At 43.1% G+C, this 128,957-nt stretch overlaps 16 protein-coding genes, 1 long non-coding RNA gene and 3 other non-coding genes across 33 annotated transcripts; 10 read left to right on the top strand and 10 right to left on the bottom strand.

Annotated features, from left to right (window-relative positions):
• On the top strand, positions 26,700 to 27,714 carry LOC8083937. The gene has a single exon (XM_002466314.2). It carries the CDS (start codon positions 26,776 to 26,778, stop codon positions 27,406 to 27,408), a length of 633 nt encoding a protein of 210 aa, XP_002466359.1. The 5' UTR covers positions 26,700 to 26,775; the 3' UTR covers positions 27,409 to 27,714.
• Positions 29,457 to 30,176, bottom strand: LOC8084160. Its single transcript, XM_021451257.1, has one exon. It carries the CDS (start codon positions 29,961 to 29,963, stop codon positions 29,736 to 29,738), a length of 228 nt encoding a protein of 75 aa, XP_021306932.1. The 5' UTR covers positions 29,964 to 30,176; the 3' UTR covers positions 29,457 to 29,735.
• On the bottom strand, positions 35,533 to 38,369 carry LOC8084159 (actin-depolymerizing factor 2). The gene is made up of 3 exons (XM_002463751.2): positions 38,144 to 38,369; positions 36,596 to 36,861; positions 35,533 to 35,997 (listed from the first exon to the last, which is right to left on the bottom strand). Exons 1-3 carry the CDS (start codon positions 38,162 to 38,164, stop codon positions 35,847 to 35,849), a joined length of 438 nt encoding a protein of 145 aa, XP_002463796.1. The 5' UTR covers positions 38,165 to 38,369; the 3' UTR covers positions 35,533 to 35,846.
• On the top strand, positions 40,971 to 45,541 carry LOC8084158 (inosine-5'-monophosphate dehydrogenase). The gene is made up of 4 exons (XM_002466312.2): positions 40,971 to 42,075; positions 42,861 to 43,040; positions 44,312 to 44,569; positions 45,072 to 45,541. The coding sequence occupies exons 1-4, from the start codon at positions 41,080 to 41,082 to the stop codon at positions 45,141 to 45,143; spliced, it is 1,506 nt and encodes a 501-aa protein (XP_002466357.1). The 5' UTR covers positions 40,971 to 41,079; the 3' UTR covers positions 45,144 to 45,541.
• On the top strand, positions 48,420 to 51,752 carry LOC8084157 (tubulin beta-7 chain). Its single transcript, XM_002466311.2, has 3 exons — positions 48,420 to 49,022; positions 50,385 to 50,654; positions 50,753 to 51,752. The coding sequence occupies exons 1-3, from the start codon at positions 48,629 to 48,631 to the stop codon at positions 51,424 to 51,426; spliced, it is 1,338 nt and encodes a 445-aa protein (XP_002466356.1). The 5' UTR covers positions 48,420 to 48,628; the 3' UTR covers positions 51,427 to 51,752.
• LOC8083935 (dihydroceramide fatty acyl 2-hydroxylase FAH1) lies at positions 52,598 to 55,409 on the top strand. 3 transcript variants are annotated; one of them, XM_002466310.2, is made up of 7 exons: positions 52,598 to 52,915; positions 53,624 to 53,689; positions 54,056 to 54,148; positions 54,227 to 54,423; positions 54,510 to 54,615; positions 54,753 to 54,899; positions 55,000 to 55,409. In XM_002466310.2, the coding sequence occupies exons 2-7, from the start codon at positions 53,639 to 53,641 to the stop codon at positions 55,117 to 55,119; spliced, it is 714 nt and encodes a 237-aa protein (XP_002466355.1). In that variant the 5' UTR covers positions 52,598 to 52,915; positions 53,624 to 53,638; the 3' UTR covers positions 55,120 to 55,409. The 3 variants fall into 3 exon arrangements, with proteins under 3 accessions (XP_002466355.1, XP_021305207.1, XP_021305215.1); XM_021449532.1 differs by having other exon boundaries at positions 52,657 to 52,915; positions 53,583 to 53,689; positions 55,000 to 55,336; XM_021449540.1 differs by lacking the exon at positions 52,598 to 52,915 and adding an exon at positions 53,021 to 53,545 and having other exon boundaries at positions 55,000 to 55,336.
• On the bottom strand, positions 56,400 to 58,923 carry LOC8083934 (alpha N-terminal protein methyltransferase 1). The gene is made up of 8 exons (XM_002463750.2): positions 58,592 to 58,923; positions 58,341 to 58,479; positions 58,103 to 58,161; positions 57,761 to 57,880; positions 57,567 to 57,668; positions 57,113 to 57,167; positions 56,862 to 56,959; positions 56,400 to 56,783 (listed from the first exon to the last, which is right to left on the bottom strand). Exons 1-8 carry the CDS (start codon positions 58,802 to 58,804, stop codon positions 56,655 to 56,657), a joined length of 915 nt encoding a protein of 304 aa, XP_002463795.1. The 5' UTR covers positions 58,805 to 58,923; the 3' UTR covers positions 56,400 to 56,654.
• Positions 61,673 to 65,019, bottom strand: LOC8084156 (ribosome-binding ATPase YchF). The gene is made up of 11 exons (XM_002463749.2): positions 64,679 to 65,019; positions 64,042 to 64,230; positions 63,867 to 63,920; positions 63,418 to 63,528; positions 63,245 to 63,307; positions 62,921 to 63,175; positions 62,643 to 62,789; positions 62,535 to 62,562; positions 62,379 to 62,449; positions 62,134 to 62,193; positions 61,673 to 62,030 (listed from the first exon to the last, which is right to left on the bottom strand). Exons 1-11 carry the CDS (start codon positions 64,925 to 64,927, stop codon positions 61,962 to 61,964), a joined length of 1,296 nt encoding a protein of 431 aa, XP_002463794.1. The 5' UTR covers positions 64,928 to 65,019; the 3' UTR covers positions 61,673 to 61,961.
• On the top strand, positions 66,710 to 68,978 carry LOC8084155. Its single transcript, XM_002466309.2, has 2 exons — positions 66,710 to 67,677; positions 68,567 to 68,978. Exon 1 carries the CDS (start codon positions 66,892 to 66,894, stop codon positions 67,672 to 67,674), a length of 783 nt encoding a protein of 260 aa, XP_002466354.1. The 5' UTR covers positions 66,710 to 66,891; the 3' UTR covers positions 67,675 to 67,677; positions 68,567 to 68,978.
• Positions 71,440 to 76,975, top strand: LOC8083933 (pentatricopeptide repeat-containing protein At4g21300). 5 transcript variants are annotated; one of them, XM_021462350.1, is made up of 5 exons: positions 71,440 to 74,406; positions 74,971 to 75,077; positions 75,357 to 75,455; positions 75,568 to 75,819; positions 76,035 to 76,975. In XM_021462350.1, exons 1-2 carry the CDS (start codon positions 71,731 to 71,733, stop codon positions 74,983 to 74,985), a joined length of 2,691 nt encoding a protein of 896 aa, XP_021318025.1. In that variant the 5' UTR covers positions 71,440 to 71,730; the 3' UTR covers positions 74,986 to 75,077; positions 75,357 to 75,455; positions 75,568 to 75,819; positions 76,035 to 76,975. The 5 variants fall into 5 exon arrangements, with proteins under 5 accessions (XP_021318025.1, XP_021318021.1, XP_021318020.1 ...); XM_021462346.1 differs by having other exon boundaries at positions 75,352 to 75,455; XM_021462345.1 differs by having other exon boundaries at positions 74,971 to 75,116.
• LOC8083932 lies at positions 75,811 to 76,718 on the bottom strand. The gene is made up of 2 exons (XM_002463748.2): positions 76,433 to 76,718; positions 75,811 to 76,220 (listed from the first exon to the last, which is right to left on the bottom strand). Exons 1-2 carry the CDS (start codon positions 76,592 to 76,594, stop codon positions 76,047 to 76,049), a joined length of 336 nt encoding a protein of 111 aa, XP_002463793.1. The 5' UTR covers positions 76,595 to 76,718; the 3' UTR covers positions 75,811 to 76,046.
• On the top strand, positions 78,872 to 81,098 carry LOC110436125. Of its 2 annotated transcripts, XR_002453804.1 has the most exons (4): positions 78,872 to 79,161; positions 79,254 to 80,175; positions 80,639 to 80,748; positions 80,851 to 81,098. It is a non-coding gene; the product is annotated as an uncharacterized LOC110436125 (long non-coding RNA). The 2 variants fall into 2 exon arrangements; XR_002453803.1 differs by having other exon boundaries at positions 79,254 to 80,748.
• On the bottom strand, positions 89,691 to 94,231 carry LOC8083931 (probable ribose-5-phosphate isomerase 4, chloroplastic). Of its 2 annotated transcripts, XM_021462357.1 has the most exons (10): positions 94,074 to 94,231; positions 91,813 to 93,006; positions 91,589 to 91,716; positions 91,377 to 91,446; positions 91,191 to 91,298; positions 90,915 to 91,010; positions 90,784 to 90,840; positions 90,565 to 90,682; positions 90,382 to 90,448; positions 89,691 to 90,299 (listed from the first exon to the last, which is right to left on the bottom strand). In XM_021462357.1, exons 2-10 carry the CDS (start codon positions 91,978 to 91,980, stop codon positions 90,230 to 90,232), a joined length of 882 nt encoding a protein of 293 aa, XP_021318032.1. In that variant the 5' UTR covers positions 91,981 to 93,006; positions 94,074 to 94,231; the 3' UTR covers positions 89,691 to 90,229. The 2 variants fall into 2 exon arrangements, 1 of the variants encoding a protein (XP_021318032.1); XR_002453800.1 differs by lacking the exon at positions 89,691 to 90,299 and having other exon boundaries at positions 90,784 to 90,850; positions 90,915 to 91,270.
• On the bottom strand, positions 96,053 to 98,560 carry LOC8084154 (reticulon-like protein B8). Of its 2 annotated transcripts, none has more exons than XM_021452005.1 (6): positions 98,348 to 98,560; positions 97,288 to 97,538; positions 97,023 to 97,203; positions 96,809 to 96,950; positions 96,590 to 96,659; positions 96,053 to 96,439 (listed from the first exon to the last, which is right to left on the bottom strand). In XM_021452005.1, the coding sequence occupies exons 2-6, from the start codon at positions 97,466 to 97,468 to the stop codon at positions 96,270 to 96,272; spliced, it is 744 nt and encodes a 247-aa protein (XP_021307680.1). In that variant the 5' UTR covers positions 97,469 to 97,538; positions 98,348 to 98,560; the 3' UTR covers positions 96,053 to 96,269. The 2 variants fall into 2 exon arrangements, with proteins under 2 accessions (XP_021307680.1, XP_002463790.1); XM_002463745.2 differs by having other exon boundaries at positions 97,288 to 97,494; positions 98,348 to 98,558.
• TRNAA-AGC lies at positions 103,185 to 103,257 on the bottom strand. Its single transcript has one exon. It is a non-coding gene; the product is annotated as a tRNA-Ala (tRNA).
• LOC8084153 (RNA-binding protein 12) lies at positions 104,078 to 104,892 on the top strand. Its single transcript, XM_002466307.2, has one exon. The coding sequence runs from the start codon at positions 104,168 to 104,170 to the stop codon at positions 104,501 to 104,503; it is 336 nt and encodes a 111-aa protein (XP_002466352.1). The 5' UTR covers positions 104,078 to 104,167; the 3' UTR covers positions 104,504 to 104,892.
• On the bottom strand, positions 107,061 to 107,133 carry TRNAA-AGC. The gene has a single exon. It is a non-coding gene; the product is annotated as a tRNA-Ala (tRNA).
• On the top strand, positions 108,177 to 108,981 carry LOC8084152 (vegetative cell wall protein gp1). The gene has a single exon (XM_021451446.1). It carries the CDS (start codon positions 108,256 to 108,258, stop codon positions 108,751 to 108,753), a length of 498 nt encoding a protein of 165 aa, XP_021307121.1. The 5' UTR covers positions 108,177 to 108,255; the 3' UTR covers positions 108,754 to 108,981.
• LOC8084151 (transcription factor PIF5) lies at positions 116,058 to 120,166 on the top strand. 5 transcript variants are annotated; one of them, XR_002448570.1, is made up of 9 exons: positions 116,058 to 116,476; positions 116,742 to 116,833; positions 116,935 to 117,502; positions 117,605 to 117,706; positions 117,832 to 117,892; positions 118,069 to 118,134; positions 118,219 to 118,509; positions 118,624 to 119,027; positions 119,148 to 120,166. XR_002448570.1 is itself a non-coding variant. In XM_021449886.1 (8 exons), the coding sequence occupies exons 1-8, from the start codon at positions 116,340 to 116,342 to the stop codon at positions 118,753 to 118,755; spliced, it is 1,449 nt and encodes a 482-aa protein (XP_021305561.1). In that variant the 5' UTR covers positions 116,058 to 116,339; the 3' UTR covers positions 118,756 to 120,164. The 5 variants fall into 5 exon arrangements, 2 of the variants coding, with proteins under 2 accessions (XP_021305561.1, XP_002466350.1); XR_002448568.1 differs by having other exon boundaries at positions 118,624 to 119,305; positions 119,639 to 120,166; XR_002448569.1 differs by having other exon boundaries at positions 118,624 to 119,419; positions 119,639 to 120,166.
• TRNAV-AAC lies at positions 120,687 to 120,760 on the bottom strand. Its single transcript has one exon. It is a non-coding gene; the product is annotated as a tRNA-Val (tRNA).

The raw sequence follows: 128,957 nt of genomic DNA, 5'->3' as shown, positions 1-128,957 counted from the left end.
CACCCGAGCAGGTGTCTCGATGCAAGGCGTTGGGTTCACAGAGGTTCGCCGAGCAGGTGTCTCGATGCAAGGCGTCGGGTTCACAGAGGTTCGGGACGGGAATGGACAGAGAGCAACTCGACAGGAAGAGAGAAGACTGAATGTGTTCTCGCAGGTATGGAAGGAGTGGGTGCGTATGGTATATATAGGCCTCAGGAGGAAACATCTGAATGATGACCATTAATCTCTTTTAATTGCCATAAACGAGTCAATCAATTAGCAATTAATTACCATTAATTACACACGTCTGGTCTGGTCCTCATGTGCCACGTCACGCAAGACAAGGCGGCGGCGGCGCGCGCGTGTGGCACCCCTTCATCCTCCCTCAACTTCTCCATAGGGGCTAACAAAGGCCACCTATTTAAGTTGAGTTAACACATGGTCAATCATCAATATGGTACTAAACCATTTTCATTATAGCATTAATTATGGGCCCTTGAATTAATCATCAAATATAAATATGGGCTAATGGCCCATTATATTCAACAAATATGTATATAATAAAGTTCTCATTTTTTATAAAAATTTATTTACTCCTGTTGCAACGAGCGAGCATATTTTGTTAGTCCATACTAATGCAATGACTTCAAGTAGCGCCGCCGTCCAGTGCACTGGACTAGGAGCTGCGACCGGGAGTGAGTCAGCGGCTCAGCGCCATGTGCTGATTCGCCGTTTGCTTGGTGTCTGTCAGTGCGGTGGTCTCTGTCTCCACAACGCAACTTAAGTCTGGCGTCTATCTAGGCCGCCGGGCTGGGTAACAATTGTCACCGTAGCTGCAAGCCATACTTGTGGACAAAGCGATCATATGCCTTCAATTTGACACTGAATGTGGCAAGGAGCGCAGACCATAGAGGCAAACTATCGGAGCTACCACAGACATGACATACATTTTCCTGATGCCTCTCAATCCGAAGTAACTACATACTGGCCTGCTGTAGCATATATGTTGGGCGCATTGTGACCTCCTGTATGGAGCGTTAGTGGCGACAGACTACTTGAAGTAGGGAGGGCAAAACGAGCATGCAGGCATGCAAGAGAAGTGTATGACTATACATATGGACTGCTAGTACTGACAGTAATTAATTTATAGAACACATCGTTGTAGTTTTATGGTTATTCACACTGGGATAAAAGTACAAACACTACTACTTTATTAGAGTTGTTCTTTTAATCCTCACATCAGTATCTTTTTTTTTAGACCACGCATCAGCGTGTTTTTCATTAAGTGGAAAGTTCAGGAAAGTACAAGTGCTAGGTAACTACAAGGTTACCCAGGGGAACACACGAGAGCTCAGGAGAAACTGAGCGAAGGACTGGAACAAGCCAGAAGAAGCAGCTTACACGAACAAACAAAACAGCTACTGAGGTCGCACGGCTCACATCTGAGCAAGCAGAGCCCCCAAACGCCTATTCCCAGCCGCACTCCAGCAGGCAGCTTCCACCAGGATGGAATCCGCCAGCAACGGTGCGGACAGGGACGCACGATCGAAGGTGCGAGCATTGCGTTGCTTCCAGAGTGACCAACCAATGAGGAAAAACAGCGAGTCGAAACCACGTCGAAGAGCTTTGGGGACACGCTTCCTGTTCGTGAGCGCCACCACAGCATTCACTACTGGAAATCTATACTTCGCCGAGTGCCTGGTACTTTGCCGAGCGCAAAATATCGGGGCGCTCGGCAAATAAATATTTTGCCGAGAGCCGCGCTTGGCAAAATAATGCACTCGGCAAAGCTAGCTTTGCCGAGTGCCAAACGCTCGGCAAAGAAAAGCGCACGGCAAGATAAATGTTTGCCGAGTGCCAAACGCTCGGCAAAGAAAAGCACTCGGCAAATTTTTTTCCCAAATAACGGTGGTGACTTGCCGTCAAATTTTGCCGAGCGTCTACAGCAAAACACTCGGCAAAACATTTTTTATTTAATTTTTGCCGAGCGCCAACACCAAAACACTCGGCAAAACATTTTTCTTAAATTTCCCGAACCAAACTTTACCGTGTGCCTCCTCCAAAACACTCGGCAATTTTTTTCCGAAAAAAGCTGCAGCAACTATTTGCCTAGTGCCAGGAAGGCAGGCGCTCGGCAAAGTATATTTTGCCGAGTGTCTAGGATTGGCACTCGACAAAGTTTTTTTTTGATTTTGGACCTAAATTTTTTTGCGGTGCCTTGTCAGTATTATAAGCTTTACTGTAGAGTTTGGTGAAATTTTGACTTTATTTGGTATATTTGGTTAATTAATTTTGTTTCTTTGATTTTATAGGCATATTTCAAATTTGAACTACAACAACATGAATAATAAAATTTGATCAGCCAAAAATTGATATTCATGATGTTTAGCGTATGTTGAGCCCATATACATAGAGTCACATGAAATCTCGAGCATCTCCTTCACGCAACATGGCAAGGTACAAGCGAAAAAAGTGAATTTAAATTATATAAAATCCAAATAAAGTCCGAAAATCATGAAACTTGATGAGGCATCGTTTTATCGCATGTAGAGACTATGGTAAAAAATTGATAAGGTTTTGAGCAAGTTGCGACGACGGATGGTTAAAACCCCAACCATCTCTACATGTGGTCAAAACCCGGATGCCCATGCCCAGGCTTACTCTGACCCGAGTGTGCACACTAAAGTCAGAGACTACACGGAGGCAGTTAGGTTGCTCCGTGGCTCAGATTACAATCTGAGCACTGAGCCCCTTGAGACAGAGGTGATCGTGAGGCTTGGGCAAGGCAGGAAGCACGAGCGGTTGTGGATTGCAGACGGTGCCGACTCATCGTCCTCTGCACCCTCTCTCTCTGACATGAGGGCACGGAGCACGGAGAGAAGCCTTCCCATACGTCCACGGCCTGCTCAGACAATGTCGCGGATCGAGGAACTTACGCTAATATGGACTGTTATCTAGCAGCTACATAGGAACTTATGTGTTTGTCACTTAATTGACTGACTGAATGCATCCACATGCATATGACTAGCTAGCAACTGCATGTACTATAAGATGATCCATTAATCTGCAGCTACATAGGAGTATATACTAGCTGAATAATAATGTAGACACAACAATCAGTAGCATGCATCAGTTCATGGACTTGCAGTTGTGGTACTCACTAGTCACTCTACCTGCCAACTTTTTTTGGCCTGTCTTTAAAACTGGACATGCAGTAGGTACCCATCTTTCTTTCATAGTTTAACTCAAGAGAATACTCCAGGTGTTGTTTCATGATCTTAGAAATAATACAGACAGCTTGTGTATCTACTACCAATATTAGAAATAATATTTATGTGACATGTACTGCTATAATCTTAGAAATAATATTTATGCATTCACTGTTAATATATATTAGAAATAATATTTATGTGACCAGGCTGCTGCATGTTGTAATCATATATAAATATAATAAATACTCTAATCCTCTAAGCAGTAGTAGTATAATATGTTAAATGGCAGCAATGGTCACTAATCAGGTTGCGGCAATGATCACTAGTGGACCAGCCTGAATCTACATTGAACTTTACATTTGGATGTACTTGGTCTCCTAGATAGCTTTACATGCACTGCTGTACATTGAACTTTACACAATGATTAGATTTGCAATACTGAGACATGTGATTGAAACATTGCAGGAGAGAACCACGCACCTTACCAATGAGCTGGAAGCCGCGAAGAAGCAGATGGCGGAAATGTATCAAGTCTTGCAAAACAATGGGCTCTTGCCAGCAGCTCCGGTTCGACCCTTCACTCTTGTGAGTATACAAGTTTAATGCCATTGTGCCATTGGGATTGCCGGCCTTCGTGCCATTGTGATTTTCGGCCTTCGAGCCATTGGGATTGTCGGCCTTCGTGTCGTTGGGATTGTTGGCCTTCGTGCCATTGTTTCTTGCAGGTTGGAAACCTTCCCGTGCAGGGGAGGTGCTGCCGAAATTTTCAATTTTGAGTCTAACATGCAAAAAATTTCAATTTTGAGTCTAACATGCTATCTCTTGTCTTTTGTGCAGCCTCCGTCCGCGGGTTCTCACAATCCCGATCTTGTGTCACCGTCCTCTAATCCCGTCAATCCTTCACCGCAGTCCGGGCGGCCACAGTTGGAGTATCTGCCTCTGCCTCCGCCGTAGGGATGTATGTCGAATTGTAGTAGGGATGTATCTTGAACTTGCATTAGGGATGGATGTTGGACTCTGTGATGTTGAACTTCTAATAGTAAACCTATGATGTTGAGCTTTGATGGATTTTCGTTGGATTTATGAAATGTGTGTGTGCTTGTGATATATAATGCATGTTTGTGATATATATGTGATGAGTCATGTGTATATATATAATATATGTATTTATATTGGCAAAAAAAAAGATCAATTGTCTGGTACTTTGCCGAGTGCCTAGAAAAGAGGCACTCGGCAAAGTAAAAATCGAGTATAATTGAAAAAAAATATTTGCCGAGTGCTTCAGTGGAAAACGCTCGGCAAAGAATAAATAAAATAAAATACAACAATCTTTGCCGAGTGCTTTTGTGGAAAACGCTCCGCAAAATATATAAAAAAGATACCGAAAAATTCTTTGCCGAGCGTTTAGCTTAAAAACACTCGGCAAAGTTTTTTTTATAAAATAAAAAATAAATCTTTGCTGAGTGTTTGTCTGGGTAGCGCTCGGCAAAGAAATTTGGAGAAAATAAAAAAATTGAAACTTTGCCGAGCGTTTTACAAAGCACTCGGCAAAATAAAAGTTAACGATGGGTGACCTAACGGTAGAAATTTTTTGCCGAGCGCCGAAAACAACACTCGGCAAAGAATTTAATTATTTTGCCGAACGGGACGAAAAAAACGCTCGGTAAAGTCCCTTTGCCGAGTAGAAATTTGCCGAGCGCACTTTGCCGAGCGCTACACTCGGCAAAGTCTTTGCCGAGTGTTTGTGGCCCTTTGCCGAGTGTAAAAACACTCGGCAAAGTCCCAGTTTCCAGTAGTGATTGCCTGATCCTCTTCCACAACAATGAAGTCCTGCAAGTGAACCTTCACCAAGCAGATGAGCTATACCTGGCGACTGAAAACGCATCCTAGCAAAATGTGGTCTATCGTTTCAGGCGCTTGATCACAGGAAATACAAACATTGGAATCTTGCAGTCCATGTCTAAATCTGCGGTCCCCAGTCCAACATCTTCCATGCATCGTTAGCTAGAAGAAGAAGCGTACCCGCGGCGGCGCGGCAGTCTTCCATATCTATTTGGCCCCCAACATCACTGAGGAACCAAAGAACATCGCCCCGTAAGCGGACGCCACCGAGTACGATCCATCCACTGTGAGTCCCCAGACGAAGGTATCTGGCTCGTGGATAGCTGCACCTGATCCAGAATGTCGCAAAGTTGTGCAAACTCAACCAGCAACTGCATTGTTGTCGGCCCCTGAATATGCGGCAAAGTAATAATTTACATTAGCTACCAACCTAAGACTACAACAACTCTCCCAAAACAGTTTCAACTCTGAGGATCCGCGGTGTGGGCCAGTGGTTTGTAATGCCTCTTTCAACCAACTTGCCATAGTGGGCCACATTCACAACCAGCGCCCATAAACTTTTTTCTGCAGGTTCTGGTCCGAGCTGAGTAACGACAAATGAACGCTACACGGCAGAAACATGCACCCACAACGGATATATAAAAGCAGGGCGTTTCTACATGGCAGGCACATAGCGACGGTTCGAGTTCTACACTTCTACTCGGCAGAAACATGGATGCAGAACGGGTAGCAGCATGTACAAAACGAGGTTCCATGTCGAGGAGCCATGGTTCCATGGTCGACAGAGGAGCTGTGCGCGCATTCCACTACACCACAACACCAGATTTGGCGTTGGATGATCTGACGCTGAAAGCCGCTACAACGGCATACGGTCTGACGCTAAAAACATATAGCGTCAGACTTCTGCAGACGCAGTAAGTGCTGACGCTAAAAACATATAGCGTCAGACCAGACTTTTAGCGTCAGATCGCCTGTTGCTGTGACAATTTTTAGCGTCAGATAGTCTCATAGCAATGTTTAGCGTCAGACACTCTTTCACCAAACATATACTGTCAGATCACCAAACATATATCTAAGGATGAGGGAGGAGACGAACACGAATTGGGAGGGAGTGGGGCAGCCAGCGGCGGGACAAATACCTAGGGTTTCTGCCTAGGCGCTCGCCAAGCCAAATTTTTGTGGGCCACTCGCAAAATTTGCGCGGGACTCAAAGCTGGGCACGGTCATGGATTAGGTGGGTCCCACTTAAATTTTTTGCGTCAGATGGAGTGACGCTGTGCAGGGTTTTAGCGTCAGATATTATGACGTTAAATATGGATATCTACCGCGTCAGACAGTGAATCGGTAAATATAGATTTAGCGTCAGTTAATCTGTAAACAATATTTAGCGTCAGATCATCCAACGATAAAAAAAAGATTTAGCGTCGGATATCTGACGCTAAAAAAGTGTTGTGGTGTAGTGTTCAGAGTCATCCACCATGTAAAATCAGTGCAAGTGCACCTCGCCATACCTTAATATGTTTTCATCCTCAGTGATCTCACCCTATCTTATAACCAGATACTTGGTTATTTAGACTAAACATTGGCTTTCTTCGCATATTTAGAACTTCAAATATTGGCTTCGCAAAACTGATACTCACATCATTGACTCCTAAAAAACTAAATATCTTTATGCACGCAGCACGTTAACCTGAACTTCGTCGACGTCGATGAATTTGACTATGGTGGCTATGCGAGCCTGCTCAAGGAGGTCCTTGAAGACCTCAGCATGCATGACAAGCTGATCCCGTACACATTCAACTGCAAGTTCAGCCTCGAGGGACCTACTGGCTGCACGATTGCGCATGGAATTGTCTTTTTTTTTAAGGATCCGGAAACCCCAGCTTTGATTTATCATAAGAAGGGAAACAACAGCAACGTTTACATGCGCAAGAAGCGCGGCCGCCCACAGCCTAGGTTGTGGGGGATTTAGAACGAGAAAAAATTACAAGAGTTTATTACATAAGAGTGGTATTAGCAATGAACAAGGGCTTTAAAAATATGTCCGCCAGAGATGGACCAGAGGCAGCATTCTACCTTGATTTCAAAAAAAGTTTGTCGCTCATCCTTCCTGGTACCTCTGAATACAAAGTCATTTCTTTGTTTCCATAACATCCAGAGTGTAAGAACAGCTAGAGAGTGACCCAGTTTGCTTCCTTCATCCACTATTTCCAGAAAGCAAAGTTCGAGATCGCACACATTATACAAAAGCTGTGGTTGTAGTTTATGGCATCCACTCCAATTGGCAACAAGGCCCAAACACTACGTGCGAAAGGGCATTCAAAGAAAAGATGGTGTGCTGTCTCCAGATTCCGCTCACATAGAGCACAGAAGTAATTATTTAGCCAGGCTCTTAATTGGAGGCGTTGCGATGTCCAAAGCCTGTCTTGCAGTAGTAACCAGATAAAAAAATTTACATTTAGGGGTTGCCCATACCTTCCAGATTAGTTTGGGAAAATTTGACCTGATTTGTCCTTTGAATTGAATCATGAATGCAGTCTGCGCTGTATATACGCCTGAGGTTTCCAGGGTCCAAACTATCTGATCTTCTCTTGTTTCGACAAGGGTAATCACCTCCGCTTCTACTGCTCGCCAGAGTTTGAAGAAGTCATTTAGGAGTTCATGATTTAGATCGTGGGCAATATCCTTAATCCAAGCTCCTCCGTTTAAGGCTTCTCTAACCGATTTGTTTTTCCGCTTGCTGTGGTTGAAAAGAAGAGGGTAAATGGCTGGAGGCGCCTGGCCATTTATCTAGCTAGAGTACCAGAAGGAAGCTGTTCTTCCATTGCCTATTGTCACTTTCGTAGAAGCTGCAAACAGAGCAACATCTCCATCATCAACAGGAAGCCTGGTGCCTCTCTATGGTCTATCCGGCGCCGTCCAAGAGAACCAAAGCCACCTCAGTCTGAGTGTTGTGCTGAATTTCTCCAAGTCTAGGATGCCCAACCCGCCAAACACCGTTGGTCTTGCCACTACTGTCCATGCTACTTTGCATTTTCCTGTCGTCAGTTCTTCGTCCCCTGCCCAAAGAAAACATCGCCTCATTTTGTCTAGGTCTTTTAGGAGTTGTTTCGAGGGCTTCATCGCTGGAATTGTCATGAGCCAAAGTGCGAGGAGAATCCCGCGAGCTGCACGTTGTCACTTGGAGGTTCATGATGGAGAACGCTCCTCCCACTAATTAACGTGGAGTCTGCCCCATGCGACCTCTTCAATTGGTGCTGCGTGACCACTACTACCTGTACCCCGAGCACTCCACCACATGTAGGGTACCCGAAAGCCACGATATAGGTATTCCTGATGCCGCTCAATCCCAACAAAATACTATCATGTGTCACATGCATAACCTCTGTAATGAGTATTAGTGGCGATAGATTACTTAAGTGAACTAGGGAGGCTAAATAGCGCACGCAAGGCATGCAAGAGAAGGGTACGTAGCTAGGACTATATATGGACTGTGAGGTTCATATACGGACAGTATTTATAGACCGCATCATGGTTATTTACTTGAGGTAAAAGTACAACACTACTATTTTTACACTTGTGAGGGTTAAGAGTTCTTTTAAACCTCACAGCAAAAAATAATCTGTGCTCTATAGTGGGCCAAATTATAATTTATAGCAACTCTTATAACAGTTTCAAATTCTGAGGATCCATCGTGTGGGTCAGTGGTTCGTGCCTCTTTGGATCAGCTTGTTCATGCACACTTTTTTTATTAACCACATAATGTATATAGCCGGCCATATATAGATGCAACTGATTTTAAATCTAGTTAAATATAATTTTTTTGACTCAAACCCGAGTGACCATTTTACATCTGTTTATGACAGTTGTAATCAAGAAGTTAATTTAAACGCACCTAAATGTCATTTCACGACTCATTACTCGAATGTGCTTTCCAATTGCAGCCTCGCATTGTCAACTTCTTTATTTTGAATAGCGAATTTGTATCTATATTTTCAACTAAAACCAAATATTGGTTGGACACACAGAGAAGTCCCCATCTACTTACAACTACGAAGTCAAAACTAAATTGCATTTGTACTCTTCACTTGCACTACCCCAAACCAAATTTCCCCTGTGGTCTAGTCTAGTCCTGTCCTGTCGCCCCGCTCCCGCAGCCTCCCACCAGCAGGTCAACACAACCCCCTCGCACTCCTGGAAAAAACCAACTGGATATAAGTGCTGTCGATTCGCAGCCCAATTCGGCAATTGTTGCCCCCCTTCGTGCGCTGGAGCCAGCCTCGCGTGCTCAATTCCTGGGATAGTGTCCGCAGTCGTGCTCTTGCAGCGTCCAGTCGGCAAATCCATGCTGGCTGTCAGCCAGTTTCGACGTCGACATGTGAGCACACCGTCCAGCAGACTTGCCAGGTGAAGGAAACTGCGGTGGCATGGATAGCACCGTCCAACAGACTTGCCTGATGCTGCTCATTCCTAGTGAATGCAGATGCCCAATGGACAGTGGTCAAGAAAATAGGATGTTATAAAGAAATTCTACAGCGAGGTAAAAGGAGCATGCACCCAATCGCGAGAGCTGAAGTGTGTAATATATATAAACTGAGCCACTGGTCGATGGTAGTTTGTATAGGCTTATATAAACAGAGCTGATACCTTCCTTATATTCTTTGTTCATGTTATTACTGCAATTCTGTTTTTTAGCCTTAAAATTAGATTGATCAGGTAAACATTAGAGACCTAAGAATAATTAATTTTGTTCCCCTTTCTTTTGAATATTCAGCACTATCTTTTTTTAGTTTTAAGATTTACTTTGTGTTCTAGCACAAACCACCACTCAACGACCCCAGGCAGCCACCCGGGCACATCAGTGAGATGCAAAGGGATTTCCTATTTACACAAAAGAGAAACATTATAACTTTTTAGATAAATAATATTCCTACATATAAGAATCGTCAACCAAATCTTTTTTTGAATTACATAGTACAATGCATATGCTGACAATGCACACACACTCACTGTAGCGATGGCTCGGCCAACCATCCCTACCGAACCGTCTCTACAAATCAAGGATTTATAGGAGGATAGTTCTCAAGCCGCGTCCCTACAAATATAGTTTGTACAGGTGGCTGGTAACCCCAAGTTAATGGGTTCATGTGTCCAAATTCACATTGACGAGATTCACAGATGATTGCACAGTTGCACTTGATTGGAATTACCAATGGCATCCTCACGTAATCAATCTGCTATGGAATTCGTTTGAGGAATATAATGCACGACGTTTGCTTATTTCCAAGATTGAGAAGATCATTCTGCCATCATGTGCGGAAGCCTCCTGGTGGTAGGATTATTCTGGTTTTCGCTTGTCACATCAGACCTGACAATGTGAGAACAACATCCACCCAGACTTGCAGGTGAATGAGAAGACAGGTGAAAGGAATACAGCCAAACATGCCTGACGCTACTCATTCCAATTTCCGATCCAAGGGTACAACAAATATGGATGCATGGTGTCCGTCGAGTGCTCTGCTCGGAATGGAGCGTGCACCAAATGCGAGAGGAAGTGTGATGTGAGGCATGGGTGAAGAGTTGATATATATAGTGGAGCACAGAGGTAAAATTCAGAAATGTGCCGTTTTGCTTTTACATTTAAATTTATTTGTTATCAGATATTGTATTGCAAATTTGTTCATTTATTTATTTGCTTGAGTAATGTTTCACAAATCTGTCAGAAAAGGGCTCACAGAATTATAATGAACAATGATGCGCAGGTCACCTCGTGCACCATTAATTTTGAGGCAATCTTCTGCTTGGGGGGTGGTTATTAAGTGCCTCTGTGGGCCAACTCAAAACTAGTATGTCAATATATATGTTTGCCGGAGCACATGCTGTCGTTAACTCATGTCTGTACACACTAAGGCCTTGTTTAGTCCCAAAACTTTTCAAGATTTCCAATCACATCGAATCTCATGGCGCATGCATAATGCATTAAATATACATGAAAACAAAAACTAATTGCATAGTTCGTCTGTAAATCGCGAGACGAATCTTTTAAGCCTAGTTACTTCATGATTGGACAATATTTATCAAATAAAAACGAAAATGCTACAGTGTCGAAATTTAAAAATTTTTAGGAACTGAACAAGGCCTAAGGCCAGGGTTCGAGTAATCGAAAAAAAGGCCTGGGTTCGTGCTCACTCCAAGCTGAACACGAACTACCATTTTACATCTCTTGCATTGTGTGTTTATGGCAACTATATTGTAATCAAGAAGTTTCAACGTTGGCGCATTTCAGTGTCATTTCACAAGTTAATATAACACTTTCCAAATTCAGTCGTAGTGCATCGTGATTTGATTTCTTCTGAATAGCAAATTAATTATTTGTGTCTCACTATATAGTACTTAATTTCTTAAACCAATTATTGGTTCCACACACAGGTTTCTTCAATTCCATGACTCCATCTATATAATTGCAAAATCAGAATCAAACCTTTCTACTTTTCATTCGATCCGCAGCGCTCGCCCTTGCACGGTTTCTGCATCCATCACAACACCGTTCATCCACCTGTCCGGCTAATCCCAAGCTCGCTCTCTGTTATCAGCTAGCTTCAGTCATGTCCGTGTGAGAACAGCGTCCAGCAAACTTGCCAGGTGAAGGAAATGGCGGAGACAGGAAAAGCACCGTTCACCCGACTTGCCTGATGCCGCTCAGTCCGAATGCAGCAAAATGTTCAGTGGGCAGTTGCGAAGAAAATACAGCAGCTTATAAAGAAATGACGAGGTAAAAGGAGCATATGCACCCAATGGCAAGAGCTTGAGTGTGTAAAATGAGCTAGCCACTGGTGAATGGTAGTTCGTTATAGGCTTATTTTTTTTAAGACTCAGTTACAGACGTAGACACTTAAAAACACGAGCACAATAACCCACACTAAGGTGAAAGTGTGAAATTATATAAAACATGTCGTTCTGTTGACCTCAAAAAAAAACATGCCGTTCTGCTTTGTCTCTGCTCCTATTTATTATTGAATTGTCGATAATGTTTTGTAAATCTATCTATATATTTAGGACAATTTTTTTCGGTAACATATACGTATATATAAGGTACGGTCCAGCCTCTGAGTACATATCAGTTGGAGCTCATTTCAGATGGTGCAAAGATTAGGGAGCTGCTGTGGAGAAAACTAATTTTAGAGGCACTATACCACAGCCCAAACTTAATGAGGAACTATAAGGGAGCCTTTTAGGGAGTTCGTGGAGTTCCTCCTAGAGACACCGAAACCTCTTGTACAACCTCTGTGATAATCCTGTATTATCATGCGAATCACAGGATTCTAGGTCATATAGTACAGTCTCCATGGTTCAGTTCTCTTCTCCCACGGGAAGAAAAAAGGATGGTCTAATGCATTGGCGGACTCAGGTCTAGGGCCACTAAGGCCAAAGCCCTAGTTGTGGACCAAGTAGGCTAGGTAGAGCTTAATAATTTTTAGTTTAGTTATTAGTTTATCAGAGTTTAGTCAATAGCTTTCAAGCCAACCAGTCCAGACAGATTTGGATCTGACACCTCTTTTGTCTCGCCCCTCTCACACAGATGCACGCTCACTTGCGCCGCCGCTCGTAGCTGGTGCTAGTCGCCTACCAGTGCCTTGTCACTGCGCTATAGTTGGGCAAGTAGGCAACCACCGGCACCTGATCTGGTGTACAAATCACCATCGAGCATGGGATTCATCTATGTGTAGGCCCAAGGACCACATCATCGCTGAGAGGAAGGAGCAGAAGATCAACCAATGCTTCATCGAGTCCTCCCGCGTCCTCAAGAAGGTCCTGTTCCAATTTATGAAATAATTGAATCCTACAATTCTACTACTATATCTACTCCGCTCTTAACAAAAACTGAACTCCACCACATAACACATATAGATTATGGTCAATTTGGCCCTAGTATTTACAAAATCCTAGGTCCGTCACTGGTCTAATGTATTTTCCAGATGTCGCTCAGTCCTAGCAGATCGACTGTAGATGCACAAATCACATTCATATTAAACATGGCTAGCTAAATTCTTAGTATTGAGAAATAGATAAAGAGAAACTGAGACACAAAGCACATAGGAGGCTGTCTATGAGAGATGGAAAGCATGGGGAGTAAGTTTTCTTTGCTTTAAGGGGAGTAGATTTCATAGCAAAAAAAGTATATGCATTTTTTCCCCTTGGGGGTGGGGTGGAGGTGTGTCTTGGAAACAAACCTAATTGATAAAAGATAAAAATTAGTCCTATTACTAGACGTCAGTGCGGGTCTATTGCAAATACTCCTTAATTTGTCTATGTAGCAAGAAGTAACTTCTACCGTACTACTTTTTCTGCAAGAGATACGAAGGGGAGTATGGTAGAAGTTACTTCTTGCTACATAGACAAATTAAGGACTCAGCAGGCTTCATGAATACGTGCTTTTCTAGGAATTAGTCGATCGAAACCTTTGTATATACTCACTGCCATATAGAACACAAAAAGTTTTGAGTAGTTCATCATCAGTTTGATGTCTTTTGACGTCTTCATGGAGTTGCAAGAACCACTGCCAGGCAGGGTAGATGATTGTAGCAAGTAATTGGAGGACATCCTCCTTGAGTCATACATGGGCACGCTTAGCTTGGTTCACTCAACATAACAATCAACTATATACCAGATGAATTGGAGAACGTATCTAGATTTTTTGATTGTGTCATTGCACATTTGAGAAGATGACGTCGATTCAAAAGCAGAGGAATGGTTGCCTAGGGAATTTTCTAGTCAGTTCATGGCCTCCGCAGATCATGGTGGTCGGTGGCCCTAGCAAGTATCACAAGCGCATAGGCTTTCTCGCTTGTGGTAGAGAGAAAGGCTTTCTTTAGCCAAAGAAGCCCAAAGCAACTTCACCCTATGTGCCCACAAAAGCTGCTGAAGCCAACGAAGTCATGTTAGGCTGACATCATCCAACTTTGGCTCTCTGATTATCCGATCAGGAAGCTGTTTCTCCCGGAGGCATTTGGCAGGACTATACTTCCAGCTAGAGAGAACCTGAAGTTGAAACCACCAAAAGATCTTTTAAAACAGACCTCTATGTCTTATTGGGATTGTTGGGATGAGTGCTGCCAGGTGGGAACCATGCATTCTTATCCAATTTCCATATGTACGTGGCGGCGGTGACGCACTGTAGAACCACCATCACCTGACGCACTGTAAAACAATTTAATGGGACATGTGCTCCGGTCAGCACTCAGCATGTCTCCGAGACATGTCTAGCTAGTTGGGACACTATATTTTTAGATAATGTTTTACATTTTAAATCATTATTTCTTGAGCAATGTTACATTACTCTGGTTACCTACTGTGAGGTAATTTATAGCTCAAATAATTCTAGGACATTCATTTTTTTCATAAAATATTTAAATAGTTAAATATATTATAAGGAAACAGAAAAAGATCCTCCAAACCACGTAATTCCCTACATACAACATGTGTATATGTATTCATTTGCGATAAGTGTACAATATGTGGTTCCGCCGCAAGATGCCGATGAATGAGAGAATTGGATTACATTGAGATTGAGATTATACTATGTGTTGCAGGCCTATATATATACACGTTACTTTTGTAACTTTTCCCGTCATAAGCCTGCTGCTCTGTCCCAGGACCTTAACAGATCATAACTAACCATGCACGACCACTGGCGGATTTCCAGGAATACCCCAACTTTTTTATGCGTGTGTGTATATATATATATATATATATATATATATAGCATTTCTATATTTAGCAAATAAATTTTTCTCTCATTTTTTTAGTCTATCCTTGTATTTCTTTTTCCACATAGGTTCTATGTTAGCTCGATTGCCAAAATTATTCTATTTTGTTGTTTCTACAAATGAAAACCTAATTATTTATCTCCAGACCACATACATATTGATTCATGCCACCAAATATTCGTACAAATCATATCATATTTCTAAACTCATTTAAAAAAATAGAAATATGCACATAACAACATGTATAACAAACTATTCTTTTCGTGTGAGTGAACAAGGCATGAGTGAGAGGCAATTCCATAATCCTCATTCCTAAATCTCTAACCCTAGCCGACCAGGCATGACGTAGTGGCGGCACTGCTGGTTCCCAGTGTCCTAAGCTCCTAGCGGCACGGGGCGTGCAGCGCGGGCGCGTCCTCTGTCTCTATGCTACGCCTATATGGCGACCGGTGAGGGCGCACGTCGCTCATGTGGTTAGAGGCAACAGCTGAGTGGCGGTCCAGCAGACATCAGCAAGGGAATAGCCAAGATTTAAATTCTGGCTCCGCCACTGTGCACGACAAGGCGTCACCCATTGATTCAGCCAGCGATGAAGATCACTCTGCATCTTTGGGTTGTGTGGTTGGACGCCTTGAACTTAGCCGGACCCGACAGGAGAAGAGAATAAGGCATGGCATGGGAGACATTTGCTCAGACAGGAACGATGCCACATATCGATCTTCAACTTCTTGCATGGATCGATGTAGGTGAATGTCGAGAAACAGATCCGGACAGCAAACAACGTTTTCCTGATGCCAATCCCAACAAGAGCTGGTGACATACTGAAGTCCATGTTGCACTGAACTCTCCTCCAATGAGTTCTTAGTGGTGATAAATATAATAGGTAATAACGAACTTGCATTGGGAGGATAAAATGAGCATGGAGGCATGCAAGAGAGTGAAGTATGGGACTATGTGTCCAGTGAGTGAGGTTTGTGTAGATACTTATCGAAGACACCATTTTAGTTCAATGGCTATTTATTTGGAGATTAAAATCTAGCACTAGTAGTACATTTACATTTGTCAGAGTTTGAATTCTCTTAAAGCTCATGTCAGAACTTGTCACGGGCGGCCAAATAATTCATAACAGTTATAAGTCTACTATCACATACACGTACAACAAATTTCAGAAGGGATTGAATTGTAGCCGGCAGCGTGTCACCACCAAACCTGAAGGCCTACATGCTTCAATAAGGTCGCAACAAGCATTCACTAAAACTGAAAAACCTTTGAACCAAGGCTTAAAGCTGCAGTGAACACACCCAAGTCTGAAACAAATTGCTACTCACCATAAAACCAAAGTCTCGCTACCAACTAGGACGATAGACCACAACCAGCTGCATCATCACGTATGCAAAGATTGTGCATCTGCCTCACGACCCTTTTCATTTGGCTTTGAGTTTGCAATAATAGTCTTTGTGTGCAATTGGTTTACTATTACTAAGATTTTGAAGAAGGTGACTAAGTCTCCACCTGTTCTTAGCAAGATGAAGGTCAAAAGTAGTGGCTTTCCCTTGGCCTGGACGCGTTTAACTGTGACACCCGCCAATGGACATTGGATAACCTATAATATAAACCTCTCATGTGGAATAAGCATTCCTGGTGACTCTCAATCCCAAGCTAACGATGTGCTGTAATAATCATATGCATATATACCATACACACCAAACAGACCCCGCTAAGACGCTGGGTGTTGGTGGTGAGAAAAATAGCATGTATAAGACTCATGCAAGTGATGCAACCGTGCAAGAGCTATTGTGCAGGTAGCCAAGGTGCATGTCTATAGTACTTATAGCACACAGTTATTCAATGTACTGTACCATGTAATTTATTACTATTTGTTTAGATGAAAGGGGAGATGTGTGACTTCAATTATTTCTACTACTTGAATAATTATAAAAGCGAACACGCATGCTTAAACTATCCATATTGGTGTTTATTATCATGTAATTATGATAGCTATTTCCTCCCACAACCTATCTATGTCAGCGCATCAGATCGTGCATGAACATATGTTTGTTCAATAAAACTATCAGTACTGCTATTAATTCGCCACATAAGGTCACGTTCGGTTGAAGGGGAATGTGCTCTCTAGAAATATTCCAGCAGGATTCGTTATACAATTTGAATACGCTTTAGTGAACAGGAATTATTCCTGGCCAGGATTTGGTTGAAACGAACGAGCCCTAAACCATAATTCACCCGATTTCCATTCCAAACCATCCATTGTCCTCCCTCGAATGAGCTGGCCTTTCTTCTAGTTTTATTGCAGCGCCTTTTTAATGACAACATGTATTTATTTGAAGAGAGTTCATTATTTTGATTAGGAGCAACAATGGTACACATATTCACTGTGTCAATGCAAAGATTTGTAGTGTGTGGCGGTGATTAAAAAACCAATTAGTGTTGGATATGGGACAAGTATATATGCACAAGAATTGGTTCTAGAAGGCAGTATTTCTCCCATCTTCCTATGATGTCCCTATCTAGGCTCGTACATATGAAAGTAGCATGTATTCATGTGGGGGAGGAGAGTCAGGGGCAGGATGATGGGGGAGAGATTGGGATAAATGAACACAGACAAAAAAACGAAGGATAGAGAAGAAAGGATGATCAAAATTTATTTGGATCACACCTATATGCACAATACGTGTGCATGGAATAGTTATTTGCATTAGTGTCTATCTGATTTGGAATCTATGAGAACTAAAATGTGGTTTCATGTGGGATTGTGCTAACACCAACGCAAGAAACAGAGTACAAAAATCACATTTTAATTATTTAATATTAACGTCACAATAACAAAGTAATTCCATTAAAGGCACATATGTCATTCCATTCTGTTAGTCTTTTTTTTTAAATATCATCATGAATCAGGAGTCCATATACATATGATGATTGTGTGAACCACCACTGCACATGGCCACAATGGTTACAATGGCACAAAAAGAAACAGCACAAAAAAATCATAATGTCAAACAGCTAGGACAAGTTGCTACATGTCTAAGACTGTCCTTTAAGTTCAAGTGACGTATCCATCAATCATGAGGCATATATGATGTCTTCCTCCATCTTAATATGTGCCAATCTAATTTTTTGGAGACACTCATATATAAGGGTGGGCTATGTGCATATATGTTCATAGATGTGAGGGTGTGCATACTTATATGTGAGCATATGTGTTTGTAATGTATGGGATTTTTTTTCAAATGGTAAAAATTGTAATAAGGTAAATTTAGTGCCACACTTTGTTGAAGCACAACACATCCAAAACCCTTGTTGAAGGCTTCAACGGACCCACACAAGCACAGTATGCAATCCCATCACACCTGATCAATACATGGTTAATAGATGCTTGTACAATTGCACTCTATTGAGGGCATGACATGAGACGACACCATAGCATCCTCACACGATCCATCTAGTTGGGAATTTTTTGGTGGAATATAATGCATGATGTTTGCTTACATCTAGAATTGAGGAGATCAGTTTGCTATTACACACCGAAGCCTCCTGGTGGTTGGATTATTCAGGTTTCCGCTTGTCACATCAGGCCGACGGTGTGAGAACAATGTCCAACAAGACTTGCAGGTAAAGATGAAGGCAGATGCACGAAATGAACCATAACCATGTCAGCAACTCCTGAATGAAACACGTCTGCTGTTTTTTCCTTCAACTTGCTGAACACGTACAAAGAACTAGGCCTCGTTTAGTTCTCAAATTTTTCTGATCACGGTACTGTAGCACTTTCGTTTTTATTTGACAAATATTATCTAATCATGAACTAACTAGGCTTAAAATATTCATCTCGCGATTTACAGACACATTATGCAATTAGTTTTTGTTTTCGTCTATATTTAATGTTTCATGCATGCGCCGTAAGATTTAATGTGACGGACAATCTTGAAATTTTTTTGGTTTTTAAAGACCTGAACAAGGCCTAAGACCTACTGTATGCGTGTGTCCTTATATTAAGGATAAAATAGTTTGTGAGCAAATTACTCCACGCCTAGTGCCAAGCACGACCCTCATAGTCCGGCAAATCTATGCTGACCGTGAGACGGTAACACCTGACCTGATGGTCTCACACAACACATTCCACCATTCTTCTGATGAAAGAGGATGGGCATGCACAAAATGCATTGTACGTCCACCAAACTTGTCTGAAAGAGGATGCTCCAAACCGACTTCAGAGCCATATTACACAACACTGATGACCCAGCAGATTCACCAGCTAATAATACATGAGTTGCCTCGTTACAATGCTCGTATATGAACATAAGTGACAGAGAAAGAAGTCCATGAAACGATGTTCATTTTTTATGCCTTGAACAGTGTTCTATCTATCCTTCTCTGGAGATTGGATCTTCTTAACAATATACAATGGCCTGACTGAAGTTATCATCTTTAGCAACCATGTCTAACAACTGCAATTATCTCAGCTAGCTCAGGATTTCTATGTGTTTTTCCTTTTCTTTTATGATAAAAGGGAACAGAGAATTCCCGCCTTACTTCATTATATATAGGAGCTTCAATTGGATGCCCACTAAACTAGCTAATTCAGCAAATCCATGTTGGCTGTCACCGTGAGACACGGTTACACCAGACCTGACGGTCTCACACAACACATTCCCACCATTCTTCTGAAAGAGGATGCGCATGCACAGAATGCACTCAACATCCACCAAACTTTCTGACACTGCTCATTCCGAAGAGAGGATGCGCATGCACAGAATGCATTGAACATCCACCAAACTTCCTGACACCGCTCATTCAGAAGGTAGGCCTGCGGATGCATCATGATGAGCTCGGTGGTACAAGAAAAAATAGGTTAATGAATTGAAGAACAACAAGGAGGTAAATGGAGCAAGAGGGAGTGTGAAGTGATCGATATCCAATTAAGACTATAGTGTTTTTTATCTGCCTTGGGTGCTGCCATGTCTCGTCGTCTCTCACAGTAACTATTCCTCTCGTGTTTGTATGGAAATTCAAGCCTCAGGAGACCTTTAAAAAGATGGAGCCAACATCTTGGTGGCTCACTGTCAAAGCTACCAACAGCCACGGTTTGCTGATGCCACTCAATCCCAACAAGCTAGCTAGTGACATGTTGAAACGATGTGGTATTGACCTCTCCGCTCCTCCAATGAGCATAAGCTAGTGTTAGTGATCGATGCGGATATATACAATTGACAGAGGAACTGTGAAGGATATTAAAAAAAATCGTGCAGGCACACTAGAGCTAAAGTGTATATAGGTCAGTGTTCAACTTAGGTCCATGTTGATGGTATTTATAGAACACATGGTTCCAATTTAGTGCCTGTTTGGTTGGAGCTGTTAAAGTTTAACAGATACTGTAGTATTTTCATTTTATTTGGCAATTAGTGTCCAATTATGGACTAATTAGCCTTAAAAGATTCTCGCAAATTATTCTCTAGCTATGTTTTTAGTTACCGCGACGAACCAAATGGGGCCTTAATGATTAACTATTTTGAGATGAAGCTCATATTTACGTTTGTCAGAGTTAGAACACACCCCTGTCTATCTCACATTTAATGTTCTACGTCTGCCAATCAGGTCTTTTTTAGTTCGCGAAAAAATTTAAGTTTAGCTACTATAGCATTTTAGTTTGTATTTAATAATTGTTTTCTAACCATGGACTAACTAGATTCAAAAGATTTATCTCACAAATAACTCACACTAAGGTGAAAGTTTAAAATTATATAAAACATGTCGTTCTGTTGACCTTAAAAACATGTCGTTCAGCTTTGTCATCTGCTCCTATTTATTATTGAATTGTCGATAATGTTTTGTAAATCTATCTATATATTTAGGACAATTTCTTTTGGTAACATATATGTATATATAAGGTACGGTCCAGCTTCTGAGTACATATCAGTTGGAGCTCATTCAGATGATGCAAAAATTAGAGAGTTGATGTGGGGGAAACTAATTTTAGAGACACTATACACAGCCCAAACTTAACGAGGAACTATTACTGAAGGGAGGCCCCTAATAAATAGTTTTGAGGGTTAATTTTTTAGGGAGTTCGTGGAGTTCCTCCCAGAGACACCGAAACCTCTTGTACAACCTCTATGACAATCCTTATCATCACGCGAATCACAGGATTCTAGGTTATACAGTCTCTACGGTTCAGTTCTCTTCTTCCACAGGAAGAAAAAAGGATGGTCTAATGCATTGGCGGACTCAGGCCAAGGCCCTAGTCGTGGACCAGGTAGGCTAGGTAGAGCTCAATAATTTTCAGTTCAGTTATTAGTTTATCAAAGTTCAGTCAACAGCTTCCAAGCCAACCAGTCCAGACAGATTACGATCTGACACCTTTTAATGTCTCGCCCCTCTCACGCAGATGCACGCTCACTCGCGTTGCCGCTCGTAGCTGGTGCCTGTCGCCTGCCAGGGCCTTGTCACTACACCAAGTTGGGCCAGTAGGCAACCACCGGTGCCTGATCTGGTGTACAAATCACCGTCGAGCGTGGGATTCATCTATGTGCAGGCCGCAGGACCACATCATCACTGAGAGGAAGGAGTAGAAGATCAACGAACGCTTCATCGAGTCCTCCCGCATCCTCAAGAAGGTCCTAATCCAATTTACGAAATAATTAAATCCTGCAATTCTACTACTATATCTACTTTGCTCTTAATAAAAACTGAACTCCACCACGCAACACATATAGATTATGGTCAATTTGGCCCTAGTCTTTACAAAATCCTAGGTCCACCACTGGTCTAATGTATTTTCCACATGTCGCTCAGTCCTAGTAGATCGATTGTAGATGCACAAATCACATTCATATTAAAGATGGCTAGCTAAATTCTTGGTATTGAGAAATAGATAAAGAGAAACCGAGACACAAAGCACATAGGAGGCTGTCTATGAGAGATGGAAAGCATGGGGAGCAAGTTTTCTTTGCTTTAATGGGAGTAGATTTTCTAGCAAAAATAGTCTATGCGTTACCCCCTCCTTGGGGGTGGGGTGTGTCTTGGAAACAAACCTAATTGATAAATGATAAAAATTAGTCCTATTACTAGACTATTGCAAATACTCCTGACAGAGTAATTTATAGTTGTTTGAAGAGATGATTCTATATTATTGTACTTCTTCTGCAAGAGATAAGAAGGGGAGTATGGTAGAAGTTACTTCTTGCTACATAGACAAATTAAGGACTCAGCAGGCTTCATGAATGTGTGCTTTTCTAGGAAGTAATCGATCGAAACCTTTGTATATACTCACTGCCGTATAGAACGCAAAAAGTTTTGAGTAGTTCATCATCAGTTTGATGTCTTTTGGCTTACAGTTCCTAATGACAACTGTGACTTTTCTTCACGAAGTTGCAAGAACCACTGCCAGGCAGGGTAGATGATTGTAGGAAGTCATTGGAGGACATCCTCCTTGAGTCATACATGGGCACGCTTAGCTTGGTTGACTCAACATAACAATCAACTATACGAGATGAATTGGAGAACGTATCTAGATTTTTTGATTGTGTCATTGCACATTTGAGAAGATGACGTCGATTCAAAAGCAGAGGAATGGTTGCCTAGGGAATTTTCTAGTCAGTTCATGGCCTCCGCAGATCATGGTGGCCCTAGCAAGTATCACAATTCACAAGCGCTTAGGCTTTCTCGCTTGTGGTAGAGAGAAAGGCTTTCTTTGGCCAAAGAAGCCCAAAGCAACTTCACCCTATGCGCCCACAAAAGCTGCTGAAGCCAACTAAGTCATGTTAGGCTGACATCATCCAACAATAATTCTACATGAAGTTCAACTAGGACTTCACTTCCAGCTAGCGAGAACCTGAAGCTGAAACCACCCAAAAGATTTTTTAAACAAACCCTAGTTGAACTTCATGTCTTAGGCCTTGTTTGGATGTTGTCGAATTCACCTCAATCCACATGTGTTGGAGTAGATTGGGTGAAATTTAGTTCAAGTTCCACTCCAATCCACCCCAACACATATGGATTGATGCGAATCCGACTACATTCAAACAAGGTCTTATAACCATTCATTCTTATCTAATTTCCATACGTACATGGCAGCGGTGACGGAATGTAGAACCACCATCGCTCACTGTAAATCCACTTGACTATATGATATACATAGTTAACGTATCCATCACCTCGTTCATAACTAAATTTCTCTAGAAACTTGTGGTGGGCAATAGTAGAATTATTGTTGAGTGTAGCTTCTATAATAAATTACTTGGCCACCTGTAACAAGATCTGCCATAAGGTTTAAGAGAGAATTCTAACTTCGACAAATGTAAATGTAATAGTGATGTACTTTCATCTTATTTCGTAAAAAAAATGTACTTTCATCTTAATCATTAACTAAAACGGCCAGTCTCAATAGTGTTTCACCATATAGTTTCATAGGTGTAGAGGCCGGATATTTATATATATCCCTTATCTAAAAAAATATAAATTCATAGATATTAAATGTGCTGATGTGACACTATATTGATAAAGAGAAAGGTGATAAGAGTTTTATGAGAGTGAAGAGAGTTTTAAAAAGATGAAACTCTTTTAGACTGTTTCCAAAATAGAACGTGTTGAAAACTGGATAATAAAACCCCCACTGACGATGGCTTAAGTATCGACATCAACCTCGATGCTCATGGTCCCATACTTCACTCTTGCATGCCTCCATGGTGCTTTTAATTGTCACTACTAACGCTCATTGGAGGAGAGGTTAATGGGACATGTGCTTCGGTCAGCATGTCTCCAAGACATGTCTAGCTTGTTGGGACACTAGGTTTTTAGATAATGTTTTACATTTGAAATCATTATTTGTTGAGCAATGTTACATTACTCTGGTTACCTACTATGAGGTAATATATAGCTCAAATAATTCTAGGACATTCATTTTTTTCAAAAAATATTTATATAATTAAATACATTATAAGGAAAGAGAAAAAGATCCTCCAAACCAAGTAATTCCCTACATACAACATGTGTATATGTATTCATTTGCGATAAGTGCACAATATGTGGTGGTTCCGCCACAAGATGCCGATGAATGAGAGAATTGGATTACATTGAGATTGAGATTGTGCTATGTGTTTAAGGTTGCAGGCCAAAATTAAAATATATATACATTACTTTTGTAGCTTTTGCCGTTGTAAGCCTGCTGCTCTGTCCCAGGACCTAATAACAGATCATAACTAACCCTGCACGACAAGGCATCACCTATTGATTCAGCCAGCGATGAAGATCACTCTGCATCTTTGGGTTGTGTGGTTGGACGCCCTGAACTTAGCTGGGCCCGACGGGAGAAGAGAGTAAGGCATGGCATGGGAGACATTTGCTCCGACAGGAACGATGCCACCATATCGATCTTCGTCTTGATTGTCCTCTAGCTCCAAAAGAGATACAGGCCATGATAGCGTAGCCGAAAGAGCATCATGCTTTTTCATTTTTCATCTTTCAGTCCTGATCTTCGTCTTGATTGTCCTCTAGCCCGAGTTGGTCATTGCCCCTCTCCCCTATCTGAATAAAAGCACTGTGGCACTATTACAACACTAGCAAATTGGAGTGGGCCACAATTGCAGCCAGGACCGGCCGTCCTCCCGACTCAACCCAAGCACCCCCCCCCCCCCCCTAGGGTTCAGATCATCAGTTGTCGTTGCTCCTCGCCCCTCTCCCCGATGTGCTATAAATAAACACACTATCAACATGAGTGTTGTTGCTCGATCACACTCCGATCTTGCATGCGTGAGTGCATGCTAATTTTATCCTCCAACACTCAACACGCAGAGAGGTCAATGCGACATGCATCTATATCAGCATCATTGCCTTGGGATTGAGTGGCATCAGCAAAATTTGTGTAAGATTGCAGCTCTTTCCTAGTGCTAGCATCAAGCCTGTGGCTAGTGATGTCTCTGGCCAGCGGTGGACCGGTCACCCGCGATGGGCGATGGCTTCATGTGTCATACGTCTTGCTCTTCCATGGCACTCCATATGTGTTGCTTGTTACAATCGTGGACGACCTCTCAGGGCCATGCCTTTAGGCGTGCAAGCTGTGCGCTCGCCCATAATTCCATAAGGCTTCAGTAGTACTCGCTCCGTCCTAAATTATAAATCATTCTAAAAATTTTAGAGAGTCAAAGTTTTTCAAGTTTGACCAAATTTATATAGCAAAATAATAATATTTTTGGTACCAACCAAGTATCATTAGATTCTTTGTTAGTTATATTTTCATAGTGTACCTATTTTATGACATAAATTTTTATATTTCTCTCTATATTTTTTGTTAAACTTGGAAATGCTTTGACTCTCTAAGATTCTTGGAATGATTTATAATTTGGAACGGATGAGTAGTTCACAAGACATCTGCACACCAGAGAATGGCTACCACGATTAGTCCGCAAGGTGTCTAGTTTCTTATTCGATCAACTCGAAATGTAATTATTTAATTGATTAATTATCCTTTATTTATTAATGAAAATATTTCTTTATTTTAACCAGTGATTACTAATCTATAACTCTTACAAAGTAAAACCTCACTAGCTATTTCTCTTGACATGCAAGATGTCCACCTCAACCCCCACTATCATTTTGCCACTAGTAATTTGTCTTGACATGTAAAGTATCTACCTCAGTAATCCACTATCATTTACAAATAGAGTTCACTAGCACAAAGTTATGGTATCCACGTCAGCGAGACACATCATGCACTATAGATACAATCTCCACGATTATGCTAATAAATTAATAAATATATTATATCATGTTTCCGTATTACCAACACCATACATATAGATTCCTTCTTCATACCCGCGACAACGCACGGGTAATCCTCCTAGTTAACTATATGTTAGTGTAGAACAGTTGTGTTGTGCAAATCGCATGGTGCTTTAGGCTCACATTTGATAATAAAAAGTTAAAAATTACTACTCACAAGCCAATAAGATATTTTTTAATTACAATTGTGTTAAATAATTTAAAAACACTATGAAAATAATGATTTTCAAATAAATACAACTAAGAATGGAATAATTACAATCCTTGATTTATTACATTTTTAAACATATGTTATTATTTTTTTCTAAGTTGATAGGGCCTATTTTAGAGTTTAGAACAGGGTCTCAAATTCTACCGGCACGGCCCTACGACCTCTAGGCTAGTGTTGTTGCCTTTGTTGGTGCGCTGTTGTTCGTTGCCACGGATATACGGGTTGATTGGAGAGTAGGCTAGGCTTCCCTAGTGCATCTGGGAGCATCATGCCTATTTGGTTTTTAATATTAAATTTTAGTCCCTATCACATCGAGTGTGTAGACACATGTATGAAATATTAAATATATACTATTTATAAAATTAAAAATATAGAACGAGACGATTTTTTAAGTCTAATTAATTTACGATTGGATACTAATAGTTATAGTTATAAATATATTACAGTACTTATTCAACTTTAGTACCTTCAACCAAACACCATTTTAGTGACATAAGTCAAGCTTTGCAAGTAGATACCAGTTGGAGCAAAGCTTATTTTATGTCAGACTGCAGAGCAGAAGATGTTGCACATATAATCGACCAAGTAACTGCATTACATTAGTGACATGTTTTTGCAGAAATGTTTTGAGTCAGAAAACTGTCGGTGGGCTAGTGGGCCGGTGCCTTGCCGGACTGACACCAACTAATGGACCAAAACCTCTGTCCCCAGTGGGCACTGGGCAGTGGCCCAGTCCTAGACGTACCAGGCAGGGGCGCAGGGCCCACATCGAAACACGAATGATTCGGCCCAAGAAGAAAATTCCGACCGTTGCGCCGCTCAGGTGCGCGAACCCGCTTTTGGCTTTTCCCCAACCTTTTTAAGCCCACGCGCCCTCCCCCGACCGTTGCACCCCGAAGAAATTCCCCTCCTCCCAGATCCCCCTTCCCAACAGGACGCGCACGAGACGAAACCGCCGCCACCGCGCCCCATGGCCGACTCCGGCGCCCTCGTCGTCACGGAATCGCGGCAGCAGCAGCAGCAGCACCCGCTGAGCCAGATCGCGGAGAGCGGGACGCACCGGCTGCTGCTCAAGCAGTGGGTCAAGGAGGAGGACCTGCTGGCGCGCCGCGTCGCGCTGCGGGAGGCCCGCCTCGACGGCGCCCGCAAGGAGATCGCCTTCCTCTACTGCGCCTTCTTCGCCTTCCACGCCGCCTCCGTCCTGCTCCTCTTCCTCTCCTCCGCTTCCACCGGCTCCGCCTCCGCCGCGGCGTGCAAGCGGTCCTGGATCCCCTGCCTCGTCTCGCTGCTCTCCTCGCTCGCCATGCTCTGGGCGCTGCGGTACAAGTCCGACACGGAGGCCGTCCTGGAGCGCATGCTCGCGCGGGAGCGCGAGGACGCGCTGCTCCTCGCCAGGTGCGTCTCCGAGCTCAAGCGCAAGGGAATCCACTTCGACCTGCTCAAGGAGGTGGACGCGCTGCGCAGGGCCAAGAGCCTCCGCGTCGAGGCCAAGGGGGGCGCCGACAAGCCCAGGAGATGGCAGACCAGGGACCTCGCCGTCTTTGCGCTCTTCGCCGCCGCCTGCGGGGTGCTCGTGCTCACCAGGTTCCTGCTCTGCAATTAGACAAGATTGCAGCCTTGCAGGTGGGTTGGGGAGGGAAGGGTTAGCAATCACGTGCTCGTTTGCCTACTTGGCCTTGATAAGTGATAACAGCCGTGACACATTGCTGGACAAGGGCACTGTTCGTTCTCGGCAGAACTGTTTGTTCTGCGAATTTTGGTGTTGGGTTTTGTCTGTTTGTAATAAAAAGGAAAGGATTTGATGTGCCAGGTTTAGTTTCTTTGCGTTTCTTCTGATTGTATTGTAAAAGAGAGTAAATGCTCTCGGTATTATGAATTTATATGATGATACAAATATGATGTTAATGTCTTCCTTGGTCTAAACCTTTAGGATTGTATTAACTGAGAAATTCGTACTTGTCTCTGCACACGATCCTCGTGAGTTTCCCAGTTTATTTTGGGATGGAACTGATAGCCCTGGTTCTGAAACTTGAGAAATTTGTGATTATAGGACTTCAATCGTGTGGGTTTCGCTATAATAGGACTCTAAACATTTGCTTCGCTAAAACGACTCCCGAATCGTTAGCACTTTGCTATTATAATATTTGAGACTTAAATTAGACATTTTATACTCAAATCTCTTCCAAACTTGAAATATTTTTAATTAATGGCTATATTGCCCCTAGAGGCTAATAAACAGCCTGCTACTAGCGCCTGGGCAGGCAGCGTCAAACAACGATGGCGAGGTTGTCAGATGGCATGGAGTAGAACGGCGGCCGCACGCCCGCACGTACGTACCTGCGGCGGAGCCGACGCGGTCGCTGGCCACCCAAAAGTGGTCGTGCGGGAGGAGGCTGCACCCTTCACCGCCCAAGCTCTGCAGCAACAGGAGTTCAGCGTTCAGCTATCATGCTGCCGCTGCCGCCACAGATTGGATACGACGGGGACAGAGAGAGAGATGGAACAGAGAAGAGACACATGGAACGAAAAACAAAAAATCGCTGTCGAGAGGGATACATCCCGTGGACCTTGGAGAAGGGCGCGCGGTAGAGGAGCACGGCCATGAGCGCCGCCGCCACCGCGAGCACGGACACGAGCCGTCCCAGCAGCCGGCCAGGCGCTAGCAGTAGTCCCAGCGAAGCAAATGTTTAGAGTCCTATTATAGCGAAACCTACACAAATGATTAACAATTTGTTTACTGGGAAGTCAGAAGATTAAAGTGGTTGTGATACTGGAAACATCGATCATCATGTTTCGAAGGCAACTGGAAATAATTCACGTTATGGAACTGGTAACTTAATTCACTATTTTGGTTTTCTCCCTACCTTGTGAACAAGGTTAGAAAACATTTCCAGCAGCTGCGCCCATTATGTTGCCATTGCATTGCATCCACCCTGACCACCCACCCCAACTTTAGACGGCTTCTTACAGCACATTTCAAGAGATAGAGGTGCTGCAACTTCGAAGTCTCCTAAAAACATCATCCTTTGTCCTAAATAAACGAGACAACCTCTGTCCCCCCCCCCCCCCCCAAAAAAAAAAATATATAAAAGATAAGTTCTAGAAAATCTGGTATGACATTTCTCTCCTTATATCCTACATTGTTTTTATTGTAATCTCTAAAACAACTTATAAGATACAATATAAGAGATCTGGTGGAGATGCTGGGCATTAGTTGATTTCAATCTGGAAACACATATACAGCCTGCAGGAGTCAGGACAGTGAGGAACACAAGACATTCCAATGCATTGCATTTGGTTTTCGCTTGCTTACAGAGATATATGCAATCATATCACAACATCCGCATCCCTAAAGAAATATAGAAGAAGAAGTTTTAGATAATCTGCTATGGTATTGCTCTCTTATATCCTAATTTGATTTTAAAGTGATCTCTAAAACAATTTATAGGAGATGATCAGCAATAACTAACTGCAATGTATTGGAGATTTCTCTGCATTGACTCTGTAAAACAATTCATAATAAAAATAACATTGATTCTCTAAGATAATTTATAGGAGATGTGATATAGGAGATCTTATGGAGATGCTCAACATTAACTAACTGCGATCTTCAAAAACACATACAGCGTGCAGCTGCAAGAGTCAGGACAGTGAGGAATACAAGACATGCCACTGCATTGCATTTGGTTTTCGCTTGCTTACAGATATAAACTGTGATTGCAATCATATCACAAGTTCACAACATCCACAAACCGTCACTCCTCGCCCTCATAACAATGAACAATCTTTAGACACAAGCACGGATTCACTCTCAATTTACACCCTCACACGGCCTGGACGAAATTAATAAAGAAGAAAGAATAAATCCAACATCGCCACCAAGAAACATGTATGCAGTAGCTAGAATGAATGGGAGAGTCTGAATCTCAGTCAGACGGCCTCGGGCCCCTGTTTCTTGGCGTGGAACGGCTCAGCCCCAGGCGGCGGCGAGGAGACTCCGACGACGCCCGGCGGCGGCAGCGGCGTGCCGTAGATCTGCGCGCCGACGCCGGTCCGCATCTCCTCCCGGCCCCTGTGCTTGCCGAGGAAGTAGCAGCCGAAGCCAAGCAGGATGGAGAGGAAGATGAAAGGCAGGGAGACCACCAGCACGAACCCCATGTCCTCCTCTCTTCTCGTCTGACTACTGCCTGAAGAAGTCGCAGGGGAGGATGTGGAGGTGGAGCGTGAGAAGCAAAAAGGAGAAGAGATGCTTTGAAGCTTTGCTGCTTTGGGACTTGGGAGGGGAGATGAGGCGGGGGTGAGTTAAATAGGCGGCGGAGACAATGGAAGCTGCAGGAGAATCGTAGGGAAGGAGGCGGCCGGGCTGTAGCTGGAAGAGAAGAAGCTTGACAGCTTGTGGAGTGTGGCTTGTCTGGCATGGCAGCGTAGCGGCGGGTGACCGTTGGTGGGCTGCAGCCTGGGCTGGAGCGGAGGCAACGGTCGAGTGACGAATGCCCCGTGCTGTACTTTATGTTCCACACGTGGGTAATGAGTATGTTATAAATATATTCTATAATAAATTTAAAAGTACTAATTTTGTAATATAAATCTTAGTAATTTTTTTTAAAAAAAAATCAATTAAAGTTTAAAAATTTTAATTTAAGATAATTCTAAGAATTAAAGCTTTTAAAGACATAGAAAATATTGTTCAACAGCAAAATGTTTCATCTGCAGGCCTACTCAAAGCATGGAGACATTACTAAAAGCTTGCCTAAGATAAAATCTTGGGAGGAGAAACTAGTAGAGATAAAAGATAACCTGTTGTTCCTAAATCTGCCACTCAAAGTGACAAAAGAAAATCAAATAGGACATGGTCCAAATATTCGATGCGGACTTGAGCTATGTGGCCGAAGCACAGTTCAGAGTTCTCTTTGTTTAGGTCATGTTTTGAGGGGACATTTGGTTACCCTTACACAGGGTATAACCCTAATCTTATACGTCCAAAAATCGAACGTCTGATCCAGACAAATTTGCCTGACTCATAACCAAACAAGTCCATACATCATCAAAAAAATATCTAACATTTTTGTACATGCTCCAAGTTCCCCAAAGTGAATACTAGAATAATAGTATTCTTTTCATCTCACAGAAACACATTTATATATTTTAAATAAATTTATTATAGAAAATATATATATTATAGTTAATTTAATTGTTTTTAAATTGTATATCAGATATGAGTAGTTTTTTATAGATCTGATTAATAAACTTATAAAAATTGATTCACTGGTGGAGGAACAGGTAAGATTCTCATGGACGGAAAGCTTTATCGGCTCGTCGCTCTGTCTGCCTCTCTCCTCCTTCCGTCTCAAGGTGACAGCAAAGAACTCATACATTTGCCTCCTTCGTTCAGTCCAATCAAGAAATTGGAACCTCTTTTCGAAAGGGACTCCACGATCGATGTAGACGCGTATTGAGCTAGCAGGTAGCGGCCCTGATTCCTTCGTGATTCATCTTCTAGACTTCTAGACCCTTCGTTTTTGCCTTATAAAATCGCTTCATTGTTTCCAGCGTACAAAAGCGACGGTGTCCGTTTGCCACAGCAGTTTTTTGTGCTTAAGCACAGCTCATACAAACACTCCTATACGATTCTACTACACCAGGACAGCGGAGGTTTGCCAAACTAGTTCGATAGCTACTTTATCAATCTGCAACTTTTTGTAGTATATATATTGTGTCATGTAATCCACCTGTCCACCATCCAAAATACTAGCCTAAGTGACATTTAAGACTTGTTTGATTTCTTTTACTAAATTTTAAGCAGCTAAAACTATTTTAACTACTTTTAGGTGACTAGTGGGACTAAACTATTTTAGCTCCTTTTTAGTCAGTGTGTTCGAAAATTTAGCTACGTTTAGCTTGACTATAATTTAGCAAAGAGAACCAAACAGTCCCGTATTCGAAGTCTAAATTCAAAGGCCCAGTCAGGAAGATTTATGTAGTTTTGCTCTAGACAAGGATGTATTCCCTAGTCTCTGTCCACATAAAGATATCCATCTAGTCACTTGGACTTTTGTGCTTAATGACCCTCTATCTTATACTCTTATAAAGTAAAACTCTATTACTTATTTCTCTCAGCATGCAAGTTATTCAACTAAGCAATCCACTATTACACTCCACTACCTATTTCTCTCAACATGCAAGGTCAACTAGGCAATCAACTATCATACACTATTAAAAACCACTAGCTCATGTAATTGTAATACCCATATCAACAAATCACCTATTTATCTCAACGTACAAGTTGTTCAACTAGTCAATATATATTCTAACTTATTTATATTTTTCTTCATATATCCGCGGCAACGCGCAGAGAATCCTTCTAGTTTTAGAAACAAGTGAGCCAAGGATGTCGGTTGCTTGTGGTTAATGGACTCAAATAATATGGTTTTCCATATAAAACGGAACAAAAGATCTTGACAAAACAAAAAAAAACAATTGTGGGTCTTTGGAGACTTCATGCATGTTAGTCTGGTCATCAAGCATGAGAGTTCCACTTGTAGAACTTCTCAGGCTTATACTGATGAGCTAAGGTAGAAGTTGTCGTTTCTTTTACTTGTTCTCTATCCTAAATGACCAGTAATTCGTTAGTAGTACGATTAACTCAAAAACTTGGAAGAAAGTCTTCTTCCCCAAAGTTGTACTAGATATAATAAAGTAAAATATATCTTGGTCAATTTGGCAAATTTTATATTCAATGATGCCATTGGAAGGCTAGGTAACATTTGGCAAAGACGGTGTGCAACTCAGTTGATATTTGACATAGTCCAAATGGGGGTCATCAGTTCTTAGACAATGCCTACCTGGTAGTATAACTTATATAGAAGGGAACCATCACCCTAATTAAAAGTCTCATCTACCGCGCCACAAGAAAGAGGTTAAAAGCAGATATGATTGACGCTCGGATGTTGATATTGGTAATATAGAAATGGCTGAAACGCTTATGAAAGATACATATTGGCATTAGATGGACCACTAGAGTCATTAAGACAACTACATGCGTATCTGAAAATGGGGCATAAACACTGTGAATTCATAAATATTTTTTCTTTTCAAAATGTATTCGTCAAACAACTTGTGAATTATTATCTTAGAGTCTAATGCATGATGAGTAAGGAGATTAAAATGATCTCAAAATGGTATATTTAAATGTCTGCTGGAAAGCCATTCAGTTTAGTCAAAATTGGCAATCGCATTGTTGAATTAGTCTATAAAACCTATATAGCGGAACAATGTTTTCAGACGTGGAGCACATATACTAAGGACTTGTATGCTTGGGTATATAATTTATCTTAAATATGATATGACACACATCACTCTTGAATCCTAGCAATTTTGTACACTTGGAAAAGAATTTCTTTTTTTCCGATTCACTCAAAAAAAAATTCCCCTTTTTTTTACACTGATTTCCCTTTGACTTGATGGAGGCGGGTTACAGTTGAATCATTCTGAAATCCGTACAGTACCTTTTCTCAAGATGGAAAATCCATACAGATACAAGAGTTGACATACTCAGCTCCACACTCTACAAACAAATCTGATTATTAAGTGAACTTTATTCATATGAAAAACATCACATTAGTTCGACTCTTCGGGGTGAAATGTTCTTATCATGACATTGGCGATGGGTGTACAATGTGAATTATTGAGATGTCCATGCAAAATGGCCTGAACCTGACATACTGAACACGTAGTTTCAGATTAGAACATAATGCCTCTAGGAGGTAATTATTCTGCCTTTATTTTTCACCGTTGCACCATCAGTAATTATTAGTCCTGACACCATTGGCAGTTTCTACTGTTAGATTCTACTGCCATGAAGGAAACAGACACAGGTTACTCAAGAGGAAGTCAAACAAGACCAGACATAAGCAAATGCATAAACGATATCTTATCCACTGAAAACATTTGAAAGTCGTCCGCCATCACCAGCAAGCACTCATTCATTATATAAACACACAAGAGGGCTCAGAATAACCCCTGGGCTTTTAGCAAACCAGTTTAGAGGAGGATGGGGAAGAGTGTGTCAGTGCAGCGAGGGCACATCCCGGTGCTCGTCGGTGAGGGGGAGGAGGGGCTGAAGAGGGTTCTGGTGCACAGGAAGGTTCTTCAGCACCCCTACTTCACCGGGCTGCTGGAGCTCGCGGCCATGGAGTTTGGGCATGATCAGAAGGGCGTGCTCAGGATCCCCTGTGACATCAGATGCTTCCACACGATTGTTCAGCTCATTAGAAGCAGAAAGCGGAGGAAGAAGGTGACGATCTCATGCCTCCTTTTCCTCAAGCTGATGTAGCAGTCAGAGAGAGTGAGAGTGTGAGGTTTAGGGTGTTCAGAAGTTCTCAGTCAGCTTTTGTATCATCTTTGCTAGCTAGCTATATCCTAGTCATCGATCAGTGTAATTAACCTTGTGGTGTGTTGTAGTATCTTTTTTTTTCAAGATTTTACTGCTAGCACATCGATCGTACGTACGTATTTTGAGCTAGAGATAGAGGAAATATATTGTACTTTGTACTATCGTGCTATCAGCATAGTTCCTAGTGCTTTGGACGATTAGTGTAGTGCACTAGTGCTGCACATACATCTGTCATGCACGCGTTTTGTCGCAAACGTTAATCAGAAGCTTTGCGTTGTTCCTTTAATTTGTTCTTCAAAGTTCTTGGAGCAAAGAACTGAAGGGGGCCATTGAACTGAACCTCGAATTTGAGCATATGATCGAAGAGCTCAAGAATCATTTTTTTTGTCTTCCCTTTTCTTAGATTAAATAAAAGTACCAGCAGTACTGTCACAGGAGGGATACCAATTATAAATCCCCATCCTACCACTTCAAGATCTACTACAGTAGAATAGTAGCCGAACAACGAGTTGGATATTATGGTCATGACAAGTGGATCTGCCGCAGGAAAAGCCATAGCATATCAGTGTTCAGCATAGCCATCGCCATTAGATTAGATGAACCAAACCACAGTCCACAATCATCCTGACAGAATGCATTTATTTGTCGCGTCATTCTCTGGAAAAAGGATACTCCAGCTATGGCCATGACAGTGACACAAAAACCATCGTCATTTTTTTTTTTTTGATTCGTTCATCGTACCTGAGCTCTTGTTCCCCAGCCTCTGTTGGTAACGCTAACGCCTATCCCCCACCTCTGATGTCTGATCACCATCATCACCTCTGGGTTAAATGTTAATGGCATGGGTTACCACTTAGCAGCGGTTGGAATGGCTGAGCACCTGCTGCCCGCTGTGGCTGGGTTGGTTGAGCGGCGGCACATCGACAGGGGCTGTTTGGTTGCGCTGCGCAATATGGCACTAGGCAGCTTTGCCTGGCGGCCGATTTCGAGCATTTTGCAGAGTATCAGCAGACCGAGTCCTGATCTGGGGTAAAACGCTGCCAGACTACCCGAGTAACAGGCTACGAGAACTATTTGCACATGCAAAACCGCAGGCATGCTGTGAGAACCTAATAACGAGTTTGCCAACACGACAACTACGGACAAAGCTGCCCCCAGTCTTGACCCCAATCTCCAGCAACAGAATAGCATTCGCCAGCAACGGGTAATTACGGTCAGAAACTTGGAACCAGGTTTCATTAGCACAAGTATATATCAAACAGATACAGACAATCAGACCAACCGGGGGCCAGACACCAGACCAACCGAAGCAATCTCGAACAACCCACAACCACGTCCAGGCACCAGACCAACCATAAACTGCCATTCTCAACAACCCACAGGCCACAGCCAGTAATCCAGTATAATCAATACCACAATATAACAAGTTTGCAAATCTTGCTTCGTTTACAGTATCGACAACCAAACCTCATACCGATACAGCTTTCAATAACGCTTCACCAGCTAGAGTCATGCATCGCGACTAAATGATATGCTTACAGGAACTTATTAACAAATACCACGGTGGGAGCTTCATCATTTCATAATAGAGTTTGCATCTGACCGAAGGTTCACGGCCCTCCACAGGTCCCTTCAAAGGCGAACCAGCTTCAGTGAGCCCGCTCCCGGAGAACCTCAATGTCCACCTCTGTCGGGTCGGTCGCCTGGATCTCGTAGTGGAACCCGTCGAGCTCGTGCTTGATGCGGTCCTTTGAGGTGGAGTACAGCATCTTAGCACGGATGCGGGATGTCGATGGGGACCTGGAATAATAGCGGGTTAGGCAAAATGTTTGGTGAAGGGAAATCAGCAGGAAGGCCAGAGTGGCTACGTTGAACATGAAAGAATAGAAGACATCATAAGGATACATATAGTACAGTCCAAAAAAGTCAACCTCAGAATCTACATAAAAGATGAACAATTATTGCCAAGAATATTCCTAACTGTTGCACCACATCCATTGTTATTCCTTTTGGTCTGACCGACTAAATTGCTAACTAGTGTAGTATGGGTTTAACACTTAACAGCAAACAGTATATATAAACTAGAGGTGGTGAGAGATATCATAGCGAGATCACAGCACAAAGTCTAATCCAACCTGTAGTTCAGTACAGAGTTAATAGCATTTCAAAAGAGTAAGGATGTACTTGAAATAGTTAGCATGTTAAGTTTACTGTGCTGACTTGTTTGGTGCATTTGAAGCATCCAAGTTTTTTTTTTGTGTAAGTACATAGAATCCTAAAATGAGCTACCTCTATGGATCTAGTTTAGTTTCTTGGCATTGGCACTACAGCTTAATGCAACTGCTAAACATGAATGAAACAAAATAAAGATGCATGCATACATGATTTTGAATCTCACCAGGCAATGAAGAAAATCTTGCTTTTCTGCACGTTCTCCCCAGTAACAAAATCAAAATCATAGAGAGCATATCGGCAGTCATTCTCTGGGAGAGAGGCCAAAAAGTCATCATAGCTTTCAGTAGTAGCCCCTGTCTTCTCCACAACCACCTGCTTCTGCTTCTCTTCGATTTTGAAGATGACATATCGGTATGCCTTCTTCATTTGGAGCTCGACAAATGTCTCCCTAATGTTAGGAGCAACTCCCATGCCGGAAGATGCATTTGACTGCAGAGAATTGTGCAGACGTTAAAAGAAAATCAAGGCTAAAAAACTGAAATACAAGATGAACTGTTCAATTTCGAACAGGCGGATATATAGAGAGGTTATAAGTAGTAACTAGAAGATTAACAACATCCCGATCATCCAATGTATGAATTGCAGTTATGTAGGCATGATATCATAAAAGTTACAACCTTCCACATACAGGAAACGATACAATTTTTTTTATCCAGCAAGCTTGCCTCATCAAAATTACACGGACATACAAAAAATCCCTCCAGATACTCCCTATCCAGGATTGAAAACTGGAACCATGCTTCATAACATGTAAAATCACTTGCACAGTGAATAGTTCGGTGATTGCACAAGGATAGACAGGATTAGACTAGACCCAGCGCCTAACAGAATCTCAATCATCTATGCTAAGCTTAATTCAATCAATTGCATCCAATCTAGATGGCCAACTGTGTGAGAAGCAGTTCACCGTCCCCACAATAATGCAAAAGGCACCTAGGACTACGATATCAAACAAATTGTCCAGTCCAGTGTAAGAGGCATAGTCCAAATATCTCCACTTAGTGGAAGCAGGAATATGACTATACCTACCATGTCCATCCCTCCAGGGAATCAAAAATCTCTACGCAAGCAAGCATAACACATTTTAAAGAACTTATTACAAAGTAGCCACACATTGATTTGGCTGATTTGAAAAGAAAAACTGTGCCAATTACAGCACATGTTAATCATAGAACTATCAAGACTGGCAGTATTACATCCGGGGACGAACTAAGTTTTCTTGCCTTGCAGGAATGAAGAACATTCCCAACTCATAACAAAAAAAAAAAAATAGTGTGCAGTCTTGACTATGTACTCATCACTTCCGCTTTTACAGCTCAACTCCAATTTCACACCGACCCCCAGTTTCACAGCTAAAGCCATTTTCCAGCACGGATTCTCAAACTCAGGGTCTGAATATCTGCTAGCGACTTACTGTACATATCTACTTGATTTTATTTTACAAATAAACATGTGTAGATATAGGCGACGAAGCTATACACATAATTGCAGTCACAAACAAATGAACATCCTGATGAACAGTCGGTAAGGCCAAATCAATCCCTCCCCCAAGGAGATCTAGCCCGGGCAGCCCTCCACGAACTACTGCACCCAGATCGCACGGAGGCGGAACCGACCCAGTTCCCACACGCCACACGGATCTACACCACAGCGCGCACGAATCGCCACAGACCATGAGCGGATCGACGAGAGGATGGAGCGGGGTACTCACGTGGGAGCGCATGAAGGCCATCGGATCGGGGTGGTGCGAGCGCCCGCGCCCGCCTCTGCGTCGATCGCACGCACGCAGACGGGAGGCGCAAGCAAAGGAGAACTGGAGAAGAGACCCCCCCTCCTCCTCTCTTCGGTTGCTGGCTGCGGGGGTTTTCTTTTTCTTATTATTTTTTTCCTTTTTTATATATGCGGGCTGCTTCGGGTTTTGGGTGGTGGGGCGAAATTCTCCGGAGAGATGCGCGTTCATATACGCGGACGCGCCGCTTCGTGTGGGTGTGCGTGGCTGTGGGCGTGTGTGGCGTACACGGCTTCGTGGGTCCAGGGAGAGAATGACATGTGGGGTAATGTTGTGTGGGGTCGGTATGTCGGTGAGACGGTCGCTTTCGCAGGGGCCCGCGTGGGGTTGTGGGGCCAGTGGACGGCGAGTCTGGGCCGTGGGCGGGGAGGTGGGGCTGGGCGGCGTTGCGATGCGCGGCCGTGATGCGTCTGGCCCGCTGGCTCTGACTGGGCTGGTGGGTCCTTCAGTGGTGCCGTGATGACATTGGGCTCTTTTGATTTGAAAGAGGAAGGGGGCCGTGTTTAGTCTCGAATAAATTTCGTGATATTGTAGCACTTTCGTTTGTTTATAATAATTATTTGTCAACCATAGACTAACTAGGCTCATAAGATTCATCTTATCAATTCCGACCAAACTGTGCAATTAGTTTTTATTTTCATCTATATTTAATACTTTATGCATGTACCTAAAGATTCGATGTAACGAAAAATCTTGAAAAATTTTAAATTTTTGGATGAAAGTAAACAAGGCCTAAAAAGAGGGCAAATTCGACTGTGTGACAGATACGAGTTTGAACTTGTGGAGTCAGCATTTCACGCGTGGACGAAATGGTCATTCTCGTCATTATCCTTGCGTATCAAGAATGGGTAGTATCGGGAGAGACACGGGAAGTACCAACTTCCTATTACGTACTCCCTCCGTTAAAAAGGTGTAATTTTTAAATTTTGGATAAGTCAAACTGTTGTAATATTATAATATCAAATTAGTTTAGTTAAGTTATGTATGAAATGTATTTTGAAAGTGTATTTTTAACTCGTATATGTAAACTTGTTTACAACTTGGACAAAGTAAGAGAAAAAAGTTAATTTGTTTTTCTTTTAAAAAAAAGAACTATGAGCTACTTTTTAAAAAACTTGGACAAATTAATGAAAAAGTTACCTCAGAATAACATTAAAATGATTTATAAGTTGAGGGCAGTGGCAGAGCCAAGGGGGGCTCGCAGGGGCCATGCCCCCCCAACATGTGTCAATAAATTTGTTTACTAGTATAAATTTAAGATTTTTATTTATGTTAAAATAGAAATATAATAATTTTTGCCATATATCCTTGAAATAATTGAAATAATAGAATCGTACTCCCTCCATTCTAAATTATAAGTAATTTCAAGAATTTTAAAAAGTCAAAACATTGTAAATTTGACCAAATTTATATAATAATATTTATTATTAATTATATTTTCACAGTATATCTATTTGATGACATAAATCTTTACAATTCTTTCTATAGTTTTGGTTAAACTTGAGATACTTTGACCCTCCAAGATACTTAGAATAATTTATAATTATGATGTATAAAGTATAAAATATAACTAGATAATACTATGAAACACCTTAAAAAAACTGAGACGCGGATCTTAAGGTTTACAAAATCATCTCAAAACATCTTATTGTTAAGAGTTTATTGCCTACCACCGAAAGAATAACACTTTTGATCCTAGATACATATAGAAAATGTGAGCACCTATATCAAGTTGATGAAATTGAGTTAACAGTCACTAGTTATGCTCAGTTTTGACAAATTAATCTTTTTTGTTGGACCCTCTTATGCATAATTCCTGGCTCCGCCATTGGTCGAGGGGAACAATACTCTACACTCCTTTATCCCCCCCCCCCCAAAAAAAAAGAATGCGGTCCTTACTTCCCGCAAATCAAACAAATTTAATTTTAAATAAATTATTAGCATTAATTCTATCGAATAAGTACATTAGTTATGAAATAAAATTTCTTAATATATAATTAGACATGTATTCAGAAAAAATCAAAACGCCTTATAATTTAGAACAGTAAAAGTGTTATTCCATAAAGTTTATCAAAATAAAGATATTTGAATTAATAATAAAGATATGTAGTACATTTTAAAATTTCAAAGGTATTATTCTGTAAACTTGATCAAAACGCCTAATAATGTGATCTATAATAATTTCAAAGGTATGGAGTACATTTAAATTTTTCTAGCACGGTGGCATTGCTGAACACAAAAAGGAAGTGAGCACCAGGTTGAAAGCATAGGTGCCCAAGATGTTCTATAACATCCTTTACTTACATAACCACAAGCAACATTCCACTCTGAATCTCCGTTTTCTACATCGAATTAAAGTGCATAAAAACGTCCTCAGCTTTTGTGAACAGTTGGGCCAAATTCGAGGTCCCAAACTGACCGTTCAAGTTAAGACCAAATACAAAGAGAAACAGGATTGTTCCTACTTTTGACATCTGACCGAAATGGTGGCCGGAGACAATGGAAGCATATGATTCCCTCAAATTATATCACTCATACTCATACAGTATTCATATTCATATTATCATCTTTTTTTTTTCTGTGGGGCATTCTCAGATTGGTGGGCTCTGTGCCTCTGTCGTCGTCCCGGGCTCCCGGCCCAGAATCACGATTCGGGTCGCCGCCTGGACAGTGCGGGCCCACCTGTCATCGAGTCATCATGCGCGTTGCTACCCGCCAAACAAATCCCTATCGAGAGCAACGAGCACAAGCAGCGCGCACGCCACGCTCTCTTCAGTCTTCACACGCCTCCCTTCATTCCCGCCGCCACCTCCGCCGCCGCCGCAGCCAAAAACCCTAAACCCCCACCTAATCAACCAATGGCGGCGAGCCGGGCCGACCTCGCCGACGACGGCTTCGCGGCGCCGCGGCTCTTCTCGCAGGGCGTCTCCTACACCTACGACGACGTCATCTTCCTGCCGGGGTACATCGGCTTCCCCGCCGACGCCGTCGACCTCTCCACGCGCCTCTCCCGCCGCGTGCCGCTCTCCATCCCCTGCGTCGCGTCCCCGATGGACACCGTCTCCGAGGCCACCATGGCCGCGGCCATGGCCTCCCTCGGCGCCGCCGCCGTCGTGCACTGCAACACCGAACCCCACGCCCAGGCCGCCATCGTCCGCGCCGCCAAGTCACGCCGCCTCCCCTTCGTCTCCTCCGTGCCCTTCTTCTCCCCGTCCTCCGCCCCGACGCTCAACGACTTCGCTGGCAACGAGTACGCCCTCGTTACTCAGCACGGAGATTCGCTCTCCACGCTCGTCGGCGTCGCTGTCGCAGCCGATGCTGCCTCCCGCGAGGTCCCTGTCTCTGTCTATGAGTACATGAGACCGGCACCGCGCTTAGCCTCCGCCTCCTTCGACTTCGAGAAAGCGGCCGCCTTCCTTGCCGATGAGGGTCTGGATTACGCCCCTCTTGTATCCGACGACGGTGAGGTTGTCGATCTCATCACCGCCAAGGATGTGGAGCGCATCCGGAGCTATCCGAAGCTAGGCAAGCCGTCTCTTGGAGCAGACGGGAAGTTTGTAGTTGCGGCCTCCATTGGGACCCGTGAGGATGACAAGGGAAGGCTGGAGCAGCTAGTTAAGGCGGGGGCAAATGCTATCGTGATTGATAGTTCACAGGGGAACTCCATTTACCAGCTTGATATGATAAAGTTTGCCAAGAAGATGTACCCGGAGGTGGATTTGATTGGGGGTAATGTGGTGACAATTGCACAGGCCCAGAATTTGATTCAAGCTGGTGCAGATGGTTTGCGTGTTGGAATGGGTTCTGGCTCAATTTGTACCACTCAGGAGGTTTGTGCTGTTGGAAGAGGACAGGTATATGCTTAAATCTTCATAAACTCTTGTTTTCTCAGTATTATAATGCATCACCATCAGCTTACTTCAATTAGCTTGCTGTCAAATTTGTTGGCTACCCTGAATCCTCTGCCATTAGGTAGGATAGGATCAGCACACACGCTCATTTTGTTGCTCTCTGAGCCGTCTTATGATATGAAGTTATCTTAGATGGCCATGACCAAGGTGGAAACAAATTTTGTCCGTCCTTTTGCTAAACATCCTGAAATCATTGCTAAATTCAGTGCAAGCATCCAATTCTGATTTGATGACATCAGATCATCTACTGACTTTGCCTTTCTCAGCTAGGCAGGGGATATGTAGTCTGTATGCTTAGAAGACACAGATGGGTACTTGGTCTAATTTTGAGCCTTTAACTTTTCTTTTGAGCTTTATGAAGTAGTTTGGAGTTTAGGACATTGAAAATCATTGGGAATTTTTATTAGGTGCTGTCACCTTCCATTCATATTCTTGCAGGTTGAGTACTGTATCATTAGGATATCATGGTCTTAGATTTGTCTAGACCTGCTACAGTGCATTTCCCCCTTAAGTACAGTCTGACATATATGGAAATGTTGTTCCTTATTTGCTCATGGATTCTTGGTAGTCTAATCTTGTTATAGAGAAGCCTTTAATTTTTTTTATCTTGTGGTGGATAGTGGTTACGAATGGTTCCCAAGGCTTTTCTGCCCATGGTATATTGTAGAGATAAAATAGTTTCAATACCGCTGCTTGTGTTTGATGTTCTTTTTGTGTTGGTGGAACAGGCAACAGCGGTGTATAAGGTTTCATCTTATGCCAAGGATCACAATGTACCAGTTATTGCTGATGGTGGAATTTCAAACTCTGGACATATCGTGAAAGCTCTGTCACTGGGGGCATCCACTGTTATGATGGGCAGCTTTTTAGCCGGCAGTCACGAAGCTCCTGGTACTTATGAGTACAAGGTATACCATATGTATATTGATGTTTTTTCTGTTCTGAAATGGGCTAAACTTCTGCTTTTTCTTTTCGTTTAATATGATTATCGTAAACAGAATGTTCGAATGCCTTTTTGTCTTTTGGACTTAGGTGATGTCTGTCAAAGTCCCTACAGCCATGTAGAGCGTGAGACTTGATTCGTACTGAATATCACATGCATTGTGCATGAAAAATTCTTTAACAGTCTAATCACATGGCATAGAATTTAACAAGAAAGTGCAGTGAAAGTGGTCTATATGATGACTGAATGGCACTTGGATGTATTTCTTCTACTTTGCATTGTGCATGAGTAACCATGCGGCCAGAATATCAGATATTTCAGTCTGAAATTACTCCCTTGGTACCAAAATAGATCAACTTCTGGAATTATCCTAATTAAAACTTTCTTTTTGACCAAATTTAACGAAAAGAACAACAATATTTATGACACCGAAATTGTGTCATTCGATACATCATAAAATATATTTTCATAGTTCACCTATTTGGTGTCATAGATACCCTTCTACATAAATTCGGTCAAACTTAAAATAGTTTGATTTAGGATAACTTTAGAAGTCGATTTATTGGGATGTAGTCAGTATTTGCGTATGTATTATTGTTTCATGTCGTTTTGCCAGTTATAGACTGCACTGACTGCTTATGAAGTAACCAACTATCTATGCAGGTTTATTTGAGGGAGCATATCAAGTGAAAATACACCTTATAGCTCAACATTTTTGTATTTGGACCTTTTGGACTAGTGCCTAGCTTCCTAGATCTCTATAGTTGATTGTTCCGGGTCATATATATTATATAAGCTACGCAATTATATAACTGCATTCAGTCTCCAAAAATGTTTTTGGATGAAGCCACACTTTATGACTCGTTCACTCCACTATTAGAAGCTTGTTAATGTGGCCTGAACCAGGAATATTGAAAAATAACCATTGTAAAAATGGCTAAAAAGTTCTTCCTCTGCCTGTGTCTATTTTACCTGAGTTTTGTAATGTGATGCATGTGGTTGGTAGGACCATGAACTCCCTCAAAAATAATTAGGATTAACATCTGTGTGAACCCATCTGCATTTTGTGTGTCACTTGTAGTAGTTTATTTATCACATAAGTTGTTTCTTAAATTGTTTGACTCGTGTTGTTTGTCTGCTATATTATTTTGTCCATTCTGTGTCTGACACATGAAACTTTCATCTGCTCTTTCATGAAAATACTTGAGTTATAACACTTGACATGCTACTTTTTAGGACGGGCGTCGAGTCAAAAAATACAGAGGCATGGGCTCTCTTGAAGCCATGACAAAAGGGAGTGATGCAAGGTACCTTGGTGATACTCTCAAGCTCAAAGTCGCCCAAGGCGTTGTTGGAGCAGTAGCTGACAAAGGTTCTGTACTGAGGTTCATTCCTTACACAATGCAAGCAGTTAAGCAAGGATTCCAAGATCTTGGTGCAGATTCTCTCCAGTCAGCTCATGATCTTTTGCGATCAGAGACTCTCAGATTAGAGGTATTTTCAGGCTGCACACAAGTTATCTTCCAACACGTTTTAGATTTTAATATCAATTGTCTAATATTGGAGAAATTCATCTTGCTCATTTACAGAAAGATTGTTTAAACAATTGAATATAACCTGTATTGCTACTTGCAAGTAGGTTTATTTTTGGAACCAGCTCCAAGGTTCAGTAGATTATTTAATAGTCTTTAGTATGAATCGTAGAAAGGTCAAAATGCTGTACCAATTGGAGATTAGGTTGGATATGGACAAGGAGTTTGAATTATTGCTTGTGGAAATAGTGAATGCTCCTCACCTGTGTTTCTTTCTTGCTAATTGCTGTTTAGATCGAGAAAGCCTCTTCTTCTTCTTCTTTTTTTTTTTTCCAAAACAGCTTGTTTTGAAAGTTCTGTATCCATCTTTATTTTCTGAAGACATATAATTACTAGCCAAAAGCTGAGCATCTGTTCCAGGAATCATGCTGACTGATTTGATATTTATTGGTCGTCCTTACCAGGTGAGAACCGGCGCTGCCCAGGTTGAAGGTGGAATCCATGGGCTGGTTTCATACGAGAAGAAGGCATTCTAGTTCCATAACCAAACAAGGAAGAATTGGAACAAGAGTGGTTAGCTGCATGATATGGAAGGGACGATGCTCATCATCCTTCCTGGCAAAAGCTCAGCAGCTTGTCAGCAAAGCTTGTCGATTTGGGCAGCAGGTGTACCATCTATTGTAGCGTAATATAATAATAAACCTCCGGCTTTGGAATTGCCGGATAAGCTCACGGCTTGTCATCAAAACTTTGTCCCCAGTTTTGCTCAGAGTAATACTGCTATTTAAATATTTAACAATGATTTGGATCTGGTGATCGATGTACTCTGTCCTGCCATGTTGGGTTGTACACTTGTAGTCCCCGTGTTTGAAGAATGCTGTCATGGCTAGTATGCCACTTTACCAGACTGCTTCAACAAATTTGAGCAGCCAAATTATGAGTTGTGCTTGCAACTGAACGTCTGGACCTGTTCAAGCTTTTGAGCAAAATGTCTATTCTAAATGCGATTCAAATTTAAAAGGCTTTGATTCAACACTCAAGGAGCCTTAATTTGAATGTTTGAGAAGCCACTAATCCTCTGTCAGTCTGCAATATGTTTTACTCCTTCCATTCTGAATTATAAGACGTTTGACTTTTTTGACTCTAAATTTGACCACTTGTCTTATTAAAAAATTTACACAAGCATAATCAAATTTAAGTTATTATTGAAGAACCTTTATTAATAAACCAGGCCACGATAAAAGAAATGATATCTTAGACAATTTTTTGAATAAAACGAATAGTTAAACTTGGTGTTAAAAAAAATCAAATATCTTGTAATTTGAAATGAATTGCGTACTATATTATTGTCATGAGTCTGTTTCTTTGCCGTATAACTCGTATAAAAGAGCAGATTTGTTGTTCCCTTTTTGAATTCTAGTAGCTTTGATGTTCTGCTATCTCAATTTTTATTCTCACCTCTCGTGCTCGCGTCTCCCAGAGATCCATGGTAGCAGTTTAGCCACGTAAGACCTTGTTTGGATGTTGTCGGATTTACTTCAATCCATGTGTGTTGGTGTGGATTAAGATGGAATTTAGTTCAAGTTCTACTCCAATCCACGTCGACACATGTGGATTGGATTGATGTGAATCCGACTACATCTAAACAAAGTGTGAGCAGGACTGTTGACCGATCGCTATGTTACACCATTCAGGACCGGCGCTGCCCCAAGTCATGTACGATAACAATAACAAGCATTTCCCCTGACTAATCAACGAAGAATCGGGGCGAGGACAAGAGTGGTTAGCGTTGCTGTTGACCATCCTACCTGGCAGCAATGTTCAACTCGAAGCTAGTGTACCCATATATAGCGTGATAGCAATGATGTACTGGCATCGAAGCAGTCAATAAAATAAGACCCCACTGTTTTTGTTAACCATGATTGGATCGATGTATCGCTAGGGGCTGTTAGGATCACTTGGCTATCTAAACGGGTACTGCGTCCTTAGCTTTCCTCCACCGTTGAACCTAGGTATCGTATTGCCGTGTGGCAAGCGAAAAAATAGCGGTTCTTTTCTCTTGTCTCATGATAAAGTTTTAGTACGTGTTTAGCTTGTACTTTCAGCTAGTCCGTCCCCAGCCATGCATGCATTATAGTTGGTGCCACTGCCACCCTCTCTGTGTTCCCTACCTGAACATGAGCTGATCAGCAACATGCTGGTAATTGGTCCTTGTCATTCCTCTGACTAAGCAACAGCTACGTCTGTTGACACGCAGGGTCCAGGCTTTGCTTGCTTGCATTACCTACCGGCCAAGCGTCGCTATCCGCTGTCTAAAATAAATAGCCGCCATAATCACACATCTAATCATTAGGGCACTTACAAGACTCTATCACAGAGTCCAAGAGAATTAATTACATACTATTTATGATATTTTGCTGATGTAGCAGCATATTTATTGAAGAAAGTGGTAAAAAAATAAGACTCCAAGTCTTATTTAGACTCTAAGTCCACATTGTTCAAGATAATAAATAACTTTAGACTTTATGATAGAGTCTGCATTGTGAGTGCCCTTAGGACAGTCCCAATGGAAGAAACCACGACAGTTTCTATAGCATAGGATACTGTACCAAGAAACTATCTTTTCCATTGCATTATTTTGTACTAGTGTCTAGATAAAAATGTTCCCAATCATTCACTTTATTTCTCTCTCACATCTTTGGATCCTCTGTGCATTTGGTTTACTCTTTCTTACTCTATCATCCTCTGCTGCCGGCGTCCAAATAGCGAACGAGCTTCGTCTCTATCGGATAACTAGCTAGCAGCTCCGTCACCTGGAAGGAAGGATTGTTTGCCTGCTCATCATTCAAGGCTGCCGGGCTAGCAGGCGGCAGAGCCTTTTCTACTACTTTGCTGAGGCACAGCAGAATGCCGCCAAGCCGCTCACATTGTGGCTTAATGGAGGTTTGTTGCTACTGCTCGCACCTCATCCATGGCGTGAGCATGTGCGGACCGGCGAGCCCTCGTCCATGGCGTGAGCATGCACAGACCAACGAGCCAGCAAGCTCCATCGCGTCGTGCGGCACGATCGGGAGATTGGGCTGCGGCCGGAGCTCCATGGCGGCGCATGTGCTGCCAGGCTAGAGTTCCACGCCGCTGGCCCTTGGCGACGGGAGCGACAACACAATTTGGAATAGGAGATCCGAACGGAGTTGAATGGAAACGACCAGTTTCTCCCCAACGCAGATCACGTAGTTTCCTCACGCATCGGTGTGAGAGACGACTTCGTTTCCTCCATAGGAAACGGTTTCTCTAATTTTTCTTCTCTCTCCCTAATAAATCTATTTTCACATCACCAATTTGCTTAGTTGGCAAGTTAATTAATAACGATAAAAACTACCATCAACACATCATTGGGACTGCCCTTACATGCTCAAGACGAGAAGAGAGCACCACAGGCTACAACAGGCTACAGCTCGGGTAAGCTTGTCTTTTTGGGCCCGCCGTTCGGTTACGACAGGTCGACAGCCTGCCACGTGGGCCCACGCCCAAACCTGGACCCAAAAGTCGCCAACGCCAATACCAACGCCAACAGAAAGAGCCCAACCAACAAATCGACACAAACTTCCCTTTTTTTAAAAAAAAAACACAAAAGAAATCCAGGAAACGGGCCCTCTAGCCGTCCGATCAACAAACGCACGGTGGAGATGGACCAGCTCCACCGCCTCAACGCGTCGGCGCCTGGGCCCCTACCGCGGCGGCCGGGTCTCTCTCCAGTCTCCACTCTCCACCCACCGGGCACGGGCCGCCACAGCACAAGAAGGTCCACAACCCCCTCCTCCAGCTCGAAGGCTCTCGGTGGAAGTCGCACGGGGGCAACAGCATAGAGCAGCATTTCAAATCCGTCCTCACCTATAGACAAGACCGCAAGCCCACAGCACCCGAGAGAGGTCGAGACCGTGCGCCGCTCCCCGCCCGCCTTTTCCCCGCCCGCGTCCGACCTCGACCCCAGCCCCGGCGAGCCAGCAGGCAGGCGTCAGCCATGAGGGAGATCCTGCACATCCAGGGCGGGCAGTGCGGGAACCAGATCGGTGCCAAGTTCTGGGAGGTGATCTGCGACGAGCACGGGATCGACGCCACGGGCCGCTACGCGGGGGACTCGGACCTCCAGCTCGAGCGCATCAACGTCTACTACAACGAGGCCAGCGGCGGCCGCTTCGTCCCGCGCGCCGTCCTCATGGACCTCGAGCCGGGCACCATGGACTCCGTGCGCTCTGGGCCCTTCGGCCAGATCTTCCGCCCCGACAACTTCGTCTTCGGCCAGTCCGGCGCTGGGAACAACTGGGCCAAGGGACACTACACCGAGGGCGCCGAGCTCATCGACTCCGTCCTCGACGTCGTCCGCAAGGAGGCCGAGAACTGCGACTGCCTCCAGGGTATTTACTCTGCCCAATCCCATCCCTCGCGCTCTCCGATTTTCATAGCTTTTCCGCTTCTGATTAGGGTTATTAGATCCGGTTGGGTTGGGAGCGTTAAAATCTATAGTCCAGATCCGAGTCCTTGGGGATATGAATGACATTAAAATGACCTCCAATTGGCATTTCTGCGAGGTGCTTTTTTCATCGTCGGTCGCATTTACTAGTAATTTTCGTCCTGTGTGCTGATGAATATGCCAAGTGGCCCGTGTTATTGTTAAGCATTAGCCTCTAGCCCTCTAGGTAGGTTGTTATGCCAGTACATGCACTTAAAGTATTGCTTGTTCCTGTGGATTCGGCTATTTTTTCTACCTAGCATGATGGAATGATGATTGGTAATTCCGTTATTGGGTAAGCAATCGTACAGTCTGCGTCGGATCACTTGAACAGAAAAAATCATAGCTACAGTAATTATTGTGTTTAGTCTATTTTGTGGTTATATTGGCGCTTTCATGATGGAACTCTCTAGAGGTTTGCTAGTCAATGGAACTCTGTAGATGTTTTCTAGTCAATTTGTCTGTCTTCAACTCTTCATGTATACTCTTGTTGATTCATGTTGAACTCCTGTACCATTTCTCTGGGCGAAGTAGCTGGACCGACATCAACTGTTGGTAGGGTGAATATTTTATTAATGTATCATTCATGAGTGTTGGGTGTGTTAGCTTGGAGTTCCGCTCTGGGAGCCTATAAATTTTAATGACCTTTTCTCTGGGCTAAGTAGCTGGACCGGCATCAACTGTCAGTAGGATGGATATTTTATTATTAATGTAACATGAGTTGGTTGTGTTAGCTTGGAATTCCACTCTGGGAGCCTACAACTTCTATTAAAAGGTCAAATTAAATATTGCGTCGTAGCTGGACTGAATTCTTTGGCCAACACCAAACAAAATGGATTCCATGTCTTCATGTATGGTGAATATAACAAAATGGATTCCATGTCTTCATGGTGAATATAGCAGTGCTGAACTTTATGTCTCTTGAAATTTAATCCCTATATGGTTGTTCTGTGTTAATATAAACTATGGTGTGCCCAAGTGAAGTATCTGGTATCATGTCAAGATCAGTTCATGGGCTAGTAGAGCATGGTGGTAGTATGTTGTGAAATTGACTGAATTCAAAATATCACTTAACTGTGGTAACATGAACACATGATTGATGATTGTTAACAAACTCTAGTCACATAGAACGCATCACATTCTGATATCTTGAGACCTTCAAGTGTTGCTGTATCTTTCCAACCCATCTAGTCTGATTACATTTTTCATGCTGGGAATGTTGTTTGTGTTTGTGGATAATTGAATGACTCATTTGATTTACTTACAGGTTTTCAAGTTTGCCATTCGTTGGGAGGTGGCACTGGATCTGGCATGGGCACCCTTCTTATTTCCAAGATCAGGGAGGAGTACCCTGACAGAATGATGTTGACCTTCTCTGTATTCCCATCACCAAAGGTTTCTGATACTGTTGTGGAGCCTTACAATGCTACACTTTCTGTTCACCAACTTGTTGAGAATGCTGATGAATGTATGGTGCTTGACAACGAGGCTCTGTATGACATATGCTTCCGCACACTAAAGCTCGCCACCCCTACCTGTAAGTTAATCCTCATTAATTCTTTTAAAAACATCGATATCCAGTAGTTTGTATCCTATTGAAAGGGCTGGTACTGATGGCGAGTTCTAATGATGCAGTTGGTGACCTGAACCATCTTATCTCTGCTACCATGAGTGGTGTGACATGCTGCCTGAGGTTCCCTGGTCAGCTCAACTCTGATCTGCGCAAGCTTGCCGTGAACCTGATCCCATTCCCTCGTCTCCACTTCTTCATGGTCGGCTTTGCCCCGCTGACCTCTCGCGGGTCACAGCAGTACCGTGCGCTCACGGTCCCCGAGCTGACCCAGCAGATGTGGGACGCCAAGAACATGATGTGCGCAGCAGACCCCCGCCACGGCCGGTACCTGACGGCGTCGGCCATGTTCCGCGGGAAGATGAGCACCAAGGAGGTGGACGAGCAGATGCTGAACGTGCAGAACAAGAACTCGTCCTACTTCGTGGAGTGGATCCCCAACAACGTCAAGTCGAGCGTGTGCGACATCCCGCCCAGGGGCCTCAAGATGGCGGGCACCTTCGTGGGGAACTCCACCTCCATCCAGGAGATGTTCCGCCGGGTGAGCGAGCAGTTCACTGCCATGTTCAGGCGCAAGGCCTTCCTGCACTGGTACACGGGGGAAGGGATGGACGAGATGGAGTTCACCGAGGCCGAGAGCAACATGAACGATCTGGTCGCTGAGTATCAGCAGTACCAGGACGCCACCGCCGACGAGGAGTACGAGGACGAGGAGGACGAGGAAGCTGTGGCCGAATAGCAATGAGCTCCGTCCGTGGGTGCTCTTTCCCAAGGGTAGGACCGCCGCACTTGTGTCTCTGTGAATGAGTTTGTTTTTCTGTGCTTCTCGTGGTTTGCATGATTGATTACGCTTCTGTTGTTGCCGTTGAGGTTGCGTCTGTGTTTCGGCTGCGGCCACTGTAATGTAGCCACTGTAATAGGTCGCCGTCCGTTTGTGTTTCGCATCCTTTGGGTCAAGTAGCTTACGTTACGGCTTTGCTCTCCTTGAGCTGGCCAACTGTAATTTCTGACGAGATACTGGTAGTGAGTGATTTTTTTTCATCTTTCTGTGAAAGCCTGTGTCAATCTGCATCAGCATTGTTCCTGTGTGCACGAGAGAAGCAGATCATTCACTCATTGAAGGCTAATTAAAGCTTCATCAGGAGACAGGAGTTTTGTTGGTCAGGCTGTTTATGGTTGCCTAGAAACGGGCGGGACCTGATCGGATCTCTGAACCAGTAACCATCCGGCGGTCGAGCGTTCGCACATGCGGATGCGGTGGGCGGACCCAGCAAACAGCCATGCCTGAGTCGTTGGGTAGCTGACGAGTGACGACGGCCAGCAGATTTGGGGCGCGAACCGTTTCCGAGAGAGGATTTGCATTTGCTCGCTATCTGTCTGTCTCTGAACGGTTCACGTGCTGCGCCCACATGTGCCGCACATGCCTCTCACCGGTGGCCAGTGGCTCCAAAAGATCCCACAGTAGCCAAGATCTCAAGCTGAAGCTGCTGTCTACCATTCTTCTGTACTTACCACGCATGAATTTTACAGGAACTGCCCTGGCTAAAATATTTCACAGGAAATCAGCGAGAACCCATGGTTTTCTTGGAGATTCCCTAGCGGCCTAGCTCCAGACGTGCTCATAAGTCATAAATGGTTAAGGTCAGTAAATCATAATCGCCAGTAAGTCAGTTTTGGTAGCAAGTGAGCTTTGCTTTCCAGTGCACTGTGCACAGCCTTGCCAAAAAAAACAACAAAAAACTTTGTTACACCGACGTGTAGCTCAGCTCCTCATGCAGTGTCCCCATCGGCCCATCGCGAGTTCACGCACAGCAGGGCACAGCCCAATGCCAAGCTGGCGAGCGGGCCCCACCTCCCCAGCCGCTATTTGAGAGCGAGAGCCCTTGGCGGATCACCATTTACAGATGCGCCCTTGCAAAACCCCGCTAATCGCAAACGCTCCCACGCAGCGCGGAGCCGCGGACCGGGATATCTGCTGGTCTGGCCTCTGGCGGGCTGGCGCCTGGCGGTAGACGAGACTGGAGTACTGGACTCGACATTTTTTTTGGCAGATAGCCCCCCGCGTTTGCTCTCTTATTCGCCCCGCGCCTGCTCTTGCCATCCGCTGCTCTTCTCCGTTCACCCCTCCTCCTCCTCTCTCTCTCTCTCTCTCTCTCTGTCTCGCCGCCCGGGGAGAAGGAGGGCTCCGTCCGCCGCTCCCGGGGAAGAGCCCGCCATTGCTGCCGCTGGTGAGTTTCCCTTCCCTGCTCCCCTCTGATCCCACTCCCTCTTCTCTCTCGATCGCATCGTGCTAGTCCGCTAGGCTAGACCCCGTGGCCGGCCGCCGGCCGCATTGCACGCGCGGTCTAGTTTCGTAGATGCAGGACGTCGGAGATATTTTTTTTTCTCGGCGCTTTGGCGACGGCGGCGGTTTCAGTAACCCAATGCCTTGGATCTAGACCGAGATTGCTCTACCCGCATTTGTTGCTACGGTGTTGTACCAAGTCTGTTCAGATTCGTGCGAACATTTGACTGCAAAACATTAGGACTCCAAAAAAAAAATCGTCTAGACACTAGAGGCACACTCTTGTGTGTTGTTACACTCAAGTACTGTACTGGTTGCCAAATTCGTGCGAGCATCCGCTGTGTGCGGTCGAGTGCGTCGTTGTGTGACGGAGCGCCACATGCCGATGATTGCCCGGTCAGGAAACGCTGTCGTGGGCACCGGGAAAAAGGTGGTAATCATGATATCCTCACTGGTGCGTTCTCTAGGGCCTCACTCTTGGTAGTTCGGCTGGCGCAGCTCTCCTCCCACTGTCAGTCACAGTTGGTTCTGCTCATCGCCAGCGACGAGTTGCCCCCCTGCACCGTTGGAGACTGTAGCATTCTGAATCTGTCTTTGCTTCCTCACTGTAGTATGTGGACTGTGGCATGTGATGTGAGATTCTGTGATACAGGCCTAACTGGGGAAGATGGTTGTCCAGGAGTTCACAGTTGATCTCAACAAGCCCCTTGTTTTCCAGGTAAGCCTCACTCTTAGTTGCTTTCTTCGGTGATTGTTGTGAATCTTAGCCTTTTTGGAGTAGTTTTTTTTATTTGTTTATTTGAAGAAAAATTTTGAAGTAGCCTATATGGGATTGTCTTGCGCACTTTACAGTTCTCATTGCTTTTGAGCTTGTTGAGTGCAACTTTGGGTTTTTGGAAACCAGGTCTAATGTTATAGAGTGTGCCTTTTCCTTGGCAATAATTGTGGTAGACATGGTGCTGATGTATATTATGAAAGAAGAATCTCATGTAGTTGTAAAATTCAAGTTTCTGAATCGACGATGTCCAGTAGCTTTACAGTTACATAACCTTCTTCTGGTTGCCTCTTAATTTTGTGGATGAAGGTTGGCCATCTTGAGGAGCGTTACCAAGAATGGGTTCACCAACCTATTGTCAGCAAGGAGGGTCCACGCTTTTTCGGAAATGATGTCTTGGAGGTAACACATTCCATTGTATTGATATCTCATGGGGTTTTGGTACGTGAACCGTACTAACAAGCTTTTTGGATTGTCCAGTTCTTGACTTGCACAAAGTGGTGGGCTGTGCCAACTATATGGCTCCCTGTTGTTTGCTTCATGTTCGTGAAATCAATTTTGATGGGTAATACCATTCAGGACGTAGTTCTGATGGCTCTATTTGGAATATTTATTTGGACGCTGATTGAATATACTTTGCACCGCTTCCTATTCCACATTGAGACCAAAACCTACTGGTAAGAATAACTTCAACCTTCAAGTTGGCAACGTGTCATTATGTCTTCCTTCTGCTCTTCAAATTGTTGTCGATGCAATGTTGCAGGTGGAACACCGCACATTACCTTCTTCATGGATGCCACCATAAGCACCCTATGGACTCACTCAGGCTTGTTTTTCCTCCTACTGCAACAGCAATTTTGTGTTTCCCGGTATATCCCTTAAACTGTTATATATGCAACAAAAGTACTAACACTATGCTTCAAATTGGATTTGCAGAACTGGAACTTTTGACCATTCAGAAGAAAGATGACCGATTCAACTGAATTATCTGCTGTTTTATTTTCAGTTCTGGAACCTGGTCGCATTCTTCGCAACTCCATCTACCACACCTGCATTATTTGGAGGTGGTCTGTTGGGATATGTGATGTATGATTGCACTCACTACTACCTGCACCATGGACAACCATCCACAGACCCAGCAAAACATCTCAAGGTGAGGACATAATGACTCTTATAAAAAGTCATGAATTAGCCAGCTGCTCCATGAAATGTCCACAAGGTTTTGATTCCTTGAAAATTTGCCTGATATGCAGAGGTATCACCTCAGCCATCACTTCAGAATCCAAGACATGGGCTTTGGCATTACCTCATCGCTTTGGGACGCTGTCTTTGGGACATTGCCTCCATCCATGACACCTGGGAAGAAGAACTGACGCACATAACACAGTTCTTGGCATGAGAAATTCTAGGGGATCCTTATCAAAAAAAAGAAAGAAATTCTAGCGGATCTGTAATATATATTCAAGCCAGGGACAATCCTGGATCTGTCTTCGTGCGATGGGTTGACATGTCCATTCAGTTCAAAGTTCATGTGGTGTACTGATGTCTGGTGATCTATCCTGAATGTGAAGATAGTATTTCGCTGCCTCAGCATTGTGTGCATTGCCGGCTGTCTGGAAAATCGCATGTTAACTCTTTCCGTTTAGTTCTCAAAATCAGAGCATCAGACACTTGCAAATGCAAGATTCTCTCGTTTTTTTTTTCCTCCTCCGGGTCCCCATCATGAGTTGTCTCAAGTCTGACAGCGAGGAGCACTCCAGTTGGAAGACTGGGTATATTAGATTGAGTTGTTCAGTTTCAGGGTGTAAAGGTTACATTGGGTGTCACATAAGGGTGTCAAATGAGATGTTTGGATACTAATAAAAAAAAACAAATTACAGAATTCGTCAGTAAACTGTGAGATGAATTTGTTAAGTCTAATTAAGTCATCATTAGCACATGTGTTACCGTAGCACTTTATTGTCAAATCATGGACTAATTAGACTTAAAAGATTTGTCTCATGGAGTAGTCGTAATATGTATAATTAGTCTAGTCTGTATTTAATACTTTATACATGTGTGTAAACATTCAATATAGGATAGGGTGTAAACTTTTGAGGAGGGACTAAACAAGGCCGCCGCAAATTTTGTGCGTTTGAGAAAGGTATGAGCAGCTTAGCCAACAGCAAGACCACATAAGAAAACAATCATTGCCGTGTACCAAATGTCATGTTTAAGTTAACTCAATCTGTAACGATAACAAAGAAAATGTGACCAACCTACGAAGAACTAGGCTGTTTTTCACTAAGAAAATAGGAACATAAATTCAAGGCGAGGGAGGAATTAAATTTGGGTAGTTACGTACATGACCACACTTTTCACCCCCAAACTGTTATGCTCACTTGGTACTTGTCATGATAATTGAAAGGAAATACGAAGAGCAGCATCCTATTGTAAAGAATTCAGATCATTAGAATTTGTTATGGCTGGAAAAGGCACTTGTTGCAGTTGCAGATGGCACTGGAAACCCAGTAAAATTTATAGAGGCCTATCTACCAATTTGGTTTTTTTTTTTCTCACGGTTCTGCAATATTTCGTTACATTTTAGACATGTTCTGAGATGCGACGGGAAAGCACATGTCAATCATTCTGATTGAACTTCAGCAATATTCCTCTCAGAAAAATGTGATCGTGCACATTCAACAGAGATCATATATTTGAATATTTAACCAGGTGATACAACATCAGTTGAGATTAAGAATGAAGTTGATCTCAAAGAAATTTGAGCTTGTAAAGAAATAAAATGTATTGAAACAAAACTAACATGGCAAAAATTGATGTCCTAGAAACTTTAGCACAAGCCAGCGGGAATACATGACCAGACAGGCCCAGCAGCTCACAGCCCACCTAGACCTAGTGCCAGCATTCTTCAAGAGCGGATCATACGAGGTGAGTTTTTAGGCCGTCTTCTCTTTCCACTTTTCTGGATTTTCGGTTGACTGGTCACCAGTGCATACATTTTGACAGCAAATAGTTCCTCCGGGAGCTCCTTTTGGTCCTGTTTCATTTGCAGGATTAGATGGGGTGATGGAAAAGATGAATAAACTAAATAACATCAGCACTTTTGAATGTTTACCTTAACACTGAGGATATATAACCCACACCTTTTAAATAGCTCCCTGAAGTATGGGTCCGATCTAGTGACACTGTTATCCTCCTTGTCTAACACAAAACCTGAAAAAAAAACATATATTGTGTTCTCAGAGCAACATCAAGTATAACATTAGAACAATGCATTGTAGCAATTTCCAGCTGAGTACAACACCACTTTTCGCAAGAAAAATATGTTGTGGTAGATAGACAAAATATATGGTATAGCAAACTCACCATTTCTTGCAATGTTCTCTTTTAGAACAAAAAAACCATCAGGTTTGAGCCCAACCTGTAAAGAAAATTGAAGTTTATGCCTGATTAGAATGCATTAGAATTTGATACTATGGCGCTAATAATAGGTGCACAAACAAGACCATTTGGGAGGGTTCATTCAATTGCATATCTAAGGAAAAAGTAGTATGATTACAAATAGTATGGCTTATATAGGTGAACTGGCAAGAACAAAGATTGATATACAACAAGAAATACAGCATTTGTCCAGGTAATATCTAAAAAATATATATAGGAAATCTTTCTGTTAGTGCACCAATTATTTCCATGGAAAAGAATTCCATAAAACCTAAAATTGCAGTATAGCACTTATTTGCCTATACAAGTGTCAAATTTACAATCCAACAAAAAACAGTGTACGATTGAAAATAAATTAATGAAGTCATAGTCAAGTCACCTTTGCACGATTAAAAAATGAAATGAAATCATCATCCGGAAGTTGCCCTATGCACCACTGAATCCAAATCACATCATATTTTCCTTCCTCAGGAGTGAAGTCCTGAAGCAAGAAGTAAACTAGATTATACACAGAGAAGGGGAGAATAACTTTTCAAAGAATACCTAAAGAGAGCTAATGACCTACGGTACCACCTGAAGAGGCACACAGTAAAAGTTGGCAGCCTTGTGTGAGTCTTCTCCTTGATCCATATATCCAGTAAGACTTTCCCGTGCTGCTTCAAGGAAATGAGATACTGGCTCCACAAGATCTACCTGAATTCCAAATTTTCATAAAAGATCAAAACATAAGAAGACACAGCAAAAAAAATCATAGATCAAACATAAATAACAATGGAAATAGGTCATTTGCTGCGAGTATCATGGTATGGTACTATGGTATGCCGTTCACATACATGTACAAGATGCTGCAGTTTCTGAGTATGCATTTTATCTTCAGGATTAAAGGAGCATACCGAGGGAGGACAAGTCGCATACCTCATTGAAATGCCTGAGAAGAAAATTCTTTGTGACGCGCCCAATACCCGAGCCACAATCTGACACATTTTGAAAAATTACACATAAGATCATTGCACATTGCACACAAGTGTTCCATAAAGTGGACATTATACAGTAATTTACAGTAACTTTCACAGAGCGAAATCACTATATAGAACTGACACAGTAACAAGCTCTACTTGCACTAGCTAAAGCTTCCTTGCAGTAATAAACTCACCAAGCGCAACCAGATGACGCTTCGCGGTGCCAAACCGGTCTGCGAGGAGAGGGCGGAGGAAGGCGTCGCTGCCCTTGACATCCACATCGTTCACACACCCATAGCCTCCCAGAACCCCCTCGGTCGACGCCTCCACGCCCTACGGCACCAATTCGACCAAATTCTAAGCTAAATTTGTAGGCATGAATGAACATTTGGATTGGGGGTTTAGGGTTCAGGGCCCCGTAGAGGAGGAAGAGTGGGTGCTTTACTTGCCAGTAGGCGATAGCCTTGGAGTACCACTCCTTGCGCTTCCCGTCTCCAGCCCCTTCCTCGCTGGCGCCACCACTGCCTTCGGTGGCGGTGGCGGGGGACGCAGCTTCCGCCGTGGTGGAAGCCGTGGCGCTCGAGCCGAGCTCTTCCGCCCACATCTCGGTGGCGCTGGAGAAGACGCGGCCGGCGGAATCGAATCCGCGGGAATCCATCACTCCAGCGGCGGTGGCGGCGGCGGCGGCTGAGTGATGGGCTGATGGGCTGATGGCTGTAGCTTGTGCGCGTCCTCGAGGCGAAGGGGAGAGGGAGAGGGGTTCAAATGTGCTGTTCCGATTTTTACAGAGGCCATTTAGCATATGTGAACTCGCGCTGCCGCAACGTTGGTGTCCACTTTTCGCGAAATCCCCTATCCATGAGGTTCTTTAGGCCAGTCTCAGTCTAAAGTTTCATTTCCCGGTTACCAAGATGTGAAACTTTAAGATGAAATAGACCACTTCCTCATTGTATAGTTTTATTGCACTGTTTCATAGATCTTTTTGGCTTTATGGGTCCCACTCGTCTCTACTTCCTTGCCTAATTCGTGAACCCAGGCTGATGGCGCAGGCCATGGTCGTGCCCCGCAGACGGCGCAAACGGCCTTGTCGGAGCTCGTCGCCGCCTAGCGAGGCGAGGCAGAGCACCTGCGCCCACGCAGGAAGAGCTCGTCCACGCGGCGTGGCGCGGCGGAGGTGGCTCGCTTTGGCGCCAGCAGCGAGGCGGAGCCCGCTCGCGCGCGGCGCGACCGAGGCGGCGAGGCAGAGCCTGCTCGCATGTGGCGCGGCGGAGGTAGCCCGCTCACGCGCGGCCGAGGCGGCTCGCTCTCCCGCCCGGCGGCGAGGCGGAGCCTGCTCGCGCATGGCGCGGTGGAGGCGGCACGGCGAAGGCGAGCTCACCTCGAAGGCACCTCGAAGGCCGCTCGCGGCACGACGAAGGCAAGCTCGGCGAGGCGAGGTTCTCGCGGCGCGGCAGAGGCGGCTTGCTCGCGCAGCTCGGAGGCGGCCTGCTCGCAGCGTGGCAGAGGCGAGCTCGACGAGGTGCCCTTCTCGCGGCGCGGCGGAGGCGGCCTGCTCGCGGCTCGCGTGCAGCGCGACGGAAGCGGCGTTGCCTCACCAGCACGGTGGAGGAGCTCGGCCACGGCGGCCTCGCCTGCCCAACCCTGCTGATGAAACGCGTTCGCTTTCTCAGTGCGAGTTTCAATCTCGTTTCACGGTGTTGGAAACACCCCCTAGGTCGTGTCGTGGGGATGAAACGAATCCCTTCTCTCTCCTTCTCGTTTCATGCAAAAAGACCAGATCTGCTGATGTGGCACCTCAATAAATGTGCATAACACTCCTATGAAACTCCCATTAAGATTGGCCTTATAGACAAAAATGGACATATGACATTAGCACATTGTTGGCCTGCAGCGACCATAAGTCAAGAAATCCTTTTCTTTTTCAGAAAATTCCCATGCGTCATTTTGACTTTGAGATAGTATTCTTTTGTATTTTTAATAAATTATAGCAACGTCTCTATGTGAGTTGAATTTTGAGTTAGTGCACTTATATACAGTACTTCGTAGTTGACAAAACATCCCAATATAAAATGTTTGGCTGATTCCACCTGTTTTCACCAACGTATAGCTATTGGACACTATGCTAGATGGTCTCATTAGTTGGATTATGCTTATTCATGATGTTGTAATAAATAAATTGTACAAATACAAAAAATCACCATAGCCATCGTTGATGGTCCTTTTAGTCGAAGTTCTAAACCATATTAATATCTACACCGTCAGAAAATACTCTCTTCAGATAGTTTTTTAGACTTCTCCAATTTTTCATTTAGGCCTTGTTTAGTTCCGAAAAAAATTTGGATTTCGGCACTGTAGCATTTTCGTTTTTATTTGACAAATATTATTTAATCATGGATTAACTAGGCTCAAAAGATTCATCTCGTGATTTACAAGCAAACTGTGCAATTAGTTTTTATTTTCGTCTATATCTAACGCTTCACGCATATGCTCCAAGATTTGATGTGACGGAAAATCTTGAAAAGTTTTTGGTTTTCAGAGTGAACTAAACAAGGCCTTAAGCAAGTTTTAAAGGTGTTGCGACTTTAGCAAGACATTAGTCACATCAAGTTCCAGACTTCTAGCAACAATAAATATGACATCGTTGCAAGTATATTGACCTAAGAAACTAGATTGCATGTCCGAAGAGGTCAACTTGCATGTTTTTTCCATGTTAACGGTTGCATGCATGTAAAAGGAAGATATCCAATCAACACAAAGGTAATAAGCGGCGTGCCGGCGTGGGGAATTGCAGTAGGAACATGATTTACTCCTAGCCATGCACTCTCTTCCTTCTGTCCAACACACCAAACGTGTCGGCATGCTGTCCAAAGGTTACGTCGCAAAACACGCATTGATAGTCTCATAGACTGGCAGATATATATGCTTGCAGAAGCTAGGATATCCCAATTTGACAAAAGGTTAAGGCACTGAAGAGACACTCTATTGTGATGTCACCTTCCCCTACACCATATCCCCCATCTGACAAAAGGCTAAGACACTCACGTGTTGTGGTAAAGAGACACTCTATTATCATGTCACCTCCTCCGGTGTCCATTTAAGACTCAAGAGCATAGAAAGTAGCTATCGTTGAGACTCGTGGACGAGTAACAATTGCCTGCATTCAAAGAACAATAATACTAGATCATCTTAGTCTATGTAACAGTAACACTATATCATCTTAGTCTACGTAGAGTACTACTTTTCGTTGAAGCTAACAGCGTTGGACTTGTCCTAACGTTGCAGGAGCCCTAATTATATCCAACTTTGCAGCGCCACTTTTTGGTGGACTGGTGGTGGCAGGCTGCGTGAGGAGAGTGGGTGACATTCTTTTCGTTGTAAAACCATAGTGACATATAGGGTGGTTTTTTACGACTTTGGTTTCTTGAAAGAAATACGAGTAGATAGAGACAATTGGAGATTAACATTTCATCTCCACAAACATATATTAGCCCTAAGTAATCTCTTGTAATGTAACATTATAAAGTCATCGCAAAACTTCAAGCAGATTTGGCAATGTATCTCGACTGAACCATAAGGCCACCACTGGTGTTAGAAGTCTAGAAGAGAAGCTACACTGAATAACTATTGCAAAGGTGCCTTTCTTTAACATATGATACTCATACAGAATGAACCATTGTATTTTTCCTCATAAGAAAAGAAATAATGCTGGTAGATTAGTCGGTGGTCAAGAGGCCAAAAAAATGTCACAGTATGGGCAAACTATATTCTGCCTAGGACAAATTCCGGTGTTTTGAAGCTTTTTGCTACTATTGTTGTCACACATTGAATCTGAAAAGCATGACATCTCCTTCCTGCACAACATAATCCTTCCCTTCCAACCTCAACTGCAGTAGAAGTGACAGAGTAAATAAACAAACAAAAAAGCATATTTTTATCTGCATGTTTCAAATCACTGAATGTAAGGTGTAGCAACGCAAATATCTTTACCAGCCCTTTCTCCCTTGCTACTCCAAGAGAACCAGCTGCAACAAAATCATCATAGGATACCTGAGGTATGGTAGTAATCATTGTACAATTAGTAAATATCAAACAAAAAAAGCAAGTAACAATATATCCAAATTCCATAGAGGTGAAGTATCGGCAATTGTAACTGCGACTGCGATATATCATAACATGTAAACTGAAGTCTGAAATTTGTTCACTAAATTCTCATCATTTTGTACACAGCTTACAGTTTCAGCTCTGATGAATCCTTTCTGAAAGTCACTATGAATAACTCCAGCTGCCTGTGGTGCAGTCATGCCTACATGTAGAATTACATGCAGTTATAATGACTAAAAAAATTCTTCAAATATTACAATAAAAATAACTGTGAGGAAGAAGGAAACCTGAAAGAATAGTCCATGCTTTTGTTTCCTAAAAGGACACAGTTAAAGGTCTGTCAGTTTGTGTTAACAGTTGGGGAAAAAAAAACTTTGACAGCACAAAAGATGCACCTTCTCTCCGGTTGTGAAATAAGTTCTTAATCCCAATAGATTATATGTTGCTTTTACTAAATTTCCTAGTCCACTTTCAGCAACACCAAGAGATTTTAAATATTCTACTCTCTCTTCCAAAGGTAGCTCAGCGAGTTCAGCTTCAACCTGTTCATGCATTCCATGATTTTGTTAGCATAGATAGAACACGCAACATCACTTCACTCAGGCAAAAATATGAAATTATTACATAGAAATTTCTTCAAAAACTTCTTGTAGTCTAGATGCATACAACAAACCTGAGCTGATATTGTAACCATACCAGACTGCAAGTCTGATGCTGCTTTAGCCACCTCTTTGACATGAGGATTGCTATCAGGTTCAGCAAGATCAGATTCTGTTACATTAGCAACATAAATGACAGGTTTCATGGTTAGCAGACAAAGATGTTGTATAGCTTCCTTCTCATGCTCAGCTAAATCAACCGATCTTGCAGGTTTTCCTTCCATAAGTGCCTGCTGAATTTTTTCCAATCCTGATTTCTCTGCTTGTTCCTAAGTAGTGAAAACAGTTAGAACATAGAACAAATAGGTCATCAGAATGAAAGAATCTGTACGTCTTACCTTCGCTTTTACTTGCGCATCTTTAGTTTTGCTCTTGTTAAGCTTATCTAGCCTCTTCTCTATCTACACTTATTACACTACTGTCAGCAGTTGGACAGGATCATAGATAGCAATAGAAGTTTCTTTTGAAATGCATGATAGCAAGACGAATGCAAATTCCTTCACCAAATTACCTGTTCAAGATCCGAAAATATCAGCTCTAGGTTAATGACATCGATGTCTGATCTGGGATCGACCTTGCCATTGACATGAACTATATCGTCATCCTCAAAGCATCGCACAACCTGAGAATCCAGTCAAGAAGAAAAGATAACCAGTTATTCCTAGAGCCTAGACACATATCTTATAGGAGGCACATCCTATAATATTTCGCTATCTCCAACAAATAGGAAATGATAATGAAGCACCAGCAGTGAGCTGCAGTGCTGGATAAGAATAACAGAGTAGCTCCTGTCATACTTCACATATCAGTAAAATTGGAGGAAAAAAGGATATCTGATGGAGAATTGTATTAGCCTGTAAAGTATAAAGATGCTAGCAGGATGGCACACAGTAATTGACAGACACTAGAACTTGGCAAATATATGAGAGCTTACGAAGCATACAAGTACAAGACACCAACCTGAAGTATGGAATCCACTTCACGGATGTTTGAAAGGAATTGATTTCCTAGTCCCTGTTGTCAATTGTCAACAATAATACCACTATGTATAAACTAATCTGAAACCATCTCAACTTTGCTCAGCAGAGTTGGAGCTATCCTGCAGGTTAATTGAAGACAATGACAAAACTTGTACCTCTCCTTTGCTTGCTCCTTTGACGAGACCTGCAATGTCCACAAGCTCAATGGATGTTGGGACCGTCTGCTGTGACTTGCTTAATTTTGAGAGCACCTGCAAACGAGGATCAGGGATAGCCACCACACCAACATTTGGGTTGATGGTGCAAAAGGGAAAGTTTGCAGCTTGTGCCTTTCCGTTTTCAACCTGGAAAAAAAGTTGAGAAAGATTAACATTAAATTATTCCTGGGAAGAACGTGTCCTATGTATATCACATACATTTCTCCATTTGAAACATTTTACTGCAACAAGTCCAGACTCCAGAGGGCAACTTGTGCAGCAGCGGAACAACACAAAAGAACATGATATTTTGTGAACTTTATTGACTTACAAATTATACAAACCTACAGTGTCAGCCGTTCCACAAGAATGTCTATGTGGCAAAACGTCGAACAGTTGGCGTCCACCGACATCCACCCAACATACACGCTACAGTTCCACCCTATACCGAGCTAATGAACGAATCCAGAAGAATATATAGAGAGAGAAGAAAAGAGCCTAAACATTCTAGACTCCCCGGTTATTACGAGTTCTTGACAACACGAATTCCTCCCAGGAACAGGAAGCAGCGAAACAAACAAGCTTAGTTACTCACAATGGCGTTGAAGAGAGTGGACTTGCCGACGTTGGGAAGCCCGACGATGCCGGCGCGGAGGCTCATGCTTATCCGTGCCGAGCGGCCGGACGAGAACCGCCGGGCGCGGCTAGCCCGGCTCCAGCGCCAGTGCTGGAGTAGCGCCGACGAGCCGCACGGGGAGGGCAGGGTCGTCGCAGTCTGCGCCGCCGCGGGTGCCCGCGTGAAGCCCGCGAACGCTGAGCCGAGCGCGCGCGACACTGTCGTCATGGGCAGCGCCGGGAGGAGTTCGTGAGCGGCGCCGGAACACGGTGGGGCGTACGGTTGTCAGAGACGAGAGAGGTGCGAGATGGATAGATGGATGGCACGTGAGCGGCGCGTGAGGGCTTTCAAAACGCACGTGCGAGATACTCCCTCCGTTGCAAATTATAAGTCATTCTAAAAATTTTCAAGAGTCAAAATATTTTTAAGTTTGACAAAAAATATAGAGAGAAATATAAATATTTATGTCATAAAATAGATACACTATGAAAATATAACTAATAAAGAATCTAATGATACTTGGTTGGTATCAAAAATGTTATTATTTTGCTATATAAATTTGGTCAAACTTGAAAAACTTTGACTCTCCAAGATTCTTGAAATGACTTAAAATTTGGGACGGAGAGAGTATTTAACTTTTTTTTTCCGTTATTAGGAACAAGGTTCTTCAAAAACACTGCTCCCTCCAGGTTGGTTTGCACAAGATTTAGAAGAATATAAATTATAAATAATTTTTAAGTTGTTGAATTTAAAAATATAAAAATCATATGAGTAAATTTGTCTTAAAATGTACTTTGACTTTCTAACAAATATTTTTATAAAAATTAAAAGTCAAAGTTATGTTTTGGAGATCGTGTCGCTGTCCAAAACAACTTTTTACTTACCAGAACAAAGTATTAAAATGGCATCTATATTTGTATCATCAGTGAGGAAAAAACTTTTTACTTAGTTTTTACTAATTTTTTTACAGGCTAGACATACGAGCTAGTCTAGATGAAAAAGTCGAAGTCCAAGATATCCCTATCCTTTCTTGTTTAGTGCATGCATTTCTCCATTGTTCAAATTTTCAATTACTTTATCTGATTCATATCAAGCAAAAGTTAAAAGCATGGCAAATCTAACATGCCATAAGCACATTGAAGGTGAGGGGCACGCTAACTTAGGATAAACTAGACTTAGAGTCGAAACACATGTGGTGAGATTTGACATTTATTTGCTTGTTGGCACTTTGAAAGGCAAGCACACGATTAGTGGCGTTGAATAGCACATCATCGTAACCAGAGTCATCGAGGAGCCGAGGCCGAGACAATGGGGCTCAATGGCACCTATTCTAGCGACATGCTTAAACTAATCCATGCATCTGTTTAATGTCGTGGATTTAGACACTGTCGTTATCATTGGTCATCCTTATGCTTTTTGAGCTCGTTACACGTGGAGGCCACGACCATGATAAGATAGCTCACTTTCATAGCGATTGCAGTAGCAAGGCACAACATCGTGGAATGAGCTCATCCACGCGTGTGTGCAGCTAGGGGCCACGACAACGAGTTGGACACAATGGTGAGATAGGTGACGCTTGACGCTGATGGCTATAGTGTGCTTCGGTGGCGAGGTGGAAGTTGCCATCGACGATGCTATATATAGATTCTACCGTGGCCTTCGATAGATGGTGGTCTGACGGAACGTCATGAGTGTGATAGAGGTCGCGGTCCTCGATATGGGCCATTTGGTCAATGCAACGCGTACTTGGTGGACTACAATAGTTTAGCGCTTAGGCGGCTCATCGTCACGTGTGGACATCGACAGTTCCCATGGTGGTGAGGCAACCATAGAGGCGTGCGAATGGTAATATGGCGATCGTGCGTGCAAACGTGACAAAGATATATTATGCGATGGTGCACCCATCTTTACAAAGAAGAAGAAAGGGATATACACAATTTAACTTTTTGCTTAGCGTCTTTGGTTTGGAATTTGTAAAAAGATGTTTCACATAATTTTTCAGTAGTTATACACAAATTCAGTTGTAGTAATTTTTTTTCAGAAAAAGAAAGCCATACCTTAAATAAAAGGGCAAAAGTTAAATATCCCGGCGAGGAGAACTGATTGGTTGCGAGATCCACCGTTTAATCCCAAACAAAACCTGAAACCACTTCTTCCTAAAACCTAGCCAGCCGCCGCCGCAGCAGCAGCAGATGGCATCGGAGGAGCGCCCCTCGCCGGTGCCCTCGGACGACACCACCACCACCACCGTCTCGGACGAACATCTGAGTCCCCCGTCATCACCTTCCACAACCTTCGACTCTGCTCCCGAATCCGATGTCTCCGCCGCGTCCTCGCTGCTCTCGGACGGCTCTTCAGGGCCCGATCCCGAGCCCATCGTTTCCAGAAAACCCCGCCCGCCACAGCGCTCTTGGCCGGACTCCGACGAGATCGCGCTCCTTGAGGCCGTCGCGTCGCACCGGAAGAAGCACGGGCGACTTCCGTCGCCCGATGAGCTCGCCGCCGCGCTGCGGGGCCGCATCTTCTCGGAGGAGCGCCTCACCGCCGAGCAGGTAGCCAAGCGGCTGCTCGCGCTTCGCACGCGGTACGGCAACGCCGCTATCCGCCTCAAACGCGGCATAATCCCCGCGAAGGATAGCGACCTCACCATCTACAGGCTCTCCAAGCTCATCTGGGCGGACACGCGCAAGGGGAAGATGGAGAAGAAGACCCGTGCGCCCGACGCGCGCGAGGACCCAAGGGGGTTTGACGAGCTGACCGAGCTGTACCCTTGCCTCTCCGCGGAGGCGGAGGCGATTGATGCGAGGTGCGGCTACGGGTCGCTGAAGAGGGCGTTCGGGCGCATCGGTGACGACACGGCGGCGCGGCTGGAGGCGAAGCTGAAGAGGCAGCGGGTGGCAGAGGCAAGGCAGAGCGCAAAGCTTGACCGGCTGAGGACCGACGTTGCCAATGCGCTTCAGAAATTTATCAAGTGAATGGTGATTTCATCTTCTTTCTGTTCATACATGGATTGCCGTAGAAAGACAGTAAGATTGGCTCCTTGGCATGGCTTCATGATTGAAATGTTATCAGATTCTTTGTGGAATGTTTGAGGACACCATCAACTGCAAAATCTGAAATGTCATGCCGTGAATGGGTGGCATTGAGTTTGTTTTGCACTGCCAATTTCTGAACTAAGAACTGGTTTTCAGTATCAGTAGGAAAATAATTTTTCCCTCAGCAACAAAACTCGAAGTACAGAAGTATGATAACTTTACACCATTTTATGGCTTGTTGGTTTCAAGCTGCTAACATTCACTATCTAATGCAAATGGTAGTTACAGCATGACACACAATTTATATGGCCAAAACATTTCATGAAGCCCATCTAATGCAAATGCAAAGAGTGATGATATTTCAGGCCTAATGTTGTGTTTTGCATCGATGGGCAATTTTGATTATCATATAAAGTTTGGGCAGTGTTTGTAAAGGCTTCTGCTCCCAGATTATCATCCAGAGAGCAGCTGGAGCTGGAGCGCATTCCAAAACCTCTCCTGTGAATCTTGGACTATGACTATGTGATTGTCTGTGTTCTATATGATTCAGAATGCTGATCGTCTTGCGTTTTGCTTTCCCACACCCTTTTGATTGTCGTTACAGGTGTAGCGCAAAGTAGCATGATCAGTATAGTAGTTATAGGTTGATTGTAGAGTCCCCTTTGTAGTTCTAAAAAGTTTTATGAAACTTGGTTACTTCCAGGGTTGCAGTTATATGATCTCAAACTCACCTTTGGAATTGTAGTCTGGGTGTTGTGGACAGCTCAATAAAATGTCTATTGTGCACAAATTCTGTACTGAAGTTCTGCACAAAATCGTTTTTGGCTTGCAGAATTGGTGGATTTTGTTGAAGGAAGATGTGGACGTCTGGAGGATTATGACACGCGCCAAGTGAAAGTGGCTTTAATATTTTGTCCAGGAAAGGAAGCTACATAACATGTAGGACTTGCTATGATATTCTGGTTGCTTAGTTCTTAGAGTTGAGTTCTGCTAGTGGCTGTTCCTATCTCTTGCTGTTTGGATGTTTGCCTCTAGCTTTCTTGCCTGTGTTGCGCTTCCCTTTAAGGGCTTGTTTGGAAACATAGCAATCCCCTTCAATCCATACGTATTGGAAGGGATTGTGGTGGAAAATAAGTTCATTTTCCACACTAATCCATATGGATAGGGAGGGATTGAGTTTATCCAAGCAAGCCCTAAGTTGGAATCCCAGCAATATAGTTTTAAGAGCTCATTTTATGGCCATCTATAAAAAGCAGTTAAAACCTTTTTTTATAAAGAAAGTATTGCAAATGTGCTAGTTAATGAGCATTCGAACTTGATCTTAACGTGACAGTGCTGAAACACTTGTCGAATGTGATTGAGGCCTTGTTTAGTTTTTTCAGATTCTCCGTCACATCAAATCTTTAGACGCATGTATGGAGTATTAAATATAGACGAAAATAAAAACAAATTATACAGTTTGGTTGGAATCGACGAGACGAATCTTTTGAGCCTAGTTAGTCAATGATTGGACAATATTTGTCAAATACAAACGAAAGTGCTACTATTCCTATTTTGAAAAAAAAATTGGAACTAAACAAGGCCTGGGTTTTAACAGAAATATGGCGTTTAGCTGTTGCCTAAGCTGCCCATACCTTTCTGAAACGCAAAAAAGTTTGCGGCGCTCTCCAGAATCTGTAAATTCAAAACACAGAATATGCATCAGGTATACCAATTCTTCAAACTGTAATGCTCTTTGCTGTCAGATTTAGAGAGAATCTCTGATGGACTGATTTTGAGAGGGTTTTTTAGGATCAGTATACCACATGAACTTTGAACTGAATGCACATATGAACCCAATGGCAATGTCCCAAAGAAAGCGTCCCAAAGCGATGAGGTGATGCTTCAGCCCTTATATTGGATCCTGAACTGGCGATTGAGGTATCCTTCTTGTCCTAGATCCTAAGCTGGCGGTTGAGGTATCTACTGTACCTGAATCTACTATACCTAAATAGGAGGAACTTACTACATGAATTCTCTGTAATTTTGTGAAGCCACGTCATTTGAGAGTCCCACAGGGCAAGTCAGTAGGTGAAGAATCCCATTTGTGTTTATAGATTAGGCGGCACCGGCTCTGTATTTCCAAAACTGCAAAAGTTACAGCAAAACCCACTAGCCGCACTATACTGAAACGTAAAGCATATAAACAGTCACATTAATTGGTCTCAACTCTCCGGTTCTTGCCTCATCTGTTCATCGGTTTCTTTCTGTTTGTCTCTCTTCCAATTCCTAACACTATATATTTAGTCTCTGTTTTCCGCTTCCTAAGCTCCAGCGAGCGCATCACACATCAATAAGGCCACCTCCAGTAAGAAATCAAAGCGAGATTGCTTCCGTAGCATGTCGAGACCCACGTCTCTGACTCTGCGAGGTTGCCATGTGGGCAAGCGGAGAGGAAGAGAGGATGCAATTAACACGAGACATCTAATGAATTGAGGAGGCAGTGTTAGAGATTTTCAAGTCGAAGAATGGTTGGACTATATCCAGCGCGTCGGCGGCGGCAAGGTCTCTTGGGCGCTGTTGGAAGAGAACGAAGCGGACTTTAGGAAAAGGCATGTGTGTGAGTTTTTATTTATCTTATGAGATCTACATTGATTTTTGATTGTGGGTTGATTCTATCTTGATTCAACACTAGCTGGCATTGGCTGGCATGGAAGGGTGCCAGCTGCCAGCCAAAGGATTTATCGCGAGCTAGAGTGGCTAAAAGATAGTGTCGTTGGACTGGAGGCTCAAGCTACAAGCCACACAACTGCTTTGATGTGTCGCAGGGTTGTCATTGAGGTCTGGAGGAGCACTTTAGGTCAGTCTCAATGGGATTTCATAGGAGATTTCAGCACATTTAAGAGAGCGCCACATCAGCAAACTGCATGAAACGAGGAGGAGAAAGAAGAAGTTCATTTCATGGCCACTAAACGAGTGGGGCAGCGTTTCCAACACCACGAAACGAGGATGAAACCCGTGTTGAGGAGCTCAGGCGTTTCATGGGAGCCGCTCGACTTCATGCGGGAAGAGATGGATGAGAGAAAAGATAGGGAGAGGAAAATAGTAAAATAAGCTATGAAACCGTGCAATGAAATTTTACACTGTGAGAGAACCTCGTTTCATGTCAATATTTTATGTGTTGAAAACGAGAGGTAAATCTCACCATTGAGACTAGCTTTACCGATCAAATGACGTACAATACAGAGGCATGGAGTAGAAGGATGACACCAAGCACGAAGATGCATGAGATATTGGGAGCAGGGTATCATGGCAATGATACGTGATGTAATCTGCCCATGGCCATGAGACAAATTAATCTAGGTAAGGATATAGAAGGAAACAAATGAGATGGAGCTGCTTGCTTTCATTACTGATGTAGTATTTTTATGGCACATATGACTGAAATAGGACCTTATTATGTCTTTTGGCATAACATGTGTATCTACAAGTGCATAAAATGGTGGTAGTCATCTGTTTATTAAATATAAAAATATGTTTTTATTTTTCGTTGCTCTATGAATCCTTCTCATGTAATAGTGCTACAAAATTTCCGCAACAATGCGCGTGGTGTCGTCTAGTTCTTCTAAAGAGAAAGAGCACAAGACAATTCAATAAGTTTCCTGAAAAAAAAAACACAAGACAAACGATCACATCATATATCTGGAAAACAAGAGGCTTGTTGAGACTCTAAGCGGGTGATTGGAACTGCTCCACAAACTCCACTGTGGAGCAGCTCCACAAAAAACTGAAGTTTGTGGGGTACCTCTTTAGGTGTTTTCATAACTCCACCCTTTTTCCTCGAACTGAGTGCGTGGAGCTAAAATCGTTTGGCTAAAAGACGTGAAACATATCTGAAAAACATGGGGCGGAGCAGTCCAGATACTCCCTAAACTCCTGGATAAGCCCCTGTCAGCGGCCTACTGGGCTGTTGGGCTGCATGGGCCACGAGATTTCTTCCACAAGAGGTCTCGTTTGATGCAATATGGAGCTTCGCGGGGGACGCTGATTGCGAAAATCCATCCCCGTCCCCGACCACGATCGCACGCAGCAGTCACGCTTGTGCGGTCAGCCGCCTCAGACCTCGACGACGGCGACCTCGTCGCCGTCGGTAGCCAATTCGCCATGCGCCTCGCTCCCCCCATCCTCAAGATGCCGCGGCGGCCATGCTGCTCTACCACTTTCTCCGCTACGGAGGTCGTCACGGATGTCTCCTCCGCGGACCGCTTGCTGGCGCTCCTGCGCGGCTGCGTCTCCGCGCCGCACCTCCCGCTGGGCCTGCAAATCCACGCTCGCGCCGTCGTGTCCGGCGCTCTCTCCAACCACAACCACCTGGCGCTCCACACCCGGCTCCTCGGCATGTACGTCCTCGCGCGCCGGTTCCGCGACGCCGTAGCGGTGTTCTCCGCGCTCCCGCGCGCCGCCGCCGGATCATCGCTGCCGTGGAACTGGCTCATCCGCGGGTTCACCGCGGCCGGGCACCACAGCCTCGCCGTCCTCTTCTACGTCAAGATGTGGACCCACCCCGCCGCGCCGAGCCCCGATGCGCACACCCTCCCTTACGTCGTCAAGTCCTGTGCCGCGCTCGGAGCGGTGTCCCTCGGCCGCCTGGTCCACCGCACAGCGCGGGCGACCGGGCTCGCCAGCGATGTCTACGTTGGGAGCGCGCTCATCAAGATGTACTCTGACGCTGGCCTCCTCAGGGACGCCCGCGACGCGTTCGACGGAATGCCATGGCGGGATTGCGTCCTGTGGAACGTGATGATGGACGGGTACATAAAGGCTGGAGACGTGGGTGGGGCGGTGCGTTTATTCAGGAACATGAGGGTGTCTGGTTGCGAGCCCAATTTTGCGACTCTGGCGTGCTTTCTGTCTGTGTGTGCTGCTGAGGCTGACTTGCTGTCTGGGGTGCAGCTTCACTCTCTGGCGGTGAAATGTGGTTTAGAGCAGGAGGTCGCAGTGGCGAACACATTGCTATCGATGTATGCCAAATGCCGGTGCTTGGATGATGCATGGAGGTTGTTTGAACTTTTGCCACGGGATGACTTGGTAACCTGGAACGGAATGATCTCAGGATGTGTTCAAAATGGGCTTCTTGATGAAGCTTTGGGATTGTTCTGTGATATGCTGAGGAGTGGTGCTCGACCAGATTCAGTTACGCTAGTGAGTTTGTTACCGGCTTTGACTGACTTGAATGGTCTCAAGCAGGGTAAGGAGGTACATGGTTATATTATCAGGAATTGTGTGCACATGGATGCCTTTTTGGTGAGTGCTTTGGTGGACATCTATTTCAAGTGCAGGGATGTGAGAACGGCACGTAATTTGTATGATGCGGCTAGGGCTATCGATGTGGTTATTGGCAGTACAGTGATATCAGGTTATGTTCTTAATGGGATGAGTGAAAAGGCACTGCAAATGTTCCGGTACTTGTTAGAACAGTGCATCAAACCAAATGCTGTTACTGTAGCTAGCGTCTTGCCTGCATGTGCTAGTATCTCTGCTTTGCCTCTTGGTCAGGAGATCCATGGTTATGTTCTAAGAAATGCATATGAAGGAAAATGCTATGTGGAGAGTGCACTGATGGACATGTACGCAAAGTGTGGCAGACTTGACCTGAGCCATTATATCTTCTCCAAAATGTCTCTGAAGGATGAGGTGACATGGAACTCAATGATTTCAAGCTTTTCACAGAATGGAGAACCACAAGAAGCTCTAGACCTTTTCCGTCAGATGTGTATGGAAGGAATAAAGTACAATAATGTAACCATATCTTCTGCCCTATCAGCATGCGCGAGTTTGCCAGCTATATATTATGGGAAGGAGATTCATGGTGTTATCATAAAGGGTCCTATAAAGGCTGACATATTTGCTGAGAGTGCTCTGATAGACATGTATGCGAAATGTGGGAACATGGAGTTGGCTCTTCGTGTTTTTGAATTCATGCCTGATAAGAACGAAGTATCATGGAATAGTATAATTTCTGCCTATGGGGCTCATGGTCTTGTTAAAGAGTCAGTGAGCTTCTTACATCGTATGCAGGAGGAAGGATACAAGCCAGATCATGTAACATTCCTTGCTTTGATATCTGCTTGTGCTCATGCTGGGCTGGTTGAAGAAGGACTCCAACTTTTTCAATGCATGACTAAGGAATATCTGATTGCACCACGAATGGAGCATTTTGCTTGCATGGTCGATCTATACAGTCGTTCTGGGAGGTTAGATAAAGCTATACAATTTATTGCTGATATGCCTTTCAAACCAGATGCTGGCATTTGGGGTGCCCTTCTCCATGCTTGCCGTGTGCATCGCAATGTTGAACTTGCGGACATTGCTTCCCAAGAACTGTTTAAGTTGGACCCTGGAAATTCTGGTTATTATGTCCTCATGTCCAATATCAATGCAGTTGCTGGGCGATGGGATGGTGTATCGAAAGTTAGAAGATTGATGAAGGATAATAAGATCCTGAAGATACCTGGGTACAGCTGGGTAGATGTTAATAACAGCAGCCATTTATTTGTTGCATCAGATAAAAGCCACCCTGAGTCTGAAGATATCTACACATCCTTGAAGGCCCTGCTTCAAGAACTAAGAGAGGAAGGCTATGTTCCCCGACCAGATCTATGTCACCCCATGCACCCAGATAACAACACGCAGGTGGGATTTAAAAAGTACAAAAGATTGTTTGATGTTCTAGGCACCTTAATTATTTCTTGAACCTAATGATAGCAACTTTCTTGAAGAAAGTGATACTATTTTACTAGTCTAAAAGATCCTGTTCCTGCGTTGCTGCTGATCCATGCACAAACTTAAATGTAATTAGACATAGTTATCATACATGCCATTTGAGCCACTGACTGTATGTAGTTGTTATAGTAAATATACAAAATGGCAGCAATATGTTTTCCCTTCAAGTAATTTGTTATGGCAAATGATCAGAGTGGAAGCATCTTATGTTTTCCCTTCAAGTAGTATAAAAACTAGCTAAAGGGGAGTGTCATTCTGGTGGATGTGGTGCATCTCCACTTGTAGTATGTGTTTTTTGTCATGGAACAGCAAAGCCATTTTAATTAGTCTAATTTGTCGTGCTTTTGTGTAGTCTAGACTCTAGAATACTACTCCATAGGTGAGATATATTTGTAAGACATTTATATGTATAACTGCAGCTGTCGTCTCCATTGTGACATTAAGTTTAATCCTCGCATCATTATCTTGTTGAAGGTTCTGGCAATATGATTTGTCCCAGTGGCACTGATATGCCCTTCTGATGGAAATTCGAGGAAGAACACATTGTTATACAGGCCACTGGCTGTTGAAGAACAGCATGTGTAAGTGTATGCAGTTCGACATTTACATGAGAAAAAAAGGTGATGAGTATAACTTGTTTGCAACTTCGTATATTAGATTATTCATACTCTCAGGCTGGATAAAGGCATTCCAGGCCTCCTTTTTGCTGCTAATATATGGTGTCTGAACTTGACCATTCTCATCTGTTGCAAAGATATAAATGGAAGTTATGAGCAATAAAATTTCTGTTTTTTTTCCTTTCTTCTTTTTAAACTCTTCTAAATAAATTGAAATGTTTCCATGACATGTGGACAGGACAGGTCAGTGTTGTCAAACATTTCTTTTGCACTGATAGCCCTTCATACAACTCTGCAAGCTCTTCCGATTTATGGGCATACTCAATGGTGATAGCTTTCTGTGTAAGCTGTTCCTGCATTTCTGTCTTGAGCTTCAGCAGAACTTCATTTTCTGTCACACTATTTTCCCCAACTCTTTCAAGTTACTAATGAAGCAACATACTGCGTGCTGTAGGGATATGCCTATTCTCAAGCATGAGAAACACATCGAAGACCAAGGCAAACTCTGTGTAAAGATATTGACATTTTATCCCTTGTCTGAAAAATCATGGCTGAAAATAGTGTTCGCTGATTTGTTGGGAGAGAAAAACACTGCTAGATGGGATAAGCTCAAGCGAACAACATCCTGTCACTGTCAGGCAGGCTGCAGTTATGGTGTTGCTGCTTCAGTAGTTACTAGAATGAGCTGGTAACGATCGAAACAAAGGTAAGCATGCACTTTATTAATGTATCTGTAGTACTGTGTTATGATCAGCTTTGGTACGCAAATCCACTACAGGGAAATGAAACTACTTCTAAATGAACCTGCACAGTAGCAGTCTCACACACTGAAGTTGCACATTGTTATTTACAAGACATAGCAGGGTTACTTTATACACCACAAACTGCTCATTACTTTCTTCAACTCTTGTATTTCCGCAGAGAGAATTTGACTCATATGTCATCATCCAGAGCTTTCAGCCCACTGGCAAGCCTCCGGCGCTGCATCTGTGCGAGACTTTGAGGATTTCTTATCGCGTCCAGCATCCTGTCGAGGAACTGAACGAACTGTTGGTGCTCACGGGCAACCTGAGGATCTGAAAACCTGTCGAGATGCTGCTCATGTTCCTGCATGTTCGTTGCGAGCATTGGGCATCAGAGAAGGTCTATAAGCAGAAACCGTGGACAGGCACAGAAGAGAGAGAGAGAGAGAAAAGAGAGGGAAAGATATCAACAATACAAAGAACCAAGCAGGAATTATCTGGTCTCATTTCTTCTTCAAAGGTATTTAACTCTGATTCTCTGGAGTTGAACTCGAAACGGCAGGAAAGGGAACAAACCGTGATCCTGGTGTCCGTCTTGATTCCCCGCCCGTGCGCGTTGCTGCAGACAGATCGATCCCCCGCCGGTGGAAGAGGACAGCGGAGCAGCCGCGGGCCACGGTGGCCGCCGGTAAGACGGCCGGCCGACTGGATCCTCCCAAGCACGAGGCGCGACGCCATGTTTGCGGTCTGCCGAAGAGAGGTTGTCAGAGCTCAGAGGTTGCGTTGGTTCCCTCGCCTACCTTTCCCCTTCCGCCAAGTATGCATCAGCAGATATGCTGAGGGAGTACGCGAAGCATCGCGTAGGTGCGGACGGCACGAAGCCGAGTCGGGTCATGCGAAGCGTCGACGACCTCGTCGTCTCCCGTCTTTCGGCGTTTGGACTGGACCGGCCGGCGTCGTACAGAGTTGAATTTGACGTTTGAATCAACCGCAGCACGCACCGTACAGGCGACGGCTTGTATTCTAGAAGATTTTTCTTTTCTTTTTTCTGTCTGAATGTTTTTGAGTAATCTGGAGGGGTGTGAACCCCTGCAGCGAATATATTGAAAACTTAACAAAGGTAGCGCAAACAGGATGAAAGGAGATACAAAGAAAGGGAGGAGCAAGAAAGACTACTAAGCTAAAGGACTAAAAAACTAAACTGAAGCTAAACTAAAACAAGGTGAAAAACATTAACGAACAAAAAAGGAGATAAAAAAGATCTGCATCAAGCAGCAATAAGCTCTAGGGATTGAATCCATGAGTCAAGGGCTTGATGTAGGTCCTGCTTCAGCCTGTGACGGATGAGTCTTAGCTCTTTAAAGAAGAATCTTGCACAGTCCAGGCTATTTGATCCATTACCTCTGGAAATGAGTTCGTTTCTTGCACTCCAAATGGTCCAACACAGCAAAATGATGGTTTCCATGAAGAACTGAGAATTGATTTGCGCCTTGATCAAAGGGATGAGCTCTTCTATATTAGACTGCAGGGGGATGTCAACACCCACCAAATTCCAACACATTCTAGCAAAATCATAATTCAGGAAAAGATGTTGTGCTGTTTCTTCAGATAAGTAGCTGCATAAGGCACAGCTGTAACTGTAACAGTTGATGTCCATCTTCTTCCTTTTTAGCAAATTTTTGGTGCCTTTCCTTTGCGTGGAGGAATGACTCGCTGACGGTTGGTCGAGATTCGTAGCTAGCTATCCGTATGTTAATTTATTTTTTCTAAACAAAAAATAGGTCAAATTATAAATGGGTTGACTTACTCTTTTACAATCTCGCAAAAAAATAATAGAGGGTCTCAAACTTCCTATTTTTAAAATAAAAAAATTGAAAAATAGGGGAAACAAATATGAAAGAACAAATAGGAGAAAAAACTCGGAGAGAAGCAAAAGTAACTTTTGAAAGAATACTAACTGTATCTCTAAATTTTAGTGTTGACATGTCATCAATGAAGAAAGTATATTTTTGGTAGTGAAAAAGAAAGATTCTGCCCTATTAGTTTTGCTGAAATTTGGCTTAAAAATATTGTTCGTTCGCTGAAAAGTACTGCTGAAGTAGTGTTGCAGAACAGAGCAGAAGAGAAAACAAGTCGATGAGTGGCAGGCTAAAGCTGAGGGATTGATGGAATCAATAGTTGAAGCATGGCGATTTGAGTGGACGATGGCAAGACATTGAGGGCTCTGAGGGTTGCAATAGAGCAACAATGACGAGTAGTGGTGAAAAGGTGGAGGTGAAGGGACCTATACATGAAGAGAATATCTTACGATGCAATTAATTCTTTGTACCTAGTCCAACTTAGCTCCATGAATGTACCTTGTGGGTGTTTGGTTGGTTGGCACGAGGTTTGGGCTGGGCTTGCAAAAGCATCGCCACCCACCAATGGTGGCCCTACTGTCAATATTCCCACCCACCCACGCTGTGTGCTCACATGAAAAACCGCTAGGGTTACCGCCATTCACAAGCTCTCCTCCCTTCTATTAATCTGGTCGTCGCCACTACTCTCTCTCCCAATGTTATTTGCTCGTGTCTTGCCCCAAGGTAAATCAAACCCTCTCCTTTGTGCTTCTTGCCTCTCCAGTACTACACAAATTATTTTTGTGAGGTAGTGCCTAAACATTAACTATGGCGGTCACAAAATCAAAACGTCATTGAAAATACTAGACGATTAACGGAGGCGGTCATTTTCATTTACGCAGGCGATCACATTTGCCCGCCTTGTAAAATCGATTGCGGCGGTAAAAAAATAACCACATCTTAAAGTCAATTTACAGAGGCGGTCATTTTAAGACACGCGCCTTCAAAATGACATATTTTTGGAGCTTAAAACAAGTTTCAGAGGTGGGCACACTATAAGGCCCACTTTTGAAAATACTAGTCCAGCTCTAAGGCCCATCAATAGCCTACTCCAAACCCTAGTTATAAAAGGCAACCCTTCTCTCCACTTCTCCGCCTCTCTCTACTTCACCCCTTCTCAACTGCTGCTCCTAAACGGACGCCGCCTCTCTGCTCCCAGCGCTCCCTTCCTCCCTTTCTCCCAGCACTCCCTCCCTTTCTTCCAGTGCTACCTCCCTCTTCGTGGTGGCGTGGGGCTACAACACCACACGATGAGGCATGTGTGGTGGCCATGGTGGCATGAGGCCATAGGCCACACAGTGAGGTGTGCCGATGGTCGTGGTGGCGAGCGGCATGGTGGTCCTAGTGGCAAGCGGTACGGTGAGGAGCAAGGGCACAGGCAACAGGCTTGATCCGGTGGCACAATAGGTACATATCCCTCTCTCTCTGTCTCTATCTCCCTCACTCTTCTCTCTCTTCCCCTCTTCATCTCCCTAAGTTTTCTCTCTCCCCTTTTGCAGATCTGGTGGAGCCAAGGCAGATTTGGTGGTGGGACTATGGAGCAACGGTAGATCTAGGTGAAGCCACCATGGGAGCATGGAGGGCAGCTGATGTGGGCATGGATCTGGTTCTAGGATTGGGTTAGGCTCGTCAATGGGCTCAGAAAGAGGCTCACCAGTGGGCTCTAGTTTTTTTGTTTTTTAATCTATTAACCGAGGCAGGCATTTGCAAGACGTTCATCTCTGTTAATAGATAACTGAGGTGGCAATGCAACTGCTTTCATAGGTCACCATTAACAGTGACCTTTGACCGAAGGCGGTTGCAATGCCCGTCTCCATTAATAATTTTTTTTGCCTCCATTAAGATTTATGTAGTAGTGCTCCTCTCCCTTCTCTAGCATCTCAACTCTCATTAATGGTGCATCCCTCTCATGCCTCTACTATGTGGTGTTCTTGCAGTCGCTGAAGTAGAATTGGTGTCATGCGCAATAAAGGCAAGTTGTTCCCTCAAAATCCCCACCCTTTCTCTAGTTTTGGTAGAGAGGCATGTAAATCTAATGAATTTGGTTCATGCCTTGTAGCCTTCTTTGATTTGCGTTGTGTTTTGCAAAAGGCAAGTATGTCTCGCTATTCCCCTTTCCTTTCGCTCACTCCTTGTAAACTCCAATCCAATCCTTTATGTCCATTTTGTGTAATGTCTTAGTGGTCTTTACCATTTTAGGTTTGGAGCTGAGCTATCCTCTAGTTATATATTCTCTCTATGCTTGTTCCTATGTTGCTATGGTAACCCAAAATAATCTCCTCTCCTCATTTTGTGGTCCTCTTGTTTGCTTTTTATTTCTATGATGCATCTTCTCTATGATGATGATAATATGGTTTACATTCTCAGGCATAATATCTAGTTCTTCGTGGATTGCAGACAAAACAAGTGTCTTGGTTGATGGTATTCTTCATTATAACTGAGCAAATGCCTCTGCCTTTGATGTCACTTTTGTTTATACCTGAGCACTTGCCACGTCATTTGATGTCATTATATTGTTCTGAGCATACACCTTTGTCAAATATTTGCTTCTAATCTAATCTGAGTAGTTCCTATATTTTTTTCTTGTTGTGTTTAGATGGTTTCAGGAAATAGTATGAGTGCACTACTTATTCTGCATGCTACTACTATGGTCACGACTCTGTATGAAATCCATTTCAAACTTAGATTGGCTAATAAAAAATATATTGACAGTTAGTAAATACTTAAAGGAGGTGTTGTTTGCTATTGGTGAACTTAGAGAGAGATGATAAAAGCACCATGAAAATGAGGCACCAATTAAGATGTTGATGCTGAAATTTGGCTTATCCATACTTCAACAGTACTTTTCAGTGAAGGAATAATGTTTTCTCTTGCAACATTTCAGCATCAGCATCAACATATGCCAAATTTCAGCAAAACAAACAAGTTGAGAGGAAACATTGTTCCATTGACAAGTATAGTGTTGCAGAACAGGACGAGTCTCATGTCTAGATGGTATCTATATTTTAAGGTCTAAATCAGTTATACTCAAGTAGTGTTATGTGCATGTTATGACCATAAGATAACATCAATCTTCTTTATATGGGTGTCATGCAGGACTATGTGGGTGCAATTGATGGTATCATGTGTATGCGAGTTCCTGCAAATATTTAAGTAGGCTCTCTAGGTAGAAAGCATTATGCCACTTAAAATGTGCTAGCAGTTGTTGGTTGGTACTAGGTTTACAAGCCATAAGAGATGGCCTTTCCTCGACTTGTTGCCCCTTGTTGAACTTGCTGAAGGTACTTATGCTTTTCTACTAGCAGTATTATTTTTTATTCAAGTTGGACTGTATATCCATTGTAGTTTCATGTATAAATATTTTTTTGACCATACAAAATCATAAACTACATGCTACTTTCTTCAACAAATTATTTTTCTATATGTATCTATCATTTCTCCTTTTTTATTATAGTTAGTGGTAGGACCATAAGCAATACAACAAAAATGCTTTTATTCATGAAAAACCCCAAATATCTCATTGGCATCAACCTATTAAATTTAATATTTAGCATTTTTTCCTTATTAGCTCTATGACCATGTACACTTTATGTTATATATTTTCATTTATGTTTGCTCGCTTGGCCCAGGAAAAGTTGATGAGAACTATTTTACTATTCTTCATTTGCACGATTCCCATGTCACATGTGCATAGTAAAAGAATTTAGTGGTACTGCTTAACATTGCAGCTTGCCATAAGTAACTCCAAAAAAGGCAATAATCCTCATAAGGAAGATAAGGTAATGCTTTTGTGTTATTAACTATTACAAGTACAAGATCTAATGTTTAATGAAAGACAACAGAAAGAACCAAGCAAATTTGAAATGTTTTCTCAAGAAAAGAAAGTGTAGAGAGTCCCCCAATCTGATTTATTGAGATATCTACAACGATGTTGCACTAAGTATTTCACAAGCTTGACTTGCCATTGGGAAAATCTATTATTGGAAAAACAATTGTAGTTCGCCAGCTTTTCATATTTTTTGTATCATAATTGCCTAATAAGGTCGTAGTACAAACCATCTATCTCCAAAGGAAAACATACTTCGTTTGGGCTCGTTGCAACAAACAAGTTGGTGCCCGATTTTCAAGTGAAGCACCTTCCAAGTTCTCAAGTATCATACTCCTAAGCATAGACAATGCTACTGTTTTAGCTGTATAGAATCACTAGAAGTACCTACCTCAACCACAAATTGATGTAAGAAAAAAATGTATGCAAGTATCCAGCTTTTACAATTAAGCTCTGCCCAATATTAATTTTAATATATTAGCAGCATTGTTGCAGAGCATGATTGTCCAAAAGAGAAATGGCAGTATAATACTTAGCCCTATATACAAGTGTTTTTTTTTCTTTTATCAAGATGTGGTTCAGCTTGGTACTTCTACAACTAGATTGTACATGTACAAACAAAAAAGTAGAATTGTATGTGCTCAGAAGTATGATACTTGAGAACTATGAAAGGTGCTTCGTTCACCTGTAAATTGGGCATTGCCTTGTTTGCTGCTATCAAATAATGGATGTTTTCCTTTAGATATAGTTTTGTACTGTAACCTTAGGTAATCAAGAGACAAATTTACGGAAAGCTAGGCAATTATTGTTCTTTTTTCAATGATAAATCTTCACAATGGCAGATCAAGCTGATGAAATGCATGGTACAAATATCGTTGTATATATCTCAGTTAGTCAGATTGATGGACTTTGTATATTTATTTTTCTTAAGAAGGTAATATTTCATAGTTGCTTGGTTCTTTTTGTTGACGTTCCTTAGACCCTTAGATCCAATACTAATAATAATTGATAAAAAGATTTTGCCTTATCTTTCCACTTGAGGTTTTGGAATTATGAGGATTGCTACTTTTTTAGAGTTGCTCATGCAGGCTGTTTCAAGTGGTCACTTGTGAGGTCAATCTTTGCATTGCATATAGTTTAGACTGGTGTTTTGAAAATCACACGACAAACCTTTGAAAAATGTTTGGAAAATGCTGGATTAAATAATGTGTTGATTCATCCTGTGAGAGATCATACAAAGTTAGCATGTTTTTTTGAGGGAAACAAAGTTAGCATGTTTGACAAGGGTTTGAAAAACATGTTGTTTGCACTATTTTTAGGGTCACTGGAACAAAAGGATTAAATCCTATAGTATTCCTTTGGATTCCTATGGAACGTATAAAACTAGAGACCTATAGGAATTTCGGAGGAAAACTAGCATGACGTTAGACCTTATGGAAACTTGCCTTTGTCTATCTCTTTCTACAATCCCTGCATTTTATGTGTTGCGTCCAAAGACCACAATAGAAACTTTGCTGCATTTGAATTCTTGTAAGATTCTAAGTTGCATATAACTTCAATCCTTCGTTTTCCTTAATTATTCCCATGTGTTTTGAGAATTCTACGTCCCAAAAGAGTCTCTTTCTTAGCTATTAATGGGAAAACCCGTGTTAGCTATGCCGTGAAGTGTAGAAGGATTTGATCAGCCTCCATTCTCCTGCATGATTTGAAAATGCTAGTGCGAAACCCGGTGACCCTTCCAAAACAGACAAGCAGCAGGTACGCCAAGGCGTCAAAACCTCCTCCTTAATCGGCTCAATGATCACCACCAGCAATCCACAATCACTGCCAACCTAACGTTAAAATCTCATAGCAAACTTTCTTTATAAAATGGTGGTTTCCCCATTTAACTTTTCTTACTTTACACTTACACAGTTGCATGCATGCACTTCAAAATTGGTATTAGCAATTTTATCTCTTGGAGCAGGTCTGTGAGAATTGGCGGCATTATCAGCTTGTTCTCCGGCGTGAGTACCTTGGAATTTGGCACCTTCTTCAAAGTTGTTCTTAGCAATTTTAAATCTTGGAGCAGGTCCGTGAGAATTGGCATCATCAGCTTCTTGTTCTTCTTCCTGATGAGCACCTTCGAATTTGGAACCTGCTGCTTCGAAATTGGTATTAGCAATTCTATCTCTTGGACCAAGTCCGTGAGAGTTGGCACTAGCTGCTTCTTGTTCTCCGGCCTGACCACCTTCGGATTTGGCACCTTCAAAATTGGCACTAACAATTTTATCTCCTGGACCAGGTCCGTGAGAATTGGCGGCGGCACCAGCAGCTTGTTCTCTGGCCTGATGAGCACCTTCGAATTTGGCACTGGCAATTTCTCCAGGACTTTGAGCAGGTCCACGAGACTTTTTGGCATCGGCCTGTTCGGCATGCCTGCAGCAGGCACATCAGGCACCGGCGGCGGTGGTTCAGCGAGACGGCGGGCGGCATGGCACGTGTTGGCATCGCCGATCGAGGAGCAGGAGCACCACCGTGCGTGGCCACGACGAGTGCCACGGTCAGGAAGCTCGAGGTGGAGGCCATGCCGGCCGGTAGGACGGGGAGCTAATTAAGCTAGATGCTGGTGCCAATTGATCGAGGGAGGGCGGCAAAAATGGGGGGCTGCTAGGGTCCGAATGCGGACCGAATTGGATGGTTTCCCGTCCAATTAATTCCCGCTCAAAGGAATAGCACCTATGTGAATAAAGTCTGTGAGCAGTATTAGTGTAGCATAACTAGCGGTTGGCAGAGGCTGTCTATCCTATAGGGCCCACCTTATCCATGTATTCTCCACTTTAATCAACAAATTTTAAAAAGTCATAACTCCTAAAATAAATATCTAAATTAAAATCCGATTACACCATCGCATTTCTTATAATAAATCCTTCAAAACAAGATCTCACATGGATGTATTTAGATAAAATTTTATTAATGAATATTTATCTTATAAAGATAAAACATTTTTATTTATGAGAGACAATGTTCTAGGTTCAGAAAACAAATGTTCCATATTCGTAAAAAAAATGTTCACAGTTTAAAAAAATAGTGTTCTAGTTTAGATTCATGAAACTGATATTATAATATTTAAAATAAATAAATAAATAAATAAATAAATACATCATGTAAAAAAAATCTAAAGCAAAGCATAAGGAAAAAACACGTAATAGAGAAATTTTTAAAAGAACATCATAGATACTTTTCAAACATCCTAAAAATAAACTATAAAACATCACATGTGTACTAACTGAACATCACTAAATACACTATAGAACACTATTAAATACATTATAGAACATCGTATATATATTACGTGAACATCACTGGATATATCATAGAACACCATATGTTTACTAAAGCCTTGTTTACTTCCCAAAAAATTTTGCAAAATTTTTAAGATTCCCCGTCACATCGAATCTTTAGACGCATGCATGGAGTATTAAATATAGATAAAAATAAAAACTAATTACATAGTTTGGTCGGAATTGATGAGATGAATCTTTTGAGCCTAGTTAATCCATGATTGGACAATATTTGTCACAAACAAACGAAAGTGCTACAGTACCTGTTTTGCAAAATTTTTTGGAACTAAACAAGGAGTGAACATCACTAAATACACCATAGAAACATCACTCAATACATTATAGAACATTATATGTATACTAAGTGGACATCACTAAATTCACCATAGAACAACACTTAATGTATTATAGAACATCGCATATATATATATAAACAAAAGGCAATAAAAAGAAAAAAGAATTAAAGAAAAACATAATTAGAAAACAAAATAAACAAAACAAATAGAAAATCAAAAGAAAAAAGATAAGATAACAATAAATCATCACATATACAACACATGAACACAAAAAACTAATAAAAAAGAGAAAAAAAATAGAAGAAACATAAACACAAAAAATAAAAAAAAAGATAAAAAAGAAATAGTTTATATAGTAATTAAAAAAGAAACAACAAAAAGTAGAAAAAGAAAAAAATGAGATATAGAAAAATTACAAATTGAAAAAAAAAGAAAAAACCACATGACAAATGGAAAAAAATAAATATAAGGAAAGAAAAAAAGATAAACATACCAACCTATGAACACATAAAAACAAAAATAAAATAAAAACAATTGGAGTTAAAAGAAAAAGAAATAAAAAAATAAAATAAAATAAAGATAAAAAGCTAACGGAAGAAAAAAAGAAGAAGAAATAAGTACCTGGACTCCTACTCCTCGCTCCGCTTTCTGTTTTTATTAGGCTGAGAGAAAAAGTCAAAAAGCAACTGACGCAACAGCTAACGTGTAGAAAGCTAGAAACTGCAGCCAAGCCAACGCACGGGAAACTAAAGCGCGGGAAACGAAGGCGGAAACCATCGGACGGCGTCTACCGTCTGAATGTTCGGACGGGAAGATTCCCGGCAAAAATGGACCTAGTAGCGCCGACCCCATTCCATTTATACACACGACGAGGGCATGAGTCCGGACAGCACATCAATTGCATTGCACGCGTTGGCTCGATCGATCGAGAACGGGCAACAAGCTGCATGCTAGGTAGCTACCCACAAGGCCACAAGCACGATGACAGAATCATATCAGAATTTCAATCATATATTATATATACACATATATATGCATCGTTGGCGTCGTGGCGACCTCAACGGAACAAGTCCCTGCTGGTGATCAAATGCATTCTTTGTTACTCATCATTTATATTATTTTTTGACGTGTTTATACGTACGTGCAAGGCTGGCTGGATCACTGGGTTTTTCTTTTAATTTCCCGATCGACGGAAAGGGATTCTACCATAAACTGATAAACTATATATAAAAACACAATTACATCTATGTTTGGGTGCAAGTCTATACACAAAAACAATGGTACATCCAGAGCCCAGTACTAATATTCTTCGTCACCAACCCATGCCATCGAACGACTGCTTTGTCCGTTGTTTCGATATGTCAAAGGCTCAAAGCTCAGTGATGCCAACGACGACCTCTATCGAGCCATACATCAGCCCCTCCGATCATCCACAACGAACAAGAGACCTAAAAGGCTAAAACCTTGGAAACAGATCAAACACCACGACAACTACCCAGACACATCTGACATATTGAAAGACCTTCCTCCGCTTTGGATGAATTTTTTATTTTACACAATAATTAAATTTTATAGTTTATAATATATTTTTTTCTAGTCTCTTGAAGATGTTCAGTTTTATTTTATTTTATTTTATTTTTCTTCCGTCCTAATATAACGCGTGTGGCCACCAGCAAGGCAGCAAGGCCCTAGCGCGCGTGAGATGGTATCATGGCAAGCATGTCTATCTACCATGTATGGCGAGCATTCCTATCCTGCATGATTTGCACAATCACAGGTACACAGCAGATGGCCAAATCGTAGTTTTAAACAAATCTCTCATTTAATTTGGCGGCTGAGATTTGGGACAGGAAACGACATGGCCAGGTTTTTTTTTTGACAATCTGATAAGCTTTATTGATCAAGAATAGTTACATCGTTTGATAACAACGGCACAATAAAAGAAGGGGGATCATCGTCCCAAATACAATTCATTTTCATAATCATAGCTTGTCTAGCTAACTCATGCGCCACCTAATTAGCTTCCCTGTTTAAGTGTTCAATAGAGATCTCCTGGAATCTACCCCAAACAGTAATGCATTCAGCATACATTGCAGCGGCCGAATTCGTTGTGAAGCCCCCATTCTTCATAACTTCTACTACTTCCATGCAGTTAGATTGGATGATCAACCGATTACCTCCAATATGTTGAGCTAGCATCAATCCCTCCTTCAAAGTTCAAAGCATATGCTTCTGCCATTTGAGCATCAACTAAATGAGGAATATAGGTGTTGCTGCAATCATCCCCCCAACGACATGGCCAGGTTACACAAAGTAACATTGTATATATAACAATTGAACAATTTGTTGTCACCTCTCATCACACTTATTGTTTTGAGCTGCCCAAAATTACAAGTGAGCCGGCCGAGTAAGCCTGTGCATATAGATTTCCAAACGGGCGAACGAAACCCGCTGGGCCAACACGGACACGGGACGATTTGGCCCGGTATGAAAACGGTCTGGCCTCTCTAGTGCCAGTGCCAAGCATGGCACGGCCCCGTGCCCGTGCCTCGGCCGCGATGCCAGCACGATGGCACGACACGGGCATGGTCCGCTTTAGCGGCCGGCACGGGAGCGACACAACTTATAGTTGTTGGATCGATCTCCCTTTGCTCCCGCCCGTTGGATCTACGCGATGGGGGGAGGGCTATATAAGTCGGTCGTCGCTCGCCACTCCCCCTAGACCTGGAACCTTAGCTCTCCTGCTTTTCCGTTCTCCAATGGAAACCCTAGCTCCCTCCTCTCTTCTTCCCGCTTTTCGGCGAACGGCACGGGCACATGGCACAACCTTCTTCTTGGTAGCTGTCGAGAGACCAGAAGCCAGCAACAACGAGATGTCGGACGAGCAAGAGGACATCGGTCACTCCATGACCATCAACAATGAGCTGCGCCTTTGCGAGATGACCGAAGACGAGGACGATGTTCTTTTAATTCTAATCTTTTGAAGTGGTGATGTGGTTTTAGTCCCAAGGCACGACACTAATCCGCTGGGATGTTGTGCCTTGTGGCATGGCACGGCACTATCTAAGGGCTTTAGTGTAGTGCCTGGCCAGAGTCTAGGCACGGTGGCACTACACAGCACGCACGACAGGGCTACCGTGCCTGATAATGTCGTGCCTAATAGTGTCATGCCGTATAGTGCTAGTGTCATGTAGTGCCAATGCCGCCCGTTCGGAAAACTATACCTGTGCACGTGGATACAGTAAAGCGGGGGTGGATCCGCTCTCACTCTAAGAACATCTCACATCTTTCTACTCCCTCCGCTCTGAAACATAAAGAGTACAGTTTTATCCAAAGTCAAACTATAGTAAAAATTGATAGTTAAGTTTATAAAAAAGAAGAACAAATACATACAATTTGAAATTAGTTTAATTCGATACATTATTGAATATATTTTTATAATATACCTCTTTATATGGTAAATGTTAATATTTTTTTCTATAAATTTGGTTAAAGTTTGTTTGAAAGAAATAAATTTGGTCAAAGTTACTTAGTTCGATTTAGGACAAAACTGGATTCCTTATTTTTTGGAATAGAGGAGTAAAATTTACTCACTAAATTATCATTTAGAGAGTCAATTATCATTTGGAGAGTCATTTGAGTAAAAATTGTTTTCTATATATTTGTATCCTCCAACAAATTTTCTATATCTTGTGCGCACACTATATATCCATCCTCGTTCTTTATCTTTGGCTTACGAGAAATTCAGAATAAATGATATCTATATTTAGAGATTTAATTAAAGAGGCTACTGAAGAGTATTTTTCACCAAAATTTCTATTTCTATAAATAAGAAAGGATATAAAAAGTCTTTTAGAGTTGCTCTAATAACCATAGTAGTTATTAGTGTGTAAAGTGTGTTTCATGGGCTACCGACCGAGTAAACCTGATGATCATGATCGCCAAGAAGTTGTATATCATGTCTTTTAGTTTCAGGGTGACTGACTGGCAGTGCTATATAGATTGGTGCCTTACTCCTATTGAACTTCAATTGTTGCTGTAAAAATCTAAAACTAGCCTTTCTTAGATACCATATATGTTGGATTTGCTCTAACGATTCTAAAAATTAAGAGAATTAGGAGGGCCATAACTGGTCAAGTTTCGGTGACCAAATCGGCCGGGCAGCTTGGGCGAGCCAAAATATGGCATGGATCCAAAGTTCCAGACATCGTTGGTTCCTTTGGTTAATGACCAAATTTTGGTCTGACAGGCATCGGAATGCGAAAGTTAGGCTTGCAACCCAGGTTAACTAATTAGGGTATCTTTAGAATGCAGAATTATCAAAACACATAAATAGAAAAAAAAACGTAGGATTAGAATTGCATGAAACTTAAAATCTTGTATGAATTCAAATTGCTGGAAAGTTTCTATTATAGCCTTTGGGTATAACTCTCCATGAAGTCCAACCTCATGCTAGTTTTCCTTCAAAATTTCATGGTTTCATACATGGTATAGTATTCCAAAGTAACTTCATAGGGTTTAATTCATTATTCCACATGAACATATAGGACATTTTCCTAAAGAATTACAACTTACAAATCCTCCAAAATTCCTATGCAACGGTTCATTGGCTCTCTAGGCAACATCGATCTCTCATCCGACAGCCCATCTCCAATCCATCTATTCCCGCGCCTATTATCTTTCTCTTTCCAAACACTAATAAGCATTATTAAGGCTTGTCTTAATTTATACACCGCGCCATGTATTTAAGCTGGTGGCTTGGTATATAATAGGTTCTCAATGAGATGAACTCCTGAAACCCTAGTAGAGTAGTGAGTAGTTGTAGCTGTAGTTCTGCCTCATTCATCGAATATGGTGAACTGAATACTAGTACAAAAGATTATTCGAGACATGGACTTCAACTGTTGTTGACAGAATTGCCAGGTGGTGAACAAAGTTGTACATGATTAACTGGTAGTTGCAGTAGACTCTTGTTCCGAAACATGGAGGAAAGCGCATCAATCTGCAGAGCAACTCAAAATGTTTCGCCGCTACTGTATCACTGAAGATTTCTCGTCCAGGACCTGAACTTCCCCTTTGGATGCAATGACAGCATATGATCTGCAGGGCAGGGCAGCAGATTGTAGTATAAAACAACTAAAACTTTTCTAGAGGTTGTGTGTGCTCAGAGTAAGAGATTTACTGGTTGCCGCAAATGATCCCATGATCCACAACGCCATCAATTTTGTCCAACTTCTCTGCTACCTGACCTGTAATGTAAGCAAAGCAAGATGGCAGAGTAATCATGGTTTACTGGATTGAAGCTGAGTTTAGATCTCTAGTTATTGAGGGAGGATGGAAGATCTTCCATGCGCGTACTGCATACCAAGATCTGAGATTGGAGTTGTGAAGATAACATCGAGTACGTGATGGCCCTCCTTGGTAACCAATGGGTGGTCACCCCCCAGTGGCCCGGCAGTTCCAAACGATGGCCTCCTCCAAACCTTCATACCATATCATAAGAAAAACACAAATGCACTTGTGGTGAGCACAGATGTTCCAGGTTCTGAAATTCCAACAGGCAACAGGGCAGGCACACGCACACCTCTGCATCTCCTAGAAACAAATCATCAATCTCTTCGGCGGTGTCTATCCAGTTTCCCTGAAATGACCTGTTCCTCTCTTTATGAACATTGCATGAAACGATATGCGCTGAAGCAACGGATGATTGCTTACACTTTTAACCAGGACCGGGATAGAACCCTCGATGCCCGTCACGTACTTGTCGTGCCCAGTGATGAAGGCAAGCTTGTCAGCTGACTTAGCCATTGCCTGTATATATTACATAGGCCAGGAAAACAGTGATTGCACAGAGTATGTATGTATAATCCCTCAAGAAAAAAAAAGAAGAGAGCATGTATGTATATCATGCTTAAAGAGAAAGTGCCTAAGATTTACTCATGTGTTAACTTGTGTCTGTCTCCATTCTCCAAAGGGATCTGCACTGCTTACCTTCTCCACCATGAAAGAGGGCTCTCCGCTCTCCGTCTTTCGCCGCCCGATGACAGCAGCCAGGGTGCCCTCTTCGATCACTTCAGCATCAGTGAAAGCAAAATCAATCTATAGGTCAGTGAGCACGGTTTCAGAGGGCTGTTCTTCTTCCTGATTTGCAAGAACTAACAAGATGTTTGTACTAACCTGGGTGCCTTCCTGATAGCTGCTAGCCCGTATCCCTGCCATGTCTGCCTCGTTCGCACTGAGCACGGACCTGGCTGGTCAATCCCAGGAAGCTGGTTAGAATGAATGCCACTCACTGTCACTGATTCGACGACGGAGTGCCTGGTGAGCAATGACACGCTTCTATACACAGACAAGGAAAGGATAGCAACCGCCAACCAGGAAGGACTCACGAGGTCACTGCGGTGATGCCGGTGAGAGATCCCCGGCGGAGGCGCGTGCCAAGGTACTGGATCGCCAGGGCGGACGCCGGGCCGGAGCCAAGCCCCACCACCATGCCGCTGCTCACGAACTTGTCCACCTGGAGAGGCAGTGAGCAAAAACTCGTTAGGAATTGGAACACACACAAAGAGAGACACGGCGGCTAGCGAACGATCGGTGAGGTGGTCTCACTTACAGTGAGCTTAGCGGCGTCGAAGAGGTCGACCACGTCGGCGTCGGCCGCCGAGGCCGAGCAAGCAACTCTCCGTCGCATGGAGGAAGGTGGGCAGCTGTTCCGGTGCGGCCTCGGGCACGGGCGGGGCTGCAACGACGGAGCTACACTTGGCCTGGCCATGGCCTCCATGGATTAAGGAATTGAGAAGTTTCAGCTGTAGTGCAGGGCCAGGAACAAAGACGGACATGGTAGGGCCCCAGCGGGGGATAAGGGAGTGGTGCAGGTGCAAGGCCAGCCCTGTCGCACCTCATCTGCTTGCTTCACTTCACCAGTCACCGCCACTGGTTCACTGAAGGCGGCAAGGATTTCAGGAACCAAAAATGTGTCAATTTCTCAATTCAATAATCAAGTCAAAGACACAAATTGCAATTTCAGAAATTACGATTGCTGACAAGCAAAAATAACAGGATGAACAAGCGAATTTAGGAAGAGTAGTGAAACAAAATTGCGTGCTAGTGCTAGTTCAATTGACACAACCATATGATAGCGATAGCCGATAGGGATGAAAACAGTATCGATATTTTTCGACCGTATTCGTGACCAAATTCATTTAAAGAGGTTTATATCTATCCGTATTCTGAATATTCAATATCCAATCCATCCATGGATAGCGAACTGAGAAGACCAAATGAAAATTTACCAAACAACACTGTTCAATAACCGGCACAAGATGAATGCGAGAAAAATCTCTGCACAGGGAAAGGAATCAACTATCAATCCTCAATGCACAAGACTTGACCAACTGTAGGCCAAACTGTTTGCTTATCTGAAAAAGCCATAGCTTAAAATACTCTTCACTGATTTATTGTGAGTAAAACACTGCTGAAAAGCTAAAGATTCTGCAGATAAGCTAAGCGAAAGGACAAATAAATTTAAACACCAGGAATCTCATTTAACGGCATTAACATCAGTCACAAAGCAACATATGATTATCCTCACATTACAATAAACCCAGTCTCAGAACATGGGCTGGACTCTTAACAACGAGCTAGTAGAATTAACCGACCAAGGATGGTTTACATCACCAACATCTACAGCTAAGCAGCCATGGTGCAGGTGAAGCTCCCCTCCCTCAGCCCCAAGATGCGCCTACTTAGATCTCTGCCTCATCTTTCGGCGCTTCCTCTTGAGCCTCCTCATTCTCTTCTTCTTCCACTGCACATCAAATGGGACATGATGAATCAGTTCACCCGCATTCAATAGCAAATGCTTAGATTCTAACAGAGAGTCTCATCTGAAAAAAAAAACATCAAACTGGACCAGACCAAACTAAGGACTGTGCAATTTGTCAGGGATCAGAATTATGGAGTGTTTTGCTCATCACTGATGATCAGAAACACGGACCAATAATTCTTCATCACATCCCAACATAAAGACCAAACAGTTAACTTGCAAGTAGCAATCACCCAGCAATAGTGTTAATCATTGCATGAACTAGGTCTACACATATTGAACAACGAATGAATCTGCAAGAACTATTCTACTAGAGTATACAATTTGTCAGGGATCAGAATTATGGAGTGTTTTACTCATCACTGATGATCAGAAACACGGACCAATAGTTCTTCATCACATCCCAACGTAAAGACCAAACAGTTGACTTGCAAGTAGAATCACCCAGCAATAGTGTTAATCATTGCATGAACTAGGTCTATTACATATTGAACAACGAATGAATCTGCAAGAATTATTCAACTAGAAATAGTACATAATCAGCGAAGAATCTGTCTTTTTTTAGGAAAATCTCAGGCTGTCTTGTACAACTAACTCATTGTGTAACCATCAAATAAACAGTAGGATCTATTCAAAAGAATAGTTGTAACATGCAGTGAACTGGCATTCAGAATGAGTAGGAGGTATTTCTCATCAATTAGATCAGACATATCTAGTTTTTCCTCATTATGCCAGTACTGCAGAAACAGCCGCTAAAAAATCTAATACTTGTACCAGACAGCAACAGAAACAAAAATTATCAAGTAGCTAGTGTTCTCTCAGACAAATGCCTCGATTGTCCCCATGGTTTAATGGAATGGATTAGATCGGACTCGTCATCTGTGTTTGGTCATCATAGAGAACATCATAGCGTCACCAAAACTCTAGCAAGAAGGAATGCCACACCACACATCCAAACCCTAAGCTCTACAAAACTACCTAGGACACGATTTCAACGCATCATCACCACCGAAACAACATCACAACAGAGGGGGCGAGTGAAGACGAACCTTGGCCCTCATTGCGTCGGCGGGGGCGGAGCGCGCGCACGCACGAGCTCCTTCTGTCCCTGCTTGCGGCGGCTGGGGTAAACTGGCGAGTTGGGGACGGACCAGATGATGGCGGCGGGTCCTCTCGCTTAGGATTTATAGAGGCAGGGGTCCTGGGTGGAAGCGAAAACCCTAGCCGTGATGCCCTCATGGACGGCTGAGATCTGCCGGATCGGACGATTTGGGCTTCGTTCGTGGGCTCCGTATCAGAATAGGCCGGAGCGGGAGGTGGTGTTCTCTTTTGGTCTTGTTATTACGTCTTGGGCCAAATGAGCCTTTAGAAGTGTCGGAGCCCAATATGATGCAATACGAGTTTGTTTCTCACTTTTCTTGATTGGGATCATTGATTAACTTATGTACCGTCTTGGAACATACAAGATCCATGTATCTAATGTTGACTGCAACAGCACAATAATTATTTGTAGCGGTAAAAGCAGGTGCGGTTCTCTTCAATTCAAACAAACAATATTATATATCAAACGTTTAAAAGTTTGTGCTCATTTCACATGTGTTGGAGCAACAAACACATACGATTACTAGTTCATGCTTCCAATCACGTTCAGCATTTGAGGCGATCCCCACGCCAAGATACGATTACGGGTAGCAGTTGCAGTACCCTAATAAAATCTGAAAACGGAATGGTGAGCTCTAGCACCGTCGCAGCATACGCAACGCAAGCAGCAGCAAGCCTTTTGGTCAGTTGACGCCTCCTCCGTTCGCGTTGGGGTCGTTGTTGGCGTTCGTGTTCGCGGCCTCTGTGGCAGGAGGCGCCGGCTGCGACGGGGCGGGAGGCGCGGGCGCGGCCCAGCCGCCGATGGGGTGGAACGGCATGCCGGGCACGGGCAGCGGGAGCCCCGGGATGGCGGGCATGCCGCCGGGGTTCGGGAACAGCGGGAACGACGGCATGGTCGACGGCGGCAGCCACCACTTCATGCTGCGGCTGCCGGCGGCGGTGCCGGCGTTCCGGGCCCTCACAGGCTCCGTGGCCGGCCCCGCAGCGGCGGTGGAGGCGACGGTGACCGCGGGGACGGGGACGGGCGCCGCGGCCATGGCGTACGAGTACGGCGCCGCGCTGCCGACCTCCGGCTCGAACTCCACGTGGCTGATCTCGTTCTCGGTCTCGTAGTCGTCGCCCAGGGACGGGTCCAGCGGCTCCGTCTCCGCGCCTGCCGTCGCCGCCTTGGAGCCGAAGGAGAACTCCAGGCCGCTGTTGGCGTCGTTCAGAAGGCGCATGGCGTGACCCGGGCCGGCGCAGAGGATGACGATGAAGCCGACGAGTAAGAGCGGCGACAGCTTCTGCTTCTGCTCCATGGCTTCTTCTTGATGGATTTCTTTGCTTTCGCCGGTGAATTGGCTGGTGACGAGACGCATGACTAATCCGAGTTTTTATAGCATGGTTGGAGAGCAGTTTGGTTGGATCGTGGTGACCTGCATTCCGGTTTTGACTGCTCCTGCACGTCGGACGCGTGCAGCATCTATATCACCTAAGTTTAAACTACTTGCTCTAGCATTCAGAATTCATAATCAAATGCAGATCAACTCTCCGGAGATAATTAAATCCACTCATGCTTAATGTCTTCTGCCATCCAAAGTTCCACACCCGCCATTGCATATGAATTCACAATTCCTCTGTCAGGTATTTCTCTTTTTCAGACACCATGGCAGTTCAGTATGTACAGTCATTATGTAGTTCTTCAAGGTCACAGGAGCAAAGTTTTAACTTTGTAAAGTGTAAACATTATCAAACTAATGGAATTGCAAAACAAGGAATATAAGAGTCAGACACATTTGCCAGGACTTATCCTTGCAGATTGAGCCTGAAATGGCACACACTCTCTAGAAACAGAAGAAAGATGCTCCCGGCAACTTCCAGTTTTCAGACATGAGTTATGGTTATGGGCACACTTCATTACTTGAGCAGTGTGTCAATATCCCATAAGTGATCAGATCAGAAATGTGAATTGAGTCGAAGAACTTCAATAGTGGACAACATTCATTGCAGCTTAATAGTTTTTAAACCCAGTGGGCAATGAACTAACACCCATGTTCAGAATGGGACACAGCTTAAGCAACAATTGGCGCAAGTCTGCGATGCACAAGAGGGCGCAACATCAGTTCACCAACCCATTCATTCATTCAGAGAAACCAGCTGCTAAACTACTCGTTCTTCTTAGCCTTCATGTTCCCCTTCGGAATCTTGCTCAAGACGCCTTGGTCAAGCTTCTGATACTGATCTCGCAGCAGACCAAGAAGGTTGTAGAGGAAATCATCGACTTGGTCTTCATACTTCTCATAGAGCACAGGAAGTGTGTGAACACAAACAAACCCTGTTCCAGGCAATCCAACATCTTTGTCAGTACTACCACACATGCTGAAATGTGCGCATTCATTAAATAGGAACAGGTATTGTTTCTCTGTGGTAATTGACGAAAATGCGAAATGGTGGCTGACAAGAATAGAAGTTACAGGCCTCTTACCAATATATATGACTGTCAGGAAATTGCACCAACTTCCAATCACTGCAGCGGCCCACAGTCCGGCAATCGCCTGACAGAAAACATAGCACCACAATTAAAATACCTGTCTAAGACAGACAGATAGAATAGGAATGCTTATAAATGGCATTCAACAATATCATAAATGTGTCAACCATATCTATTTGAATAAATAGATAAACCCAGAAAAAGTTCACTTACCACTACAAAATGCTTCAAGTTTCTTTCACAAGACACATCCTGAAGGAAGCACATGAACTTGTTTACTTGGGCACCGATTGCAATGGCAATGTTCACAAATAACTCTTCAGGCAATTCAACTCGGGGCACCTGAGAAGGAGATCTAGAAGTAGAAAGAAATTTCAAATTATTGTGTCAGCGGAGATACTGCTCAAATGTTTTACATATTTCATACCCGCTTAGCATGTTTGAGAAGTTGGACCAGATAAACTGGACAACCATTCCAAGAACAAGGGCAAACGAAACAATTGTCAGAAAGTGGTAGTCAAGCCACTCAAAGAAAACCCAAATAGCTGTTGCAAGAGCCAGAACACTCGATGATATCTTCTTGTTCCTCCATAACAGCACATCAGCAGCTACAATCACAGATAGAACCACATCAGTGACGCCCACCAAGCAAATCTCAACATACAGTATATACCGATAAGCAGACCGCCTACGTTTTCCACCACCCAGAACTCCATGTAAGGTCTTCTGACGACCAAACAGCTTGTTCTTCACTTTGTCAGAGACTGAACCTGGGTCAAAGTGCCCAGACTTCTGCTTAGGAAGGTTGTCAGCAATGGTATCCATGATGCTGCTCATAATCTTTTCAGTTGCACTCTCAGAACGTTCCGACATCCTGTACTGTGTATATTTTAAACTCACTGGAACATATGAAGGTAAGTTAGACAATATGGTCCATCACATCCTAAACATGGAAAAAGAAAGAACAAATCAACAAACAGACTACAGCCATAAGGGGCTTAGGGGCACATGAGAAGAAACGCCAGTTGAACAGGATCAATCATATGAATTTAAGAAAATGCTAGACCAATGTACTTGGCTGAAAGAAGTAAATGGAACTAGATATTCAGACATTTTCTACCAGTAGCCCAGTAGCCCCAGTTCTAAAATCGATTGAATGAAATAGTTGTACACCTTCCTGAATCTTGACAATAACATAATACAACTGGATTATCTACTGAAGCCGTGAAACACATAATTTAGCAACACTGTCTGTTGAATTCAGTTGCTGCAATAGATGTTTAAAATCCAACCTCCAACAACAACAAAAAAAAAGGAATCATTGACAGTAACATTTTCAGTAGATAAGCATTAACCGAAACAGCGTCCTTCTATCATCAGAGCACTTAAAAGACCAACACTGGCCAATATGGCGGTTCCTCACCAAAGAAACCAGGCAAGATAATATATTTCTCCAGCCACGAGAAAATCAGGCCAAGAACTCCTCGGTGAGTTCTCCATCTCTTGGTTTCATAGTAAAACCCCAAGATTCATCGCACATTCGCACCATGCCCAAAACTACCTAAAGTCCCCCGAAAGAAAAAACAAGGAGATGCAAAAATTCCACAGAAGCAAACTAACCCAAACTCAGGGACCGCGCCTCCTTTTTTTCCCCCTACAGTAAAGTCCCCTAACTCCATCTTTCACTAGAAAAAGAAGCGATCCCTTAAGATTCCACATCGCCGCTTGAACTACCAAAGCCAGAGACTGTACCGGGGAAAGGAGCAGCGACGATACGAACAGGCGGAGAGCCGGCCGGCACTCTGGAGTCCCGAGACGATCGCTAGAAGCAGGCAGCGAGCAGCCGAGCACGAGCAGCGTGGATGAAATAGAAGAGAAAAAGGGGCTGGTCGTGGTTGGTGGCTTTGGCCACTTGGGGAGAGGAGAAATCGTACTAGCAAGAATTGATTCTCAACTCCGGGAGGAGGAAGGCCGGGGCCGGAGCGGCCGGGCGGGTCGTGTGAATGCGGTTCGGCTGGTGGGTCACTGGCTTGTGGGCCCACCCTTGGAGTTCCCACCACCGAAGTGGCCGTTGCGCCGCCGTAGCTCTGCCACTGCCACTGTGGACCCCTGGACAAGGAACCTGCTATGCGTACCCACTCGTTGTTGCGTAGTCGGTCACTTGCGGGTGGGTCCATAGGGAAGTATGATCGTGGCGGGCCCGCTCGTATAGTATTATTGCTGCTGCTAGGGCTTGTTTAGCTACACAAAAACCCAAAACTTTACAAGATTTCCCATCACATCGAATCTTGCCTCACATGCATGGAGTATTAAATATAGATAAAAATAAAAACTAATTACATAGTTTGTCTGTAAATCGCGAGACAAATCTTTTAAGCCTAGTTACTCTATAATTGGAAAATGTTTGTCAAATAAAAACGAAAATGCTACAGTGTCAAAATTCAAAAAAATTTTGCATCTAAACAAGCCCTAAGCACAAGGGAAGCGTGCCCACCAGAGATATTTCCTGTCTTTATCACTTGTCAGCGTCTCGTGATTTGCAGATCGGCCAAATTATTAGCGCGCGTCAAAGGCCTTGTTTAGTTGTAAAAAATATAAAATAGACAATATAACACCTTCATTTGTATTTGATAAATATTGTTTAATCATACATTAACTAATTTCAAAAGATTCATCTCGTAATTAATTATTTTTTAATTCATATTTAATGTTTCTTACGTACATAAAATTTGATGTGATAAAAAATTTTAAAAAAATTATAAAATTTCTCACGAACTAAACAAGGTCAAAGTTGATTCGTAAATTTAAAAAAAAAAATCAAAAGTTCACGCGGGTTATTTTAAAGCCGCCTTATCATTTTTCAGGAGCATCGACTCTGAACTTGTTTTAAAGCCGTCTTATCGTTTTTCATAAGATTCATACTCGAAACTCATTAATCCTCTCTTTTCTGGGTTAGGTTAGGTTAGTCCATTTCTGGATTTCTGGTTAAAGGCAAAATACTCATTTTGATTCCTTAAACTGGTTTGTTGCTTAGTTTCGCTAGGGATGTAATTAGGCTTGTTCTTGAGTCCCCAATAGACGTTTTTTTACAGGTTTAAATTAAAGATGATTTAGATAAGTCTCTTTGTGAGCCTACAGACAAGCCCGCTTACATCCCCAAGTTTCACCCATAAACTTTAAAAACAGATGCTTCAATCCTTAAAATATTTTAAATATGAGGGGCTCGGTTTCACTAGGACCATCAAAATGATAGTTTCATCCTCATACTTAGGGCTTGTTTGGCACAGCTCAACTTCACTAGTGAAGCTGTTTTTTTAGAAAATAGCTTTATGAGTGACTTTCTAGATGAAGCTGAGCTGTTTTGGAAAAAGTGTTTGGCAAAATAGCTTCACCAACTACTTCATGCATAGTTGAGAGAGAGAAATGAGGGAGAAGCTGCAATAAGCTACTTTTTTCAGCTTCATCCAACTTATGTCTTTGTGAGAGGAGGGGGAAAACAGCTTCACCCATAAAACTGTTTTGGAAATAAGTGTTTGGCAAAAAAAAACAGCTCACAACAGCTCATGAAGCTACCTGTGAGTTGTATCAAACATGCCCTTAATTTTTGAGCTTAGTAATATCCTTAAACTATCAAAATGACTATTTTGCCTTGGACCAATGATTATATATATATATATATATATATATATATATATATATATATATATATATATATATAATTTAATTGTACTAACTAAAACTGGATGTTTATTGGTAATGTGATTGTGTTCTCATATATCTTAAGTTTTATTTTGGTTCTAAAATGAATTGACAATTTACTCTTATTAAGCCGGCGAAGCTAGGCAGGAAATCGGCCTATCCACGTGTCCTATACGGCTTCTCATGAAAAAAAAATAGGTTGCTGTAGCAGTCCATGCCGTATCCCTGTTACATAAGAATGGCTAAGCTAAAGAAAAAAGAAAAAATATTTGTCCAACAATATGAATATAAAAATAAGAATTACATCAGACAAAACGAAATAAAAGAATATAAAGTTTTGGTCGATTAGGGCAAGGAGCCTAGTTAAGCTAAGGCCTTGTTTAGTTCCCAAAAATTTTGCAAAATTTTTCAGATTCCCCGCCACATCAAATCTTTAGACGTATGCATGGAGTATTAAATATAGATGAAAATAAAAACTAATTGCACAGTTTGGTCGGAATTTATGAGACAAATCTTTTGAGCCTAGTTAGTCTATAATTGAACAATATTTGTTAAATACAAACGAAGTGCTACTATTCCTATTTTGCAAAAAAATTTGGAAGTAAACAAGGCCTAAATCAAGAGGGAGCCTGACGGGGTTTAACAAAAATCAGACTAAGCCCAAGGTTTAAGTTGTTCTAATTTAAAATTGTACATTACAACGCAGACACTCACAAACATATGCACACTCATTCTTATACACAAGTATACAAAATTTACCTCTATAAAGTACCTCCGAAGGGCTGAGCCGACAGATCATGAGATTCACGAAGTTATTATAGTTGTCTCGCTGTCGATATAGACATCGTCTACTACTGAAAGCATAATATTATTAAATTTAAAATAAATCTAGAAAAATATGAATATCTATGCTAAGTTAAAGACTTGAAACCAGGTGAGAAGATTTTATTAAAAAAAGTTGTGTTTTCTTAGTTACAGCGATGGGTGGTAAGTTGCATGTGTCCATTAGATCTTGGCTACGGGTAGGAGTGTCAATGGGGAATTCCCCGTAGGAGGTTACTGCCCCAAACCCGTCCTCGCGGGAGCAAATTCTCCCCAACCCTTTCCCCGTGAAGGGTCACGAGGAGAACTTCTGCCCCATCCCCGTCCCCGCGTCAATTATATAAATAACAGCAAATCACTTACATAAACAGCAGCAAATATCCAATAATTCAAATGCAAATAACAGCCATTTGTCCATAATTGCCTGCTGCATAGTTCATAACAACATAGAAACAATCATATTGTTCATACATTCACCACAAGTGATTCATCAACTAGAAATAGCAACTAAGAATCCAAACATCGAACATAGGTTTATTATTATCGGGTCTCCACGGGGAACGAGGACGAGGGGAGGCACACCAGACCCGCCCCCGCGAAACCCGACGGGGACAGATTTTGCCCCATTTAGCTCCCCGTGGGGAGAGATTTTGCCCCAAAACCATCACCAAATAGGGGAATTCCCCGCGGGGAATCGAGGATCGGTTCCCCCTTGACATTTTGAGGTACGGGCATCACTCGGCCGTGCTACATGGTCGAATATTATTTTATTCTTGTTGTAATAGACGGACATAGTCCTAAATGCTACTTTAATTCCTAAGAATTCAAACACATACTCAGCGGGTGTAATGATACTAAGAAAGAGTATGTTCGTTTGTCTAAAAAATCATAGTTAAACAGATTCAACAGATAAGCTCAAGCGAACAGGCTCGTGCTTACTTTAACATATATGAAGTGTTGCAATTTTTTTGAAGTTGTTAAGAGCATCTCCAAGTGAGTCTTTATATCTTTGCTAGTTTACACAAATAGAGATTTTAATAAAAAAATATCCTCGAACAATATCTTCAATTGAACACCTAATATATAGGCATAATCTATTTCGGATTTCCCGGTAGTCAAAGATGGAAAGCAATAATGACTCCTAGATTTTGCACAAGATATAGAAAAGTTTTTTAAATACAAAGATATAGAAAATGATTTTTACTCGAATAACTCTCTCTAAACGTTGATTTAGAGAGTAGATTTTAGAAAACCTTTCGGACATGCTCTTAAGCTTGTGAGCATACTTCCTAAACGTGATACTCCCTCCGGTACATTTTATCTGGCGCACACATATATCAAGATTCAAACTTTTAAAACTTTGACCATTAATTAGACTAATAATTATTAACTATTATAACACAAATTTTATATAATTAGATTTGTAAAGAATTATACTATCCAATGATTATAAGTTTATAAGCATAAATAATATAATATAAAGTAAATGAATGGTCAAAATGTAATCTAGGAGACCGTGTCATTCTAACCTGCGCCAGATAAAATGGACCGGAGGGAGTAGTGTCAAAAACGCAAACCGAATTATTTGACCTCTACCATTAAAGAAAACCAAACCAATACACAAAAGATTCAGCGGTTTGAATGCACAGGGTTAGCATTTGAAGTGCAAAAACTAACGCGTTTCACACGCCAGGGCTATCACTGACTAGCAGACAAATAAAACAAGTTGCAAAAATGCAAAACGGGCTATCACTGTTTAGCAGACAAATAAAACAGGCTGTCACTGATTAGCAGACAAATAAAACAAATTGCAAAACGGGCTAACACTGATTAGCATACAAATAAAACGGGCCATCACTGATTAGCAGACAAATAAAACAAATTGCAAAACGGGCTAACACTGATTAGCATACAAATAAAACGGGCCATCACTGATTAGCAGACAAATAAAACAGGCTGTCACTGATTAGCAGACAAATAAAACAAATTGCAAAACGGGCTAACACTGATTAGCATACGAATAAAACGGGCCATCACTGATTAGCAGTGAAATTAAAAATTTACGAGATGGAGATGCGGGGTATCGATCCCCGTACCTCTCGCATGCTAAGCGAGCGCTCTACCATCTGAGCTACATCCCCTTTGTGTTAGTTTGTTCCTTTTATACGTATTTGAACATTTAATTTGTTCAAATACTGGGGCACTCGCAATGTCGAATAGGTGTGTTCGTTTAGCGTTTGAATCTGACCTAGGTAGCGCCAATTAAACATACTCAGCCAAAAGTCTGATTTGTGCAATGTTGCAAATGCAATATGCACATTGCTCCAACTAAACGCTCATACTAGTCACACCGCTGGAGCAGCATGCGAAGGCAACCCAACACATTGTGACGTGGCCCAACGAAATCTTCAGTTCTTCACGGAGGCTATATCCGCCGGCCGCACAGGACAAAAGGCTGAAGGGTGAAGGCCAAAATGCAATATGGGCAATGGCCATTCGATCACGACCACCGGGACTCACAGACAAAGATGAGAGCCACAGAGGGCACTTGGCCGCCCCGCCGCCACAAATAAACCCCCATCAATCGTCTCCTATCCGGCTGTATGTCCGTCCCTCCCAGATGGATGGACATGGACGCGCGCTGTGCCCTGCGGGCTATACCCTCCGATTCTCTAGGCTCTGGGCCGTAGCCGAAAAGATGGGCGGCGGACAAAAGGTGAGCAAGAGCTGCGTTGAGAGAGAGCATGTACGTACACACGCAGTGTGAGCAGTGGCTGCAAAGCTCGCCGTACATGTACATGCGGCTGTCTCTCGTTCACCAGTCCATGGATCCCGTAACGACAAACCCGGCCCATGCCGGCGTCGGGTGGCCAGCAACCAGCAAGGTGGTGCGTGGCGCGTCACACGACCACGGCGTGCTGCTATAAATTGCCATGCACGGCTCCTTCCTTGCGCATTGCGTCCTGCTCCTGCCCTCCGGGAAGACAAGCTAGCTAGCTAGCGTTGTTGTTACAGCAGCGTAGCAGCCACCAGCAGAGCTCGCTCTCCGGCATGGCCTCGACCCCGAGCCGCTTCCTGCTGGCCGTGGCGCTCGTCATGGCCGCCGTGTTAATCGGCGGCGGCGCCAACACGTGCCACGCGGCCCGCCGCCTCGACGAACTGCCGCCGCTGCCTCAAGTGCCAGGTGTGCCGAAGCTGCCGATGCCTGAACTGCCGAATCTACCAGTGCCGGTGCCCAAGCTGCCCATGCCTCAAGTGCCGACGCTTCCAGTGCCGCCGGTGCCCGAGCTGCCGAAGCTACCAGTGCCGCCGGTGCCCCAAGTGCCGACCCTGCCTCAACTGCCGGGCGTGCCCGGCGTGCCGCTGCCGTCCGCCGCGGTGCCCTAGGTGCTGCCTCCGTTGATGCTGTCCCGTTCCCGGCGTGGACGAGCACCGCCGCGCGGCCACCGACGTGCAAATGTAGCCGGCGATGCCCTGTCATGTACCTGTACCGTGTGTGTTTTATGTTCGGGTGTGTGTGTCTCATTATATTCGTCGAGAGGCCTTAATAACGGTCCTCCATATCCATACACATACACTATATATATAGGTCTCGTGCGTAAATATCATTACCTAAAAAAAAAGGGTCCCGTGAATAAATATGTTTGTAGGGTACGTATTTCTACACGTACGGTGTTACACTGCTAGGTGTATATGTATATGCCACTGTGCCAGTGTGACGATGTTAACGGTTGCATGCATATTATTTACTAATATTAATGAATGCACGTTTTCTATGTGTCAGGCGCCTGAACGTTCAGGCGACGTTTGTGCTCTATTCTTCAAACCGCGTGCAGCAGCAATGCAAATAGATTATAGCTATTGGATGTTAATCTATGGCTGCTAGCTGCTGTTTAAAATACTCTCTCCGTCTCAAAAAGAGTGACGTTTTTTACTTTGAGATATCGCGTTTGACCGTTCGTCTTATTCAAAAATTTTATGTAAATTACAAAATAAATTAATCATGAGCAAAGTATCTCTAATGATAAAATAAGTCTTAACAAAATATATAATATTTATATAAAAAATTTGAATAAGACGAATGATCAAATAAGATGTCTAAAATTCTAAAACGACACTCTTTTTGGGACGGAAGGAGTAAATTAGATTTCAGACACCTAAAATATAGCATAACCCTAATGAATATGTTGAGTATTTATCTATTGTACTACATTTGTATTTTCTCCTGTAGGAAAAACAAATATTCACATGTGCATTACAACACCTTACAGATAAAATATCTAATACATGTTGCAATAACATACGTACAATCAGGTTCAGCGGACTAACCACCAACCTAAGCATACCGCTTATCCTATTTGTGCTCTCCTCTAAGTTAGTTGCGGACTATGAGATTGTTTGCTTGAAGAGGCCTTATAGGCAGCTTCCATTCTAGTCATATATCTTAGAGTAACTCTAAGTAAGCTCCCAAATTTTGCCCCCACGCCCTCAACCCTTCCACCTATTCCTTCAAATAAGAGCTCCTCGTCCATGTGTTTAGCCCCTACTTATCAGCGCACTTAGGGACGAAGCCAGAAAAAAATTTAGTGGAGGCTGAACAAAAATTCTACATCGACTTAGCTCTACTATTATCCCTCGTAATAAAAAAATATATTAGTTTAAAGTAGTCTTAGATTAAAAATATAGACCAATAATGAAATTCACAAAATATATCTAAAAAATAAAGTTCTCAGCCCACCCTACTTTATAAATTTATGTCTAAAATTAGAAGAAAAACACTAGAAATTTCACTAGGCCAGCAGCGGTAGGGGGGGCTGGAGCCCCCCTAGCCCCACCGCTGGCTTCGTGCCTGAGCGCACTTTAACTAATATGTAAGTTTTTTTCTACTTTACACTATATTATCACGAGTCCTGCTTATCGGCCACTCATTAGCTTCGTGGGGAGAGAAAAAGGAGGAATAAGGGAGGATGAGGGCCTCCTGCATTTGAGGGTTCTAGAGATGAGGGAAATGAGAGTCCCTCATCCAAGGCGGCGGGGGGAGGGGGTTGGGGAGTACTTTTTGTGTTTTGACATCTCAAATAGGATACGACTTCAGCTAGGAAGTCCTGCTGGAGTTGCTCTTTATCCCTAGATGTCTAAAGTCATACACTTGGAATGACTATATACATGTACAGGCAAGGTTGCCTAGTGAGAAACCAAAACATGCATAGGTTGCTACAGATCTCGAAACTTGCAATCCTTCCGGACATGCATCCTAGCCCTAGATATCCGAAATTAGACACCTAGGTTGGCTGCTGCTAAACAGCCAAACAAGCTTGCTTGGAGAGACTAGACTGAAAAACTAATAAACATGCTCTCTATGTGGTATGGATCTTCTTGATCTCGATGTCCCCTCTCCAAATGCCACCGTCCTTCATTCTGTGCCGAACTGCCGGTGACCCAAACTCTATAGTTTCCTTCTCATTTGTATTGTTATCATGTATTGTATATGGCTAAACTTTGGTTGTCCACTCAACAAGCTTTGTTGTCATGGTCTTGGTATGGCTATAATAAGATTATATAAGTTGGATCATGAAACAAAAAGTATTCAATCCGTAGTGATTTTTCTTAATTATTACATTAGCACAAACAAGCAAGAAACAATATTTACTCACTCATAAAAAAATTGATAATATTCACTCGCGGTAAACAGGAACAAGTAGGAAATAAAAAGTTTGGCATTTTGCAATATCGTGAGGACTTTCTCTTCTTGTCTGTCCTGGTCAGCAGAGCACATGCACATGTGTCTAAGCAACAAAAATGGGTCAGTTTTGCAGAATTTTAAAAAAAAGCACATGCACATGTGTCTAAGCAATAAAAAATGAGCCAGTTTTGCAGAAATTAAAAGGCAAATAAAAATGACAATAAAATAGAAATTAAAAAGCAAATAAAAATGACAATAAAATGGAGATGCGGGGTATCGATCCCCGTACCTCTCGCATGCTAAGCGAGCGCTCTACCATCTGAGCTACATCCCCTCAGTGAAACTTTTGTGATTTTTTCGATATTTGTAACTTCATATGCACAATGTCCAAACAGTCTCCGTGTGTCAAGCCAGAAGATCCCAACCAACGTCTCAGCCTCTCAGGCGGATGGAGATACAGTGGTCTGGTCCTCCTGCTGGCAGCAGCAGTCCTCGTAGCTGTGCTTGTAAATGTAAATGTGCAATACAATTGCTATTTTGAATCCTTCGTGGTAGCTTCTTCTGTCATGGAATAAAACCATGTGTCCATGTGTACATAGCCTTGGGCTGACACCTTATCTGTCAGCGCTCAACAGTGTTTTCCTCTTGTAATAATATTTTCTTATAATAAATCAGCGAACAGTATTTTTAAGCATAATTTATCATCCAAGCGAACAGATTGCACCTACTCTGTGTCCTGTAATGCAAATAGTGGGGGCCGTGTCCCTGCGACATCAACCAGCCATGCTTCCCGCTGCGCCGCACTTGACCGCCACGCCAACCCTTGCTGGGTCCCAGCGCTCAACTCCGGTGCCCCAGTCGACGTGGCAGCGTCAATGTGTCCGTGAGCCTACTTGATGGCAAAGAAACAAAGCCGTGGAGCGGAAGAGAGCCTCATGAGAGACCTCTGGAGCTGGAGGGAGGCTATGGAGCTTGAGCTCAACAAAACGAGAGGTTCCCACCGGGTCTGTTTATTTCTCTAAAAAGTTATGGCTAAAAGTTCGCTGATTTATTATGAGAGAAAAACACTACTAAACGACCTTGCACAATTTTTTCATCCTTTCTGCAATCAGTTTGTGTCTGCAAAGCACGATCATCCCCCGGTGACCTAAACGCAGAAATTTTAGCCACACGGCGAGCAACAATCCGCCTCGATCTATCTATCGCTGCAACTAATCTTTCTTGTCCTGTCCTGCCATTCTGATCACCAACTTGGGGCTAATCTTCAACTTGCGCTGCCACACACCGATCCGGCCACCAACCAATCTAATCGCATCTTCCCTCCCTAATCACCAGGCTATAAATCGCGACGCGTTTGACCCCTGCTCTTCGCAACACAGCAACGATCGACCAGAGTGCAGGTGCAGCAAGCCGTCTCCAGAGACAGCCTACTATACTGCTAGCACACTAGCACAGCATGGTTTCCGCTGCGAACTTCCTGGCCATGGTTGTGACCTGCGCACTCCTCATGACCAGCCGCGACACCTGCCACGCGGCGCGCCACTTGGCCGACACGACCGCCGCGGCCGCGGCTCCCGCTGCTGCTGCTGCTGCCGTCCCGGGCCTCCCCGCCGTGCCGACCATGCCACAGGCGGCGCTGCCACCCATGCCGGCCGTGCCCGCAGTCACCGTTCCACAGGTGACGCTGCCACCCATGCCACCGGCTCCCAAGGTGACCGTGCCGCAGGTGACGTTGCCGCCCATTCCGGCAGCTCCCAAGGTGACCGTGCCGCCGCAGGTGGCGCTGCCGCCAATCCCCGCCGTCCCTTCGTCCGTGCTGCCCAAGCTGACCCTGCCACCGATGCCCGCCGCCGTCGTTCCGTCCGTCGGCCCCAAGGTGGCCTTGCCGCCGATGCCGTCTGTCCCAGCCGTGAACGTGCCCATGCCGTTCGCGGCGCCGCCACCGTCGGCGTAGACGCGCGCGCTCCTGCAGTTTTGCGTTCGCCGTGTCCACCATGCATTGGTGGTGGTGAGTGGTGTACGTACGTCATCGTTTGTGCATCCTGTTTGTACCGTGTGTAGTGTGCACGTGCGTCGCGTGCTCTCTTTTCGTGCGTAGCGTTGTACCATTGTCCATTGTACGTATTTATGTACATCCTTTGTATTTCTGCCACATTCATTTACGCCGTATATGTCTGCTCAACACCCCCCCCCCCCTTCTTATGTTCAAATTCAAATCTGAACTTCGAAACATCCACTGCATATCTGAAAATTCGACGTACTCTAAAATTTATATGCACCTCACATACAGTTCTTTTTATTTGCCTACAAAAATTTGATCCATTTGTTTTCTGAAATGAACAATTTGTATTCAAACTTATAATTCTATGCACCTCAGTACCGGATTCATGTGTATCAGTTTTTATATATCGGTCACAAGTAAATTGACCTTTTTTCATTTGGTAACAAAGTTAATCATTCTATTTTCTGAAAAAATATGATTAAAACTTGGAGTTGAGGACCTCATAAGGTTTGGTTCTTACTAAAGCCTTGTTCGTTTCTACTGGATTGACATGTTTTTGGGTTCATTTTGGGTGAATTACTGTAGCCCGTTTTCAATCTGGATGAGAACTAAAATGTGCATTCGTTTTGGACCAGCCTAGAAAGAAAACTGGCCTGAAACAAAAAAAAAATGATTTCTCTTTTTCTAGTCTCTATGGTCCGGAATGAAACCAGACCACCTGCCATCCGGATCGTTTTCTGGGTCGAGTGGAGGAAGTGGATCAATCCACTTGATCCTAGCCTGGAACCGTTCAAGGACAAGAATGATTTCTGTGGAGCTAAACAAGGCCCAAGGGGGATGTTCGGTTAGCCTATTCCCGGTCTGGAACGGCAGAGGAACATTCCCATGCTATGTAAATTAATGAAGGAACGAAGCATAAGGCTCCGTTTAGGTTGTGATTGGCAACGATTAAATTCATATTTTGAATTTTATCATTCTTAAGATCGATTAGCTCAGTATTTTGAGTGTGTTTAAAGGAATATATTGCATCCACATGGATTTATATAGCATGTAATAAGGCCTCCTTTGGACCGGAGGAATTTTCTCTATTTTCTGTGTTTTTTCTATGAAAATCAACTGCCTTTTGTAAGCATGTGAAATTGCTGAGTTCCAAATAGGGCTTAAACGGTGTATGTGTAACAATCATCTGAGCCTTGTTAGAAAAAAAAACTCGGGTGGGTGTGTTGGTATTATATTTTTTTTCAACCTAAAATTCCTTACCATGCTCTCTTTCACGATCTCGCCCAAGCCTCTAGGCTAGTTGACCTGGCCCGACCGGGCCGTCACTTGGGCCAATAGCCCAACCTCCCAAACATTTCCGTTTTTCAGGCCTGCTTGCATAAATAAAGAACCTACATTTATTTGGAACAGAAGGCTGCCCGCTCTGTTTTTCCATTTCTTTTCAGGCGAGGACGGTGCTGATTGGCAAGGCTAGTCTCAACAGAGATTTACCGTAAGCCTTAAAACCTAAACACAGTTACCAAGTTGTCACAGTTTTTTCACGGACGGGCAAAATTGCACGTTCATGAGAAAACAAACTCTATCTCTCTTTATAACTTGCCAACCTAGCAAATTTGTTAATATACGCCATATTATTAAATAAGAATATTTTTTAAAAAAACCTTGGTTGAGACTGACCTAACTATTTCGAAACATGGTCATCATGAAAGACCCGATGCTAGAGGAGTTTGCGGCCTCACACATCGGCAATCAGATTATCGTGTGGCCTTCCCTTGAGCGCCTGGCATCGGCAATGGCGGCCCTTCAGCTCGAGGATGAGGACCTAATGGTGGTCTCCTATGAGCTGCGGACGCTACCCCCGTGCCCCACTCAGTGGGAAGTGGACTCGTCAAAAACACACACGAAGCAAAGCTACCCACCAGGCCTTAGACTAGTCGATCGCACGGTGGGTGCAGGCCCTTCCGATTCATTACTGGTGGATACCACTACTACATAGTTCTTTTACCGCGGTGGGCACAATCACTTTACAAAGGCGGACAAACCGACCGCCTCGAAGTAAAGGTCACCATTAATCAATGTTAACCGAGGCGGTCCTAATGCCCGCCACGGTAAATCAATCGGGTAAAACAAAAAAAATAAAAACCTAGATACCGCTGAACCAATCCATGACCCACAGAGCCCATCCCTGGCTGTTGGATCTGCAGTGCGCGCCGCCGCTCGTCAGGGTTGTCCTCCACCAAATCAACCATGTTGATGCCACTAGATCCGCTCATCGAGCCACTCATCACCCAATCTGCTTGTCATGGCCTTCGCAAGTGCCGCTGCAACTGGATCCACCTCCTCCAAGCACCGCCGTCGCCGTCGGGAGAGCCCTCCCCGAGCACCACCGCTACCGGATCCGCCTCCTCCAAACACCGTCATGACTGAGAGAGACCTCCCTAAGCACCGTAGCCGCGGATCTGCCATAGAGAGAGGGGTGAGGTGGATCTGAGAGAGGAGAGAGAGAGAGAGAGAGAGAGAGAGAGAGAGAGAGAGAGAGGATGAGGGCATACCTCTTCCATCGGGGCACAGAGCTGTTGCTTGCGCCCATGACTGCGAACAGCTCACCCTCTCGTGCCTCCTCGGAGATGCCGTCGAGGAGAGTCTTGGTGTTGGTGGGGAGAGTGAGGGGCGACATCACTGCCAATGCGGCCAGGGGAGGGGCTTAGCCGCTTAGGGAGGAGGACGACGTTAGTGGAGGAGAGTGGGAAAGAGAGGAGATGGGAGGGGAGGGGGCACTGATGGGAGGGGACGCGGCTAGTGGAGGGGCTCCAGTGCGGCGCTCGATCTGGTGAAGTAAGGGAAATGAAGTAGTGAACCCTATGTCCGAATATATATATGAACCCGATAGTTGATTGGATTTGGATTTTTTTTGGGCTTCGGGGATATTAGCCGAGGCGGACCTTATAAGTGGCCCGCCTCCAAGAATACCTCTATTTTTCGAGGTGGGCCACTTATAAGGCCTGCCTCGGTTAATAGATTTTAGGAGACGGTTATTTTTAATCGCCTCCATAAATCGATTTTATGAGGCGGTTGATTGTAACCGCCTTCGTTAATGAAAAACGATCGCCTCGGTTAATCTCAGACATTAACTGTGACGGTTGAAATTCTTGCCCGCCTTGAAGGGTGTTTTTAAAAGGTCACAATAAATATTTTTTGTAGTAGTGTACCCACCAGACTGTGGACAATGACGACTCCTCCAAACACTGCCTTGACAGTTTCATCAACAAAGTGACGTGTAAGAGGGATTTGTCATTGATTCGTGAGCCTCCTGCATGCTAAGCCAGTGCTATCGTGGCAGAGCAGGCAGTTGGTGCCTCAGAGCCTCTCTTTAGTACATGCTTCCAAGTGAGTTGAGGTACTGATTATGCAGCGGATAGGCTACACCATGGGTCATCAACGCCATTCACGTCGGAGCTGGAGGTCTTTGACAACCTCTTTGATGGCAGTCTAACTGTGTCCAACACCAAGGTAGACGTGCTCTTCCCAGTTGTTGGAAAGGGCGCATCCAAGCATTCGTGAAGATGCAAGGCCATCTCTTAGGTTGTACCATTGCATCGGTATTGGTTGTTTCTTTTTATGCAATATCGAAATAAGAGGTTCTTTGTTAGGATGGTCTAGCTACGGCTATGTTAGGTCAATCTCCTTTAGCGCTTGTTAGAAATCGTGTTGTGTGTTTGTTTAAACTTTTCTACTTAATACAATGATATGGAAATCTTTTTTGTATTTAAGATTTTTTTTGGAACATGGAGAATTGTGGTAGATTAGTAATTTTGCAATCATTTTGAGAACGGAGGTAGTAATTGTTTATCACATCAAATACAAAACTACACAATATTTATATGTCTATTACTTTTTAGAATAAACAAAAAGAACAAAAATAAACAACTATTAGCTCTTAATGTTCTCCATAAACTTGTAATGCTCGTGCGTTCACGCAATTTAAAGCTTGTTTGGGAACACACGATGAACTAGTATAAACAAATACTACTAACCTAACACACAAGGTATAGATAACTCCGTCCATTAAGTTGTTTTGGTTTGTTAGGTATATAGTTTCTGCTATGTACCTAGATATATGTTATGTCTATATATACAATAAAGTTTTTTCGAGCGGCAGCAAAAAGCATTTGCCGGATTTTTATTAGATGAAGAAAAAGAGAAAAAACAAGAAAAGAAACTACTTTACAAATGCGAGACTAAGCTCAAAACCCACTGAAACAGAAAAAAGAAGACGACAACTCTTACTCTAAAGGACTACTAAACAAAACAAGACAACACCCGAAGACGCCGGCTGCCGACTGGCAGAGTGAGAAAAAACTCTCTAGGGCATAACAACTATAGGTTGGCTCCAACATTTACAATAAAGTCTCTGTGTCTAGAAAAAAAAGAGAGAATAGTACTTTTTTCTTATCGAAACATGCAGAGTAGAGTTAGAGTCGTGGATCTCTAAATAAAAGAAGGGAAAAAATGGTGTACATGTATCAAGCCGCTCCAACACAGGCAGAGTGTGCTTATACAGCTTGATGAGAAACAAAGAGTCAACAAAAACTCCTTTCTCCAGCTGAATAGTCAGAGAAACACAGGTAACGCATATAAAACTGATTTTGATGTATCTGCCCCTGGATTTGATACTGCTAGGATCGTCGTTTGGGACTTGGGAGATCGATAGGTTTGCTTTGCACAAGGCAGGCAGCAAGTTAGAACTTAGAAGAGAGTTGAGATCACAGCAATGTCTTGGTGTAGCAGGCTATTGCAGGCTAGTTGCGGCGTTGCTGTCGGCAAGCTCTTGGTGTCGAGCGCAGCATGCAGATCACAGCAATCTTGTTTGAGGATCGGATGAGAATGGCCCGGGCCGTGCTGTACCCATCTGTAATCCAAATCCGGCCTCCCATTGGCGCACCTGGCTAGCACTGCCTCTGCCTCCATCAAGATCACTCACAGGCAGCTCGCTGCAGAAAAAGAAACGTTTTATTCTCCAATATTAATTGCGAGATAGCGGCAGAAAGGAACGGGGAGAGGAAAACGCCACAAGAGAATGATCCAGATGAACTGGATGGCGAGCTACTCTACCAAGCTGCTTGCTAGCTCTCGCCCAGTCGGTTTCGGCACTCTGGATGTTGGATGGATGGAACATTTCCCTGTCAATTTATTCTCTCAGCGGCAACTGCTGGTGGATGTGTCATATTTATTTATCAGTTTTCAAAAGAAACATGAGAAATACAGCAATATTTTCAGTAGTCTCCGAAGAGATTAACTTGTTTGCTTAAGATTATCGTGTTTTTCTCTTATAACTCATTAGTGAATAGTATTTTTAGCTATGAGCGAAGCAAACAGATCTTGAAAAAGAAATAAAAGGAAGCAGATCGAGATCGGTTCCGTCGACGAAGACGAGATTCTTTCCTGATTACATTCTGCCATATATATGCTCGTTTTCTTTCTGACGAATAATACTCCAAACAGGAGTACAAAAATGGGTCCTGTCTGATGTTACATGTATTTGACTTTTGTTCATGGATCAATGCACCTATCAATCAGTTAGACTCTCGTTGCTTATGATTGTGAGTTTATATAGAGCTTGTCTTAAGCCTGTTCGCTGGTCTGAAAAGCCATGACTAAAAATACTATTGGCTAATTTATCATGAGAGAAAAATATTATTGGCTGACAGAAAAATACGGCTGATAAGACAAACGAATGGGGACTATCTTTTTTCTACCTGTATTTTCTCTCGTAATAAATCAGCGAGTTCAGCCATGACGAATCAACTCTGGTTATGAATGAATACCATGGCAATACCCATCAGGCACCAAATGTCGGAATGTTTTCAGCCCAGGCGTTGTTTAGTTGCGAAAAGTTTTTGGATGTTGACACTGTATCACTTTCGTTTATATTTGACAATTATTGTCTAACTATAGACTAATTAGGCTTAAAAGATTCGTCTCGTAAATTACAGACAAATTGTGCAATTAGTTTTGTTTTCGTTCATATTTAGTGCTCTATGCATGTGCTGTAAGATTTGATGTGACGTGTAATTTTGAATTTTTTTTAAATTTTAGGGAACTAAACAAGGCCCTACTCTCTATTTAATATTTCGCTATAGTTTTGTTCGTGTCAAATTTTTTATTTACCTATTTTTATAAAAAATATTAATAATATTTATTTCTCTAAATAAATTTATTATAAAAACAATCTCAACGATATATCTATCGTAAATAATAATTTTTTCTTATATATTAAATCAAAGTTGAGTATATTTATCTTCTCCAAAAGTGAGAACGACCCTTAGAAAAGAACGGAGCGAGCAAGAGTACTGCCCAACTACATCCTGTACCTTCCTTTAAGTTCTGGATGAATGATCCAAACCCAATCCCTTTGGAATGTATTGCAAAAGGTTGCTCTTTTATTTATATTTAACAGATAATTTACCTGGGATCTTGTTCCTCCAAGACAAGAAGAAAATGGAGAAGAAATCACAGTGCCTTCAGTTGCAGAGGAGAAACAACTCTCATTGTTTGAGCATCTCCAACAGTTATGCAATTGGAATTTGCCATTTGTTAGAGTTTGCCAAGTCCCTAAACGTTTTGCCAAAGAAAAAATAAGTTCCATCTCCAAGTGTTTGACATTTTTGACTTGACATTTTCCAAAATAGTGGACCCAACTATTTTTGTTCGGAAATCTTTCATCTTCGCGGGAAATTCTCTCGCGCGTCGCGCGAGCGATTTCTTTTTCGCGCGCAATTCCTTCGCCCGTCGCACGCAATTCTCTCGCGCGTCGCGCGGCCGTGTTCATCCCGCAAGTCCACGTCGCGCACGGGGAGGTCTCGTATCGCGGAAAACTATCGCGACGTGGGGAGTACGGGCACGACAAGGAGTCCCAAGATTCTCAGAATATCAAAATTGCCAAGCCATTGTGCATATGCAAAAATGTTTGGTCCATCAAATGCCAAGTTTGTCAAAATACATAAGTCAAATACAAAACTGTTGGAGAGCAAATTTTAAGATTTTTAGTAAAATTCAAGAATGCAAAGTTCAATTGCATAATTATTGGAGAGATGTTCTTAAACAGTAGTTTATTTGCGCAATCCGAAGCAGCAGCTTGCCGCAATAGCAGGAGCAGAGCAAGGGCAAACGATGCATCATCCATTCCTTGCTCCATCCAAGCTGCCAATTCCGATGGCCGACATTTATCCGGCCACGCCAAGGGGATCCGACATCGCCAACGCTTGTCCGCCTCCGCCCGCCATCGAAATCGCAGCTGCAAAAATCGCGTCCATCTCATCCCAATCTCATCTCACTCCCCATCACTACTATTTCCCGGGAAAAAATCCACGCGAAAATCCCCTCACCCGCCACGGCGCCACCCCACCCCACCCCACCCCACCCCACGGCCTCTCTTCTTTCTCGAGAGCGAAGTGCAGTGTACAGTGAGAGAACACTTAAAACGGGACAGTGGCGCAGCCACCCGGTGTACGAGCACTTGCTCCGACTTGTGTGTGCTCATGCCGTGCTGCGGTGGCCGTGCTGCTGCTACGGACCTGCCTCATAAAAGCTCTCCTGCTTGCAGCTTGCACGGAGGCGGGGGTAGAAGACGACTTCGCAAGGCATCTCTGCTCGAGCGGAGCAGTACTCCGTTCAGGTACTAGACTTGACGTCAGCTCACTGGCTCAGTCGTCAGTATTCATCAGCAGTACCACTCTATCTTTCTTTCTCTCTTCCGCAACCGCAATCGAGAAGGGTAGCTAGCTCTAGCTTCTCTTCTCCTCCTCCTCCCCTTTCTTGTCTATCTGTTTTTCTTGCTCCTTCACCTTCTATTGGGGTTCTGCTTCGACGGAGAAGGTTCTTGTCTTGGTTAGTTCGCTGACGCCGGCTGTTCTTGCCACGGGCCTTCTCCCCTTCTGCAGGAGACGAGGCGTTCTCCTCCGGGTCCTAGAAATCCTGCCGAGATGGACGGCAATGCGAGGTCGTCGGCGGCGAATCAGAAGAAGCCCATCGTGTAAGGATTCTCCTTTCGTGTCCATTGATTGATTGATTGATGGTCCTCCCTGGACGGACGCTGATTTGCGCGTGCTCCCTCCAATGGCGCCCGCACCGCAGCGCGGACGACGACCTCATCGAGCTGCTGTGGCACAACGGGAGCGTCGTCGCGCAGCCCCAGGCGCACCACAGGCCGGCGCCGGCGCCGGCGCCGCCGCCCTCCGACCGCGACCGCCCGGCTGGCGCCAGCGGCCTCACCGGCGAGGAGACCGCCGCGTGGTTCCCGGACACCCTCGACGACGCCCTCGAGAAGGACCTGTACACGCATCTCTGGTACAGCACCATCGCCGACGCCGCCCCGCAACACGAGGGCACGCTCCTGGCTACCCCGCAGCCGTCGCCGCCGCCGCCGCTGCCGGTTGGGAGCAGCGGCGTCGAGTCGAGCTGGGCCGGCGACATCTGCTCCACCTTCTGCGGCAGCAACCAGGTGCCCAGGACGCCGGCAGGGACCAGCAGGAAGGACGCTGCATTGCAGTCGGCAGGGACCAGCGGTGCCGGCGGGCACGACGGCACATCGTCGTCCGGTGGGTCTGGAAGCAACTATGGGGGATCCGGGCTGCCAAGTGACAGCGTCCATGTCCACAAGAGGAAGGGGAGGTGTAGAGACGACTCAGATAGTCCGAGTGAGGTGTCGTCTACTTTGTTCATCTTGTTTGGTTCCTGTATCCTGAACGAACTACTAGGAAAATAGGGATGCTTGAGTGGAATAGAATTGATGAGGAAATTGCAGGATGCCGAGTGTGAGGAGGCAACTGAGGAGACCAAACCGTCGCGGCGACATGGGCCGAAACGCCGGACTCGTGCAGCTGAAGTTCATAATCTCTCAGAGAGGGTGAGATCAGAATCAGATTGTGCTTGGAAAGCAAAGCAAAGCCTATATTCAGAAAGGCAGGCAGCTTGTTGGTAAATTGTTCTTACAGCGTTTATTGACTGCTGCTGAATGCTGATGTAGAGAAGAAGGGACAGGATCAATGAAAAGATGCGCGCGTTGCAAGAGCTGATCCCGCACTGCAACAAGGTATATTAATACAGTATTATTCATCTTTTCTTGTCAGGTGTCCAAGTCCCTTGAATAATGAAACTCTGTTGGTGAGTGGTAACATACTATGTCCTTGATCATTGTCAGTATGTCTAGTTTGTTTTTCGGTCATCTCATTTTGTCTTACTTTATTTATCAACTCGAATTGTTTTCAGACTGACAAAGCGTCGATATTAGATGAGACGATTGAGTATCTCAAGTCCCTCCAAATGCAAGTTCAGGTTAGCAGCTACTCCTACCTAAACTTACATGATCCCAATGAGATGATTTTCTGGTAGCGAAACTAAGAAATAGATATGTTTCAGATCATGTGGATGACTTCTGGGATGGCACCAATGATGTTTCCTGGTGCTCACCAATTCATGCCACCAATGGCTCTAGGCATGAATTCAGGTTGCATCCCTGCAGCGCAAGGCCTAAGTCAGATGCCAAGATTACCATACATGAACCACCCCCTGCCAAATCATATCCCTCTGAACTCATCTCCAGCTATGAATCCACTGAATGCTGCGAACCAGATGATGCAAAACGGTCACCTCAGGGAGGCAAGTAATCACTTCCTTCACCTAGATGGGCGAACAGCGGTGGTACCTCAGGTGAGATCATAGTATTATGACCCAGATGTTGTGGACTTCAGGGACAATTTCAACCTTCTTTTGTCTGCTCATCACCTAGCTAATTAACTAAATAAACCGTCAATTGTTCTGCAGGTACCAGGACCCCATGTTTATGGACATCAAATAGCACAAGCCGAAGAACCCAATAGTATACTGGAAGTGGCTGCTAGTACTGTTGTGCCAACTTCTAGGGCAGGGCAACCACCTAGTTTTGATGGAGTTTAGAATGAGGAAAATCTCGTAATTTGTTGCACTGATAGACTGACGATGCATAGCATAGGTACCTCGAGTTGTATATCTGTACAGAAGTGTCAGCGACATATTCTTTGACATCTAAGCTTAGTTTTAGAGTATTATTAGGAGTCTAGTATAGGTAACAAGACAACTGCCTGTCTACCACCATATTCTATCTGTGGAAGAATTCGATCTGCATACCACTGTGCAGTATATTGTTCAAGAGAGACTGGAATGGATGAGTATTATACGAAGTACAGCCTGTGAGTTTTAACGGGTGGATCCCTTCCTTGAGATTGAATTGACAGTTTTGTACATATTAGGAAAGAGGTAGATAACGTCAAGACCAGTTGGTTTAACCATCCTTTTCTTGACACTTACAGGATCAAGAAAAGGTCTTCTTCCTGGCAATCACTGAAAATACTGACATGATAAGGAGCAGGTGGCATCTCTATAGCTGCACTGTAGTATATCTATATCATATGGCAATATACTTGTCTGGACATGAATGCTACAATCACATGTAAATGCAGAGTTGAAGGTAGATAGCAACTTTTCTCCCCTGAGATGCCAACTCTGACTCCTACTGTATGTACAAATGTACTGATTTTAACAACAGTATTCAATCAGCTGTCAATTCCTAGGATGTCATAAGGTAGTGTCGAAACAATTTTCCTTGGAATACTGTTATACTAAATCAATGAGATATTTGCAGTTTGTTTTCTTTAATTAGAAAAAAAGAAGTTTTGAAATGTTTTTGTTAGCTGACCAATCAGTCTTGTCTTTCTGCCTGCTCCTGTTTCTGGGGAACCAAAACTCACAACACTGATCTTATCTATATAGGTTGCTAACACCATTTTCTGCTTGTGGAAAGGTTTGGTCTGCAGGAGATGAGGTCGCCAGTCAGTCAGTCCATGCACTTCACACGACGCGGACTGTGGACATGCTCCACGGCAACGGTTCAGCATCCTCCTGGCGATCTTGTGGCTGGCAGCAGCTGCGAGAATCTGTGTGGAGCCCTACTATGCTTGTTGCAACTTGCAAGATGCCAGGCTCTCATCTTCAGAGTTCAGATTGGAGGCCGAGGGTTCCCTCTCCAGACTTTTCCTATGATGTTACAGCATTCAAGTGCATGTTACACTCACGGCCCTATCAGCACATGCTACAGGCAGTCCGGTGTGATGATAGGATCAGATGCTCATATCTCCTGAGGTCTTCTGTCTACCACATTTGGATTGGATTTGGATCCCTCCTCTGTACTGTACTTCTCCTTGCTACCCTGTTGCTTTCGACTCATGGTTATTCTCCATATGCTTATATATGTATATGGCTTGGCGCTTTGTCGTTGCCTCGTTGGAATGTTGGGCTATATTACAATCAGAGCTATGGCTGTTTCTGGATCTGGACAGTGATTTTTCGTTTGCTACTGTTTGTTTGGCAGCTGTTTCACGGGAACATGTAGCGTGGTATTTTGTGTGTAGTAATATTAATTGGTGCCTTTTCCTCCCTGACTTTTAATAACAAAGGGAAAAAGGAAGCGATGAGCACATGGTAAGCTTCCGGAAGGAGGCTTCCGTGTTGATTTCTGCATTGAGTTTGTTAGGGTTCATCACTTCGGTCGCCATCCTTGAGCAGAACTATATTCTTCTGGGACTGATGCCGTGTTTTGTAACTAGACTGATGGAGTTCATGCCCAATTGCCCAAAGTTGTCTGCATCATTTATCTCTCCTTTATTTTAGGACTTACTATCTGAGAGGTACAGTTGTTTGCATGATAGTAGAACAAAACTATTTGCTTTGCTTTTTTGCGTGGAACTATGTATTATTAGTTCTTTGCATGACAGAGGAAACTAGCAACAGGGGAAAAAAAAACCTTTGCTTTTTTATTAACGGGGAGCAGCAACAAAAAAAACACAAAAAAGTGGCTTCGCCCGGGTTCGAACCGGAGACCTTCAGTGTGTTAGACTGACGTGATAACCAACTACACCACGAAACCTTTGGTGTCAATTTCTAAATCAAGTTCTACTAATACACATACTCCGTCTTCCAACAAAGCCTCAGCACCGTTAGATGGGCCGGCCTAACCCGCGGTGACAAGGAGACAGCCCACGGTCCCCTCTTGCGCGAGCGCAGTAGTGGGCCCGTGACGAGGCGCGAGCGGCCCATCACGGCCTTGCCCCGGATTCAAGGTCCATGGGTATACGCTCGACACCACGAGGCAAACCTGCTCTGTTTGATTCCTCCCAATTCCTTGCAGGTCAATCGGTGACGGTCTCCTAGTTCCAGACTTCATATTTCTGTGTCGTGCACGCTCACGCACTGCATGCTTGTTGTACGTAAGTACTTGATCCGTTTCAGACAAGGCTGTAACGTTAGAATAGCACTACTAAAATGTATATAAAGAATATGATAACATTTATTATACTAGACAATTATCGTTAAATTCGTCTTCAAATACATCTTGATAGTACCTAAGTCATATATGTTGATATTATTTTTTTATAAAAATTAATTATAACTAAGACAGCTCAAATTACATTTGTTTTTGCTATCGCCCTTGTCACTGTTGTGCAGGCGTGTTGAATACTAGTTCCTCCATCACCCAAAAAATTAAGGCCTTGTTTAGTTCCCCAAAAATTTTACAAAATTTTTCAGATTCTCTGTCACATCGAATCTTTAGACGTATGCATGGAGTGTTAAATATAGATAAAAATAAAAACTAATTGCACAGTTTGGTCGGAATTGACGAGACGAATCTTTTGAGCCTAGTTAGTCCATAATTGAACAATATTTGTCAAATACAAACGAAAGTGCTACTATTTCTATTTTGCAAAAAATTTTTGAAGTAAACAAGGCAAACCGAACCAATAGACAATAGCATTTGAGCCCATATCCCATCCATGCATCATTGCATTATGTTCGTAATGTTTGGGGGCAGACCTAGAATTGAATGGAACAAGCTAAGGTACTGTAGCTAAGATGGTGGTGGCTACTAGCAGGTAGCTAAGAAGCTTTGCAGATTGCATAGCTTTGCCGGCCTCTCTACAGTCTAGCTAGTACTAGTAGCAGTAGAGACCACCTGTCATGTGAAAGCTAGTACATTTCGTACTCTCTCTCTCCCCCTTTACTCTGTGATTAGACAATGTTTGTCAAATAAAAACGAAATACTACAGTAGCTAAGAATAAAAAAATTTACGAACTAAACAAGGCCTTAATTCTTAAAATCGGTATCACACTACTACAAAAAACATTAACGGTGACCTTTGGAAAATCCCCTTAGAGACGGGCACAAATTTCAACCGCCTCGGTTAATGCCTCAGATTAACCAAGGCGGTTAGTTTTTATTAGCCGAGACGGTCAAAAAAACTGCCTCGCAAAATCGATTAAACAAGGCAGGTACCCTTAAAATGCTCGTCGCGGTTAATATATATTAACCGAGGCGGGCATCCTAATGCAACCGCCTCGGTTAATATAAGGCCCAAATAGCCCATCTAAGGTCCAGCAATGGGTTCCTAGTATATATACCACTCTCAAAACCAACCCTAACTTCTATCCTCTCCTCTCACTCAGCGCCGCACACCTCCCTTCTCCATTCTCTCCCTCTTCTCTCCCTCACTCCACTCACTCTCTCCCTCCCTCCCCCAGCAACCATCCTCTTCTCTCCTCTTCGAGACTCCTCTCGGCCTCGTGGTGCTAGAGAGCGGCTCGTAGAGCCTAAGTGCACGGACCGCGCCACAGTCACCTAGAATGGCACTGGCGCCCCCAGCGCCACCCACCCCTCTCTCCCACAGGTGTATGCCCTCCTCCCTCTCTCCTCTGTCATATATGTCCCTCACTCCTTCCTCTCTCTTTGCAGATCTAGAAGGAAGCATGGAGGCGAGGTGCAGGCTATCATGAAGGTGAGTATCGGGCAGATCCGGAGCAGAGGGCATTGTGGAGGTGAGCAGCTCGTGGATCTGGCGCCCCCTCCTCTGAGCGTGGCGTCCCTCATCTCCGAGAACGGTGCGGTGCGACCTCCCTATCTTCTGAGCTCCTGACACGGATTCGGCCTCCAACCAGGCACCGGCGGCGGATCCAGTCACCAGAGGTGGTGGGAGTGCAGATTCGGTCAGCAGCAGCAGCGGATCGAACCACGAGCAGCGGCGGCGTGCGGAACTAGGCTCAATGGGCTACCGGGCTCAATGGACTTTTTTATTTCCTGAAATTATTTACGGAGGTGGGCTCCATAACTCAACCGCCACGATTAATCGTAACCTTTGGTCCGAGGCGGTTGGAAAAACCGCCTTGGTTAAGTGATTTCGCCCACCTTAGTTAAAAATGTAGTAGTGTCAGTCAATTTTTTTAAGTTTGACCAATTTTATAGAAAAGAACATCAATATCTATGACATAAAATGAGTATCTTATGAAAATATATTCTATGATAAATTTAATGGTATTGGTACTGTAAATTTTAGTGTTTTTCCTAGAAATTCGGACAAAGTTTAAAAATTTTAACTTAAGACAACTCTAAGAATGAAAGCTTTCATTTACAGAGAGAGTAGTACTATAGTAGCCTAGCTACTAGGCATGGGATTACGAATACAGAGTATAAGAGCATTCTCAATTCAGAAATTAAGATGTTTCTATATTCAGGGTGCTAACTTTGTAAAACCATGACCGGTATAGATTGAGTAAGGAGAGAGAGAGAGAGGAGAAAATAGGTTATTATTATTATTATTATTATTATTATTATTATTATTATTATTATTATTATTATTATTATTATTATTATTGTTGTTGTTGTTGTTGTTGTTGTTGTTGTTGTTGTTGTTGTTGTTGTTGTTGTTGTTGTTGTTGTTGTTGTTGTTAAGACTGCCAACTATCTTGCTCACTCGGGTCATCATTTATTATTATTATATTATACTAGTCCATTAATCTGTGCTCATGCACAGGCTACCTTAAAAGATATAAACATTACTTATTGCTAAATACCTCTAACTAATAAAAGTTATTGAAAAATAAATTATGTGTTTTCTTTTTTGTTTATTTTCTAACAGAATAGGCATGTTCACCGGATATCATAAACTTACCAAACTTATATGAACTTATGAAATATATGGAAACTAAACTTATCTATTTTACCCAGGAGTAAAATTGTCGTTTCGTTCACTCCCCAGGCCCCAGTAACATCGTCAGTGGCCAAATCTGATGAAAGGTTAATATTGAAAGTTTGATTTCTAGACAAGGTAACTTCAAATCTAAAAGGACCGAGGAAGGTAGCCGGAATTTTTAGTGCAAAGGAAGGATTTTTCTCTAAAATATATTAATATTTACAAATAATTTTGAGAGATATTTTTGTTTATTATTTTATATCAGCTGAGGTAGAAACAAATATAAATTTGAGAAATAAAATATACAGTTAGATTGAATGCAAACTTAGAGATTACATTAAGTTAAATTATACACCCACAGTCCTATTGAAAGTATCATTTTTGACTTTTAGACTTCTTGTTTGGCTTATCGTCTTATTCAAAAGTTTTGTATAAATATTATTTATCTTGTTATGACTTATTTTATCATTAGAGATAATTTTAATAATGATTTATTTATTTTATTATTTGTATAAAACTTTGAATAAAACGAATAGTCAAACAAGAAGTCTAAAAGTTAAAAACGACACTTTCATTGTGACGGAGGGAGTATTCTATAGTGACATAGGTTGGCAATTTACAAAACCATCAGGGATGTTTTAAATAATCTTTACATATGGCTGACCTAATACAAAGTTAGAGGGTTATTTTGAATTACCTTCATAATAAAAAGTGGGTAATTAGATAAATTATATAAAATGTTAGGGGTTACATTAAATTATTTTTAATAATGGCAAATATGAGTTTTAAGTTGCGAAATTTGAGGGTTATTTTGAATTATTTTTCATAATAGCAGAGGTAGGTAATCTATATACAAATTTAAGAGGTCGTTTTGAATTATATTTGATAATGGTAGAGATGAGAAATTTAGATACACAATTAAGGGTTACTTTGTATGTTTTTTTCATAATAACAGAGGCGGATAATTCTAATTAGAATAGACCAACAGCTATGCTTTTTATATAAATTAGACCAATGACTATTGTTAGCTTTGACGATAGAGTCTATCAAATTAAATGCCATGTGTAATAGATTCAATTTTTCGTGATTTATACTTGTACAACCCAGGCACACATACGTAAACCCTACCCCTACAAGCATCTGTTGACATGTGAAAGCACAACACCTTTAATTCCAGAATAATATTGGGAGTCAAAACTAAGACCTGAGATGATATTAAGACTTTTTATAACCACTAACTCAGCATAACTGATTATTGTGCAGGATTGTAGGATTTATATCTTTTTAGCGTGTCTAATGAGAATTAACATGAAATCTCTGTTAGTTGTAGCATCGCATTGGTACTAATAGTACGACAATATAATAAGATTATATACAACACACAGTTCTGCTGATGACGAAGAACGAAGCATCAATTCATGTGAGCTGTTTTGTCTTATCAATCAACCAGAGCTAGGAGTACATACAAAGACGCGCGTCTGTCTCCTGTCGGTCTATTAGTCTGTTATAATTAACGTTACCGTTACAGGTATCGATCATCAGATATGACCAGAGACGTACTGGGAACAAATAAATCACCAGAACATACTTTTTTTTTTGAAAAATACACACACGCCTGTCTTTTTTGAACCATTCATATATACAGTACATGCATTATACATAGTCATGCATCATGATATATTAGGGGCGGATCTACAATAGTAGCATGGGGTACAGCTGTTCTCCTAAAATTTCTTGAAAAACATCTAGTATATATACCATTTAATAACATGTATATGTATAATGTATTGTTATATACAATTGCTAGTCTGCTCAGCCCATACAACAGCCTCAACACTCTATATTTACAACTATTTTATCATCATTTAGTAATCTAATTATGTTATGTCCATGTTGATGAACTATATCATTTTTATCCGTACCCGTATGATTAAAATGTAAATCCGCTACTGTCATATATATGGTTGTCAAAAACGGCGACGGCCCGGGGGAGCTAGCTGAGCTCGCGCGTCTCGGCGGCCGTTGCGGGCGTTTGTTCCGTAGCGCGCGGGCGCCGCGAATCTCCACGAAAGCGGCTTGCGTGCCTGCATGGACTCAACTCAATCATGCATCGACGACGACTCAATCATGCTTGCGGCCGCGGAATAATTTGTGTCCAATCCATCGGCGCGGCGCTGTCAGGTGGCTACATATACTCCCAGCAGCTACGTTCGTTGGTGTACAGTAGCTAGGATGCATGCATGCAGATGCAGGCCTTGTTTAGTTCACCTGAAAATCAAAAAATTTTCAAGATTCCTCGTCACATTGAATCTTGTTGCACATGCATGAAACATTAAATATAAACGAAAACAAAAACTAATTATACAGTTTAGCTGTAAATCACGAGACGAATCTTCCGATCCGGCTCGATCGGTCTGTGTCACCGTACGGCCGGTGTGCCAGCGCGGGCCGCGGGGGCGGGGCGGACGTACGAAAACGGAACGGAAATATTCCGAATCGAACCGAACCGTTTTCTATATTTGATCCGATCGAATTCGTATTTTTTTGTCTGATTTTATCGTTTTCGTTTTCGTATTTTAGATGTTTCGTATTTCAAATATAAAAGTAGAAAACGGTTTTGATATTTTTCGACCGTTTTCTACTTTTCTACTTTTAATATGAAATATTTCGAATTCAAATTTTGGTTTAAACCGAATTTAGTCAACTGTAGAGTCACACAGCCCAATTATAGACTACTCACCATGCATCTCCGAACCGAACCGTTTTCTATATTTGATCCGATCGAATTCGTATTTTTTTGTCTGACTTTATCGTTTTCGTTTTCGTATTTTAGATGTTTCGTATTTCAAATATAAAAATAGAAAACGGTTTTGACATTTTTCGATCGTTTTCTACTTTTCTACTTTTAATATGAAATATTTCAAATTCAAAATTTGGTTTAAACCGAATTTAGTCAACTGTAGAGTCACACAGCCCAATTATAGACTAATCACCATGTATCTGCGTTCTTTCTACTAGTGGCTAGTTGTGTTCATGTACGTGTGGACTAAGGATGAAAACGGTCCCCGCGACCATGCGTGCGTTCTTTCTACTAGTGGCTGGTTGTTGTCGAGACGTCGACCCCGCGGGCTGCGGCGGCCGCAGCCCCCGGCCATATCGTGCGTATGTAGTCGCTCCGACCGCGCCGGCGGCGGTCGATTAATAAAATAAATAAATGCGCGTACTGATCAGATCTGATTGGTCGGGCGTACGTACGTGATTGCTTGTACTGACATCTGCATGGCCGCCTATATATTGGTTTCCGTTTCTCACGTGGTCCGCGTTCAGTGCTGCCCATCAATCGACTAGCCGCGCTGTTGAACGTACCGATGATGGCCATTTGGTTCTGGGTTCAATTTCTCCATCGGTTCTTGAAACAAATCCAGTTTTTTTTTTTTAAAAAAAATGGAACCATCAATCGGTTTTAAAAAGTTCTAGTAACTGAGCATTTCAGTTTTGGGTTCTAGTTCTTACGAACGGACCGAATTTTGTTCAGTAGAGATGTTGAGATAACAAAGACATATGTACTCTATCCGTCTCAAAAAGACAAGTTTTTGACTCCGAGAAATCATGTTTGATCGCTTGTCGTATTCAAAATTTTTATACAAATTATAAAATAAATAAATCATCATTAAAGTATCTCTAATGATGAAATAAGTTATATCAAAATGGATGATATTTTATATGAAAAAATTTAATAAAATGGATGGTCAAACATGATGTTTGAAGGTCAACAACAACAGTCTTTTTGAGATGGAGGAAGTACGTAGGTTCTACAACAAATTTAGACCACACTGCATTCTATTTTAGACAATAATAATTGATAAAAGATCAAAAGCAATATTGTAAGACAAATACATAGCAATTCAAATATGAGACATAACAAATAAGCCAAACATAGTAGTTTTACAAAGTGCAAGTAATAAGTGAAGTATTATTTCCATGTTTCAATTCTTTCGACTAATTTGGTTATATGAGAGTAGGAACTAAAAAAATATTATCGGTTATTTCGATTCCTTGCTATCTGGAACCGAATAACGAACCAATTTTTTTGGTTTCACTTTGGTCCCCTATGAATGTTGGTACAAGTCACGATGCATTGTATATCACCATTATTTTTGAGTTGTTTTTCTCTTACCATGCAAAAGAAGATAGAAAAACCACGTTTTGGGGTTTCAATGTCTCTGGCTCCAAAGAGCCTTGTCAAACAAACAGACCCTTAGAGGGCGTTTAGAACTACTCTGCTTCATGTTTTTCAGCTCTACTCTATTTTTTTTGCTAAACAATTTTAGTTCCACGTACTCAGTTCGAGAGAAAATGGTGGAGTTGTGAGAGCACCCAAAGAGGTACTTATTTCATGCCTTATCTGTGGTGTTTTCATGCGACTTTTTACTCTGGCGCGGCTCCATCCCTAATCCCTACTACCAAAAACTCCATTGTTTCTTCCATTATGAAGCCACCCGTGCCAATGTCCGTGCATTAACCTTTGCCAATATGTGAATGTCGTTTCTTTTCTTTACCATGAGCAACTGTTGCAGGCTTGCTACTACGTACATATATATGCTATAGGAAACTTAGACTACCCAGACAATATATAATGCATGTCCTTCACAAGAAAAAACACAATGCAAGCTCGATCTAGCACGTCTGTAGTAAAACAGGTATGGCCTGTTGTTACGTGCACAGCAGCTCGATCTCGGTTCCTCCTTTTTGGCCTTCAATTCCCAGTCGCATGGCATCAGCTTTTTCTTCTTCTTTTTTGGCCATGTATCCCAGTGGCATCGCATCAGTGCGAGCAAGGGGTGGCAACCCACCGATGTAAAGGTAAAAAGCCGAATGCAGCTGCACGCATATGGTCACGGGGCGGGCATGCGCAGTAGAAAGCGTGACACGGCCTTGGTTGGTCTTGGTCCAGCCTCTAGCGCGCATTCGGACATCCCTGCTCCCGTCCAAGCGCTGCGAGACAAACGAAACCCGTCTCAGGGTTCAGAAAGCCACAGCCAGCTCGTTGCAAAAAAAAAAAAGCAGTGCAATGCATGCATGCAATATAGTAGAGACGATCGA

Source organism: Sorghum bicolor, chromosome 1, assembly GCF_000003195.3.
Source record: "Sorghum bicolor cultivar BTx623 chromosome 1, Sorghum_bicolor_NCBIv3, whole genome shotgun sequence".
Lineage (NCBI taxonomy): Eukaryota > Viridiplantae > Streptophyta > Magnoliopsida > Poales > Poaceae > Sorghum > Sorghum bicolor.
The sequence above is the reverse complement of the archived record's forward strand: the minus strand, read 5'-3'. Positions and strand labels throughout refer to the sequence as shown.

Bases quoted from the DNA above. Each gene is read 5' to 3' on its own strand.
- LOC8083933 (XM_021462350.1), top strand. From the start codon at position 71,731: ATGCAATATGGAGCTTCGCGGGGGACGCTGATTGCGAAAATCCATCCC.
- LOC8084159 (XM_002463751.2), bottom strand. From the start codon at position 38,164: ATGGCCTTCATGCGCTCCCAC. The intron at 36,862-38,143 runs GTGAGTACCCCG...AATTCTCTGCAG, and splicing joins TGGCCTTCATGCGCTCCCAC to TCAAATGCATCTTCCGGCAT. The intron at 35,998-36,595 runs GTGAGATTCAAA...CTATTATTCCAG, and splicing joins AAGATTTTCTTCATTGCCTG to GTCCCCATCGACATCCCGCA.
- LOC8084158 (XM_002466312.2), top strand. From the start codon at position 41,080: ATGGCGGCGAGCCGGGCCGACCTCGCCGACGACGGCTTCGCGGCGCCG. The intron at 43,041-44,311 runs GTATACCATATG...GCTACTTTTTAG, and splicing joins CTGGTACTTATGAGTACAAG to GACGGGCGTCGAGTCAAAAA. The intron at 44,570-45,071 runs GTATTTTCAGGC...CGTCCTTACCAG, and splicing joins CAGAGACTCTCAGATTAGAG to GTGAGAACCGGCGCTGCCCA.
- LOC8084155 (XM_002466309.2), top strand. From the start codon at position 66,892: ATGGCATCGGAGGAGCGCCCCTCGCCGGTGCCCTCGGACGACACCACC.
- LOC8084151 (XM_021449886.1), top strand. From the start codon at position 116,340: ATGCCGTGCTGCGGTGGCCGTGCTGCTGCTACGGACCTGCCTCATAAA. The intron at 116,834-116,934 runs GTAAGGATTCTC...CCCGCACCGCAG, and splicing joins AATCAGAAGAAGCCCATCGT to CGCGGACGACGACCTCATCG. The intron at 117,707-117,831 runs GTGAGATCAGAA...GATGTAGAGAAG, and splicing joins TTCATAATCTCTCAGAGAGG to AAGGGACAGGATCAATGAAA.
- LOC8084160 (XM_021451257.1), bottom strand. From the start codon at position 29,963: ATGGGGTTCGTGCTGGTGGTCTCCCTGCCTTTCATCTTCCTCTCCATC.
- LOC8083932 (XM_002463748.2), bottom strand. From the start codon at position 76,594: ATGGCGTCGCGCCTCGTGCTTGGGAGGATCCAGTCGGCCGGCCGTCTT. The intron at 76,221-76,432 runs GTTTGTTCCCTT...ACGAACATGCAG, and splicing joins AGACGGACACCAGGATCACG to GAACATGAGCAGCATCTCGA.
- LOC8083931 (XM_021462357.1), bottom strand. From the start codon at position 91,980: ATGGAGGCCATGGCCAGGCCAAGTGTAGCTCCGTCGTTGCAGCCCCGC. The intron at 90,683-90,783 runs GTGTGCGTGTGC...TATGGTATGAAG, and splicing joins TGTTTCTAGGAGATGCAGAG to GTTTGGAGGAGGCCATCGTT. The intron at 90,449-90,564 runs GTATGCAGTACG...CTTACATTACAG, and splicing joins AACTCCAATCTCAGATCTTG to GTCAGGTAGCAGAGAAGTTG.
- LOC8084156 (XM_002463749.2), bottom strand. From the start codon at position 64,927: ATGACGACAGTGTCGCGCGCGCTCGGCTCAGCGTTCGCGGGCTTCACG. The intron at 62,194-62,378 runs GTAAGCTGTGTA...ACCATACCTCAG, and splicing joins GATTCATCAGAGCTGAAACT to GTATCCTATGATGATTTTGT. The intron at 62,031-62,133 runs GTAAAGATATTT...CTTCTACTGCAG, and splicing joins TAGCAAGGGAGAAAGGGCTG to TTGAGGTTGGAAGGGAAGGA.
- LOC8083937 (XM_002466314.2), top strand. From the start codon at position 26,776: ATGGCCGACTCCGGCGCCCTCGTCGTCACGGAATCGCGGCAGCAGCAG.
- LOC8084157 (XM_002466311.2), top strand. From the start codon at position 48,629: ATGAGGGAGATCCTGCACATCCAGGGCGGGCAGTGCGGGAACCAGATC. The intron at 49,023-50,384 runs GTATTTACTCTG...ATTTACTTACAG, and splicing joins GAACTGCGACTGCCTCCAGG to GTTTTCAAGTTTGCCATTCG. The intron at 50,655-50,752 runs GTAAGTTAATCC...CTAATGATGCAG, and splicing joins AAAGCTCGCCACCCCTACCT to TTGGTGACCTGAACCATCTT.
- LOC8084154 (XM_021452005.1), bottom strand. From the start codon at position 97,468: ATGTCGGAACGTTCTGAGAGTGCAACTGAAAAGATTATGAGCAGCATC. The intron at 96,660-96,808 runs GTAAGTGAACTT...GTTTTCTGTCAG, and splicing joins ACTTGAAGCATTTTGTAGTG to GCGATTGCCGGACTGTGGGC. The intron at 96,440-96,589 runs GTAAGAGGCCTG...TGCCTGGAACAG, and splicing joins CCTGACAGTCATATATATTG to GGTTTGTTTGTGTTCACACA.
- LOC8083934 (XM_002463750.2), bottom strand. From the start codon at position 58,804: ATGGATTCCCGCGGATTCGATTCCGCCGGCCGCGTCTTCTCCAGCGCC. The intron at 58,162-58,340 runs GTGAGTTTATTA...AAAATGTGTCAG, and splicing joins GCGTCATCTGGTTGCGCTTG to ATTGTGGCTCGGGTATTGGG. The intron at 57,168-57,566 runs GTGACTTGACTA...TTTTCTTTACAG, and splicing joins CATTTTTTAATCGTGCAAAG to GTTGGGCTCAAACCTGATGG.
- LOC8084152 (XM_021451446.1), top strand. From the start codon at position 108,256: ATGGTTTCCGCTGCGAACTTCCTGGCCATGGTTGTGACCTGCGCACTC.
- LOC8084153 (XM_002466307.2), top strand. From the start codon at position 104,168: ATGGCCTCGACCCCGAGCCGCTTCCTGCTGGCCGTGGCGCTCGTCATG.
- LOC8083935 (XM_002466310.2), top strand. From the start codon at position 53,639: ATGGTTGTCCAGGAGTTCACAGTTGATCTCAACAAGCCCCTTGTTTTC. The intron at 53,690-54,055 runs GTAAGCCTCACT...TTGTGGATGAAG, and splicing joins ACAAGCCCCTTGTTTTCCAG to GTTGGCCATCTTGAGGAGCG. The intron at 54,424-54,509 runs GTAAGAATAACT...GCAATGTTGCAG, and splicing joins ATTGAGACCAAAACCTACTG to GTGGAACACCGCACATTACC.